The sequence below is a fragment of the Bubalus kerabau genome, chromosome 3, assembly GCF_029407905.1.
Source record: "Bubalus kerabau isolate K-KA32 ecotype Philippines breed swamp buffalo chromosome 3, PCC_UOA_SB_1v2, whole genome shotgun sequence".
NCBI classification, from domain to species: Eukaryota; Metazoa; Chordata; class Mammalia; order Artiodactyla; family Bovidae; genus Bubalus; species Bubalus kerabau.
The window spans coordinates 68,227,503-68,344,746 of record NC_073626.1 but is presented as its reverse complement, the minus strand read 5'-3'; the positions used below and the strand labels follow the sequence as shown (position 1 = coordinate 68,344,746).

At 38.2% G+C, this 117,244-nt stretch overlaps 1 protein-coding gene across 9 annotated transcripts; it reads left to right on the top strand.

Annotated features, from left to right (window-relative positions):
* Positions 1-10,518: 10,518 nt before the first annotated feature.
* ITPRID2 (ITPR interacting domain containing 2) lies at positions 10,519-108,078 on the top strand. Of its 9 annotated transcripts, XM_055572015.1 has the most exons (21): positions 10,545-10,734; positions 11,022-11,118; positions 61,981-62,082; positions 69,994-70,242; positions 70,595-70,640; positions 73,531-73,580; positions 74,546-74,602; positions 76,829-76,868; positions 76,956-77,054; positions 78,271-78,479; positions 79,372-80,072; positions 86,386-86,458; positions 90,729-90,817; positions 92,522-93,730; positions 95,834-95,911; positions 95,990-96,117; positions 96,491-96,641; positions 97,499-97,564; positions 98,235-98,699; positions 106,254-106,370; positions 106,955-108,078. In XM_055572015.1, the coding sequence occupies exons 4-20, from the start codon at positions 70,029-70,031 to the stop codon at positions 106,356-106,358; spliced, it is 3,780 nt and encodes a 1,259-aa protein (XP_055427990.1). In that variant the 5' UTR covers positions 10,545-10,734; positions 11,022-11,118; positions 61,981-62,082; positions 69,994-70,028; the 3' UTR covers positions 106,359-106,370; positions 106,955-108,078. The 9 variants fall into 9 exon arrangements, with proteins under 9 accessions (XP_055427996.1, XP_055427993.1, XP_055427994.1 ...); XM_055572018.1 differs by lacking the exon at positions 61,981-62,082 and having other exon boundaries at positions 10,544-10,734; positions 76,959-77,054; XM_055572014.1 differs by lacking the exon at positions 61,981-62,082.
* Positions 108,079-117,244: the final 9,166 nt, after the last annotated feature.

The window sequence follows — 117,244 nt, the reverse complement described above, 5'->3', positions numbered from 1 at the left end:
AAAACAATTTCTGTGATGCATGTATAGTTATGCCAAGAAGTCCATCTGCCAGGCAGAACTTCATCCTTTAAATACCTTGTTATGGCAGCACAAAAGAACACAATGAGCTTTGTTTAGAGTGTCAGTCTTCCATCTCTGGGCTAAAAGGATTAGGTCTAAATTGCCCATCATTACGTAAGACGACATGAAAATGTTTGTTCCTTTTGTCCTTAAAAGTACTTCGTGGTGTTTTATGAAAAGCCAAAAAAAAAAAAAAAAAATGTTAATTGAAATAAGAAATCTATTCAGAAGGTCATAAGCAGTAGATTTGCCAGCATTCCAATTTATGCTATTATTTGTTTAACACACAAAAGTCATGGGAATTTTCAAATATAATCATTTGTTGGGTATGACAGGGGATTGAGGAAAGACATATAGCACGATGATTAAAAGCAGGCATTTTGGAGTCAGTCGGATCTGGCTTTAGCCTCTGTGGTTAATAAGTAAGACTAGGAAATTTACTTAAACTCTCTGTGGCTCATTTTCCTCATTTGTAACATAGAAATAAAAGTATTTGCCTTCGAAGGTTGTTTTAAGGGTTAAATGAAATAACACATGTAATTTACTGACCAGGGCTTGGCACAAAGTACATGTACAGTTAACAAGTCAGATAAGAGGGAGTGTACATACTTTTAATAGATAGTGTGTGTGTGTGTCTCTGTATGTATGAAAAAGAGAGAGGGAGGGTGGGAGAGAGAGAGACTGAGGGATAGAAATTGAGGGAGAGGGACAGGGAATATTTGGGGAAGGATATATAGATAACATTGGAGAAGGCAATGGCACCCCACTCCAGCACTCTTGCCTGGAAAATCCCATGGATGGAGGAGCCTGGTGGGCTGCAGTCCACGGGGTCGCTAAGAGTGGGACAAGACTCAGCGACTTCACTTTCACTGTTCACTTTCATGCATTGGAGAAGGAAATGGCAACCCACTCCAGTGTTCTTGCCTGGAGAGTCCCAGGGACGGGGGAGCCTGGTGGGCTGCCGTCTATGGGGTCGCACAGAGTCGGACACGACTGAAGCGACTTAGCAGCAGCAGTAGCAGCAGCATATAGATAACATAGTTAAAAATGTAGTATGAATGTGGTGGCACTTCCCTGATGGCACACTGGTAAAGAATCCACCTGCCAATGTAGGATATGCAGGTTCGATCAATGGATTAGGAAGATTCCCTGGAGAAGAAAATGGCAACCACTCCAGTATTCTTGCTGGGAGAATCCCACGGACCAAGGAGCTTGGTGGGATACAGTTCATGCAGATGCCAGAGTTGAACACGACTTAGTGCCTAAACAACAAACGCCAACAAACACGAATGTGATAGTTATTTGCCAATACTAATTTACTTGTTAAGCAAGTACTTTCAGTTTTGAAGATATTGGAATAAAGAAGGAATGGAATGTCGGGAGGTGTTTGGAGATTTCTGTGACTTTGAGAGAGTCACTTGTCTCCTGTACACAGGACAAAGCAGGAAGTTGAAATCACTTCTCACTTCCTGCTCCCTCTTCTGTTCTCATGTCAGTACTCAGCCCTTCCCCTGGCACTTCTACGCACGCGAGGTCAGAGGTTATAGTTTGAACAAGACTCAGCTATCTACTAAGTAAAATAGTTGAAAAGCCACCAGGCCATTACAATGTCACTGCAAATAATTTAGAAGTATATTCATATTATTATGGGAGGAAAGCCTAATTTTATATGAAAATAAAAGTTAATTTTCCTAAGGAAGAAGAGTTGGGGAAGGAGTAAAAGAAAGATTTTGAGGTGGGCAAGGCCTTTCCTTGCTTTTCAGATGAACTGGTGAGGCCATTCCTGTTTTAATCTGTAGAATTAGGCTATTTGGAAGAAATGTATTCAGCAATATGATGGATTAATCTTGCCATTATTAATTTAATAAGTTCCAATGCTTAAGGCTTATTTCTATAACAGGAAAAAATACTATTCAGCTTAGCTTTGTTGCTGTTTAGTCACTAAGTCATATCCAACTCTTTTGTGACCCCACGGACTGTAGCCCACCAGACTCCTCTGTCCAGAGGATTTCCCAGGCAAGAATACTAGAGTGGGAGGCCATTTCCTTCTCCAGGGGATCTTCCCAACCCAGGGATCAAGCCTGTGTCTTCTGCATTGGCAGGTGGATTCTTTACCACTAAGCCACACTAAGGAAGCCCTCTGCTTAGCTACATATGTAAAAAATAAATAGGGTATCAGTGGCCAATTTCTAGGTTTAAAAAAAATAGACTTTTAATTTTACCTTAATACAGGTCTGTTCAAATGCAATTCTGTTAACACCCTTCAAATAACCTTTTAAAATATTACCTATGAATCTATGCACCTTGATAAAATGTTTCCTGTTTTTCTTTTCCCCAAGGCTAAAGTGACACAATTATTAGCTTTTGATAGGGTTAAACAATAACTACCCATGCTTACCTTTGTGAAAGAATGGAAAATAAATATGCCTTGAAGCACTATAACAGTTGAAAAGATTCCCATACTTCAGTTCCTTCTTACTTTTCTTTTTCCTAGAAGAACCCAGGGAAATTTAAAATGAATCTTCTAAATAATTTTTTCTCTACTTCTCATGCTAAGTAAAACTCCTGTCTCTAAATGTTAACAACACAGTACTTTTTAATGGGGACCCTCTTTAATCCTGTGTAGTAGTAGATATAATGTGCCTAGATGCTGGGGATATACCAGTAAACAAAACAGATAAAAATCCCTTCTATCACACAGTCTACGATCTAGTGGAGGCAGACAGAAAATAAACTAAGTATCAAATGTGGTAATAAATGAGAGACAGTGAAGGCAGAAGGGAATAGGAATAGTCAGTGGGGTCAGGTGGGGGTTGTGCTTTCAGATAGAGTGATCAGAGAAAGGTTCTTGAGAAGAGGACATTTAAGAAACAATGTGAAGAAAGCAGAGAAGGATGCTGTGTTTTAAAGAACGGTTGGCAGCCAAGTCCTCAGTAAGGGCAGAATAGTGAGAAATGAGAATTGAGAGAGGTCAGGTCTGCTAGTCTATTGTAAGGACATTTGGCTTTTATTACATGTCATTACAAGTAGGAAATGGGAGGCCATTACAGGTAAGTCTTCATCTTCTGCCTCTCAAGATTCATGCTTCACCCTTCTCTATCCTATTCTCTGGCTCAGGGAAGCTGAGTTGTATTTTCCTCTTTTTCCTCATGACCAATCACATTTTTTCCTTTTGGTTACTTTCCTCCTCTTTCAATTATCCAAGTGTTCCCTCTGTCAGAGAAGCAGAGTCCCCAGTTGCCTGTATTTCTCAACAGTAGCCCTAAGCTCACTGGTGCCAGTGCTGGGAACTAAAATACATATCTCCTGACCTCCTTCAAGACATTCAGTCAGTAACTCTTGGGGGTGGATGGGGGGTGGGGTGGGTGGAGTGGGTGGGGTGAGTGGGGTAGGAAGGGAATCCCTCCCCACCCTAGCAGAAGATGAGATCAGCTCTTTCTTCAGTTCAGTTCAGTTCAGTCGCTCAGTCGTGTCTGACTCTTTGCAACCCCATGAATCACAGCATGCCAGGCCTCCCTGTCCATCACCAACTCCCAGAGTTCACTCAGACTCATGCCCATCGAGTCAGTGATGCCATCCAGCCATCTCATCCTCTGTCGTCCCTTCTCCTCCTGCCCCAATCCCTCCCAGCATCAGAGTCTTTTCCAATGAGTCAACTCTTCACATGAGGTGGCCAAAGTATTGGAGTTTCAGCTTCACCATCAGTCCTTCCAATGAACACCCAGGACTGATCTCATTTACAATGGATTGGTTGGATCTCCTTGCATACTGGAGGCTTAAAAACTAGAATCCTAGATTATAGAAACATTACCTTTCTGACAGACATTTGGTTAGTCTCTCATACTCGTTTTTTTCTCAGCTCCAAAAATGAGGACTCAGAAATATTTGACTTGATTGACTATAAACTGCTAAACTTTTATTTCTGTTTTTAGTCAATGCTTACAAAATACTTCATTTTGTAAAATATTTCACCATTAAATACTGTCTATAAAAATTATTTTGCATAGTCATCAGCTTGTGTCATATGAGATTTGGTGCCCTGTTTGCAAATTTATAAGCTGTAGAAGGGTTATGTGAATTCTATATTTTTTCTATAAGAGCCTTGAGTTTATTTTTATTTGAATTGTGGGCTTCCCTGGTGGGTCAGTCAGTAAAGAATCTGCCTTCAATGTGGGAGACCTGGGTTCGATCCTTTGGTTGGGAAGATCCCTGGAGGAAGGCATGACAATGCACTCCAGTATTCTTGCCTGGAGAATCCCCAGGGACAGAGGGGCCTGATGGGCTGTAGTCCATGGGGTTGCAAAGAGTAAGACATGACTGAGTGATTAAGCACAGAAGAATTATGTGACTTCTATATTTTTTGTGTAAGAGCATTGATTTTATTTTTATTTAAATTGTAATATTTCCCATGAATCATTTTTCATATTATATTTAATTAGAAATAAAGGTATTCAAAAGTTATTACTAAATGCTGTATAGCATGCTACATTTTATGGTCTTTGGGTTTGGAGCACTGAACTTTGAGGACTTTCTGAGTATCAGTTCAGTTCGGTTCAGTCGCTCACTTCTGTCCGACTCTTTGAGACGCCATGAATCTCAGCAAGCCAGGCCTCCTGGTCCATCACCAACTCCCAGAGTTTACCCAAACTCATGTCCATTGAGTCGGTGATTCCATCCAGCCATTTCATCCTCTGCCGTCCCCTTCTCCTCCTGCCCCTAATCCCTCCCAGCATTAGGGTCTTTTCCAATAAGTCAACTATTCACCTGAGGTGGCCAAAGTATTGGAGTTTCAGCTTCACCATCAGTCCTTCCAATGAACACCCAGGACTGATCTCCTTTAGGATGGACTGGTTGGATCTCCTTGCAGTCCAAGGAACCCTCAAGAGTCTTCTCCAACACCACAGTTCAAAAGCATCAATTCTTTGGCGCTCAGCTTTCTTCACAGTCCAACTCTCACATCCATACATGACTACTGGAAAAACCATAGCCTTGACTAGATGGACCTTTGTTGGCAAAGTAATGTCTTTGCTTTTTAATATGCTATCTAGGTTGGTCATAACTTTCCTTCCAAGGAGTAAGCGTCTTTGAATTCCATAGCTGCAATCACCATCTGCAGTGATTTTGGAGCTGAGAAAAATAAAGTCAGCCACTGTTTCCACTGTTTCCCCATCTATTTCCCATGAAGTGATGGGACCAGATGCCATGATCTTCGTTTCTGAATGTTGAGCTTTAAGCCAACTTCTTCACTCTCCTCTTTCACCTTCATCAAGGGGCTTTTTAGTTCCTCTTCACTTTCTGCCATAAGGGTGGTGTCATCTCATATCTGAGGTTATTGATATTTCTCCCAGCAATCTTGATTCCAGCTTGTGCTTCTTCCAGCCCAGCGTTTCTCATGATGTACTCTGCATATAAGTTAAATAAGCAGGGTGACAATATGCAGCCTTGACATACTCCTTCTCCTATTTGAAACCAGTCTGTTGTTCCATGTCCAGTTCTAACTGTTGCTTCCTGACCTGCATATAGGTTTCTCAAGAGGCAGGTCAGGTGCTCTGGTATTCCCATCTCTTGAAGAATTTTCCACAGTTTATTGTGATCCACACAGTCAAAGGCTTGGCATAGTCAATAAAGCAGAAATAGATGCTTTTCTGGAACTCTCTTGCTTTTTCCATGATCCAGTGGATCTTGGCAATTTGATCTCTGGTTCCTCTGCCTTTTCTAAAACCAGCTCGAACATTTGGAAGTTCACGGTTCACGTACTGCTGAAGCCTGGCTTGGAGAATTTTGAGCATTGCTTTACTAGCGTGTGAGATGAGTGCAATTGTGCGGTAGTTTGAACATTCTTTGGCATTGCCTTTCTTTAGGATTGGAATGAAAACTGACCTTTTCCAGTCCTGTGGCCACTGCTGAGTTTTCCATATTTGATGGCATATTGAGTGCAGCACTTTCACAGCATCGTTTTTCAGGATTTGAAATTGCTCAACTGGAATTCCATCACCTCCACTAGCTTTGTTCGTAGTAATGCTTTCTAAGGCCCACTTGACTTCACATTCCAGGATGTCTGGCTCTAGGTGAGTGATCACACCATCGTGATTATCTGGGGTCATGAAGATCTTTTTTGTATAGTTCTTCTGTGTATTCTTGCCACCTCTTCTTAATATCTTCTGCTTCTGTTAGGTCCATACCATTTCTGTCCTTTATTGAGCCCATCTTTGCATGAAATATTCCCTTGATATCTCTGAATTTCTTGAAGAGATCTCTAGTCTTTCCCATTCTATTGCTTCCCTCTGCTTCTTTGCACTGATCTCTGAGGAAGGCTTTCTTATCTCTCCTTGCTATTGTTTGGAACTCTGCATTCAGATGCTTGTATCTTTCCTTTTCTCCTTTGTTTTTCGCTTCTCTTCTTTTCACTGCTATTTGTAAGGCCTCCCCAGGCAGCCATTTTGCTTTTTTGCATTTCTTTTCCATCAGGATGGTCTTGATCCCTGTCTGCTGTGCAATGTCACAAACCTTCATCCATAGTTCATCAGGCATTCTATCAGATCTAGTCCCTTAAATCTATTTCTCACTTCCACTGTATAATCATAAGGGATTTGATTTAGGTCATACCTGAATGGTCTAGTGGTTTTCCCTACTTTCTTCAATTTCAGTCTGAATTTGGCAATAAGGAGCTCATGATCTGAGCCACAGTCAGCTCCTGGTCTTGTTTTTGCTGACTGTATAGAGCCTCTCCATCTCTAGCTACAAAGAATATAATCAATCTGATTTTGGTGTTGACCATCTGGTGATGTCCATGTGTAGAGTCTTCTCTTGTGTTGTTGGAAGAGGGTTTTTGCTATGACCAGTGTGTTCTCTTGGCACAACTCTATTAGCCTTTGCCCTGCTTCTTTCCGTACTCCAAGGCCAAATTTGCCTGTTACTCCAGGTGTTTCTTGACTTCCTACTTTTGCATTCCAGTCCCCTATAATGAAAAGGACATCTTTTGGGGGTGTTAGTTCTAAAAGGTCTTGTAGGTCTTCATAGAACTGTTTAACTTCAGCTTCTTCAGCGTTACTGGTTGGGGCATAGGCTTGGATTACTGTGATATTGAATGGTTTGCCTTGGAAATGAACAAAGATTGTTCTGTTGTTTTTGAGATTGCATCCAAGTACTCCATTTGACCATGATGGCTACTCCATTTCTTCTAAGGGATTCCTGCCCACAGTAGTAGATATAATGGTCATCTGAGTTAAATTCACCCATTCCAGTCCATCTTAGTTTGCTGAGTCCTAGAATGTCAATGTTCACTCTTGCCATCTCCTGTTTGACCACTTCCAATTTGCCTTGATTCACGGACCTAACATTCCAGGCTCCTATGCAATATTGCTCTTTATAGCGTCAGACCTTGCTTCTATCACCAGTCACATCTACAACTGGGTATTGTTTTTGCTTTGGCTCCATCCCTTCATTCTTTCTGGAGTTATTTCTCCACTGATCTCCAGTAGCATTTTGGGCACCTACTGACCTGGGGAGTTCCTCTTTCAGTATCCTATCATTTTACCTTTTCATACTGTCCATGGGGTTCTCAAGGCAAGAATACTGAAGTGGTTTGCCATTCCCTTCTCCAGTGGATCACATTCTGTCAGACCTCTCCACCATGACCCGCCCATCTTGGGTGGCCCCACACGGCATGGCTTGGTTTCATTGAGTTAGACAAGGCTGTGGTCCTAGTGTGATTAGATTGACTAGTTTTCTGTGAGTATGGTTTCAGTGTTTCTGCCCTCTGATGCCCTCTCACAACACCTACTGTCTTACTTGGGTTTCTCTTACCTTGGACGTGGGGTATCTCTTCACCGCTGCTCCAGCAAAGCGCTGAGGTTGCCCCTCCTGACTTTGAACGTGGAGTAGCTCCTCTCAGCTCTCTTGTGCCCCCGCAGCCGCTGCTCCTTGGACATGGGTTTGCTCCTCTCAGCCTCCACCCCTGAAATGGCCATGGGGTAGCTCCTCTCGTCCGCCACCATTGACCTCAGATGTGGGGTAGCTCCTCTCGGCTGCCGCCCCTGACCTCAGGCTTGGGAGAGCTCCTCTCAGAGTATAGGAGGGAAATAACTCTGAGACTTAGGCTATTACAGAATTTCTGATGAGGAATTCACATTACCCAGTAGCTTATGCAGCACTGTTTTCACATTACACCCAATCTTCTGTAAAGAGAGACATCGGATTGAAATTTTCCAGAGTATTTCTGTTAAAATCTCCAGAGTTCAGTACTTTTAAACAAATATTGTCCTTTCAGTTTTTTTGCACATTTCATAGGTAATTTCCCCTGTTCCAGAATTTGTTATTTCAAGATACTGAGGCAAATAAGACTGCTAGAAATAAAGAACAAGGGAGGCATTGTTATGTACCAAGTATATGATAATTAATATCTACTTAGTAGCTGAATCCAATCTTTCCAAAGAAGGCTAGTTTATTTGGTCTCTCAAAATAATTTTGAATTTTCTCCTAGCAGAGTGATGGCATTGTATTTGATTGAGGAAGCTTCACAATGCATTTAGCCAAGACCTAGGGTTAAACCTGCCTTTTAAGCTGGAGAGGATCAGATGGAGTCTTTATGGCCTACTCTGGCTGGACTGTTTTTACAGCAAATATTCACAAGCATGCATTACCTCTCAAATATTAGGATCTGCAGCTGCTGGTTAACTTCTAAATGGATGCTAAAAACTGAAGTAAGGTCCATACATTTTAAGAATATAAGAAGAAAAGCTAGTGATTTTTCAAATAATTGTATTGCATGTGATAAAATGTCTTATGAGAAAAGATTCTTGCAGAATTTCCGCTTCTCTCTGCATTTGGTTAAATGAAGTGAATCTGTTTAACAAGAATGCATTTTTCAGAAAGAAAAAGACATTTTTCACTTTTCAAAACAATTGTCATTTTTCTCTGTTAGTGAAAGGGCATATAAAAGCTCTAAATATTAAACATATTATGTGATGAATGAGGATTTATCTATAAAAAAAGGAAGGAGAGTCATTTTATATATCTCAAAAGCCTTTGTTTACATAACTTTAGATTTTTATATCAGGATTATATAGGATTTGGGGAATCTGAAAAGGACCTTGAAAGTTACTCAGTTCAGAAACGCAAACAACCACAACAATGTTAACAATATAGCTAACCTTTGAGCACATAGCATTTGCTGGGCCCTGTTTTAAGCTTTACATATGCAATCTTAATCAATCCTCAAAATAACCCTATGATGTAAATATTATTAACTTCATTTGACAGATAAGGGAACTGAGACACAAAATGTTTAACAAATCTACCTGAGGTCATGGAGCAAACAAGTGCAAGAGTCAGTACAAAGGTTGAAGAAACACTTATAAAATTATCCAGGCCAGTTCTATCCATGGAAAGTGTATACAGCTGTTGAGAATGTGATTTGAAGGTGCCAGAAGGTCTACCTAAACACATCACCTTCAACAGTGTGCAACACTGCCTCAAATTCCCACCCGCAGAGAAAGTGCTTTGTGTGAAGACAATCCCTCCAAAAAGTTATATTTTTAAAAAATATTACCTAAGAAGAATTGCCCATTAATGATAGCACAACAAAAATGACACACATTTTAGAGAGATCTGGATGGTAAAAGGAAAAAAGAAAACAAAAGAGCTGTTGACAGTAAACACCATGACAACATATGCTCTTGGTCAACCTTGGCAAAATGGGAGGGGGGTTGTGTGAAGATAATATTTATCCCATTTGACATTGGTTGAATATGGAGATAATCTATCTTAAAATGTCTTCTCACTTTGGAGATACAAACATACTTGATAGTTAAAGCTTTACCATTTGCAATGGTAAAATTTGATTAGCCACAAAAATTATCTATACATAACGTATTTTCCTCACCACTTGCCTTTTGGAATAGAAATTCTTAAGTAAGGGTCCCACATATGGACCCCAATAAATACATTAAATTTCAAATATGTACGGGAGAATGCAAAGCACCCAAAGAGTTCATCAAATTCTCACAAGTATGGTTGGTTCTCCATATCTGTAGGTTCTACATTCACAGATCAACCACGGATCAAAAATATTTGAAGAAAAAAATTTTAGAAAGTTCCAAAAAGGCAAAACTTGACTTTGTTACCATAGTAAAAACTATTTCCATAGTATTTATAGTGTATTAGGTATTAGAAGTAATCTAGAGAAGATTTAAAGTACAGGGGAAGATGTGCACAGGTTATGTGTAAATACTATTCCATTTTACATAGAGTATTTAAGCATCCATGGAGTTTGTTACTCTCGGTGGGGGTTAGGGAGCTGGAACCAATCTCCCCAAGGATAATTATGTATTCATATATGATTCATATCCCCCCAGATAGTTAAATCAACACAAATCAACCTAGCCCAGCTACACTTCCTACATATCACCTGAAATTAGTGCCTGCTGGAGGTGGTCTTTAAGAATGAAAAGAATAGAAGATACAACTGTTTTGAATTATGTGAGCACTCAGGGCTACATTCAAGCTGATGATTTAGAAAGCAAAATATAGTGTGCAAATAGTATGCAAGATAACATTACACACCCCTGATTTGTTAGAATTATCTTTCAGCTTTTCACTGTTTTTGCAACAACGAATCCAACTCTTTAGGACTGAGGTTTTAAGTAAATAATATGCAACAGGGAAGTGAAACAGGTAGGTCAATAAAAATTCTTAGGAAAGGGTTAGGCGCATCGAATGGGCAGTCAATTAATTAAAAATGCTTTTCAAAATGAACAAACTGCCCTGACTTTCTTGGTGAGCTATTACCAAGGTTCTTTTGAGTTCTTAGAGCATTTTCTTTACTCTGTTTAACAACAAACGTGGGCCAATTGCTCTGAGTTAATTGAAAAGGATTGTTTCCTAGTTGCCAAGAAACGGCGCTTTCTTACATTGTGCAGGCCATTATGTGCACAGATCAAGCTTCCTGATTTTTCTTTCAGGGTTTAAGAATATTGGCTGCTGTGATTTAGTCGTCCCTTGAGGAGAGGAGGCAAGTCAAGAAGGATTTCAGGGTGTTGTTCCATTTCAATTTACCAGGTAAGATTTGGATTTATTTGAAAGTGCTATCCTCTCCCTCATGTTTAACTTTTCCTAAATCACTTAAATGCTTTTATGAGTGAATGAGTGAATATGAAATGATGATTTTACTTGGGATCGTTTTCAAGTAAAAGCATGCTAAAATGATTTTTCTTCCAGATGAAGGTTCTGAGGAAAAAGATTTTTTTTAAGAGGTAGCCCTAATAATAGAGGTCTGTGAGACAGGCTCTAGAGTTCATTTCTCATTGATTTCCAAATAGTGGATACATGTAAATGGAGAAGTGAGTGTATTTAGGGTCGAAATTTCTAAAATAATTGTTATGAAAGCAAATATCATTATTTCTATTTGGAGAAAAGATTTCAAATCTGACTGTTTCCAGCTGAGACATGGACTTTATATTTGTGAACTTCAAAAGGAACACTTGTTGATCTTATGTATCAAGTACATAACAAGTAACTTGGTTACTTGTCTCTCTTTTTAAAAAAATCTCTATCTTATCTGTTTTCTGTTGGCTATTTTCCTTATGAGTATGTCGACAAAATAGGGGTCCTTGTACTCATTGTGAGTACATGGACCAAATGTGATACAAACAAAAAATTCACTCTTATTTCTCAGGAAGGAAAATAGCATTTCTTGATTTAAAGTTAGCTGCTCCCAGGCAATGTAACGCTTACCTTGGGTAATAATTTGGGGTAAGTGCTTGACAAGGACTCTGTATTGAGTTTGTTAGGCCAAATTACCTTCTCACTCTTAAAGAGTTCATACTTTCACAAGCCTGCAGGTTGAACTCTGCAACCCTGTGAACTTAAACTTACAGCATCACACAGTTTACATAGACTATATGTTGAAAACAAGCTTTGTCAAATTTGCAGAGGATCCTAGCTGAGTGCTGTTATTGATTCTCTCTTTCAAAGTCATGCTTTGCCTCCTCTTCTCCATGGCTCTGGGTTTCCTAGGGATATATTTCTTTTACAAGGAAGATCATCATCATGGATACAAGTCAGGTCAAATGTTTGTTGTCTCATTAAGTAAGTTTCCATTTGTTCAGAGTTTGAAGACACCTGAGTATAAAGATGACCTGTGCAATAAGGACCCTCACTGATGCTGGAAAGAAAGCAATGCAGCATGCCTTTACCTGATAATATGATTTGGGTTTTCCAGCAGTGAACCAATACTCTGGTTAGGAAACTATTATGTGAAATAATATGAATCATTATCATGAAGTGATGATTGAATATGACATGCAAACCATCCATTTATTTTTAGCTTGTCAAATTGGAATCTCCTTTCTAGAATTTCTATACTTTTTAAAGTAAAGCAATAAATCACAGTATTATCAGTTATCACAAATTCATTACACTGTATATTTTAATTTATGTAGTTGTAAAATTAAGCAGCCCATTTAGATAAGTGCATGGCTATAGTTATGTACACTTGGTGTGACTTAGTACCATTTTTGAAACAGTGTACTTCTTCCCAGGTAAGATGTAAATTTAAAATTTTCATTCTAGCTTACATTTCTTTTTTCATCTTGTTAAAAAGCTCTCTTTGGCCTGAAAATATACTTTTGATATTATTAGTACTATGGTGCTTAATGTACTTCCCCAGTGGCTCAGCAGTGAAGAGCCTGCCTGCAATGCAGGAGACAAGGTTTGATCCCTGGGTCAAGAAGATCCCCTGGAGGAAGGCATAGCAACCCACTCCACTATTCTTGCCTGAAAAATCACATGGACAGCGGAGCTTTGTGGTCTAAAGTACATGGGATCACAAAGAGTTGAACACGACTGAAGCAGCTAAGACATGGTGCTTAAAATATCTATGCTAGTAAAGTTTTTGCCTAGTCATTTTGTATTTATTGGAGCAAGGTGACAGGTGAACATGTGGAATGGGTGGAGTAGAGCAGAACTCAGACTGATACAATATCTGATAGGCAGATTTTTTTTCTCATCTAGCACACCATTTCTTCTCTGTCAGTATAACCAAATGATTGTGACATTAGTAAACTATTAAATATACTTAATAGTGTAACAATAAATCCTGTTTTTATTTGAGTGTTATTTTTTAAACTAAACAAATACTAACTGATACTGATTTGCTTCTTTGTGGATTAAGAATTTTACAAAAAGTATGATGTCCTCCTAAGATGGGATGGGAATAAATCTATAAGATTTTTGTTCAACCTTAATTAAAGACAGACTGAATGGCACTGACAGTTTGCAGATCACAGTGGTTGAAATACCATAAGATGATAGACTTTGAAGGCCACTTATTGATTATTGAGTCTAATGACTTTGAACATTCATTTTGAGGAGTCCTGCTGCTGCTGCTGCTGCTAAGTCGTTTCAGTCGTGTTCGACTCTGTGCGACCCCATAGACGGCAGCCCACCAGGCTCCTAGAGATTCCCAAAAAGCTTTATAACAAGGAGCCTTCTGAAGGTAGGGGGAATACTCATCTGGTGGTGTAGGGAAAACAAACTGAACTCTCAATCTGCCCATGCTTTTCAAGTCTGTCTGCAAGAACATAGATAGCCTAAGAATATTTCACAAACCCTTTGTGGAAATCAAAATTCACTGTATTTTTAGTATCACACTGATCTACAATTCAAGAAACCCAGTCAAGTAGGAGAGTAATTTGACATATACAGTGCAATCAAGGTTTTTGACAGTCAATTCTTCTATTACAGGCACTCAGTATGTCTTTGATCGTTCTAGAATCATTTCAGGGATCCTTACTAAGTAGCTTAGCAATTTTTTAACACCACCTATTTTAAATTATTTTTATAAAAATCTGGATTGTTTACTTTATGGTACAACTTTTAAAACAATTTCAAATGTTTCTAAAAACATTATTGTGCCTTTGATAATTTCCCCTACTCTTGTGATATGAAATTTACCAAATTTTAGAAATCACAATAATGTATAAAGGAATAAAGTACTTTCTTTCTCTCTTACCTAAAAACGGTCTGTAATATTAGAAGATTATTTGTCTGAATGGAGAAGACTATGCAAAATATTTTCATAATGTTAATGGTCCTATTGTTTATCTATACACAATGAGCACCAAAGTTTATCTTGCTGTGATAAGCCACAGGAGATGTTCCTTTCTTTTATTCTTAGTATAGTTTTTTAAACTGGCATTTTAAATTTCTCAGCTGCAGTGATGTGATTTTTGAATCACTCTTATAAATTCCTTTTTCCACGTTTGCTTATAATATAAGTATTTCTAAAACCTGAGAATATTGTCTCTCTTCTTTCCTTCAGAGCAGTTGTTCTCAATTTGGCAATATCTGAAGATATTTTTTGGTTTCCCAAGAAAGGAGGTGTGGCATTCCCTACATTTAGTGGGTAGAGATCAGGGAAGCTGCTAAACATCTCATTACATACAGGACAATCCCTACTGCAAAGAAGTATCAGATTCCAAATGTCAATAATGCTGAGACTGAGAAACGTGGCTTTTCAGGCTTCACAAATCTTATCCTGGCTAAATATATGATTATGGGTTAGAGTTGTTTTCTAAAATCTGAAATCTCATGTGCCTTCATTCCTTTTATTTATAATATTGGCCTCTAGGATCATACCTAATTTTTAATTGAACTTTTTGGAAACTGCTTATTATCTGTTAATCTGCTTTTTGGAATCTGATTATTACAAAATAAATATGACAATGGTCACATTATCTTTAAACTCATGTCATGTCATATTACTAAATAGTGCTGTGTCCAAGTGACTTGTACAATATTTCCCTCGTTGTGAATGAGGGAATAAAGAATAAAGAAGACTCATTAAAGCAAGACAATAATATAATATCATCTGCTTAATTGTTGTGCTCCTGATTTCATGTCTGAAGTTACTTTTCAATAGCCATTCATTCATTCTGTAGATATTTACTGAGCACCTATCATGTTCCAAAAACACTTTTTGTTGAAAATTCAGTGGTAAGTAAGATAAAAATCATATTTTTGCTGTGATTACATTCTAGTGGAAATCAGAAGATCGAAAATCTCCCTTTCTTCAACCACGTTGCAAAAGTCTGTTCATACATTTTTTTCATGTAAACCCTCTGTTTCTTTGGAATTGCCAAGAACCTTTTTACTAATTTTTGAATTTCACTTTCTGGCAGATGTCTCTTGATGTGCATTCTAGAGAAGACTGACTTTTGAAGTAAATTTTGAATGAAGGAAAATATAGTTTGATGAGTTGAAATAATGTTAGTAAGAGAAGTCAATATGGCATTTAGGAAAAAAAGACATAAAAGTAAGGATGGAAAGTTGTGAGTGGAAAGAAGCCAACTGTGCCTGAAATTTATTTTATTCGCTATGCCAAGAAAAAAGGGAAAGGGAAATAAAAGAAAGGGAAAAGAAAAGAAGAAAAAAGTTCCAGGGTAACTGTATCCCAGAGTAATTCATTTCCTTGTGAGGATATTTTTATCCCTGAGGAATTCTTCAGAATTTCTTACCAATGTCATAGTTTATTCCTTAGTAGCCACTGATGAAATTATTGGTTTCTTCTTTAGAGAGGGAATGAGAAGTATAAATGAAGAAAGGTATTAATAATTTTAATAATCTAATCTAGATATTTCTTTTGATTTTACTTTGTAGCTTCTTTCCTTTTCAAATGCTTTTTTTCTCAGTGTATGCATAATTGTTTTCCTAGTACATATAGGAGTTAAAAGTTCTGCTAATATATTAATAAGTGAAAAAAGAGATTTGATACTCTAAAATTCTCACTTTTTAAACCTATCAATCAGTTTCAAGTAATCATTTAGCTTGTGAAGTTTCTGTTTACCAAAAGCTATGATTCTCATTTTCTTCCACTCGTCTGTTTAAAAATAAATTGAGATCATACCCAAGTCAGAGATTATTCGTGTAAAAATTCCAAAGAAACAATATAAATGCGGCTACAAAAATGTTTAACAATTAAGTGAGTATGTTTTCTAGAGTTTACTGAAAATGAGAGCAATTCTAATACTATGCCTTTATAATTGGTTTTCTAGCAATGAATTTGAAAAGAATATATTTTTAAAATTTTTATGTTAAAAGTCGTAGTGGTACTGACAGATTACAGTGAAATTGCCTATGTTGTGTGAGCGAAAAAAGGAGGAATCTTTTCATCTTTGTTCAGGACCCAACTTTGTCATCGATTAAGGCACTGAATTGGGCAAGAATCTAGACTGTCTCAATATAAACTCAGTAAAAACACTTATCTTATAGTGTCATTCAGAGAAGGCAATGGCACCCCACTCCAGTACTCTTGCCTGGAAAATCCCATGGGCGGAGGAGTCTGGTGGGCTGCAGTCCATGGGGTCGCGAAGAGTCAGACACGACTGAGCGACTTCATTTTCACTTTTCACTTTCATGCATTGGAGAAGGAAATGGCAACCCACTCCAGTGTTCTTGCCTGGAGAATCCCAGGGACGGGGAAGCCTGATGGGCTGCCGTCTATGGGGTCACACAGAGTCGGATACTACTGATGCGACTTAGCAGCAGCAGCAGCATAGTGTCATTATGGAAACTAAATGAGATATTACAATTTAGTACTTATCAAAGAGAAATTAAGTGGTAATATGATGTTCCCCTTTCTTTATAACTCCTAGACTATCATAATTCATTTCATAGAAAAGATTGTAAAGGGAACTTAATGATCATCTAGTTTGTTACACATCTGATTCTTAAATTGTTTATGTTTCCCTGGTCACTAGCCTGTGTTTTATTACTCTAATAAAGTAAGAGTTACCTTCTGAGACAACAGACATTTATAAATATTAATATTGAAACATTTTCACTTTTATAGGTCAAGCAGCCCAATCAAAATTGGCAAATTTCATATGTTCCAACCTAATACATATAATATAAAAAGCAAATCTTTTTTCCCAAAATACAGTTTTCTATGATAAAGTCTGACTTAAAAATGCTAGAATGTAAATATAGTTTTATAAACTGCTTTTTAAAAAAATTATTAAAAGACACTACTAAAAATATAATTCAATCCTTAAGAACTTTGAGCCAGGACTGACAGGCTAGTCCGTGGGCCAAATTCAGCCTGTCCTGTGGTTTTGTGCAGCCCATGCGGTAAGAATTGTTTTTACATTTTTAAACAGTTGAAAAAAATTCAAAGAAAGATAATACTTTGTGACATATGAAAATTAAATGAAATTCAAATGTCAGGGTCCATAAATAAAGTTTTCTTGGAACAACCCATGCTCACTCATTTACATATTGTCTTAGGCTGCTATTGTTCTGCAAAGACACAGTCGAATATTTGCAATATAGGTGTTATGGCTTAAAAAGCATCCAATATTTATTATCTGGCCCTTTACAGAAAAAAGTTAGACTATCCCTGTCTTAGAGTCCAGCTGTCTACATTCAAATTCAGTTTTCACTCCTTGGCTCTGTGATTTAGATAAGTTATTTAATCTTTGTGAGCCTTGGTTTCCACATTTTAAAATAGCCATCCTTACAGCACTTACGTCATAGGATAATTACTAGTACTTAGTACATCATAAGTATTCTCAAAATGTTAGTACATTATTAATATTCTTCCAGGTGAAAAACTATAAATGATTGAGGGGAAAAAAACAAACAAACAATCTATAGAAACTTGAAAAGCACAGATAGATGACAATTGTTGCATCACTGTATCAGATATAGCTAATGTAGCCACAGAAATGATTTTAATATTTACATCTCACTCATACCACATGGACCATTTCAAGTTAAAAATATTTTAAGTTTCTAAATTTGCAAATGCTAAGCTGCAAAGTAGGGGCTGTTTTCTCCCTGGGACAATGAACATCTGCTGAAACAATTTGTCCAACAGAACATTTGCCTCTGCTGGCCTTTTTTTTTTTTTTTTTTAAGAAATGGAAAAAGGATCATTGTTTAACTTAAATCCTTCTCAGCTTCTAGACCAAGAAACAATTTCTCTCAGGACTAGATGTTTCTAGGATTTGGAAAAGTAAAGGGGCCTCAGTTTCCCCATCCCCTCATTTTCAAGTAAGGGTAAGCAGAATTTTACTTCAAGTACTATATTCATGCTTCCTTCTTGTTTAAAAGACCACAGGCTTTTCTAGATGATTTAAGATTTCTGTAGTGGATTGAGCTCCACAGCACTTTCTAGTCTGAGAGAGACTCGGGGGTGGAGTAGTGGTTATCACACAGCAGAAAAGAGGTCAAGCTTTAAATGAGAAAGGTTTTTAAGAAGTAGCTCAGATCTATTACTTTCCGTATGCACAGTTAGAGAGGTCTGAGAGAAAGATGATCCAAAATCTTGGAAATAAATAAAATGCTCCTAAAGCTAAAATCCAATAGCATCCCAGAGATAATGGATGGTTAGGTAGAACTGCTGATAAACTTCAGGTCTAAGGTGTAACAGTCAGCTTACCTCTCCAGCTTCTCTGCATTTGTTCTCCCAGGGAAGGCGGAAGAGCGGAAGCTTCAAGCACTCAGCTTTATAACGCATACTTAAGCAGGCAGTGAACAATAACTATTAGAGTTCTCTAGGTAAACCAGGTTGAATTAAAGATGCTTCTTTTGTTACTCACTTTTAAGTAGAGCTTCTGGTCCTTGGAGATTACACCAAGAGTAATGAGTCATATCTGAAATGAGGAAGGGAAAGTGTCAAATTTCACATTGATTCATAAGAGTAAGCATGAAAAGTTGTTCACAGTATTTCAATGGGGGCAGGGAGACACAGAGGGAGTCCAGAGAATCAAATACTTGAGCACTGGAGAGTTTCTATTTGCTATAAAAGATTGAGGAGCCTCGCTGTTTTCAAATAGAGGACTCTATCACATATAAATTAGTCCTGAATTTTTAAAAAATTTATTGTGATATAGTTGATTTGCAATGTTCTGTTAATTTTTGCTACACAGCAAAGTAATTCAGTTTTATATATATATGTGTGTGTGTGTGTGTGTGCATGCGTATGTGCGTGTGAATGCGTGCTCAGTCACTTCAGTCATGTCCAAGTCTTTGTCGCCCTATGGACCGTAGCCCACCAAGCTGCTCTGTCCATGGGATTCTCCAGGCACGGATACTAGCGTGGGTTGCCAGGCCCTCCTCCAGGGGATCTTCCTGGTCCAGGGATTGAACCTGTGTCTCCTGACTTGGTAGGCAGGTTCTTTACCTCTAGTGCCACCTGGAAAGCCTACGTATACATGTATGTATATGTATGTTCTCCGTCATATTCTTCTCCATTATAGTTTATTGTAGGATATTGAATATAGTTTCCTACTCCTGATTTTTTGTTTCCTAATTATTATGTTTGTTTATAAAATGGTCAAGTAAGTAATGAAAAAGAAAATTTTTTAGCTACCACGTCAAAAATATTTTGTCACCTGCTATATATTTTGCCAACCAGTTAAAATCTGCAGCAGTCTTTAGTACAAAGCCTTAAGATGACTGTGGGATGGGGGGAAATTTTCCTCTGTTAGAATCTTTTGGATGATAGTCAAACACTTCTGTAATTTCCTTCACCATTTTTAGCTCCTTTTGTCATCAATTTATTTCAAGCATGCCTCTGGAATGTCAAGAAAATGCCAGATATTATTTTGAATGTTGGATTTTCATATCATATTAGGCTAAACTTGTTCCTAGAGACTTCAGAAATAAAGGTAGAGTGCTTCTTTCTTACCTTTTAGCAAAATGGAAAACTTAAATTAAGACCCCATGGAGCTTTTGGTCAGTCTCCTACCCGTGAAAGTAGATTAGAAAGGAATTTTTAATCCTCTGGCAGTAACAGACATACTTTGTGGGGGGGGGGAGGAGGAGGAATTGAGTAGAAGGAAAACCAGAAGCTAGGCTTGTCGCTTAAGTTATCAAATGATCCAAATATTTGGTCCAAAGCCAATGACTTCACTGGAGTTACTTTACTCTGAATATTGGCATTTGAGTACTCCTCAATTAAACCTTTTAGAATAATGATTCGGCAATACTTCGGAAATGGTTGTCAGTCGAGTAAGTCTACAATTAGAAATGCTATCATTTTTGGATGCTGTGACTCCCTGATACAAGTACGTGAAGTTTGCTGTGCAGGCACCAATAGGGAAAGAATGGTAGAGCATCTACTCCATACTAAAATCATTCAAAATAGATGGTCCTTCAATCGAAGGTTTCCGAGGGATTTGTTATGTATGACTAGGCTCCTAACAGTAAAAACGGCTTGCTTGTCTTTCTGATCAAGACTTGCTTGCCTTTCTTGATTCTGATCAAGAATCACTGCAATATCAAATGAATGGTGAATTCTTTCCTAAGAGGCTTATGAGTAATTCAGGTCCCTACCAGCATTCCAAGAACAAGATTCTTTTTGGTTACCAAGATTTTAAGTGTGATTTTGACCCAAAGCCTTAAAATCAAAGCACATATGCTGTGTCTCACTTAATCTGTGGACCACTTCCCTTTTCATTCCTCTGGATTTTTTTCCCCATCTTTATTATATCAAGAAACAATAAGTATTTTTAGTAGGCTCACCTGAATTAACATTTTATAGGGCTAACATATTTGAACTAACAACCACACACACAAAAATAATTTACAGGGAAAACTCTTCCTGCTCGGTATTTTCTAGCTCTTATCCCATTATTTTTAGCTTTGTGATCTTGGGCAAGTCATTTAAATTCTCTGGATCTTAGTTTCCTCTTCTGTGTAAAATAAGAACATGAACCTAGATGACTGAAAGAGTCTGTTTTAGCTACAACAGTCTATAAGCCAATCTTTAAGCAAAACTGTGACCTTTATCATGAAGAAAGGACAGTGGGAGGGAAACGCGAGAGGAATTTTCTCTCATTTCTCCCACTCCCACAAATGCTGCAAATGGCTGATGATGGAGACTCAAAACTTTACTAGGTATGTTAATCATCTGGGTAAAGTGTGTACAAATCTTTTGAAGCTGAAGGGGTGAGAGAGTTTAAGCTACAATCTTTTATTATTCTCATTTTTGACTGACTTCAAGACTTGAAACCTGTTGTATTTTAGAATACGGAATAACATAGCAGGTGTTAATTTCTTGGGAAATAATGGCTAATTGAAAATAATAGTTAACATTAATATTGACATCTTCTTTCTAATTAGTAAAATAAAACTTTTCATTATCCTCCCATTTTTCTTTGTGATAAACGTGGTTACTCCTACAAATGCCCAATATTTCTTTTATTAGAAAGAAGGGATTTCCTTTGCTGAAATTTTCCCAAAAAGTCCAGAATACTTATACTCTAGGGAAAAAATATTGCTAAAAATTTACTTTTAATGATTTCATTCCATACATGCAAATAGACTCTTATAGAGTCTAACTCTTTATCTACAGCATTAAGGGTCTGAGAGGAGGAGAATATGTTATTAGTGAACCATCTATTACTCTTCTTGAGATTTCTTCAAATGGCAGAGAGAACTAAAACTATGAGAAAACTACTGGAGAGGTCTAATTATAATAATAAAACATCCAATTTTGGTTAGACAATGTAATTAACAGACTGGGGAAAGGAGCCAAAATAAAAGGACTAGTTATGTTTCATTTCCTGAATTGTTATTTCCAAAAACAGAGACATTTTGTTCACTTCCCATTTTGTGGAGCTATTGCAAAAATGTTCTGCCACCATACATCTTAGAGATAGTGACTCTTACTTAAAAGTTGTATGTGGAAAGTCTATGGTTTCATGTGAAAGATCTAGGAACATATCTTTTCTATAAGATGATGTTAGGAACCAGCCTTGGTGACAAGCTAAACCTTTCAAAGATAAAAAAACTAACTTCATTTTAACTATCACTGGTTAGTATGTCAGGCTAATTAAGGTTAGGCTAGCTCGGTGATACACTGACCATTACTAACCACTGCACATAACTGCCTGGACAGATAACAGATAACAGTGGCCAACTACAATGCTTCTGTTTGTACTTTTCTTTCACTGCTGAAAAAGTAAATAAATTTAATTTAAAATTTTCCACAGAATCTAAAAAACTTGATGTACTAAAAGTTTTTAAATTGATCCATTATCATAGAACCAAAATAGTGTAGTTTTATACCTTTTATTGGTACAATATACAACTCAGAAGAACAAACACGTGCAACTTACAACTTTAAAAAACCTTCATTTTACAGTTTTTTTTCCTGGTGTATTCTATTAGATCCTTTTTAAAAATTAAAAGTACTGTGCTACACATTGCGGTGATCTCAACAGGAGGAGAAAACAATTATTTTTCATCAGAGTTCCTGGTGGTAACAACAGAGACCGCCAGTAATTTGCTAGTATACTCATGTCTCCATGAAAATCATGAATGAAGGACATGATTTTTAAAAAATAACTCCTGAGGATAATTTGCAGGTACATAATTTAACTTCTAAATTGCTCTGTTTCAAGGATGACTCTGCAGAGAATAGTTGAAACAATAAGAAAATAAACTTTAAAATGTTATATAAGACATTCAATGTATTTTCCTTCAAAATATATTTCACTGACTTAATAGATATTCCAGGTAGGAAAGCACTGGTTTTATACTGGAATTTAGACATTTTCATTAGTTCAGAAGTCTTCATTAAGAAAAACCTGTCTTGTTGAAGCACTGAGTCATAAGATTAAAAATGGTCCAATATTATTTTCTATTCCAGACAATATTATCTTTTGTGTTCCCAACGCTCAACTCATCCACCTAACTGGTACATCACACATGTGAAATAGCTTCTTTAGTACTCTGAACCATTAGCCGTGCGTCCAAGATAACCTATGTTCACAAATAGAGAAATACTCACATTTTTGCATAGAAACGAAGAATGAGGAAATTCAGCAGTTAGATTTATGAATACATGATTTAAAAGATTCTCATTTAGCTATTTATACATGTATCAGCAGCATGGAGGTCCTGGTCACCCCCTTCACTCAGAGTAGCCTACAATAGTTGACTGGAAATGGCACTGCTTCTGCCCCTACCCTGGGTCTCACATATAGTGTGAAACATAATTTTCTTGGGGTTTTTCTGCTGCCACCCCGCCTGCTACCCTACTTCCCAATAGATGTGGTAAAGGTCAGGGGGTTCATCCTCCCCACTTTACTCTTTCAGTTCCTACTACTGCTGAATTATCTCTTTCACATCCTTCCTCTTCTATCCATTCTGCATCAGTTCAGTTCAGTTTAGTCGCTCAGTCATGTCCAACAATTTGCAACCCCATGGACTGCAGCACACCAGGCCTCCCTGTCCAACACCAACTCCCGGAGTTTACTCAAACTCATGTCCATTGAGTCGGTGATGCTATCCAACCATCTCATCCTCTGTCATCCCCTTCTCCTCTCATCTTCAACTGTTCCCAGCATCAGGGTCTTTTCCAATGAGTCAGCTCTTCGTATCAGGTGGCCAAAGTATTGGAGTTTCAACTTCAACATCAGTCCTTCGAATGAACACGCAGGACTGATCTCCTTTAGGATGGACGGGTTGGATCTCCTTGCAGTCCAAGGGACTCTCAAGAGTCTTCTCCAACAGCACAGTTCAAAAGCATCAATTCTTTGGTGCTCAGCTTTCTTTATAGTCCAACTCTCATATCCATACATGACTACTGGAAAAACCATAGCCTTGACTAGATGGACCTTTGTTGGCAAAGTAATGTCTCTGCTTTTGAATATGCTGTCTAAGTTGGTCATAACTTCTTTCCAAGGAGTAAGCATCTTTTTATTTTATGGCTGCAATCACCATCTGCAGTGATTTTGGAGCCCAGAAAAAAAATTAGCCACTGTTTCCACCGTTTCTCCATCTATTTAACATGAAGTGATGGGACCAGATGCCATGATTTTAGTTTTCTGAATGTTGAGCTTTAAGCCAACTTTTTCACTCTCCACTTTCACTTTCATCAAGAGGCTCTTTAGTTCTTCTTCACTTTCTGCCATAAGGGTGGTGTCATCTGCATATCTGAGGTTATTGATATTTCTCCCAGCAATCTTGATTCCAGCTCGTGCTTCATTCAGCCCAGCGTTTCTCATAATGTACTCTGCATATAAGTTAAATATTAGCAGGGTGACAATATACAGCCTTGATGTACTTCTTGTCCTATTTGGAACCAGTCGTTGTTCCATGTCCAGTTCTAACTGTCGCTTCCTGACCATCCATTCTGCACAAATGCAAATATAAAACACAAGTGTACTCATGTATTTCCCTGAAACACAATCACACCAGGCAGTTGGGTTAAATATTTGGGTGTGTATCTTGGGATGCAAGAGCACTGTATCACAGCACAGCATGGCACATACTATGAAAGTGAATATCAGATGTCTCTGTCCATTGGCAGTACTTGCTACTAGGCAGGACCTGTGTTCAGGATCTAGCCCCTGATGTCTTGCAGGGCCATCTCCCCTACCTCCTGTTATTCTTCACTGCTTTTCCTGGTCTTGGAACACTTGATTCATCCACCTCTGGCTGAAGCAAAACATTCTTCTTCATTATGCAGGCAATGTCTTCTTTGTCCACTTTTTAGCTCATTTAGACAAGCTCCAAATGCAGATCAAAGATGGTTCACTAAAATGTTTTTGCTAAATAAGACATTTTTTTTTTCCATGAGAAATTCTGTTATCTGCTCTTGAGCTGCCCACCTGTCCCCCCACCCACACACACAGACAGGTTTTTTTTTTAGCATACTCACATCTTGAAGGCCATTCAAGGCCATTCACCCTGCTTAATACCAGCAGGGTATTAAGTTTTTGAAGAGTCCTGGGAAGAGACCTAGGATACATTCCCATGTTCTCCCTATTCCCTCCCGACCATAACCAAACCCCAAGCCCTGTTAATTCTGCTGGAAACATCTCTCTTCCTTCTCGGTGTGTTAGTCACTAAGTCATGTCCAACTCTTTGTAACCCCACAGACTGTAGCCCCCCAGGTTCCTCTATCCATACGATTTCCCAGGCAACAATACTGGAGTGGGTTGCCATTTCCTTCCCCAGGGGTCTTACCAACCCAGGGATTGAACTTGGGTCTCCTGCAATAAAGGTAGATTCTTTACCATCTGAGCCACCAGGGAACCCCTCTCTTCCTTCTATTGTTACCCTAATACAAACCACCACTGTCTTTTCACCAGCATTAGTTAAACAGCCTCCTAACCTATTGTTGGAAGGAAAAAACGTGCTCTACCAACTTATGTCCAAGTGGTTAGGGGCCTGAAAATTAATTGATGACAGACGGATTGACAGAAGAAAAGTTAATTTTCACATGCAAATGAGAATACCTCATAAGAAGTGACTCCCCAAACATCTAGGAGTAAGGGTTTGTATACAGTTTTAATGAAGAGGGGTGGGGGAGATAAGGGATTCAAAAGATGGAAGGTTCTGATGAGGCTCGTGTATAAAATTTTCTGGAATGCCCCAGCGCCCAAGGCCAGCCACCTGTCTGACTAGAGACTTCCCCAGAGACTGGGTTTGTGGCAGCTGGTTCCCATAAGGCACTGCTTTAGTCAGATAAGGGAAGTTCTGATAAGATTACTTTCTGCAGATGTTTTCAGTTTGAAGTAATCGACATTCCCTCTTGGTGGGTTGATGATCCCTATACTATCTCCCCACAATCAGTCTTGTTTCCACAAATCTGTTCACATTGCAGACAGAATGATATTTCTAAAACACCTGATCACGACACTTGCTTTCTTAAAAACATTTCTGTAAATTTTCACTGCCAAGGATTATGATTTATAATCCTAGATTTCCCACTTGCCTGCTAAAGCTTAAAGAACCAAAGAATAAAATTGTATAAATCTAGCCTACATTTTGATTTACATAGCAAGAAAGGTAAGGCAAGGTAAATTAAGATATGCAAAAAAAAAAAGTCTTTCATGCCATGCCACATTTTGAATCTATGTTTTTCAGATTTTGCTTCTAAAATTCATACTTGGGGCAGTGTTCCAGGTACCAGATTTTTTCTCTTCAATTTTAATTAACATTTCATTCCTTTAGGACCTTACTGAAACGCATGGCTAAGTAAGTTCATAATAAGCTTATTCTTATTAGTGTTAATAAGTTAATGTACTATGCATTTCCACATACAGCATTTCTATTTTAATAAAGTTATTCATGACTTATTCCAGAGGATGACCTATAAAAAGGCATTTCAGACCTTGAAGCAATAAACTGAGGAGAAAATGTAAGCAAATGGGCTTTGAACACCTCTTAAACCCAAGGTTCTTGCCCTGCCTGTGAATAGAACTGACCCTGAAGGGAAGAGTTCTATTGCCTTTGTATAATCTGCATTCCTCAGGACAGGGTTTCATGCTGCTGTATATTCCTCTATTATGTAGCACAACCTCGGTGTACCAACAGGGATATTTTGCCATCCAGCTGTGATTCCCACATGCTTGAACTGTCCATATGCTTTTTAAATAGCTTTATTCAGATATAATTTACATGCTACAAAATTCACTCTTATTTAAAGGGTAGAGTTGAGTGAGTTTTAGTATATTTTCAGAACTGTGCAACTGTTACCACTATCTAATTTTCAAACATTCTCATCATCCTCAAAAGAACCCCCAGAAGAACTATCAGTAGTCATTCCCTGTCCCCACTCCCTCTACCCCAACCCAGCACTAAGTAACAAATCATCTATTTTCTGATTCTATAGATTTGCTTATTCGGACCTTTTTGTACAAATAGAATCATACAATATGTGACCTTTTGTGAGTGGTATCCTTCATCTAAGCATAATGTTTCCAAGCTTCCTTCATGTTGTAGCATGTATCAGTACTTCATTCCTTTTTGTTGCCAAATAATATTCCATTGCATGAATGTGCCACCATTGTTTATCCATAAATGAGTTGATGGATATTTGGGTTGTTTCCACTTTGCGTCTATTGTGGATATTGCTGCTATGAACATTAGTACACATGTTGATGCGAACATATGTTTTCAATTCTCTTGCTTGTGTACCTTGTTGTAGAATTATTGGTATGGTAATTCTACATTTAACTTTTTGAGAAAAGGCCAAACTGTTTCCACAGTGGCTACACCAGTTTATATTCCCATCAGCAAGGTATGAGTATTCCGATTTCTCCACACCTTTGAAAGTGAAAGTGAAGTCGCTCAGCCATGTCCGACTCTTTGCGACCCCATGGACTGTAGCCTACCAGGCTCCTCCATCCATGGAATTTTCCAGGCAAGAGTACTGGAGTGGGGTGCCATTGCCTTCTCCAGGAGATCTTCCCAACCCAGGGACTGAACCCGGGTCTCCCACGTTGCAGGCAGACGCTTTACCGTCTGAGCCACGGGGGAAGCCTCCACACCTTTGCCAACCTTCATTACCGCCATCCTAGTGGGGGTGAAGCAGCATCTCATGATGGCTTTGACTTGCCTTTCCCTAACAACTAATGATGTTGATCATCTTTACATCTGCTTACTGGCCATTTGTATATCTTCCTTGGAAAAATGTCTATTCACATCCATTGCCCATTTTTATTGTTGTTTTTTCTAATTATTAAGTTATAAGATTTATTTATAACCCTAACCCTAACTTTCAGATCCATGATTTACAATATAGTCTCCCATTCTGTGAGTTATCTCTTCCTTTTTTTTTTTTTTTTTTTTTTGGTCAATTTCTTTTGAAGTACAAAATTTTTTAATTTTGAGAAAGTCTGGTTTTTCTGTTTTTCTTTTCTTGCTTATTCCTTTGGAGTCATATCCAAGAAAATATTGCCTAAGCTACAGTCACAAAGGTTTGCTTTCATTTTTTTTCCCCTAAGAGTTTAATAATTTTAGCTCTTAAGGTCTAAGATTAAATTAACTTCTGTTTTGTATATGGTGTAAAGCAGGTATCTAACTTCATTCTGTTTCATGTGGGTATCCAGTTATCCCAACACACTTTTTTGAAACTGCATATGCTTTTAAACCATACACTGGGAAGCTGTTAAGTTAGCAGTTATGTTAGCTATCTGTTACTGAGTAACCTAGTAAGCAAATTCAACTCTGAGAGACTTTAGGTATCAGAGCTTGGTTCTGTAGATTTGTATATACTGTGTCTCTCCTCGCTTTTGAATATTTTATGACTTTTGTTCTGTTGAGTACCTCAGATGTTTGGATGCATTTCTCTTCCCCAAAGTAAATGTATAATTTAATGTATATAAGGTTATTATGGGTGGGAGCTGCTACAAGTAATTATTCTTGACCTACATTATGTCAGCAATTCATCCATTTATTTCCTCCAGAAAAATTTATTGAGTGTCTACTATATGGTTATGGATATAATGCTGAGCTTACAGTAATAAACAAAAAATACATTCTAGAGAGAAGCAGCAATAACAAAAACAAAATGCCCAGAAGTAAATGTATAATATGTGAAGTATTAATGTTGATACATATTAAGAAAAAAAAAAATGAAAGCCAGAGGAAGAGAGTAGAGAGTAAGGCAGAAAGACTGAGCAATCTCTTTGGTTAAGGCAATATTTAGCCAGAAACTGGAAGTCTCCAGGGAACTATCACTGCAGATGTGCTAAGGTAGAGTGTTCCATGCAGCAGGAGAAGCAAGTGAGTGACCTGAGATGGGATATGCTTGAAGTGAAGTGACTCAGTGTCCGACTCTGTGCGACCCCAGAGACAGCAGCCCACCAGGCTCCCCTGTCCCTGGGATTCTCCAGGCAAGAACGCTGGAGTGGGTTTGCCATTACCTTCTCCAATGCATGAAAGTGAAAAGTGAAAGTGAAGTTGCTCAGTCGTGTCCGACTCTTAGCGACCCCATGGACTGAAGCCTACCAGGCTCCTCCATCCATGGGATTTTCCAGGCAAGAGTACTGGAGTGGGTTGCCACTGCCTTCTCCAGAAGTGAAGTGAATTGAAGTGAAATTCACTCAGTCATGTTTGACTCTGAGACCCCATGGACTAAATAGTCCGTAGAATTCTCAAGGCCAGAATACTGGAGTGGGTAGCCTTTCCCTTCTCCAGGGGATCTTCCCAACCCAGGGATCAAACCCAGGTCTCCCACATTGCAGGTGGATTCTTTACTAGCTGAGAAGCCTGGAACTGAGTTCAAATTTTCTCCCCTCCCTCTGTAATTCTAATGCCAAGAGCATAATTTCTGTATACACCCCTATTTCAATACAGTTTCTTTTCTAAAAACATTTTTCCATAATTGATTATATATTGTACCATATCTAAGAAGATTCTGTTTGGATGTTTCAAAACTAGATAAATTTAAAACTAAGACAAAAACAACAAAACACTCCCAAACTTTTCCTATATTACATTTCACATCCGATGAAGCCCAGTTTCTAATATTGCAACTTCAATCCAGTTGAGCAAACATAAGTGAATGCCTTGGTGATGTTTCCTAAATTGTAATTTATGGACCATATTTATGGCTCAGAACTTCCAACAGGGACTTGGCAATGGTTTGAGTGATTAAAGATAGTTAGTCAGGCCTCAGTAGTTTATAACTATGCTTGTATGCTTGTGTTCTGACAATATGGAATGTAGTGAATGTCACCAGGGTGACTGAATTCCAAGGAGCTGTATGTTGAGGAAAATGGGTGGCTTATGAACAGCCTACGTTGAGCATCATAGGCTATGCCACACCGGGTGTGTATCATGGGCTCAATTTGTCATCTATGCCACATATGGCTGTGCTAATTTAATGACTCACTGGAGTTAATGTTAGCAAATCATTGTTGCCTATATGCTATGTTCCCACTGAATAACAATAACCAAAGAGAACTTATATTTGCTATGAAATTTTCAATGCAAAATTTCAATGTCTATAAAGTTATAGACATTGTTAATACTTTTCTTTAAAAGTCATCTTTTTGACAGTAATGCCCTGAAAATCAATGGCCCAACATTTCTCTATTCCCTCTTACAATGTTTGTGATTTCTGTTTTGGGTTACTTGAGGCAGTTGGCAAATCTTAAGTGGCCTGGATATGTGAAAGTAAGGTGTTTTGATATTTTCAATATTTAAACTTGGAACATTCCAGAATGCCCTAAATTAAAATGCAATTATGAGATGCCCTTTTGCCTTTTCACCAAATATATTCATTCCTACAGTGTTAGCCACTCATCATGTCCAACTCTTTGTGATCCCATGAACTGTAGCCCACCAGACTCCTCTATCTATGGGATTTCCCAGGCAAAAATACTGGAGTGGGTTGCCATTCCCTTCTCCAGGAGATATTCCCTACCCAGGATCAAACCCAGGAGACCTGCACTGCAGGTGGATTCTTTACCGTCTGAACCACCAGGGAAGCCCTTATTCATTCCTACCCACCACCTAAAATAATCCTTCCTTCCCTCAAACTCACATTAAAACACTTTCTTCTTGCCTAGCACTTCTTTTGCCTTATTTTCCGCACTGGGTTATACATCTGCTGAATGCCAACACCTAAGAGCATATCCTTGGGCTGGAGCGTTCTCAGAAAATATTTACTGATGAATTATTATTATGGCCTGGAAGTACAAAGGAGATAAATATCAGAATGATCCCATGGGGTTCAGTTTTGTTTGGCTTCTTAGTTTTGTTTCTTTAATTCAAAAAGCTTTGGTTAAAAAAAAAAAAGGAGAAAATAAGTGGGAAGAAAAGTTTAAAGTATGTTATTCCTTTAGGGATTTCTTTCTTCCTTTGGTTTTACCTGCCCTATGGTTAGAAACAGAATTCACCTTAAAAACAAAACAAATATTGTATTGAGACCTAATGGTTATTTCCTTTGAATGTGGCTGGAATGGTAGTCTTGAAAGGGTGTTACCAGATTACATATTTGCCAAGAAAGGAAGGTGGAGCTGTGTGGGAATGAAGCTTTGTTTAGTCAGGCTGTATAATGTTTTGCTGAGACATGTTGGGAAAATCAATCCAAAGTAATGTGGACTCACTATGAAATCAGTCTGAAGCATACCTTATAAAACTTAGAGATTTTTTTGTCATCCTCTTGGAAATTCACATACCAGAAATGTTAAGGAAAATTAACTCATACACACACACACACACACACACACACACTCACAAACAGTCCCTTTGTGTGGGACTTGAAACATTTGTGGGGCTTGTAAAACAGTACACATAAAGGCCACATATAAAAACATTAATATAAAACATGGTTCAATTCAGTTCAGTTCAGTTGCTCAGTCGTGTCCAACTCTTTGCAACCCCATGAATTGCAGCACGCTAGGCCTCTGGGTCCATCACCAACTCCTGGAGTTCACTCAAACTCACGTCCATCGAGTCGGTGATGCCATCCAGCCATCTCATCTTCTGTCGTCCTCTTCTCCTCCTGCCCCCAATCCCTCCCAGCATCAGAGTCTTTTCCAATGAGTCAATTCTTCGCATGAGGTGGCCAAAGTACTGGAGTTTCAGCTTTAGCATCATTCCTTCCAAAGAACACCTAGGACTGATCTCCTTCAGAATGGACTGGTTGGATCTCCTTGCAGTCCAAGGGACTCTCAAGAGTCTTCTCCAACACCACAGTTCAACAGCATCAATTCTTTGGCACTCAGCTTTCTTCACAGTCCAACTCTCACATCCATACATGACTACTGGAAAAACCATAGCCTTGACTAGACGGACCTTTGTTGGCAAAGTAATGTCTCTGGTTTTTAATATGCTGTCTAGGTTGGTCATAACTTTCCTTCCAAGGAGTAAGTGTCTTTTAATTTCATGGCTGCAATCACATCTGCAGTGATTTTGGAGCCTCAAAAAATAAAGTCAGCCACTGTTTCCACTGCTTCCCCATCTATTTGCCATGAAGTGATGGGACTAGATGCCATGATCTTAGTTTTCTGAATGTTGAGCTTTAAGCCAACTTTTCACTCTCCTCTTTCACTTTCATCTGCCATAAGGGTGGTGTCATCTGCATATATAAGGCTATTGGTATTTCTCCCGGCAATCTTGATTCCAGTTTGTGCTTCTTCCAGTCCAGCATTTCTCATGATGTACTCTGCATATAAGTTAAATAAGCAGTGTGACAATATACAGCCTTGACGTACTCCTTTTCCTATTTGGAACCAGTCTGTTGTTCCATGTCCAGTTATAACTGTTGCTTCCTGACTTGCATATAGGTTTCTCAAGAGGCAGGTCAGGTGGTCTGGTATGCCATCTCTTTCAGAATTTTCCACAGTGTATTGTGATCCACACAGTCAAATGCTTTGGCATAGTCAATAAAGCAGAAATAGATGTTTTTCTGGAACTCTCTTGCTTTTTTGATGATCCAGCGGATGTTGGCAATTTGATCTCTGGTTCCTCTGCCTTTTCTAAAACCAGCTCGAACATCTGGAAGTTCACGGTTCACATACTGCTTAAGCCTGGCTTGGAGAATTTTGAGCATTACTTTACTAGCGTGTGAGATGAGTGCAATTGTGCAGTAGTTTGAGCATTCTTTGGCATTGACTTTCTTTGGGATTGGAATGAAAACTGACCTTTTCCAGTCCTGTGGCCACTGCTGAGTGGCCATAGTTAGTATCTTCAAATAAAGTATGCTGTTTCCTCCTACCTTAAAAATAAATCTTTGCTGTGCCATGTTCACATGGACTGTAGCCCGTCAGGCTCCTCTGTCCATAGGATTCTCCTGGCAAGAATACTGGAGTGGGTTGCCATTTCCTTCACCAGGGGATCTTCCCCACCCAGGAATTGAACCCAAGTCTCCTCCATCTCCTGCACTGAAGGCAGATTCTTTATTGCTAAACACCAGGGAAGCCTCAAGTTAAAATTTAAAATTCTTTGAAGGGGCTTCCCTGGTGGTCCAGTGGCTAAGACTCCATACTTCCAATGCTGGGGGCCCGGTTCAATCCCTGTCAGGGAAGTAGATCTCACATGTCACAACTAAAAGTTCATACGTTGCACCTAAAAAGGTCCCACCTGCTGCAACTAAGACCTGGTGCAGTCAAATAAATAAATAGTTTTTAAAAACTTTCTAAAATTCTTTGATAACCTTGGAGCTTCATGTTTAAAGAGTGGAGATCCTGGAAGAGCCTGCCTAACAGCCCACTGCCCAGGGCCCCCAGCCTTCTCTTCCCATCCCCAGCTCCACCTTATAAGATGAGAGGTCTCAAGAGTAGCAGGTGGCCACATCTACTCACATATGCATATCATAGCCCCTGTAGACAGCTGCCTCTTGGGCCTCCCTCAGGCTTAGGGATGTTTCATGCAAATGGAACAATCCATGCCTGGGGACTGGGGAAGAAACTAAGCAGGCTGGGGCCTTTTGGGTGGGGTAGTCTGGAATTCCAGTAACCAGAGAAGGCCGAGAGACGTGGTTCAGTCTTTACAGGGTAGGCACCATCCCCTTTAGTTCCTGATTCTTTGTCTTGTGCCAAGGGCGGTAGTCAGAGGAAGGGCAGAGAGATTTTCTGAAATAGAAGGCCCAGAACAGATGCCCTTCTTGCTGAATCAAAGAGCAATACTGTGTGTATATATATGTGTGTGCCTGCATGCCAAGCTCTGGTGCCTATGTATCTTTTAAAATATTAAAAAAAAATATTTTTATTTTTTTAAATATTTGAAAATAAATATTTGAAAACATATTTGAAATATACTCATGTATCAAGGGAGGGTATAACCGTATGGATGATCTGAAAGGATGAGCAATACAACAGATTTGTCATTAGGTGCACTCAACAATTAACTGACTGTGGACATCGAAAGACTCCGAATAATGATCTATTATAAAAGAATGAGATTGAAGCCCTTTTAGAAAGGCCTAGAAAGCTTTCTCTCATCCACCTACAGAAGGATCAATTTCATCTCACTTCTTAATGCACTGCTCTGTCTGAGGGAAAATGAGGAGGATTATTTTCTGCAGAGTCCAGCAGGAACCTCCTCTAGGCGTGGAGCCTCCTTTAGCGAGGTTCCCTGCAGCTAGGTTTTGGTATCTTCACAATCTCTTACCTTGAATGCCCTTGCTGTCTTGTATGCACTCTGGAAGAGATTTTCTTAAAATTTCACAGCCTTTAATCTCATGAGCTGCCGAATATTTTAACCAATAGAGAGAACAAAAGTGCAATCTTTAGTCTTTTGAAGGAAAAAGGCCCTAACTATATTTACTTTAGTGGATGGTAACATGAAAGGAGATGATCAATAAAACGAAGCATGTGAATAAGATCATTTTTGTGTGTGTGAACGTGGTTTTTTACTTTTCTGAGAGATGATGTTTCAGCTAGAGTCTATTTCAGAAGTGGAAAAGTCAAAGACTTGTGTCTAGATAATAGGAGAAGCCACTAAGTTATATAAGATGCAGTTAAGTAATCCTTAGTAAAATGAATCAGATGTTTGAGCAGATATTGCAAATACACATATGTGAACCACTCAGGTTAACACTGTATTTAATCTTGGACAACTTGAACTACTGAATTTAATCTGCTATGATCTGATTTGCCAGAATTTGAAATGAGACAAGGTATTTTCCTGATATTTTAAGTGATCCACACCCTGGATCATGATCATTATGACTATCTGTAGGTTTCCTTATACATAATCATGTTCTCAAATATGTTGTTACTATGTGAAGAAGAAAGTGGGTAACTGGCCTACGTGAATAAACAGAGGAAGTGAGCAGGTGTATACGCTGCCTGAGAACAAGGACATCTCACTGGCCTGACCACCCTCTTTCCAGAATCTAGACTCTAGAGCGGCCCACGGTAGGGTCCTTAGAAGCATTTGATGGCTAACAAAAGAATAAGTGAATTAATGGAAGTAATTTAATCAAGTACTCACTATGGCCCAGAGATGAGTGTTTTATTTGATTAGTGTTTGGTATACTATATGGAATTAAGTCTTCAAAGTGAAGAAAATGAGAATCAACATGGTTATATAACCTGCCCAAGAGAATACAATTTGTGAAATGATGGACCCACCTACCAACTACACTATCATTTTATTGATATTTTTATTTCCTCATATTTATATATATATATCACAGATTTAAATATTAGCTGTGATTGGCATATAAAGAATGTAATAGTTATACATAGTAACTTCCTTTCAAGGCTACCAGTATATTTGAAAGAGGGAAGCCAGTAACCTGTGATCTAAAATGGAAAAATTATATGCACTTGTAATCCTGGCTCCTCTGCTTTAGGGAGAGGCACAATTGCTGAACAGACTTCTAACCTCCTTCTGGTGGTGATCAGTAATCAGGGACCTGTAATGGCCACACACAGCAGAAAGAACAAAGTGTCACGTGTTCTCCAGAACCTTTCTTTTCAACATGCTCTGACTTCCTGGGCTCTGGGCCTTGATTACCTGGAACCACAGCTCTAGTCAGCTGTGCCTGCCCTCATCTGGCTTCCCTGGATGCCAGCCTAAAGTACAACAATCTCGTGCCCCTCCCAGCCTTGCGTCTACCTCCCCTGGCCTTCCCGAGGCTCTCAAAGGATGGTTTCTGCCAGAACCTATCCGGCTCATTACACTCCTCTGCATGTTCACTTAGCCTACGTAACCTCACGACCACCTAAGCAGTGAACTGCGGAAAACCTTAGGAGTCCTAAAAAAACAACTGGAAAATAAGTTAGCTCTTACTTTAAACTGTCTTTTATGTTACTATATTATAGTACTTCTGTGGGTCTTCCCTTTGTTCAGATAGGCTCTAGAGGTGAATCTTTAAGAATATGAGTATCAGGTTTTCTCTCACTGCAGGTATCGCAGGTATCTGACATTTGCAAAAGGACTGTAGAGTGTCTGTGTGTGTATACTGGATCGACTTTGGGTTGTTTTGCTAAGGTACTGTTAAATGTTAGTTTGAACTGAAATGAGGGGGTCTTGTGAAAAATAAAATTAAATATAAACTGTAAATACTGATGAAAACCAAACAAGCCCACATCAGATAGTGTTCCTGCCACTGGCAATAAGCATTTTTGCCTGGGATGATGTGGTGCCTTCCACAGGCACTTTAGAAAGTGAAAGTGTTAGTTGCTCAGTTGTTTCTGAGTCTTTGTGACCCTATGGACTATATAGCCTGCCAGGCTTCTCTGTCCATGGAATCCTCCAGGCAAAAATAGTGGAGTGGGTCGCCATTCCTTTCTCTTGGGGTTCTTCCAACCCAGGGATCGAACCTTTGTCTCCTGTGGCTCCTGCATTGCAGGCAGATTCTTTACCGTCTAAGCCACCAGGGAAGCCCCACTTTCATTTTCACACATAGTTTAGAGAGCACAGTTTTAAAAAAAAAAAAATTCACACGTTATTAATGTCTTTAGGGAATTGTTTTCCTTGTCAAGGACAAAGATCAAGAGGGTGAGAGAGAGAGAGAAAATGGTAACTGGATTTCTCTAACAGGAACTTGAGCTAATGTTACCTTACTGCAAAATGACATGTATTAAAAAGATATTCATTCTTAAATATGAATTGTATTAATCATTAAAGCCATTTCAAAGTCCTCATGGAAAAGATAAAGTGTTTTCTAGTTTCTAACCTGTGAAACCTAACAACAGGCAGATAAAATATGGGAAGTGGTTCAACTGAACTAATTTGTTTTAAACACCTGATATTAAATATTTGGTTAAAATTTTCCCTACCAAGACTCAGTTTGGAATAGTAGATGTTAATTTCAGAGTGTCTCAGACACTAAAGGTACTTGCTTGCGTTGTAACTAGATTGCTTTATACAGAAAAAAAGGTATTTTTAGACTATGTCAGAGCTAAAACTGTTGGCAACAGAGAGTTTGTGAATTTACATGAAGGCAGCACGGCTTATAAAATGAGCAGAGCCCTGGGAACAAGAACTACATTTGACTTTGGTCCTAACTTTGCCAATAACCAGTCTGCTGAACTTGGACAGGCCATTCGACCTCCTTTGGCATTCAGTGTTTCTCACTGTAAATGAAGGGCTGGGCTCTGACTTATAAAGTCAATTAAAATGATGAAATCATGTGATTTTTTTTCTAGAAGTTTCTTTCAAAATACACACTGCTTTTTTAATTTATGTCTGGGCCTATCCTAAAGGTATTGGACCTTATCCAATCATAGCTTTGGCAAATAATACAGCCACTGAAAAGCTACTTGCGTCACTTGGTTTTATTTTTTCACGCTCAAACAATACCTGGCAAATAAAGAAAAGATCCTGAATTGTGATTGGCACAATGATACATGGTCAGCTGCACTGAGCATTTCAGCAAACTCTCTCTCTCTCTCTCTCTCTCTCTCTCTCTCTATATATATATATATATATATATATATACACATACATATGTAATCATCAGGGTGCAGAATGAAGGTGAGCACTCATCTGTAATTACCTGCATTTGCGAATCAAACCAATGTTGTAAATTGTGGGTGTGGGACAAATGCCAAAAGCCTGACTGTGTAATGCAGTTTCTTTACGTCGATATCCAGTGTTGTTATTGTAGCATAATTTCCACGCTCTCCTACTCACTGGCTTCTCCACAGGAATGCACACACAACAACTTTTTCTAGCCCTCCCCCTCCTAGATCTTCAATTGCATTTATCACCAGAGTCCATCCTTTATTCTGTGTACCCTCTCATTTCTGTGACCCTACTCAACCTTCTGGCTTGGCTCTCACTCTTCTCTCTATATCTCAAATTTGGCTTTAATACAAGATATATTCCTATACCCTGTGCCTTTTTCTCACTGGCTCTCACTCCCTTAGAGTTGTCTTGACTAACTGTCACTGCTTTAGGGATAGCTCCAAACTGACAGCTTTATTTTTGATCTCCTTTATACAGCAGCCTGGCATGCTGCAGTCCATGGGGTTGCAAAGAGTCGGACATGACTTAACGACTGAACAACAACATACAGTTTAAAAATAACTCCCTACTGGTTATATACTCTTATTCATTCATTCATTCATTCACTGGGCAGAGAACATACTATGAAAGGACTATTTTAGGTCAGTGGAATATTTGAGAAATCATTTTTAAAACATGTCATTTCTAGAAAGAAGTATTATGTGAAGTGTCTCAATATTTGCTGGACACTCAGAAAGCATTGTCAGTTTTTTATATGTCTAAATTAAATGTCCTATTTTTTTAATTAATGACATGTTTTTAATGATTTAGAAATTACTTAAGAGAAAAAGAATTTAAGAAGAAGTCTTTGGGGTTCTTAGAATATATTCATTTCAGCGCAAAGAATCTTGCATGTGACATGTAAGATGCATTTGTACTGCCTTTCATGAAACAGCCTGTAGCTGAATTACTCATCCCTCTTCTTGTCTCCTGTCTACCACCCTAAACAACTTCCTACACCTGCTGCCAGAATCAGCTTTCTCCATCTCTGTTTACAGCATCCTTTGTTCGGTCACCCAGTTTTATTAATACAACAGAGAAACCCCTTGCTCTTCCTGTTCCCTCTTTTCCTGCATTCCTTTCTCCTCTCAGATAGTACGTGGATTCTTGCCTCACATTCTTTTTCAAAAGTAACCCTCTGACTTTTCTCTGCCCCTCCCCAAGTGAAAACATCCTGCATTTGCAATATTGCAACTATCTGTTCACTTACAGTCTCAATTCTCTAACAAGTTCCCCCTGAAACCTGCCAGCTGAATCTCCGTAAAGCATTTTATACCATGCTTCTGTATCATAAGTAGTTTTTCAAGGAATACAGGATGAAGTCTAAACCCTGCACATTCAAGACCCACCACAACTCTCTGATCCCATCAATAAAAGTTAAATTGCTGTGTTTTGAAATAGAAAAGGGACAGTTTAGAACTGAGAATTTTAATGTAAGGAGAGTTTTGATTCTTAACAGAGTTTGTTTAATCTCATATCTATAGATCTGTTGGGAGATCATCTTTTTCTGCAAACAGGAATAAGAATAAACAACTGTGGAAACAGATTTTTAGAAAAAATACATTAACAAAGGGAATAAAAAGGGCAGAAAGCAGAGGGATTTGGCCTCCTGTCTGAGTGAGGCTGGGGCCTCCCAGACACACTAGGATACTCTGGAAGCCTAAGGAGGTAATATCTCACAGGAGAGCATTTAATATCAAGGTCAGATAGAAATGAAGCAAGAATTTGATGTGTTTATGTATTAAAGCCTATGAAAAAAGACTTAGAGTTAACGCAAGAAACTGTAAATATTCAATATTTGATACTGCTCCTTAAATTGGAATAACATACCTTAAAAACATGTTTTAAGAAGGACTTGTCCTTATTACAATCTTTTTTCAATCTATACAATTTACTTTAAGTATATTTTAAATAGAAAGCCTTGTGAGATGTGTGCATGCCAAGTTGCTTCAGTAGTATCCAACTCTTTGCAACCCTGTAGAGCGTTGCCTGCCAGGATCCTCTGTCCTGAGATCCTTCAGGCAAGAATACTGGAGTGGGTTGCTGTGCCCTTCTGCACAGGATCTTCCCAACCCAGGGATCGAATCTGTGGCTCCTGCATTGCAGGATTCTTTACTGCTGAGCCACCGGGGATGCTCTGTGGGATGTCTGAGACTTCCTAAAAGCTGAAAATACATGAAGATAAAGATCCTCAAATACAATATCTGTATGATATCCAGTAGAAGTGGCAACTCAAACCAATTAACTGAACCACACTGTAGAATTTTAATGTAAAGGGAAATACAGTACAGAACTTATAAGTGCTCCGGAGTCAGACCGCCCAGGTTCAAATCCTGGTTATGCCTTTATTAGCCAGGTATTTGTGGGTAAGTTACTTAATTTTTCTATGTTTCAGTTTTGTTAACTATAGAAGATAAATAATAAAACTACGTCCCTCACAGAGTTGTGCTGGGGAATAAATGGGATAAGGCAAGCAAAGTGCTTAAAAAATGGCAGCAAGTATGTATTTGAAAGCTTATTAAGAATGCTGCAAAGTAGACAGTATTATATCTGTTTTACAGATTATGAAATCAAGCCATAGAGAGATTGCAATTTGCCTAAAGTAACACTAAGATCCACAGCCTCAACAAACTCCAAAATCTTAGCTCTTTCTCCATGCTGCCTCCTTGCTTTTGTGTTACTAGAGACAAGCTAATGGAGCAGACATTGTCATCAGGGTTAACTATTAAAAGAGAGACAAACACACAATGAATGGACAGTTCTGCACAGTGCTGCAGGAGCACGGGTAAAAGGATGCTGAACTCATCTGGAAGGACTGGGGATGGCATCTACAGCAGTTGACAGCTAAATCGGGCCTTGACGTGTGGACAGGAATTAGATCGCGGGCTTCGGGGGGTTGGAGAGCATCCTAAGCAGAGGCAACGGCAGACAACGGAGCGGAGAGGATGCTCGGCACGAGAAGGTACCACAAGGCTATGAGAGAAGACACAAACATTCAGGATTTACAACAGATCAGCTCATCTGGAATGTGGAGTTTGGGGTAGGGTTGGGGCCTGGTTTTAAGGGGAAGAAGTTGAAGTGGTTCTTTTCTACTAGTCACGAAAATACGTGTCACGAAGAGGCAGCGCAAATGCTTGTATGCGATGCACAGGCCCCATTCAGTACCCTTAGATGGACAGGTTAGTACTCATTCATTTTGAGGCTTAAGTCAAAATACTTTTAAATATAATGTATGCCTCGGGCCTGGGGAGGGCAGATCTGTCTACAGGTAGTGTATATTTTACAGGGAAAATGACCTCATGAATGACTGAGAGAAATTGCCACTTCCCTCTTCTAGGTATTCTTCCCTGAGGAAACTTATCTGCATTAGAATTATATGTTACAATTTCTTTGTTTCTAAAGGAAAAACATCTTCCTGATTTCTTGTGTGAAGAAAATATACTAATTTTGGTGTTTCAATCTAACCATTCTTAAATCAGTACATCATCTCTAGAGCATCTTTGTTCCTACAGATGGGCTACAGAGAAGTGTTGGCTTAGGGCCTCTTTAATCTTTACTCCTAACAGTCTTTGTTGTTTAATCACTAGGTCAGGTCCACCTCTTTTACAACCCCATGGACTTTAGCCAGAGGACAGGCTCCTCTGTCCATGGGATTTCCCAGGCAAGAATCCTGGAGTGAGTTGCCATTTTCTTCTCTGTTACTCCCAACAGTAGACTATCTCAAAATAATAGTGGGTCCTAATAGCGCAAGTTTACTATTGAAACCATTTATTAAGAAGTGGTTAAAATCTAAGGTACTTGGGCACTTTAGGAAATTTTAACACAGTACCTTCCTTGCTCTGAAAGACAACTTTGTCCATCTAATGACTCCCCGGATAGTCTGTAGAAAAGTGATTTGCATGGTGCCAGCAAATTGAGAAATCATCCATCTTCACATTGTTAATATTGTTAATATCAGTGACAGCAGAACTCCTGTGGTGTAGTCTTGAATTCAATTTAAGCAATAAAATGTGACTGAGTGCCCAACTCTGTGTTAAGCACTAGGAATGTCTATGTGCACAAATATAAAATATCTATGATGTAATATGATAAGTACTAATATAGAAGTATGCATCAAATTCATATCTGCTTGAGAATCTAAAGAGAACATTCCCAAACCTGGAGCAAACAAATAATTCATTAATTTTTCACTAGTAACTAGATGTGGGAGAGCTGAATCATTTTATATAGGTCAGAAAAACATCTGATTAGCACTAACTTGTCTAGTGTTTGATCTTAATTCAAATGAGTGATGATGTTACTGGAATTGTTAGTTCCCTTATCTTTTGAAACACTCTTGTCTCCCCTTATACGCTCTAAAAATGCAAATTATGTAATATCCACCTGCTTAACTGGAAATGTTTCCTTAGATTATGTAATATTATTACAAGATATTTTTACAGTCATAACTCTCTAAATTGTGATAGTTATTCCTAAGAACACTTAATGTGGTATCATAATTTATGCAATTAAGATTCTTTTGAGACTCTGAAAACACCGAAACATGTTTCTCTAAAACTCTGAAGCAATTTTTTGGTTGTCTTTGAAGCAGAAACATTTTAATGTAATAAATCTGTGAGTCATCTGTCACTGCAATCTGAATATTTCAGTCTATTGAATGTGTGTTAGTCGCTCAATTGTGTCTGACTCTTGTGACTATAGCCCACCAGGCTCCTCTGTCCATGGAATTCTCCAGGCAAGAATACTTAAGTGGGCTGCCATTTCCTTTTCTAGGGAATCTTCCTGACCCAGGGGTTGAACTGGGTCTTCTAGCATTGCAGGCAGAGTCTACCATGTGAGTCACCAGGGGACCCCTCTTCAATCCATAATAAATTGTCCTCAATCTATTATGGATAATTTATTATGGATAAATCACAATTTTTAATCTAAACATTCTTTACATTAAAATAATTTAAAGGAGTATCTTTGTCTAGCTAGGTCAGAATTTATATTTCCCACTTTACATGGAGAACTTCAGATTCAATATTTTCTCTACTTTTCCATATGACAGTGACATCAGCTTCCCTTGGCAACAGTGCTGATACTGTAACTTCTTTAGCTCATTTCTTTTTTTCCTAATTTCCTCATACCGAATAATCATATGGCAATGATACTAATTTTATATTATATTAATGAGACTGCTGCTGCTGCTACTGCTGCTAAGTCGCTTCAATCGTGTCTGACTCTGTGCGACCCCATAAACGGCAGCCCACCAGGCTTCCCCATCCCTGGGATTCTCCAGGCAAGAACACTGGAGTGGGTTGCCATTTCCTTCTCCAATGCATGAAAGTGAAAAGTGAAAGTGAAGACGCTCAGTCGTATCCGACTCTTAGCGACCCCATGGACTGCAGCCCACCAGGCTCCTCCGTCCATGGGATTTTCCAGGCAAGAGTACTGGAGTGGGGTGCCATTGCCTTCTCCAATTAATGAGACTATATTTCATTAAGAAAAATCAGTACCTTAGTTTTTAGGTGTAGAAAAAAAGAAATATTGCTGGTTCCATGTATTTGAAATACAAAGTCCAAAAATGCCAAATTAGTTTCAAATATAATTCCTATTTATAATAGAATTAACCATAATAGAGGATCATAAATAATACATATTTCCAAATCTTCCCAAGTGTTAGAAACATGAAATAATTCTCGCTGACTATACTATTAGAAAAGGTGTCCTGATATGTTTACAGCTAGATGGGCTTTCCTGGTGGTTCATACCTCTAGCATATCACATAATTACCATTTATGTGGTAAGTACATTTAGTTCAGTTCAGTTCAGTTGCTCAGTTGTGTCAGACTCTTTGCGACCCCATGAATTGCAGCATGCCAGGCCTCCCTGTCCATCACCAACTCCCAGAGTTCACTCAAACTCACGTCCATTGAGTCAGTGATGCCATCCAGCCATCTCATCCTCTCTCATCCCCTTCTCCTTCTGCCCCCAATCCCTCCCAGCATCAGAGTCTTTTTCAATGAGTCAACTCTTCACATGAGGTGGTCAAAATACTGGAGTTTCAACTTTAGCATCATTCCTTCCAAAGAAATCCCAGGGCTGATCTCCTTCAGAATGGACTGGTTGGATCTCCTTGCAGTCCAAGGGACTCCCAAGAGTCTGCTCCAACACCACAGTACATTTAAGATCTACTCAATTAGCAAGTATATAATACAGTATTATTAACTATAATCACCATATTATACATTAGGTCCCCAGGACTTACTTATCTTAAACTAGACATTTGTACACTTTGATCAATACTTTTAGTGTTTAAAGTCCTTCCCCATGGGTTTGTTTGATCCTCACAAATTTCAATATATTTAATAATATATAATACATATTAAATATAGGGGGGTTCAATCATCTTTGTTAAACAGAGAAAATATAAAATGTTTATATGTCCTATAACAGTGGTCAGTGGACTATGGCCCAAAGGCCAAATCTGACCCACCACTTGCTTTTGAAAATATGGTTTTATTGGAAGGCAGCCCTGCTCAGTCACTTACATACTGCGTATGGCTCCTTTTGTGGTGCAGTGGCAGGACTGACTAGTGACAAGAGACCATTAGGCTCATAAATTTCTAAAACATTTACTATCTGGCCTCTCAATGAAAAAAAATTTTTTTTTTCAGATCCTGTTCTATAGCAATTTTTCCTTAAGAGCCATATTTAAATAGCCAAATTAAAACTTTTGATTATTGTCAAAATTAATAATGTCTGAACATTATATGTACATTTTCTGTGAGGAATTTGCATACCACAAGAAGTAAAATATGGAATTTCACAGCATTTAATGCTATTACTTTATAATATAGGAAGCAGCATACCGAGATAGGCATGTTGACAATAAAATAACTATGGGAATTTTGATTTACTGATATTGCTGTGACTAGCCTGAACCAGAGAAGTTCAAAAAATGTTTCCTCTTAAAGTGAAATTAATACAGTTGTAATTTAGTATGACACGTAAGTCCTTTCCTATCAATATTTTAGGTTAGCTGGCATGTAACTAGCTCTTAACAGAAGCAATTATCAAATAATTTTTATTTTTAAAATATGCACTAAGGCTGATTTACTTTTGGTCATCATTTCCTACCAGAGAGTTTTATACTTGAGCACAAATATCTGGCTTTTTTCTTAGAAACTTTGTCTTCAGACAAGATGCACTCTAATTCTATGATATGTGATGTAAAAATGTACCAATGATAATAGATTCTCACTAGTTAAATATAAAAATGAACTAAGTATAGAGTCTCTGGAAGGCATACATAACTTCAAATTATTGCCTGTCTTTCTACTCTTAAGATATTTAACTTTGGAAAATAGGAAGAACCAGATTCCCATTTACTATTGCTAGAAATTTGAGGGAAATTTATTTGGAACATAAAATAAAGAACTGATGTAGATAAATGAAACACAAATGTATAGTTAGAGATTGCTTTTAAATAAAAATGAAACTACAACATTTTAACTGTCAGAATGCTTTGCTTTGGGATTTTATTTTGATGTATTTCAGCTATTGAAAAATAATGGGATCTTTCCCTTAAAGACCCCAAACTCAACATCTTTTTACTTTCAAGTGTCTTTTCATGGTTATATTACACTTCTTATGGGCCTTATCAGTAGCAGTTATATTCACGGGTAGCATCTATTCCAAAAACGCATTTCATAATATCTCTTCTGAGCATTACCTTTATTTACCCATTTCCCTTGTAACTTATAGCTTAATTAAACCAAATAAAAACATTGATGATCACTAAATTCAAGGCATGAATACATGAAAGAAAATCTTATTTAACATTTTCTATTAGTTTCTATTCTTCCCTCAAGGACTGGCCAATTGGGACAGAGTTAAATAGAGCAAGATAAGAAATCCTATTTGCTCATCTTCTATTCCTACCTCAGTGGTTTCAGTAGCTTTCTAACTGGTTCCCCTTAAGCAGAAACAAGTGTCTTAAAAGACTCAAAAGTTCAGTTGCTAAGTAAGTACTCAGTGTATATTAGTTCCATTTCTTTCTTGTATCTTTACTCTTCCCTTCTCCATCGGGCTTTCCCAAGTCAAAATCATTCTCCTCACCCTCACCAGAAACTTTGTTTGTTTGTTTATAACCTATAGCTTTTAAAGCTGGTTAATGTTGGTTCTACAGGAAAAGGGAAAGAAAGTATGACCAGGAATCTCTCACTGCTTCTCCAGGCAAAAATGTTCCCCTTTGATTCATTTTCAGAACTTACTTGCTTTTCAACATTTTTTTAAAGTGATAATTTAAAGTATTCGCCTATACAATTAAGCGGAGAAGGCAATGGCACCCCACTCCAGTACTCTTGCCTGGAAAATCCCATGGAAGGAGGAGCCTGGTGGGCTGCAGTCCATGGGGTCGCAAAGAGTCGGACATGACTGAGCGACTTCACTTTCACTTTTCACTTTCATGCATTGGAGTAGGAAATGGCAACCCACTCCAGTGTTCTTGCCTGGAGAATCCCAGGGACAGGGGAGCCTGGTAGGCTGCTGTCTATGGGGTCGCACAGAGTTGGACTCGACTGAAGGGACGCAGCAGCAGCAGCAGCAGCATACAATTAAGATGATAATTACCTGATACTGATGTTCCTCATTATGATTCTCAGTAGTTTGCAAGTTTCTGGGTATCAGAAACAAAATCTTAGTACTCAGTTCCTATCTGGGTGTATCTCCTTGTACAAAAAGCATGATATGACTACTTACTGAATGAATAAAAATGTACATAGACTGATTAATTTAAGTGTTTTTAAATTTTTATTTAACCTGTCAGTAATAAGGGTTATATGGTAAAAAATTAAATTTTCAGTAAGTTTTATAATTGTATTTTATTTGCAAAGTTTAACTCATTAGAAATAACTATATTTAGCAATAAATATTTCTAAAATTATATATATATATATTCATATATATCAGAGAAGGCAATGGCACCCTACTCCAGTACTCTTGCCTGGAAAATCCCATGGATGGAGGAGCCTGGTGGGCTGCAGTCCATGGGGTCGCTAAGAGTCGGACACGACTGAGCGACTTCACTTTCACTTTTAACTTCCATGCATTAGAGAAGGAAATGGCAACCCACTCCAGAGTTCTAGCCTGGAGAATCCCAGGGACGGGGGAGCCTGGTGGGCTGCCGTCTATGGGGTCACACAGAGTTGGACACGACTGAAGCGACTTAGCAGCAGCAGCAGCATTCTTATATATACACACTTGGATGAGTTGGGTTTTTCATTTAGATTTTCACATTATAAATCTATTTTGTAAAATGAAAAGTTTTGGTAAAAAGATTTAGTAGTCTCAAAAGTTGTTTTGATCAAGCCAAACTGACAGCTAAAGGACTTTTATGTTGATAGTTGAATCAAGTTTATCTGATGGGGAAACCAGGAATTCTAAAAAAAAATTACAGACATTGGCAGGCACATTTAAGTACTCTGCAGTTAAAAGCAGAGATGGTTTATTTAACAGGTTGCTCGGAATCAAATGGAACTTACTGTTTTGGTATTTTGCCTGACTTTTTTTCCATTACAAATGAATCAGTGCCCTGTAGAGACAGTTTTTTAAATACAGCCAAAATGAAATGGCCTAATTTCACCAATATATTTTATTAACTGGAATGATAGTGCTCTTCAATGGCATTTGCCTGACACTAGGTTTGTGTATTTCTTCACACATTCTGTTAAGGGAAAACACCCGCCAAAGCAAATATCTGACTGATATTTATACCAGATTGTTTCTATGTAGGAACACTGTGTTACACTGCTTGCTTCCTTGAAGGAATACAGACCATTAGACGTTGTGAATGTTGAATACACACTTTGGTTTCTTTTTTGAAATGCTACCTCAAAGTAGAATTTTCAAAATTTACTGATAATGAAAGGTATGTACAAACCAGAATCTAAATACCCCCTGAATGGTTCAAATCTTTAATCAATCCTTGATACTAACTTTTATCAAATATCAACCAATTTTTTTATAATAAAGTATCTAAAAATGTTGACTGAAAACAATAATAGAATACAAAATAGACTAGGCTTGAATCTTTTATTTGTTTTGAGTACTGCTGGCATTGTGAGACTTTGCAGTTCATAGGAATGGTCTCTGAAGATCAAGTTCATTGCTTTTAAGGTTGAGGAGACTTGCACAAGCCTGAACAAAGAAAAGAGAGCAGAGCCAAGACAAAGGTTTCTGATGTTTCTACACGGTGCCTCCAGAATTCCAAGGAGCCTCAGGAGCCACTGTGGAAGGGTCAAGCAGGCAGGACTTCACTTTCCCCCTCACACACTACATTCTTAAATAAAAATTATTCTGCTGAAACTCTTTCACATATTTGAAATTCCGGGTAAGAATGAGTGTGACAAAAAACTCTTCCTAAAAAACAAATTTGAAGACCACTGTATTACCTGTGCACCATAAGGAAGAAAGAGGGGGAATAGCAGATCCAAACTTGAAATGATATTCCTGTTAGTAGCCAGCAGGAGAAAGATTTAGAAACTACATTCCAAAATAAGGGAAAGGGATCCTGAATGTAGTTTTTCGTACAAGTAAACCCCCTCTTTTTTTTTTTTCTTTTACTTGTTGACTTAGCATTTCTAGAAATTTGAATTGTACAAAAACGAACAATGAATAAACAAAGTTTGGTACAGAAACTTCCAGTGTGTTTCAGAATGCAAGAAGGGGTGGAGCTTACAAAAAACCATAAGAATAAACTAGTTAACAGGAATCAGAACAATCGAATATTAAATGACAGCAAGAGCAGCATATGGACTAAAACACTAAGGAAGAGTTTTTTTGAAAAGATGCACTCGAGTAAGAGTAGAAGGTAAAGGAGAATGCATTTCTGGTGGCAAGAACAAGGAAATGAAGTTGGGGGTGGGGGTGGTGGTGAGTGGGGGACCACATTTACTGAAGAGAAAGAAGATACAACCAAATGGAGAAGACTGTTTGTGTCAGTGGGATACGAGCTTGAATTGGTAAAACAGGATTGTATTGAGGAAGCACGCTGAAGGGAATTGAGGAGCATTTAAAGTAGGCATACTCCACTACTCTTACCTGGAAAATCCCATGGACGGAGGAGCCTGGTGGGCTGCAGTCCATGGGGTCACTAGGAGTCGGACACGACTGAAGCGACTTAGCAGCAGCAGCAAGGATAATAAAATGGTACTACCTTTGGTACTCAACAAAAGAAGTACTAGAGGCTTGCAGGCAGTGTGTTCTGAATATTCAAGGACATTTCTATTACTGTGTTAAATTACTGGTGGTAGAAAATATGTACATGGTTCTTTCAAAGATGCTAGATTGTTTTTAGAGATTTAAAATCACATATGCAGTAAAGAAGAGAAGCTAAAGGCAAAGAAGGAAAGGAAAGACATATCCATCTGAATGCAGAGTTCCAAAGAATAGCAAGGAGAAGTGAGAGAGCCTTCCTAAGTGATCAGTGCAAAGAAATAGAGGAAAACACAGAATGAGAAAGACTAGAGATCTCTTGAAGAAAATTAGAGACACCAACAGAATATTTCATGCAAAGATGGGCACAATAAAGGACAGAAATGGTATGGACCTAACAGAAGCAGAAGATAATAAAAATAGGTGGCAAGAATACACAGACGCACTATACAAAAAAGATCTTCATGACCCAGATAACCACAATGGTGTGATCACTCACCTAGAGCCAGACATTCTGGAGACCGAAGTCAAGTGGGCCTTAGGAAGCATCACTAAGCTAGTGGAGGTGATGGAATTCCAGCTGAGCTATTTCAAATCCTGGAAGATGATACAGCTGTGAAAGTGTTGCACTCAATATGCCGGCAAATTTGGAAAACTCAGCAGTGACCACAGGACTGGAAAAGGTCAGTTTTCATTCTAGTTGGAAAAGGTCAGTTCTCATTCTAGTCCCAAAGAAAGGCAATGCCAAAGAATGTTCAAACTATTGCACAATTGTACACATCTCAGACGCTAGCAAAGTAATGCTCAAAATTCTCCAAGCCAGGCTTCAACAGTATGTGAACCAAGAACTTCCAGACGTTCACACTGGGTTTAGAAAAGATAGAGGAGCCAGACATAATATTGCCAGTATCTGCTGGATCATAGAAAAAGCAAGAGAGCTCCATAAAAACATCTATTTCTGCTTCATTGACTACGCTAAAGCCTTTGACTGTGGATCACAACAAACTGTGGAAAATTCTTAAAGACCACCTTACCTGCCTCCTGAGAAACCTGTATGCAGGTCAAGAAGCAATAGCTAGAACTGGACATGGAACAATAAACTGGTTGCAAATCAGGAAAGGAGTACATCAAGGCTGTATATTGTCACCCTGCTTATTTAACTTAGATGCAGAGTACAATATGCAAAATGCCAGACTGGATGAAGCACAAGCTGGAATCAAGATTGCTGGGAGAAATATCAATTACCTCAGATACGCAGATAACACCACCCTTATGGCAGAAAGTGAAGAAGAACTAAAGAGCCTCTTGATGAAAGTAAAAGAAGAGAGTGAAAAAGCTGGCTTAAAGCTCAACATTCAAAAAAGGAAGATCATGGCATCTGGTCCCATCACTTCATGACAAATAGATGGGGAAACAATGGAAATAGTGACAGACTTTATTTTCTTGGTCTCCAAAATCACTGCAGATGGTGACTGCGGCCATGAAATTAAAGCTTACTCCTTGGAAGAAAAGCTATGACCAACCTAGACAGCATCTTAAAAAGCAGAGACATTACTTTGCCAACAAAGGTCCATATAGTCAAAAATATGGTTTTTCCAGTGGCCATGTATGGATGTGAGAGTTGGACTATAAAGAAAGCTGAGCACCGAAGAATTGATGCCTTTGAACTGTGGAATTGGACAAGACTCTTGAGAGTCCCTTGGACTGCAAGGAGATCCAACCAGTCTACCCTAAAGTAAATCAGTTCTGAATATTCATTGGAAGGACTGATGCTGAAGCTGAAACTTCAATACTTTGGCCACCTGATGTGAAGAGCTGACTCATTTGAAAAGACTCTGATGCTGGGAAAGATTGAGGGCAGGAGGAGAAGGGGACAACAGAGGATGAGATGGTTGGATGGCATCACTGACTCGATGGACATGGGTTTGAGCAAGCTCCAGGAGCTGGTAATGGACAGGGAGGCCTAGCATGCTGCAGTCCATGGGGTCACAAAGAGTTGGACACAACTGAGTAACTGAACTGAACTGTACTGATGCATGAAGACGACCTGAGAAAATAGCACTGACATATATACACTATCATGTGTAAAACAGATAGCTGGTGAGAAGCTGCTATATAACACGGAGAGCCCAGCCTGGCACTCTGTGATGACCTGGAGGGGTGGGATGGGATGGAGGAAGGAGACTCATGAGAGAGGGGAGATAGATAGATATAGATATATATATATATATATATATATATAAATAGTTGTATCTTACTTGTGTTGTTGTACAGCAGAAATCAACACATTTGTAAAGCAATTATCCTCCAATTAAAAAAATTTTTAAATAAAATCACATATGCAATAGTAGACCCAAATGAATACTCTATATGGCTATTTAGGAAGCATACACCATGACCTAACCCATATCTTTCATGTCATATTTATGCAATAGTTTTAAATTTTTATCATCTTTTAAAAATAATTTGGAAAATAAATTAAGAAATTTTATTTAATGGTTAGCACTATTTATCTGAGAAATGATATTTGAATTCAACTTGTACCTCTGAGAGTAGCAATACTTGGATACAGTAGAAAACTAAAGGCTATTTCTAGATAATTAAAATTGAGGAAGGAAATTCCCTTAAAAAATATTTCAAATAAATGACCCTGGAGAAGTGTTCTTTTCCATTGATAGTTTATATTTCTGTTTCTTCTTTATGTGAGACATGGAGACAAAATTTTACCTAGTATAAATAAATAATATAAAGAAGGAAACAGTAAGCTAGAAATATCCTTCCAAGGTCAATTCAATGAATGGTCCCTGTATTGTATGATTATTAACTTTTAGGGGGAAGCAGCGAAGCAACACATCCTGTTATATAGGTTAAAATCAATCTCAAATGAAAATTATTTTATGAAAATATTTTTAACTTCTAAATATATTTCTTCAATCTCCAGTGTTTTTGAACCAACCCACAGAATGCTAAATGTTTCTATTCTTTCTTTCTTTTTCTCCCCTCAAGTCTGTTGCAGAGGTGTGTGGCTATGCATGCATGTACCACGGTTCTTCTTTCTAAAATCCAAAATGGATAAAATTATTTTTCTAAGGAGAAAGAAAAATTCTTTCTTAGAAATTACTCGGTTTTGCTGGATATTTTGATATACTTGTTGAGGGGTGTGCATGGGAAGTCCATCCAAATGTGTGCATGAGTGGCAGCAGTGGTAAGTGGACAGTTTTCTAAAATAAATGGTGTCTGTAACTGCATTGTTTTAGTTTTTCTTAGAAGGCAAGCTTGGAAAGAGAGCAGAATTACATTTAAATAGAACTGTGTAAAGAAAGGGAGGGGAGAGAGATGAGATGACTAGTTTCAGATAAGAGCATAATTTTGAAGAGTACTACTGTGCCAGATAAAAGTGTTGATTACAATCTCCTTGGTAGCCCTCCTCCATTCCCCAGGCCTGTAGATCTTGGGAAAACCGACTTCACCTGCTCTGGTATTGTGCAGCTGGATCTGCCTTGAGGATGAACATGGGGGCTAGAGCAGAGGCTTCTTGATGTAATAACCTCTGGACAGCTCACAAGCATAATTAGTGCACATATACACTCACAGACATACACACACACAGCTCTGTGTATAGGCACACATATATCACCACATAAAAAGCACCTGTCAGCTTAAGCCATCTCCAAACTGACTGAAGGAGGTCAGTTAAAGCAAAACTTTTACTGTTTATAAAACACTGTGGTTGTACTCATGGTAGAAAATAGAACTTGAAGGGCATTTACAAACTGATTTGGCCCTTTGGTAAATCTTTGGAAATGGATAGAAAATTCAGAATTTTTGGTGCTTTCAGGGTCACTTAGCCTGTGATTATAATAATTTAGAAATCTTTCGTTATTTATCTTGTTTTATTTTGCCACAAGTTATGTTGTACTCTGGGATATTAAGAATCAAAACTATGTAATTACATAAAGGACTTCATTCTAATCTCTTTTCATAACTCAAGAAACTCCATGTCAGAGTTGTTGAATTACTGCTTTTCATCAAATGTTATAAATATAGCCCTGTTAACTCTTAAAATAAGTGACTACTGTCAAAAGAAGCCCTTTGTTATATAATTCCTTTTAACACTGAATACAGAGAAGGCAATGGCACCCCATTCCAGTACTCTTGCCTGGAAAATCCCATGGATGGAGGAGCCTGGTAGGCTGCAGTCCATGGAGTCACTAAGAGTCGGACACGACTGAGCGACTTCACTTTCACTTTTCACTTTCATGCATTGGAGAAGGAAATGGCAACCCACTCCAGTACTCTTGCCTGGAGAATCCCAGGGATGGGGGAGCCTGGTGGGCTGCTGTCTATGGGGTCGTACAGAGTCGGACACAACTGAAGCAACTTAGCAGCAGCAGCAGCAACACTGAATAATCTTTATTGTTAGGTGCTTTACCAAGTAAGAAAATATCTGCCCATGTTTCTTTCATTTGTCCCATAATAATTAACATTTTCTGAACTAGAATAGATCTTAGAGAACATCCAATCCAGCTAAACTGTGCAGAGGGAAACGTTACATGTTATGCATTACACATAAATAATTTTTATGGAGAACTACACAAAGATGTAAAACTATACATTCAGAAAATATACCTGGGCTTCATAATGAAGAACTTTCACAAAGAACCCTTTTGACACTATTAATTAGAATTTGTAAGTTGATACTTAAGGATGAATGATATGTATTACTGACTTGCTAAATGAGAGGGCTGATAAAACTGCATTAGTTAGGATGCTTTGGGCTGTGAGTAACAGAAAACGCAACAAGAATTGGCTTAACAGTAAGGAAGATATGCCCAATATGAAAATATTCTTCCCAGGTGGTGCTAGTGGTAATGAACTCAGCTGCCAATGCAGGAGACACGGGTTCGATCCCTGTTCGGGACGTGGCAACCCACTCCAATATTCTTGCCTGGAGAATCCCATGGACAAGAGGAGGAGCTTGGTGGGCTATAGTCCATAGGGTCGCAAAGAGTTGGACACGACTGAAGCGGCTTAGCATTCATGCAGAGTTGGCTATTCAGCCACTCAATTACTTCATCCATGACTTAGGATCTATCCAACTTTCCATGTTTTCATCCTGAGAATCAACAAGTTGTCAGAATCAACAAGTTGAATTTTAGTTAAATAAGATATAGCCCATGAGATATTGTTAACTGAAATTTCAAATTTAATGGAGACCTTGCATTATTATTTCCTAAATCTGGGAAACTTATCAGAATCTTGGTTTTTCTTTGCAAGCTCTCTACTCATGGTATAAGATGGTTAATGTACCATTTAGTATTATATGTAGAAGCCAATATCCAGTGGAATAAAAAGGATTCTGTTGGTAAGGAAGAAAGTGGAGCAGTGATGGTTTGGCAGGTCACCAAGGCAAATCTGAATTTTTGTTGACTGAAACACAATTTCTTCTAATATTAGGTAGTTAGTTCTGTAACTATGTAATTTAGCCTGCCTTCTAATTCAGGGGTGGGATCTTTTTCTATAAAAATTTATTTTTTGTTTTCTGAGGCTTTTAACTTCATTAGAACAGGGAAAGCCCATATTACTGTATGTAAAATGAGTAAAAAAGTTCTAATGAGTATTCTGAAGTAATGAGAAGGAAATGGCTCATTTGCATACTTCCCCTTTTCTACATCATTCCTAGGGCATGTGTTAGAGGTTTTCCATGTACATGGTTGCTGGCTCTTTCTTCTTCCTTTATATTAGTTCACATTACCCATGGCCAAAACCTCAATTTCCTGTGTTCTCTTCCTCCTTCCACTCTCCCACCTTTTAAAACATATCCATATCCTTAGGGCCCTATTTGTACTTACATGATAATGGTTTTATATGGGCTAGATTAACTGTGCTAATATTTACTTTGTTAATGTGTTGAGCCTCTGAGGTAATTTAAGGCTTTAATCATTTCAAAAGTTCAACTCCTTTAAAAAGCTCTTCAGGAATGCTGCCAGTTTACACATCTTGGGGTAATGGCCGTTTTGGCTTTCCTGTCATACTCACAGAGGCAGGTGGCTACAAGAAAGTTTGGTTGGCCTGTATGACTCCACCGTCTGGAGTTTGTTCGTGTCGTCAGACTGCTCTCTCATCCTAGGCCACTTCTCATTCCTTCATCAAACTCACATTGTCATCTGCTGGTTTCTGCAGCCATTTTCTCTGCCCTGTTTCCTGTCTCATCTGGAGTGATTCATACGTGACTTCAGTATTTACAGAGATGCCCCACCCAACACCCTGGACTCATCATTTCTTGACCGCCTCTATTGCCCAGGCCTTTAACTCCTTTGGACTTCAGTGATCTACTGCCAATGCTACCCCGTCTTTCCTGGAAACTCCTCACCTCTCTTTATTACATTTCACAATCATAGTATCTTAATAGTGTTCCTGCTCCTTTCAACTATCCCTCTTCTCTACTTCTAGCAAACTAACAGTTAGGCTTCATAAATAATTCAAAACCTTAAGAAAATAGCAAAGATTCACATCTTTAAGTCCTTCTATGACCCTGCTTCTTCATCCCCTGCCCTACCTCTTCTATCCAATCTTCTTTCTGTGGTTTATCTCATCACCTAATCTCTCTATTGTCATCACACTTAAGCACTGAAATCCTCTCCTGGAGGAATCCAAAATTTTGTCTCTTGAAATCCCACTCCAGTGCACCTAAGCCTGCTAAAGGAAGTTACATCACTGTTACCAGCATTGTAAAGTGGTTAAAAGCACGGACTCTGGAGCCTGACCACCAAAGCTGAGTTCTTGGCTCCTCCACTTACCAGCTGGGTACCCATAGCAAAATAGCACGATCTCTGTGTGACTCCTTTTTTTCATCTGTAAGAAGGAAATAATAACTGAACACATCTCATAGAGATACTATGATGAATAAATGAGGCAATATTTATAAGGTGCTTATAGAAGTTTCTACTTCTCTTGTAGTTTTATTCCATTGTTAATAGCAACTATTCCAAACCTTTACTCTCTTATGGCTCACACTCCATCACTTCAGCAGATGATCTGGCCATATTCTCAGAGTACACATAGGAGAGTAGGTGTGAATTCCTTTAAATTATCTTACTCTGGAAATTTAACTACACTGGTGCATTTATATCTCCTTCCCATTTAAAAGAAAGAAATCACCTTCTAAAATTAATTTTTATCCTCAAGATCTTATCCCTTCAAATACCTAACATTTTCTGTGTATAGTTAACCTTTCTGTCTACTTGTTCCTGTTTCTCACCAGTAAACATGTTTTAATTCCCATGCAGTCCTATAAAAACATAACCAAAAATCCTTCAACATTTCCTTTTAGCTATTTTCCTATCTTCATCCTTCTCTTCATCAGATGTCTGTATTTCTGTTCCTACCTTTATTTTTCTCATGACTACGCTACTGGGAAATGATAGTATAATAATTATAAGAATGTCTAATATTAAAATCAAGTGGGAATAAACTCCAAGGGATCAAAACTTTAGAACTGGCTTTTCTCCAACCTTAGCAGACATAGATATTCATGATTTGAATGCTTGTATATTTATATGTAATGGCTTTCCTGCTCTTTTGTTCTGGCATAACCAATTAATTGTTATCATTTGACTACCCCAGCTATTTCCTGTTTCCCTCTTTTAAAAGGAATTAGCCCTAGAGACTCCCACTACAATCAAGACTTCATTCTTCACCATCCCACCACAATTATTTGTCAAGGTCAGCAATAACATCTCAATTTCCAAATCCAGAGGTCAATTCTCAGTTTTCATCTTAATCAACTTCTCAGGAAGTTGGTAGAGTTTACTATTTCCTCTTCTTTAAAACCTTTTTTCTCCCAGTTGCCTTCTGAATACCACTTTCAGTTCCCTTCCTACCTTGCTAGCTGATCTTTCTTAGCCTCCTTTGATGGATGCTTCTCATTTATCTGCCTTGAAAATGTGAAGCACCCCTAGACAGTATCCTTAAATACCTCATCTTAACATTCTCCACCAATTCCCTTCTGGTGGCCCCAACTAAATTTGTAGCTTCAGATACCATTTATATGCTGATGACTCCAAAACTGAGGTTCTAGTCCAGATTTTCCCCTTGAACTCTATACTCATTTACCCAAGTGTTAAGTTAGTTGCTCGGTCATGTCCAACTCTATGACCCCACGGACTGTAGCCCACCAGGCTCCTCTGTCCATGGAATTCTCCAGGTAAGAATACTGAAGTGGGTTGCCATTCCCTTCTCCAGGGGATCTTCCCGACCCAAGGATTGAACCCGAGTCTCCTGAACTACAGGTGGATTCTCTACCATCTGGGCCACCAGGTAAACCCTCATAATACCCAAATACCTACTCAATATATCCACTTGGATGTCTAATGGGTTTTCAAACTTAACACACTGAACAAACTTTTATTTCTCCCAGAACTCCTCCATCTTTAGTCTTCTCCATTTCAGTCAGAGAGAGTATAAGAACTTAATAGTTTATACTAGTAAAAGGATGAAAGTTAGTAAAGGAGACTGGGAAGTAATAAAGTATGCAAATGTAAGATCAGGAAAGAAATGTGAGGAATAGTCAATCCTGACAAAAGCTATAAAGAAATCTAGAAAATGAGGGCTGAAAGGATCCACTAGATTTGATATGTCAGAATTCATTGATGACTACTGCCTCAGTAGGCTTGGAGTTGCTTACCCAGGAAATAGGAAGAAGGCTGATCAGAATGATATGGAAAAAAAAAAAAAATGGCTGTCTGATATAATGATTCCAAACACACACAGACACACATATACATAGACACACATTACACCTTTACAATCTTTTCATCCATAGTTCCAACTTTGTACTATGTTTCTAACCTTGCATCCAATATGTCCAATAATGAACTCATTTCCTTTCTTCTCTGTTCTCTTTATTCTCAAATTAATTCCACAAGACTAATCATTCTAAATTCTCTGTCATGTTAAATGACACCAATACTTATCCGTTTACCTAAAGTAGAAAGCAAACTTGGAAGTCATTCTATTTCTTCCTCCCCACCCATCAGTTCAGTTCAGTCGTTCAGTTGTGTCCGACTCTTTGCGACCCCATGAATCACAGCACGTCAGGCCCCCCTGTCCATCACCAACTCCCGGAGTTCACTCAAACTCACGTCCATCGAGTCAGTGATGCCATCCAGCCATCTCATCCTCTGTCGTCCCCTTCTTCTCCTGCCCCCAATCCCTCCCAGCATCAGGGTCTTTTCCAATGAGTCAACTCTTCACATCAGGTGGCCAAAGTATTGGAGTTTCAGCTTTAGTATCAATCTTTCCAATGAACACCCAGGCCTGATCTCTTTCAAAATGGACTGGTTGGATCTCCTTGCAGTCCAAGGGACTCTCAAGAGTCTTCTCCAACACCACAGTTCAAAAGCATCAATTCTTTGGTGCTCAGCTTTCTTCATAGTCCACCTTTCACATCCATACATGACCACTGGAAAAGCTATAGCCTTAACTAGATGGACCTTTGTTGGCAAAGTAATGTCTCTGCTTTTCAATATGCTATCTAGGTTGGTCATAACTTTCCTTCTGATTCTAATATGTCAAATCTGATTGCAGCCCCATCTCCACTGTCTAACTCTAGTCTTTATAAACCTCCATCCTGCAACCCCTGCCACTAATTAGCCTCCTAACTGGTTCTCTTGCCTGAGGCTTTCTCATGCCCTATTCTTCCAACTATATAGTTATAGTTATATAGCTTTCAGTAAAACACTTCAGTTAAAAACTGAAAGCTGCTTCTAACTTCACACTGGCATTTATACACTCCCTTGGAATAGCACATCAGGGCCCTTAAAATTTAGCTCTCATCTAGCATTTCAACCTTAGTTGATGACAGTTTCCCACTTGCCTTAACATAATCAAGCTGAAGTACACTGCATGGGGTCAGGCACATACTTCCCACATTTGTATCTCTGGACTACTTAGAGCTTTTAAAGTTCAAATAAGTTTTTATCCTTAAATTGTAAACACAATTTCTAAAAGGCTGGAAAAATATTAGCCATAATATTGTCCTTTAACAGAATATCTTTGTTTACATGCCTCCTAATGTCCCTCTAAGAATGTAAATATTTGTGTAGGAAACAAACAATTTTGCATAATATTTCCTCACATATTTTCCTTAGCTAGTCCTTGTCATGTTGCAGAAAAGAAATAACAAAAATTATACAATTTATTATAAGGAAAAGAAAGAAAGATGAAAGAGAAAAAAAAGGGTGGGGACAGAATAGATCCATGAATAAGGTTTAAGATGCATACCATGATGACCTACTCATCTACCATGAGTGAGCCACACATTTGGCTTTCAATTTTCTAGCTGCCAGTGTGAAAACAGACACTTTGTCAGTTATCCAACTCCCAGTGCCTGTGAGATTAAACAAAAATGTCCTGGTAATTTTAACTCTTCTTGGAATAAATATTGTAAAAGGATATTTATCCTGAGGTTCTCCTATAAAGAATACAGGGCGATATACTTAACAAGATTCTTATTAGAGATGGCACATTTCATTCCATGTCACTGTTCAAACTGAGAATCAATATAGGCAGATGCCATTGCACAAATCATAGAGTGATTTTGTAAAAACCATCTTCTTGAAAATAATTTGATACTAGCAAGGCACCCAGCTCTTTGCTGGTCTGCTTAAGTGGCACTAGTGGTAAAGAACCTGCCTACCAATTCAAGAGAAGCGGGTTCGATCCCTGGGTTGGGAAGATCCCCTGGAGGAGGGCATGGCAACCCACTCCACTTCCTTCCTGGAAAATCCCATGGACAGAGGAGCCTGGCGGGCTACACAGTTCATAGGATCACAAAGAATTGGACACGGCTGAAGTGACTTAGCACGCATGCATGTATTTAAATCATGAGTAAATATATTAAAATGCCCACATATCATATGTTAGATAGTCACAGTAGTGACTGAAGTTTCTTTAGAAAATCTTTCTGAAAGTTGTTTCTCTTCATAAAAGAGTTTAAAATAGTTCTTAGGCGAAGACTTCCCTTATGGCTCAGCTGGTAAAGAATCCACCTGCAATGCAGGAGACCTGGGTTCAATCCCTGGGTTGGGAAGATCCCCTGGAGAAAGGAATGGCTACCCACTCCAATATTCTGGCCTGGAGAATTCCATGGACTGTATAGTCTATGGGGTTGCAAAGAGTCAGATATGACTGAGTGACTGTCATTAGGCGAAGTCTTAAAATGTCATGTCCTATACTGGGCAACCAAAGCTTGCTTGGAAGAACAGATTTTAGGTTGAGAAGAAAAAACCCCCTCGTTTTGATCATGAACATTGTTCCCTTTGAGAAAGTCCTCTGAGAGCAAGAAAGCGGCTAGGCCAAGGTTATTACAGTCTTGGGCTAGTCTTGGGTTAGTCTTGCATCTAATAGAGAACAGGATGTTATCCTAGAAGAAAGGACTCAAACATAAGCTGAAGAACATACTTGTTTGCAGAGATTCTCACTGTCTCCAACCTGCAGTCCTCTCCAGAAATATGGCTAGGTGGAGCTACAGATTTGGGGCCTAAAGTATCGATTTCTGTAATGTTACATGCTGCTAAGGAGCCTGGATACTCACATCTTTGTTTTTACATTCTCTGAGTTTTTCAGAAGATTGATGAGATAAAAACAATTTTTTTTAAATGTCTGCCTTTATGTTTGTAGGACTGCTAAGATATGGGTTTTTATCCGTAATTAATTCTGTCACTAAGATGGCTGACCTTAGGCAGGCAAATTTCTCAGCTCAGTTTCCTCCTTTGTAAAATTAAGGAGTGGTAGCAGGTTACTGATTTCCTCTGCCCATCAACTGTGAGTGCAAAGTGCCTTCGGTTGGATGAGAATAAATGGTTGCCGAGGTTTCTCTAACTAGACTTGGAGAATCTAAGACATCCACACACCTTGTGTAGGAACACTGGCTCTGCAGGGGGCAAGTCCTGGTTCCGCTCTGCCCCTTACTAGTATGTGGCCTGGGGCAAGCACTAACCCCTCTGAAGCTCGGTTTCCGTATCTGTAAAGTCAAAGTATTACAAACTCGCCTGTGTGCGTTAGTCGCTTAGTCATGTCCAACTCTTTGTGACCTCATGGACTGTAGCCTGCCAGGCCCCTCTGTGCAAGGAATTCTTCAGGCCAGAATACTGGAGTGGGTTGCCATTTTCTTCTCCAGGGACAAACTCGTATAGAGTTGTATTAAACCAGACACTGTAAATCCAGGTATAAATACAGTGTCTGAAACAAGGCAAGTGCTCAATCAAAAGTACCCATTTTTAACACTGTTATTTCCTTGGGTCTACTGAAATAAATGCTCTCTAACAGCATTTCTTCAAGTTGGTTATCCACTAGTGTAGTTACAGTGTTTAAAGGTTTTAAGGTGCCAACTTGGCCTGAGTTGTTTTTAAAAAATTGGAAAGACTTAGGCTCAGGGGAATTTTAAAAAATTAAGCAAAACAACCTGTGTGTTGACCTTTACCCTGTAGTTCTTTCATTTAATAACAATCTATTAACAAACACAACTTTAAACTGTTTGATTAATACTAATGGAATCCAGGCCAAATATGCCACTGAAACAGCAGTAATGAACTTTCTTGCCTCAGAGAAATTTTAGTGGAGGTTTGCTTTATTTTTCTGTTTTGAAATAAGATTGTGAAGAAGTTCTTAGTTTGAGGTTCCCACCAATAGATATTTGGTCCTTTAACCTTTGATCATATGTAGATCATACTTCAATACAATTAAATACAATAAACTCATTCTTAGATAGGAGAGATAAGCTTTGAAGGTCATGTAAGTACTTATTTTATAACTTTAAAGCAACTGTTTAATCACAAAAGGAAAAAAATGTGGGAAACCAGAGTTCTTTACTGTATTTTAACTACAGCAGGAAATATGTGTTTGTTTATTATGACCCTCATGCTTCCATAGCCAGATTAACTTTCAAACACAGAGTTTTCATTCTGCCTAACCAATAATTGTCACCTTGACTGTGGAAACTGATAATTTGCAGGGAGTTCAAGAATACTTGCATAATTATATCCACTGCTGCTGCTGCTGCTAAGTCGCTTCAGTCGTGTCAGACTCTGTGCGACCCCATAGACGGCAGCCCACCAGGCTCCGCCGTCCCTGGGATTCTCCAGGCAAGAACACTGGAGTGGGTTGCCATTTCCTTCTCCAATGCATGAAAGTGAAAAGTGAAAGTGAAGTCCCTCAGTCGTGTCCGACTCTTAGCGACCCCATGGACTGCAGCCTACCAGGCTCCTCTGCCCATGGGACTTTCCAGGCACTAGAGCCTGGCTTGTCCCCACCACTTGGGGATAGACTCTTTGTGAACAGGGACCCCTTTTCAGAGTAGGATCCTCTACAGGATGTACTAATTAGCACACAGTAATGTGCTGGGTCAACCTTTGTCAAACATGATTTTCAGGAACTATCAAATTTTACAGTGAAAGAGTTCTAAATTACCATTTTATGTTAAGGATGTCTCCTTGTGGATTCTAGGTTTTTCTTCATTTATGAGATGTGAGCTTCAGCTGATCTGTAATAGGTTGTAGAAGAGTAATCACTTGTATTTCAGCTAGAAAGCACTCTGCAGGATAAAAGGTGAGTGACATGTTTTATAGATAGATAAATAAATAAGACCTTACATTGTTGCATGAATCTTGAATACCTGCATATTAAAACCCCCAAATTTATCAAGCCATTGTATAGACTTATATTGATTCAATTTTAAAAGTTCTTAGGAACTAGATTATTATTTTCTGTCTCTATAGCTCTATTTCCTTTAATATCTTACTGTTGGATTAACTCTCATAAAACTTCTCTTACTTTAAAAGATTGCATACTGAATTTATACACAACTTTCTAAAAATTGCCTATAATCATTATTTGTCAAAATGATTTAATCAGAGAAAAGAAATTATTAAGTAAGTATGTAACTTCTGAATTCACGGGGACAAAAGGGGGTATTTAAAACTGTCACTAAATTCTCAAGGATCTACTGACCCTACCTACCAGTGCAGAGCTGGTTGAAACTGAATGTCCTAGTTTTGATGGCTTACCTGCTCGATCTTGTACATTTTGGTTAGTGATGGTAAGGAAAGTTGGTGCAACTGAATGTAAAGAATAGCCAAAAATGGTTGAGCAGAATCCTGGCTGAGTCTGGCAGAAACCCCGCTCTCTCCCCATTTTGTCCTCAAACTTGCCAAGCCTTGTTCTCTTTGGCTTTATTTTAAAAATGCATTTCTGGTGAGTGAGGAAAGGTTTTGTACTGTGTTTTCAATGACTCACCCAAAATAACTCCATTCAACTTGTAAACGGTCCTGTTCTGAATGCAGATTGTTTGTTCTGAGATGGGCATGAAGGGGCTGCAAAAGGGAGATTAGAGAGGGGAAATGTGGTAGGAGAGGCCAGTGCAGTTTATAGTTTATTCAGGTTCAGGAACACATCAGAATTACTTCTTAAAAGGACTGTATGTGTGTGTTGGGGGGGGGGTGTATATTTTAAAGAAGCATTTGTGAGGTCTGTACCATTTAAATCTTTTATAGATTATCAGTATTATATAGATACATGGCTCATCTAGTTACCAACCTGTTTTTCTGATCCTCATAAAATGTGGTGGAAGGAGAGGTTACAATTATAATAAACATAATTCCAAATATATGCATAGTGAAATAATTTTTTTAAAAGTTTTAAATGCCTTTAAATAGGAAGAATCATATAGGTAACATAAGAGCTAGGAATTAATCTTAAATTAGGAAGAAAATACGTATCAGTGCATTGATCACATAAAAGAACTGTGAAAACTGCAAAATGCAATAATGACGTCCTCCTGTTTTGTTGTACCATAGAAAAATGTTTAATTCAAGTGGCAAAGACTGAGCATTTGATATCAATAAATGTACCTTTTCCAAAGCTTTCATGATTCAAAACATCTGAGTCCTTTAAAAGCAATATTTTAAGGCAGGACTGAAAAGAAAATGAAGAAAAGGACTGATCTTAAAGCTTCACAAATGAATTAAATACATTTTGGCGTTCCCATGTGTTACTATGTCCAGTTATGAGGATTTTCAAAACCTTCTTTGAGTTCCTTAATGAATTTAACAAATAAAACTTATTCTGTTATATAATCTTGCTTCATGTCATTGTTGATGAAGAATAGATGAGCCATTTTTACCTGTTGCTCAGAAACACCAGTAAATTGAGCCACTGAAAGGAAAACATGAAGACTAAAAGGTTTTACCATGGAGAGGGTAAATTTAGCACTGTGTGGCAAACTGAAGACCTTGTAACCTGGGAATGGTGAAATGAACGATAAATGACAAGTTTTTAATTTGCACAAAATTAGAAAGTATATAAATTTACTCAGATTATATAAATAATTTGTAAGGCAAAGTTCCAGTGGTATTAACACCTGTATCTTCTGATGTATACTTGGGAAAATGAGGCAAATCAAAATAGAAGATTATTTTGCTATGTTAATACTTATTTATGAGGACAGTGAACTAGTATAGTAAGAGTTGTTGCTAATGTGGAAAAAACCAGACAATAGGTAATAGGTTTAAATTATAGACCTTAAATATTCAATTTTATTACTTTAAAATATATACAATAAACAGAAATACTTTAATGGCATAATGACTTTAAAATATATCAAAAAAAAAGTCTAAGGCAAACTAACCACCTTTCTGCATAGTTTAATTATATGATTTGTAAACAAATCTTTGAAAGTTTTTGAAGAATTCACAGGTTCAGAAACATTTTCCTTTCATCCTCTTTTATCCTATTATAAATCATTAAACTAGTATCCCTGGAAATGTTAACAGTTATATTGAGGGGGCTCAAAAGATTACATGTTGAAATGAACTTTAGAAATGCTGGGTTAAGCAAAGTTAAACAGTTTTATTAAAAAAAAAAAAAAAAACTTGAGGACTTCTCAGGTCTTTAATATTCATTGTGACTGGGTTGGGATTGGGGGAGACAAGAATAAGCAGAGTTTACCAAACTTACTTTATACAGAATTCTTTCCTCCAGATAATTCTATTATTATGACAAAGGGATCTGGAAGGTGTTAAGTAAATAGAATGGCATATTAAATAAAAAGTGTAGCATTTTATATTTCAATTTTGTAAACTGCAACACTATACCATGTTCTGATCAGATTCTGAATTATTAGGATTTTGATGCACAAAATCAAATTTTTAATTATGTAAATACTGAAGAAACAATACCTTAACTAGAACCAAACTGCCTTAGTATGGTGCCTGATGGCTTAGTCGCTAAATCGTATCTGAGTCTTATGACCCCAAGGACTGTGGCTAGCTATTACATTCCTCATCTGTGAAATAGTGGTCATGATAACTGCCTGCCCAAAGGTGAAGTGAGGATTACAGGAAACAAAGTAGATGTTCAGTGAAAGTGGAAGAAAGTGAAATCGCTTAGTCGTGTCCGACTCTTTACAACCCCATGGACTGTAGCCCACCAGGCTCCTCCATCCATGGGATTCTCCAGGCAAGAATACTGGAGTGTGTGGCCATTTCCTTCTCCAGGGGGATCTTCCCAACCCAGGAATTGAAGCCGGGTCTCCTGCATTGCAGGCGGATTCTTTACCAACTGAGCTACGAGCCAGTTTTCTTACTAGTAAATCTTGTTTTGTAATTTGGAGGAATATGTTAAGGCCTTGTTGTTGTTCAGTCGCTAAATCATATCTGACTGTATGCAACCCCATGAACTACAGCACACCAGGATTCCCTGTCCTTCACTATCTCCAGGAGTTTGCTCAGACTCATGTTCATTGAGTTGATGAGGCCATCCAACCATCTCATCCTCTGTCATCCCCTTCTCCTTCTGCCCTCAATCTTTCCCAGCATTAGGGTCTTTTGCAATGAGTCAGCTCTTCCCATCGGGTGGCCAAAATATTGGAGCTTCAGCTTCAGCATCAGTCCTTTCAATGAGTATTCAGGGTTGATTTCCTTTAGGATTGACTGGTTTGATCTCCTTGCAGTCCAAGGGACTCTCAAGAGTCGTCTGCAGCACCACAATTCAAAAGCATCAATTCTTAGGCACTCAGCCTTCTTTATCAGTAATGAATTATACTGAGCATAATGTTTCACTTTTGATATATGCTTTTCCATTTAAAATTGGCTAAATTAACTGGAGTTGGTTTTCTGTCCTAGCCTGACTTTATAATGTTTAAAAATTTCAGCTGCAAAAGCACGTAGATGTCATTTACTATAAGAATAAATCCCCACGTGAGATTGATTTTTGTCTTGTGCAATATGCCAATTTCAGTAGTGATACTGAACATCTGTGGGCTTCCCTGGTGGCTCAGAGGTTAAAGCATCTGCCTGTAATGGGGGAGACCTGGGTTCGATCCCTGGGTCGGAAAGATTCCCTGGAGAAGGAAATGGCAACCCACTCCAGTATTCTTGCCTGGAGAATCCCATGGATGGAGGAGCCTGGTGGGCTACAGTCCACTGGGTGGTAAAGAGTCAGACATGACTAAGCGATTTCACTTTCTTTCACTTTCACTGAACATCTACTTTGCTTCCTGTAATCCTCACTTCACCTTTGGGCAGGCAGCCTGGTGGGCTGCCGTCTGTGGGGTCGCACAGAGTCAGACACAACTGAAGCAACTTAGCAGCAGCAGCAAGCTTAGAATAACATCAGATAATAGCTTTAGTGCAACAATTCTTGAATTTCTAATCGCACAATCATGTTTTCTTCTACATGATGATTTTTAACCTAAAACACTGAGGGTACAGAAGTAATAGAGAAGGAATTCCTTGTAACAGGAGCTATTTTGAAAAGTAATGACTTTTAATTGTATTCTCAACTTTGAGATTTTACAGAATTTACCGTGTTTCATTTATGAGGAGAGTCCATCTGTTTGCTTGCTTCTTCAAGGATTTTTCTTTTTTCCAAACAACTACTATATTGTAGACCAACTGCCACTACACTTTGCAGAAGTTTTACATAAAGAATAATGTTTGAGTTACTAATCCCCATGGACTTCCCAAGTGGCACTAGTGATAAGTCCGTTCAGTCATTCAAGTGACCTCATGGACTGCATGGACCTCATGGACTGCAGCACACCAGGCCTCCCTGTCCATCACCAACTCCCAGAGTTTACTCAAACTCATATCCATTGAGTTAGTGATGCTATCCAACCATCTCATCCTCTGTCGTCCCCTTCTCCTCCCACCCTCAATCTGGGTCTTTTCAAATGAGTCAGTTCTTCCCATCGGGTGGCCAAAGTATTGGAGTTTCAGCTTCAACGTCAGTCCTTCCGATGGATATTCAGAACTGATTTCCTTTAGGATTGACTGGTTGGATCTTCTTGCAGTCCAAGGGACTCTCAAGAGTCATCTCCAACACCACAGTTCAAAAGCATCAATTCTTCGGTGCTCAGCTTTCTTCACAGTCCACCTCTCACATTCATACATGACCACTGGAAAAACCATAGCTTTGACTAGATGGACCTTTGTTGGCATAGTAATATCTCTGGTTTTTAATATGCTATCTAGGTTGGTCATAACTTTTCTTCCAAGGAACAAGCATCTTTTAACTTCATGGCTGAAATCACCATCTACAATGATTTTGGAGCCCCCCCAAATAAAATCTGTCACTGTTTCCCCATCTATTTCCCATGAAGTGATGGGACTGGATGCCATGATCTTAGTTTTCTGAATGTTGAGTCTTAAGCCAACTGTTTCACTCTCCTCTTTCACTTTCATCAAGAGGCTCTTTAGTTCTTTTTCACTTTCTACCATAAGGGTGGTGTCATCTGCATATCTGAGGTTATTGATATTTTTCCCGGCAATCTTGATTCCAGCTATGCTTCATCCAGCCCAGCGTTTCTCATGATATACTCTGCATCTAAGTTAAATAAGCAGGGTGACAATACACAGCCTTGACGTACTCCTTTCCCTATTTGGTGGTAAAGAAACTGCCTGCCAGTATGGGAGACTTAAGAGACAACAGGTTCAATCCCTAGATCAGGAAGATGCCCTGGAGGATGAAGTAGTAACCCACTCCAGTATTCTTGCCTGGAGAATCCCATGGACAGAGGAGCCTGACAGGCTACAGTCCATAGGGTCACACACAGTTGGACACAACTGAAGTGACTACTAATTCCTACAAGGTGGAGGAAGAAAAATATTTATACCTGTTGCAGATAATCCCATCCAGCATGCTATAGTGGAAACAGTAGAGTTTTTGGTGTCAGACTGAAGTTTGAAATCTGTTCCTATCTCCTTCTGTCTCTTGTATGGCCCGGGGGTAAAGCAGCTGATATCTCTAGCTATTACATTCCTCATCTGTGAAATAGTGGTCATGATAACGGCTCCCCCATCCCTGGGATTCTCCAGGCAAGAACACTGGAGTGGGCTGCCATTTCCTTCTCCAATGCATGAAGGTGAAAAGTGAAAGTGAAGTCACTTAGTCGTGTCCAATCTGCTGGCATTTTCCCCCCTTTATTATTTGACTTGGTTGGGTTTTTGTTTTTTTTTTTTCTTTTTGGCCATGCCATGCATCATGTTGGATCTTAGCTCCTCAGTCAGAGGTGGAACTAGTGCCCCCTGCTTTGGAAGCGCAGAGTCTTAATCATTGGACTGCCAGGGAGGTCCTGGTGGCTGGGTTTTTAAATATAAAATGTGGTTCATTACCCTCAAAAATTCTTCGTTGTTTAAAAGTATTTAAACAACAAAACTAAAGATAATAGGCCAAAGAGATACAATATACAGTCAAGTATTTTATCCATTTGACTATCCATTCTGAGGAATGTGAAGCATAGAAAATTTACCTTTAGAATTCAATATTCCTCATGGGATAGGCACTGTGCTAAAAGTGTAAAGGATGCAAGAAGAATATAGAATAGTGTTCTTTGGTCTCTCCCTTTATAGGCTGCCTAGGAAGCCAGGCATACCCTTAGAAGCCAGTCATATTATTTACTGCACAAGTTTAGTCCCAAAATAAATGAGACAGACATTCAGTTACATACCAGGGAACTGTGGAAAAGATGTGACCAGAGGTGGTGCAAAGATGTAGTCCAGGAAAATTTCTGACTTGGCTGGATCTTGAAGATCATGGAGGTATTGGACAGAAAGAAAACGAATGAACTGAGAGGCTAGGATACAGTTAACAATAGCATGTGGCAATGACAGAGCTAAGTAAGTTGGGGTCCCTCTGGGCCCCGAATGAAACTGAAGACAGCAAGGTTTGCTCTCTGGGACTTCTGAACCAGCCCTTTCAATGCCTTCTCTCCAGGTACCATCCACACTGGCTCTCCTGCTTACCTTTCCTACAGGCGCTAGACTCTGGCCTATTTTGCAGGGCAATTCAACTGTTAGATGTAGTTTGCTATAGGGCCCTTGGAAACGAAAGTTTTTGAGATTCAAAAAAAAAGATTAATAGTGAAATTTCAAGGCAGTGACGTACCAGTACCCCTGTTCTAGTTCCCCCTCATACTTTACAGTAGAAGGCCCCGAATTATACCATGATGACTCTGGAAAGCTATTCTGGATCTTGAATATGATGCTGATTAGTATTTTATAGTCTTTCTGCTAGTAGGAGTTTAAAAACAACAAAAGAAAATGCTCAAACTCATTTTTAAAATAATTCCAAACCTTGACATCATTTGTATCTGGTAGCACCCAAATTCAAATATTTCTACTTTCCCCAGCTGTTTCTCACTCTATTTTCCTTCACCTCTTTATGTCCAATTTCAACGTGGAACTTCCTGCTTAAATCATTCTTAATTCAATCTCATACATAACACAGCACGTTAAATAACGTTCTTAAGCATAAAGTAGCACTCCACGAAGTCTAGTCTTTTCCTGTTTAGACATTTTGACAAATACCAATTATGCGCCTCTTTTTCCTAGCTTTCTTCACAATTCCTTGTACACAAATCTTTGGACTCCTCGAAGAGTAACTTTCAGGGAGCCCAAGCAGACGCTTGTTTTGAGGTGAAGAAGGGCGTTCAAGGAAACTTGGCCATTCTACATTCCTTCTCTTTTAGGGTGCGAGGAGAACTTGAGAGAAAGCAAAGATTATTAACCTACAAACAGGCGCAAAAGCCGCGGCGTGGGGCGGAGGGCGGGGGTTCGGGGGCGGGTCTCCCCGCTCCAGGCTCGTCGCGCCCGCCCCGCGCGCCCCCGGCCGGAAGGGGGCGTGGAATGCCGCCGAGGGAGGGGCGCGCTGACGCGCGGCTGCCGGCCAGGCCCCTGGGCGTCAGGCGGAGGCGGGGGCGGGGGAGCCGGGAAGGGGGCTGGCAGGCGCTCGGCTCCCAGCCGCGCTCGCTCGGGCCACTCGCGCTCCCGCGCCGCGCCCGGCCGGCTTCATGTGAAGCGCTGGCCCTCCGCCCCCTCCCTCCCCTTCCTTCCCTCCCTCCCTCCCGTCCCCTCCTCCTCCTCCTCCTCCTCCCGCGCCCGCTCCCGCTCCCCGGGGCCCCCAGCCCGGCGGGGCGCTGACAGCTAGGGGCGGGGGTCCCTGCCGCCGCCGTGTCTCTCACAGGCTCCGGCCGGGGCTGCGGAGCCCCCAGTGTGGCCATGGACCGGCCCCTGGTGGCGTCGGCGGAGGCGGAGGAGGAACTCGAGTGGCAAGTGGCGAGTCGCAGGAGGAAGGCCTGGGCCAAGTGCCGCGGCTCCTGGCAGGCGTCGGAGACAGAGGACCTGTCCACAGAAGCGACGACGCAGGACGAGGACGAGGACGAGGACGAGGACGACCTCTCCGGAACGAAGCTGCCGGCGGCCGCGGGGAGAGGTCCGTGCGCCCGGCCGGGCAGCGGCGGGCGGGGAGCTCGGGGGAGTGCGGGCTGGCGGAGGAAAGTCTCGTGCGCCTTGGGCGACTGCTCTGAGTTCTGGAAGACCTCCTGGGCTCCAGGCAGGGGGAGAGGGGACACTTTCGACCTTTAAACGCGCGCGCTTGGCAAGGCGTCTCCAGCGTCAACACAGACAGCCCGGTGCCATCATTTCCCTTCAGGTGGTCACTGCGACGTGTGGCTTGGGCTGCATTTTGTCCCCAGTAAGATTCTCCCTGGGGGTATCCAGGGTGACCCCGTGGACAGAGCTCCCCTGGGGTCGGTAACGAGCTGTCCCCTCGCTCTGTCCTGCAGGAAACGTGCCCAACGAGAAGATCGCGATATGGCTCAAGGACTGCCGGTGAGTCCTCGCTCATGTCCGGGGGGAGATCCGCTCAGTTGGGACGCCCGGGCGAAGTGACTCGGGCCGCCGTCCCTGTGGGTCCCGTGAACCTCATAAGCTCTGAACCGGAAAGTAAGCCGGCGGATAGCTTCCTCCTTTAAACGATTAGAAATGGAAGTGCTGTGACCGATTATTTGGTGACCATGTTGACTTTACAGTTGTTAGGACTTCAGTTCCGGAGCGTGATGTTAGCATCAGAGATCAGAAATCTAAAACAGATAATCATGCCATATTATTATGCTGGCCCGTTTTTATTTGAAAGGCATGTCACATTTCACACAGTATTTTATTTTGCATTTGTTTTGACATCTGTACATCTGGCATAGAGTCGTTTCCCTTTCAAATGTGTTTTAAATGAGTTTCATTTACTTAAGTACATTAACTGGGCTTTAACTTTATGCTGGTGCCTTAATTCTGTTTGGAGAGCTATTAAAACTAGCTAATTTTGTTCTAGTTTACACCTTGGACGTGGATTTGTCAGATGGCCCTGGAATTCACAGAAGGGAAATAGAGCTTTGAAGACATTCAGGCTACATAAATCAGTTTAATTACATGCTTTGATAGCTGGCACAGAAATGTTTGATAAAGTACAGAAGAGATTGATCATATCTTACTACAGTAAAATGTGCCTGTTTCATATTTTAATTATTTTTTCCAACTTATTTGCTACTTATAAAATCTCCTGTGAAGAATGTAGGCTTTTTAACTTTTGTTAAGGTGTTTGCTTCTGTATATATTTTTTGCCATCTCAATTTGGGCTTTTCTTCACCTTTTTGTCCAAGTACCAGAGTTTGGGAAGTCTCTTTTGGGAGAGGAGAGAGAACTGATTCTTATATATGCCAGTTTGTTTTTCTTTGCTAAAGACCCAAAATACTGGCCACTGCTCTGTTGGTATCCTGTTTTGGTGAATTGCTTGGAGCCTTGCTGAACACTCCATCATTGAACTCCTTTTATTCTGGATATCACAGACCCTTCTGAAATATGAGATATATGGACCCTCTTTGTAAAAATACACAAAAAATGTTTAAGAGCAAGAGAAGAATCATGTTTTTATGACGTGTAGGAATTAAGATTGTATAAGAGATCCCATCAAGCAGACAATAAATAAGTGCATCTTTACAGATAAATGCAATGGGCAAATGTTAACATTCACCAGGACATGTGATCTCTGAAAATTCCTGAAGTGTTGTTGCTAATCTTGATTTATATAGGCAGATTCTAAATTCTCTTGCTTCTTCCCTCATGGATTTCTTTCATCAATTTCTTTCTTGTTCCCTACTGTTGTACCTATTCTGTACAAAAGGGACATTCATTTGTACTCTGGAAAGCTAGAACAGTCTTTTACTGTGAGTTTTAATCATCACAGATTTGACTGTAGGGTATATGTGACTGTATTTTTTTTTTTTTTTCCTATAACAATTTAGGATCCTTCCTAGAATTAGTCTACTTTGTATATTATGTACAGGTGATTTAAAGACAGCATATTCCCGCATGATAGGTTCTCAGATAATCTTTGTTTTCTTATTGCTTTCTATATCCTGAATAAAGATACCTTGCTGTTTTTTCTTAAAGGGAGTCTTTATTTTAAAAATCCACCTCCCCCCACCACAGGCTAAGTGGAAACACATTGCTTGAATAAAGTAGCCTCTAAGAAGAGATAGAGTTTTTGATAAGATTTGTAAGACAGCAATTATGAGAGACTTGTTTGTGAAGGAGAATGCCAGTTATAGTCTGCTCATTTGCCATCTTCTGTTGGTGCCCAGGCCAGTAGAGATATCTGCAGGAGTAAGGCGGTGTTTTGTCCTACGCAAGAAGCCATCATGGGAGAGGAATGACTTTTTTTGAAGGCATAAAGTTTAGCTTTTTAAAATATGTGCAAAAACTTAGAGATTTTATGGTCACTGCTTATTCTTTTAGATTTCAAAAACACTAATTTTTAAAGAATTGCCATTGCTTGTATATTTGTTTGTAGAAACTTTTAACATTGGCGTTTCAGTAATATTTTTTTGAAACTGATATTTTTATGATTGATTCCATGTCTGGTGTGAATCTATAACAGGTACAAATTGTTACTAACAAAAGACTTTTGACACAAAGTAGAACTTTTATAATAAAATAATCTGTTTCTTTAGCTTAGTTTTGAGAAAGAGATAAATATTTTGCATTTAAAAGACTTGTTTGAACAATAAGAATGTGAAAGAATTTTAGTAAAGGCTAATTCTTAAGATATATTCTCAATCCAACTTTTTAGTAATCTTTTCAGAGTTAAATGAAGAATATATGTATTTTTTCAGTTTAAAAGCATAAGATGAATTCCAAACTTCTCTACTGTATCAGAAAAGATAATAGTTGGTATAAGGGAGTTGCTGAGTGGCGCTCTAAAATGCTAGATGAGATTTAAGAAAACTGTTGAGCCTTATTTCTAACTAGACTCTGACTTTTTAATTTTATTGAGATAAGGACTTGTTTTCTTTTAATTCTGTTTCCTGTTTCTAGAGAAGAAATTGAGAGGAGCAGACATTTTCTAAATGCCTACTGTCATTCTCTTTTTTCTGTTTTTGTAAAGAAAATGCCAATTCATATCATTTGTAATTGCCATTCTTGCTCTTAATTGCTGGCAGATCAGACATGTGATTAAATCATTCCTGTTGAGCTGACTTGATGATAGGTATTTGCTTGGTAGCATATTACTTATGTAATCCACTTGCATTCCCTGTGTGTTTGGGAGAAATGTTACACTGTGATTAGAAGCTCGCTTAGCTGTAACCCTTTAAAGTGTCGGGCAGGGCAATGGCCGCTCTCCAGACAGCTTTTCAAGACTAAGGCTGATATGTTTCTGTGATTTCAGTACCCCTTTGGGAGCCTCACTGGATGAACAGAGCAGTAGTACGCTCAAGGGTAAGAGAAAGCTGCCTTTCTAAATCTGTTCTCTATGAGGGTCCTACTTTATTGTCCTGGGAGTGAAAGTGAATGTGTTTGTGTGTGTATATAAATAATAAAAGTGATGTTCATGTTTATAACATATGCAGTTCTAAGATAAAAGCCAAAAGGGAGAAACCTTGTCATGAACCATAAAAACTGTGGTGAGTTTAAACAAATTACTAAGCCTTTGCACAATGTGAAACTCGTTTTTTTTATTGTTCAGTTAGATATTGTAGAGACTAATTAAATACAGAAATGTGATATGTAAACATAGGGAAAATATATATTGAGTGAATTAGGTCATTTCTTTGCTTACATGAACTGAAATTGCCACACCTGAAATTTTACCACCTGTGCAAGGTGGAATTCTAAAGTTCAAAGTACAATAAGAATGTGCAGGTAGTGGCAAGGTATATAAAAACTATTTACAGTATCAGGAAAATCTAGCTTGAGCTCCCAACTTAATATAAGGGGGTAAAAGAAGTGACTGTACCGGAATCTGGTTTTCTGTGAAACTGTTGGGTAAGATACATTATCTAATTCAACGTCTTAAAGGCTTATTGAGTATAAAGTAGCCAGTAGATTCTAGCTTCTAGCAATTTTACCTGGTTGCAAATGATGGTTTCCTTCACAATGAAGTGAAAACGTGTGTCTTCTTCCTGAAATTATAAGGAGAGTAACTTATGAGGACATTCATGTCTGAAATCCTTTACTCTGTCTTATATTTTGCTTGGTCAGTTTATTTAAATTAAAACAATGATTTTAACGTGTGTCTTCTTCCTGAAATTATAAGGAGAGTAACTTATGAGGACATTCATGTCTGAAATCCTTAACTCTATCTTATATTTTGCTTGGTCAGTTTGTTTAAATTAAAACAATGATTTTATGTGGGGGTCAGGAAGAACAGATGACTGGGATGAATCTTCTGATGTTTCTTTCAGGTGTGCTTGTGAGAAATGGGGGAAGTTTTGAAGATGATTTGTCATTGGGAGCTGAAGGTATGTTTGGAAGAACTGTATTTTCATATAGTTTTAAAATTTTAAAAAAAAAGAGAAAGTGACATGTTTTCAGGTTTCTGACCCTCAGAATTAAAGTTCTTGAAAGTGGCTCAGACACATTTTACAGAAACTTTTATGTGTTAATCTAGTGAGAGCCTTTTGGAGACCTGTAGAAATGGCTCTGGAAAACCATTGTGAAATACTAGGTTTTCATTGGCCTTTAATGCTTTAAAGGAACTGTTTGGGGGCAAATAATGGTGATATAACTGAGGGAAGACTTGTCCCGCAAAAGGAAGCTTAACTATTTATATGTGAGAAAATTGCAGTGAAACTTATTTTAGTGTGAGATATACAACTGCAGCTTGTCTTTTTTTTTTTGCATTCAAGTGCCGCCTGTCTTTCCTTGCTTCCTCTTTTTCCAGATTTTTAGAAGATTAAAGGAAAAGACAAATTAGAGTTACTAGAAGTTAATTAGAAATCATTATACTGATGTCTGTTCAAAGCTGCATTAGGATTTTAAAAGTGTATTGTGCTATGTTTAAATTTTCGCAGATTATCTTTTCCTGCAGATTCATAATAAAGCTTTCCACAATGTAAAGTTAAGAATTTTTTATTGTTTTATTGGTATTTTGAAATTATTGGTTGCTGTATAGCTGGGTTATTAATGAGTGCTTTTTATAAAAAAAGAATTAAGGATTTTATTAAATCTTTTTGAATTGTAAGTTGATGTATAGTGAATTTACCCACTGAATTTAATATTCTTGATCTCTTGCTGTTTGAAGCCAATCTGTGTGATAGATTACTTATTAAGAGCCATCTAACACTGAAAACGCTATAGAATATGTGAATATGTTCGTTTTTATATTTCTGTTAATATCTTTTCCAGGAATAAACTCTATAAAATAAACTGTAAAGCTTAAACTTACTGCTCCCCAATCAGTATTAAAATGCATTTCCAATGTTATTGTAAATAGCACTTTTAATAACTACCTTAGTAGCCTCACAATGTGGAATTTCTTTTTAAGACTTCATTTTTATATTTTTTTAAACAGTTCTTTTCAGAGAAAAATTGAGGGGAAAGTACAGAGGTTTCCCATATGCTTTCTGCCCTATATATGCATAGCTTCTCTGTTATCAACATCCCCCCACTAGACTAGCACATTTGTTACAGTTAATGAACCTAGAATAAGGCATCATAATTACCCCAAATCCATAGCTTACACTAGGGTTCACTCTTGGTCTTGTGCATTCTGTGGGTTTAGACAAAAGTGTAATGACATTTATCCATCACTGTGATATCATATAATGTGTTTTTCACTACCCTACAACTCTGTGCTCTGCCTGTTTATCCATACTGAATGATTTTATTGGAAGCCAGACCCAAAAAGGATGTCTCAGAGAAAAATGGAGCTATTATGCTGTTCTACTGAAAATTGCTTCAAGATTATAGTCATTCATTCAGTAAATATTTATTGAATACTGTGTGTTAGACACATTTCTGTTGGATAAGAAATTGCCATGGCTCTGCAGATCAGAAATGAAAAAAGTAAAAAGTCTGGTGTGCTGAAAATAGATATACTTTTAATAATTTCATTCTTTATATTTGTCCATAAAATTTAAATACAGTAAATTTAACTTACTCTAGACTTAAACATTAATAGCATTTATTTGTTTAGAACTTGTAAGTCTAGGATAAACTTGAAAAACAACTTTTATAGGAAAACATATGTTGAAATGAGTAGAAATTTTCAAGGTAGATGCAAGAAAAATTGGCTGGAACTGGAGTGAATTATTAGCCTTAAAAAAGCCATGTTAGGAATAGATATTGCTATTAAACACTTAAATAATGCTAATTCATGTTCTTACTTATTAGGTATTCTTTATTAACAGTTTTAAAATTTACTAATTAGAACCACATACCTTCTTTCTACTTATTTCAAACTATTAAATTTAATTGGGTATTTATATGTCTTTTAATCTTAAACATTCAGTGGAAGTAGTTTGATGTTGCTAACAAACAAAACCAAAAACACCCTTCATGAGCCACTGATTCTTTTCTTACCTATCTGTATATTATCTTTAATGACAGATTTAATGTGCCAGGACAAGAGTTTGGTATATTAGACATTTAGCAATAATTGGCTAATTTGCATTTTAAATGATTGTATCACAGTAGTTATTGACTTGCTAATAGTTGTGCTTTCCACTTACTCTTTTTACCTTTAGCGAACCACCTTCATGAAATTGATGCTCAAATTGATAATTGGTATGTAGCTGTTTGTTTTTTTTTCCCTTTCTAAACATTAGGAATATTTGTAGAGGTAAAATTTATATAATATACTTTTGTTTATAGCAGTAATATTTTGGCCAAAGAGAGAAGACTACAGTTTCATCAGAAGGGGAGAAGTATGAATTCCACTGGATCTGGGAAAAGTAGTGGGACAGTCTCAAGGTACCTTATTCTGAGCTTATACTGCAATTACATTGTGTTGTAGATGACCTAATCTGATCACTTTTTTAGCCTTGGATTTAGCTTGACAGTATGAAGTCAAAAGGAATCCAGAGTGTTTCATAGATCAACATAACTGACAGAAGTGTCTTTTTTTTTTAAATTAAGTAAAAGTTAACAAATATGTTAATAATGTTGCTGGAATCCATAATGAGTATTTTGAGCCCTATGAGAGAGGAACTCCGTAGTGGAATAATTTCTGCTTCCAAAATTTTCCATTCTGCTAGAGTCTTGAGTTACTCTGATATAAATATCAGAATAAATCTTTCTAATTTAAAGCTTGATATTGAAACATAGATTTATCTTCATATAAAACCAAATATCTTTAAAATATAAAAATAAGCAAATACGAATGCATAAGCAACCAGCTTATTGTCCAGATTATTGTTTTGAAATTTGAACATTTTCTCTGAAACAAATTGAAATTTCCTTCTGCTCACCTTCTGTCTCTAACATTCCTGGTTTCCCCAGTGAGTCTCAGCTTGGATTATCACCGGCATGAGAGATAAGGGTTACAGAATGTTTAATTCTCAATAGAATTAGAGCAGGAATTGACCCCTGTGTAATCCAAACTCTCCTTACTTTACTCCTCCTGCTTCCTGGGTGCAAGTGGTTAGAAAAAAGTTGAAAGTAAGCTCCTCCCTCACCTTTCTGAGATCAGTTGTTACCTGTATTGCCTCTTCTAGGACAGCGAAAGATAGCAGAAAAACTCAAGTTCTGCAGAGTGTCCCTTGATACCAAAGTTGTACCAACTTCCTAGTCCATTTTCCACTTTCATTTTTTCTTTAATCTGTTTACTCTTTATTCTCCCTCATCTGTCCTCTAATTGTTTAGCTGCTTTACTGGACATCTCTTAAAATGACAAAAAAAATAAGGTGAGGAATCAGATAGTTTCTTTACTGAGGGTGTTCTTGGTGTTCTTAGGGCTTAGCTCTTTTTCTCAAAACTAACAGCTTGAAAGAACAGACTCCTTTTAAGGGTTATTTATCGCATTTGGTGCATAATGTATAAAGATGCTGAAATAAATAATGGTTTAAAGAGTAGAAAGGGTAGAGGATCTTTTCACAAGAAAGTAGGGATGTGAATTCATTTATAATGTGATGTGGACTATAAACTTACTTTACATCTTGATTTCTTTTTTTCTTTTTTTTTTTTTTAGTGTTTCAGAATTGTTGGAACTTTATGAGGAAGACCCTGAAGAAATCCTTTATAATCTTGGATTTGGACGAGATGAACCAGATATTGCTTCCAAAATTCCTTCCAGATTTTTTAATTCATCATCATTTGCCAGAGGAATAGATATTAAAGTATTTCTGAGTGCACAAATGCAACGGATGGAAGTAGAAAATCCAAATTACGCTTTAACAAGTAAGGTTTTTAAATGTTAGCATATTATTTTCAAAATTTTTTCATCTACACAGCAAGATGGTCTTGTTTTTAAGGCCTTACTAATTCTAAGAATAATTGTGGAAATTTAATTATTAAGGTTAATACAATAGCTGTTTGCTTATTCTAAATTTTTATTATTCTATTTATAGAAGTTAATTTACCTATCCTCCCACCCCATTCTCCGCCTAAGTATTACATTGGAGAATGTAACTTACCTGTGGAACCTTACACATATCTCCAGATTGCTTTTGTTCCAAAAGAAAATAAATAAAGGAGAGGCCTTTTACTATTAGTTGAGGTCAGTCACTTTCAGATCCTTTTCCTATAAATCTATAAAGGTATGGCTAATTTGATGATTTTTCATGTTAAATCTTCTGCTTATTTATTTATTTTTTTTTCTGTTGACCAGAAATTCCCAACAGTGGGAACCTCGGTGGTCCTTGGATTAGTTTTAAGAGATCTGTAAATCCAAGCCCCCTCCCATTAGGTATAAAATATAATTATATATACTTAACATTTGGAAGAGTTCAAGACCTAAAAAGAGAGTCACAGCTATAGATCAATAGCAGTCCTGTCTATTTTATTCCATGTTGTCATTATGCTTTGTCCTTCCTTGTGATTTTTTAAAACATAAATTCTAGTACTTAAGAGTGAAAAATCTTTCTCCCTCTCCACAGTAAATATAGAGGTTTTAAGTGTTAGATAAAGAAAAGAATCTGGTTTCATAATCTTTGTGATCTAAGTAGTTTAGTTATTGAAATTCTGAACCATAATAATGGTTTAATTAATAATACGTGTATATACACATATACAAACATAAATATATATATATATATATATATATAATTTATTTATCTTTTTACTTTTGTAGGCCGTTTTCGTCAAATTGAAGTGCTTACTACTGTGGCCAACGCATTTTCTTCTTTATATTCCCAAGTCTCTGGGACTCCCCTGCAGAGAATTGGAAGTATGTCCTCAGTGACCTCTAACAAGGAGACAGACTCACCTCCACCTTTAACCCGGAGTAACACTGCAAATCGCTTAATGAAAACACTATCAAAACTAAACTTATGTGTTGAAAAAACAGAGAAAGGAGAAGGCAGTACTCCTTCCCTGGCAGTTGACAAAGGAAAGATCGTAAACGTTTCAGTGATGGAAGAAAGTGGCAATAAAAATGATCAGAAGTCTCAAAAAGTTATGAAGAAGAAAGAGTCGTCTTCTATGTTGGCTACAGTTAAAGAAGAAGTATCAGGCAGTTCAGCAGCTCTTATGGAGAATTCTGACATTGATGGACTTTCCGATGAAGCAAATAGTAATTTTAACCATGAAGCTGAAAGTGGACAAAGTCAAGAAACTCAACGTCATGAGAATAAACTGGATGAGGAATCTGGTATTCTAGAAACTGATTTAGGTGGTGATTTCAACATGTCCAGTCATAGTGAGCTGGAAAATAGCGGGGAGCTGAAAAATGTCCCTTTGTGCACACCTGAAAAAGAGCCATGTGCACCACTGATGATCCCATCCATAAGAAATATAATGGCACAGCAGAAGGACTCCTTTGAAATGGAAGAGGTAGGTGGAAAATTACTGAGGACTGTTTCAACCAGTGAGTTAGGGAAAAAAGTGCCCCCAAATGTCTTTAAAATGAAAGTTGGTGAATGGATGTCTACTAGAAAAAATCATCTTGATTTTGACTTTTCAGGTTTTTTGTTTCACAGACCAAGATGTCACTGGACTGTGTGGTGTCAGTATAATGGCTCCTTTGGATCTTCTGTCACCATTGTTTTTCTTTCTCAGTTTTAACAGTTTGATGCTGTGAGAATGCCCCGAGAGAGTATATTCAAACTCAGATCAATATTGCACAGTAGTTAGAGATAACAGGCTTTGAAGTCAGATGGGTGTGAGTTCTGTTTGGGCCACTGAACTGCTGTGTGCCTTTGGGCAAGCTTTTCTGAATGTTATCTCAGTGGAAGGGTAAGTGTGAAGGTTTTGAGGCTAGGTCTGGGTATGGGACTAGAAAGAACATGAAGCTATAGGGAACCTTGAGGAAGAAGGTTTGAAAGAATTTCTGCAGCCCGGGAAGACCTCCAGTGAGTGAGTGGTTACTTTTTTTTTAAAACATGATATTCTTTGTTTGTGGTGGTGTTCAGTCGCTAAGTCGTGTCGGACTCTGGGACCCCATGGACTGTAGCCTGCCAGGCTCCCCAGTCCTCCACTATCTCCCAGAGTTTGCTCAAATTTATATCCATTGAGCCGGAGCCAGTGGTGGTATCTAGCCATCTGATCCTCTGTCACCTCTCTCTCCTTTTGCCTTCAATCTTTCACAGCATCAGTGACTTTTCCAGTAAGTCTGCTCTTCCCATCAGATGGCCAAAGCATTGGAGCTTCAGCTTCAGCAAAACAGTCCTTCCAGTGAATATTCAGGGTTGATTTTCTTTAGGATTGACTGACATTCTTACTAGTTTACATAAATTTCAAATTGCATGATTTGTGGCTATAAATTTTTCTTTTTAAATTTTATTACAGAATAGTCATAGTTCACAGCTGAACTATCACTGAACTAGCAATTTAGAATCGCTTGCCATTGTTTTAGGGAACTAGGAAGCGATAATTGATTCTGCCCATAAAATGTCCTCTTAGGTGAGTGTGTATCCCTCATTCAGTTAAGACTTTTCATTTATTGCAAAATTTCAGTTGTTCATATCTTTTTTGTGGTCTTTGAATGCATCTTTTAGTACTTTAATTCCAATAAAAAGGAGGCAAGAGCAGGCCTTTGAAATATGTTACATTTTTTGGTAAGCTGCTTTATTTCTCATTATAATGAATTCAGAAGATGACAACTTTAATAGAACCTTTTTGTTCCATTTTGTTGTTCAGTTGCCCTTTTGTCTTTGTTTTGGTCTAAACTTGTCCTAGCATTCATAAAGCGTACCTTCTTGCCTTCCTTTAGGGCCCCTCTTCTATGACAGTCGAATAGAGTGCAAATACTTGTTGGTTACTTGTAGACCTGATTTAGTGACTCAGATGAAAAAACACTCTTACATGTTGCTTTTTAATTTCTAGAATTCTTGAGTTCTAAGCCAAAGTTTTGTTACTGGTACCATACACAAAAGTTCTTTACAATGTTTATTAAGTGCTAGATAGACGTACTTTGGTGGCAAGTGAACATTAAAACTGGGTTGTTTTTTATGGGCAGGGTTTTTTTTTTTTTGGCTCCCTCTGCTGGCAAGAGCAGTTACTGAAGAAAGTAACTTGACATGGAAGTGTATTTTTTTGAAATCCAAGATTACAGGCATGGATGGTTTAAGAATAACTGAAGATTTCTGTTTTCCAAAAATAATACATAGTCAACCATAGCTATGTTGTAAATACAGGGAATTTTAAGGATAATCCTTATTCTTCAGATATATTTCAAATATGGATAAAAACCTCTTAGAATTGTGTTTTTAATCCCTTTGGGAACTGTAAAGAAAGCTTGTAGAACAATGGATAAAGAAAGGAAATAGTGTGTTTCTTTAATTTCCTTTTCTCCCAAGCTTGTTGAATCATACCAACAAATGAAGAGAACAATCTTATTAAAGCAAACTTTTAGATCCCATTCAAAGTAGGTTGTTACTTTTTTCTTTTGCACTCTTTTCCCTTGAGGCTTGATTCCTCTTGGGAACTTTCTTCCTTTTGTAAAAACAGCGAATAAATATAAGCTAGAGCACACACACTGTCTCTCAGTAAGCCAGTTTTCAGGTTCCTTGAATGCCAACTGCTTTAGGTAACTAGGTGGGAGAAAAAATTGCAGACGTGGCTCTGTGTATGAAGCTGCGTGGGTCCCCCTGAGGCAGAAGGTAAGATCTGACAGTCACCGGGAACAGAGAGAAGAACTATTTAAATGTAAAAAGAGTTAAATAGATGACAAGACTGAGCCAGGCCTTGGAGAGTGAAAATGACTATCTCTTAAGATAAAAAAAAAAAGGGTCAGACACTATTTTCAATTAAAAATCAATTTTCCTTATAAAAACTATCTTGCAGGCTAGTTTCAGTGTATCTGAAAGTTTTAAAGACCTACTCCTGAGTTTTCTAATTCTTAATGACTTGCTTGGATTATTCTTGTGTTCTCGAAATAATTTATTTCGAATAGATACATCATGGTAACTGTCTAGAGCCACAGATTAGTAGTATGAATGATTCACAGTTAAACCAGAATGATTTTACTCTATAAGCAATTGTTCATCTTTTAGGTGTAAAGGAAAAATTTCTTATACTTTGAACGTTAAAGGAAGGAGAGTTTTTATCTCTGTATTTCTGTAAATAAGTTACCTTGTGTCTCTATAAATAAGTTTATATTTAAATTAAGATACCATCGGCTGCATATGCAATTTTTTAACCTACTGACGTTTTAGTAAATGTTTCTAATCCTGTCTTCACACTGATTACTGATTTAACTTATGCACTTCATTACCTATTTTTAGCCATTAAATTTCAGGATTCTTCTTATTACATTTACTGGCCTGAGTTAAAGTAATCCCAAACCAGTCAAATACCTGCAGTTAAGTTGTTGCATTGGTCTTTCAGAATAAGACTTGAGTTTGGGTCTTTGTACAAACCTACTCCTTTTAATTATGCCATGCAATTTGTACAGTCCGCCTGGTTAATAGGGTCAGACACTGGCAAGAACTCAAGTCATGCAATGCACAGCTTCATGCCACTTCTTTGGAAAAATAATGCTTTCCTTTGAATTTTTTGAAGCATCATTAAAAATTAGGATTGTGATTTTTGAAGCTTCAGTTTTAGTTTTTTGCTATACTAAGTTGGTTTTTGTTTTTTTGCCTCCTAAGGCACTGTAATCATGTCCAGCTCTGTGTAACCCTATGGACTATAGTCTGCCAGGCTCCTCTGTCCATGGGATTCTCCTGGCAAAAATACTGGAGTGGGTTGCTGTGCCCTCCTCCAGGGGATCTTCCTGACCTAGGGGTTGAACCCATGTCCCTTATGTCTCCTGCGTTGGCAGGCAGGTTCTTTACCATTAGCACCACCTGGGAAGACCTTTTTGCTGTATACGTTTTTTTAAATCTTAGAGGAAGGGTTGAGTTAGAACATTCTATGTGTTTGCTGCTCTGTAAAACACAGTACAACAGTGTTGTGCCTAAGAAGATGTGTTTTAGTCAAGATAAATGTGACAGGTTTTGAAAAACCAAACTAGGTATCCGCATGGTAACAGGACATTGATTCAAAAAGAGAAATCTTTGTTTGATTAAAACATTTTTAAAATGTAGTAACTCAAATGTGTGGATTATTCTAAAGCTGTTTTCCTACAGCTTTAAATCCCCAAACACTGAGACCCAGTGATTTTTATCATTTTGAGTGTTTTTTTTTTTTAATTTTTATTATGAGAAGCTTCAAACTTACCCAGAGATTAAATAGTAGAGGGAACACCCATTATCCATCACTTAATTCAGTTATCAATATTTAGCAGTAGTTGATAAAAGATCAACTTATAGCAAAGGACCAGAATTTCACTGAGGATTTAAAACCATGAAATAGGAAAAATCTTGCCAAGTAAATCTTAAGATCTGTCTGGGTTGTAATTTCCTGTGGGGCATCGCATCTTGAATTTGAATGCTGTCCTCTGCACCACTATAACTGCTGCTGCTGCTGCTAAGTCGCTTCCGTCGTGTCCAACTCTGTGCGACCCCATAGACTAGAACTAATAATGAAACATAATAAGCTGTGAAATTCAACCATTATCCCTAGCAAGTCTTTTTCTGTCTTCCAAGTGATTGATGATTTTAAGTAAGTGGGAGGAAGGATCCTAACTGTAGTGGCTTTATTAGTAAAAGATGATACTGTCGGCTCATTTTTAAGGGCCCTGTCCTTTTTTTCTTTGTTAATTATGGAATTTGTAGTGGAGGGAGAGAGGGAGGTTTTGTTTTTTTTTTTTGACAGTGGAGTAGCATCTTGAAGGATAGTTCACTGAGGATACGTATACATTAAAGTCATATTATCTTGTGACTAATTTTATAAATCTAAAGAATAGAATGGGGAATTCCTATGGCATAGTGGTAAAGAATCTGCTTGTAATGCAAGAGACACAGTTTGATCTCTGGGTCGGAAAGACCTCCTGGAGAAGGAAATGGCTACCCTCTCTAGTATTCTTGCCTGGACAATTTCATGGACAGAGGAGCCTGGAGGGCTACAGTCCATGTGGTTGCAAAGAGTTGAACATGACTGAGCACACACACGAAGAATAGAATATGTGATAATTCTGCATTTAAAAACGAGAGATCATAATCTTTTGCCTAAGCTGAGATTCTTAGAATAAAATTAAGGAGACATTTGGGTTTTTGTTATACTTTTTCGGTCTGTTTGATATTTGGTTTACAGAAAACTCTTTGAAGTAGGCTAGGCCTGAATAGAGGCTAATAATAGACCTTCTGTTGACTATAAAAAGAAAATGTATTTTGTTTCTTTGCACACAAAACAATGGTTTTCCTGTTGAACTTATGTCTGCTGCTTTGAAGAGTATAATTTTTTGATAATAACAAAGAATAGTAGAAACTATTTTATATGTAATTTATAGGTGATGGTTTTAAATGACCAGTATGCTTTCAGTTTTCAAAAGATAGACAAACATGGATTCACGTTCAGCTATGTAGCTGCTGCTACTGCTAAGAGGAAAGCACAGATCAGAGCAGTTTTAAAACTGGATAATAAGATCTTTAACCTTTTAAGTTTTTCATGTTGGCTTTTCCACTCTCATTCCTATGGAATATTTCTTACTCTGGAATGGGATTCATAGCTCAAAAGCAGGGTTCTATCTAAAACTTGTTTGCTATTTACTTTCCAGTTTGTTCAAGGCCAAAAGCCCAAATGTTTGGCGGGTTTTCCCACTTTACTAGGATGTTATTTAGTATTTTAAGTACAAATCATTACAGAGTAAACGGTTGGGCATTAGTATTATACTCCCGCAAGTATTTGATTTTAGGATAGAGGTAAGTTGTTAGGATAGATAGAATATTGGAGGAGTGGGTATGATGAGTAAAGAATCAGGCAGTTCCTAAATTACGTAGTTGTTCAGGTAGGAAAACAAAAAGACAGCATAAAAGGACAGCTTCTGTGGGTTTGGTATCTTTTTGAACGTAATTTTCATGGAGAATTTATGGCTAAGATCTTTCACAGTTTAATCCTGTAATGAAACCTGCTTGTCCACGTACAACTTCCAAGTTGTCTTAGAATATTTATGTTAAGACAAAGCCGTCTTATACATGAGTGGTTATGTGAAACCTGAAAATTTGTGGACTTTTTGTAAGATTTTGCAATGGGAGCATGATGTGCTGGTTTTCAAGATGCAAGACTTGCAATCACCTTAAGTGTGTGCCAGTGTGCTGCATTGAGTGTATTAGTGTTTCTCTGGGATTGACCTTACACTTCTAAGTTTAACATTTAGAGAAGAACTTTTTCTTATGGCTCTGTTTTTCATTTAATAGCAACTTATTTTTAATGAGGAGAAGGCAATGGCACCCCACTCCAGTACCCTAGCCTGGAAAATCCCATGGACGGAGGAGCCTGGTGGGCTGCAATCCATGGGGTCGTGAAGAGTCGGGCACGACTGAGCAACTTCACGTTCACTTTATTTTTAATGAAGTGTTATACTTTACGCATGTAGTTAGTTTTCTTTGTTAGCTATAAACTTAAAGTCCTGTTGTTAACTGAAAAATAGATCATAAAATTGAGATGTGGGACATTATAACAATTTTGAGATAGGTTGCACTTTTTAAATATATAAAGCATTGATACCTTCTTAGTTAGATTGGTTGTTAGTAAATGATTATTAAGAAGTATTCTTCTTTGCCACCGATTCTTCAGGTTTTAACTACCTAAAACTCTTCTGTAGGTCCAAAGTACAGAGGGAGAAGCTCCTCATGTTCCAACCACTTACCAGCTAGGTCTTAACAAGTCAAAAAGAGGTAAGTAAGCCTGTACTCACTGGTATCTAAGCACATTATCGAAATGTCTTTGGGTGATGTGGGAAAGGGGTTTTTTTTAATCGGTCAGTGTTTGCAGTGCTTATAAATATAAAAAGCAAATGAAGAACACAGGTGTGCATGCTTCATTATGGTTTGATTGTAGAATCTTTGGTATCTTTCTGAAGACTTTTGTGCTCATAAAGTAATTTTAATTCACTTATCTTGTAATGACCTCCTTGCACAGTTATGTGTATTCTAAATAATGTTTTAGTTCTGCACAAGGGCTAGATGGGAAGTGATAGAGCAACAAAGTCAGGCCTACTTTTTACATGCTTATGTTTGAGATATAGACTTGTATAAGCCACCTCTGGGTTTTCATTACTTAAATCTAGCTCCTAGGTATAATACATGAATGTGCCTCTGGCAGAAAACACCAGTTTCTCAGCGGTAGTTAAAGCTAGTTAAATTCAAACTAGATCAAAGGTGAGTTTCTATAGGTGCTGTTCTTCTCTTGAGTTATTAATTATTGACCAAAGACCCTTTGAATCAATTTCTTTCACTTTTAACTTGAAACAAGAAAATCATCTTCAAAGTTGTACAGCTTTGGAGATTTAGGGAGAAAGGAAAGGAGAAGAGCAGTTAAATGGCCACTGAAGGTAGGAGTATTTATTTTTAAAACTTCACACATGCTGAACCACCCTGTTTTTTTGTGTGTTTTTTTAAAGCAAAGATTCATATGTATGTTCCTAGAATAGGAAATTACATGTTCTCTTCTGATCTCTGGAGTGACTCCATATGAAACAATCTGCATATAAAGTTTCTTTTTCTATTGCAGTACAGTACTGACAAACAAGATCCCCACTCTCCCTAGGTCACCACAGTTCTGGTCAGACACAAAATGAACTTTACTGCTTAATTTTTTTCCCTTTGTGAGTCCATAAATATATGTGTTCCTGAGCTGTAAGGCAGAGTTCATAGCCATCCAGGAATCTTTGCTTTAGATAGGTAAAGGGATGCATTGGATAAAGCAGCTTGCCCTGTGTCAAAAGGGGGATGAAAACAGTATAATTACCTTAAGATCCTTGAGGAGTAAGCTTCCTGTAGCGGGAAAGATGGAATGTGGTTTGTATTCACATCTGAGTTTCTTCCTCTTGTCTTCTGTAGGAGCTCTTATTTCTGGTGTCATGACTAAAAATGGTAACTTTTTTTTGAATCACATCTTTGTAAATTAACGGTAAAATAGTTTTGTGTATATGCATGAAAGAGGGAGAAAGAACAATAGTGTGTTTTAGTCATTTTTTTGAAAGTAGCCTTCTAAATTTTGATGTGATATGCAAGTATGTTAATCCTAGTGGCAGAATTTGAATCACTGGTAATATATTCATCTCACAAGGTTAGTAAAAATGCACAGAGCGCATGTATAAAAATGCTTCCCACTTTGGTAATAGAATTTCTGAAGCTACAGTAATCTAAATCTCAGATCCAGTCCGAGGATTTACAATAGAGGTTTAGTGACGCAACTCATGTCACAAGTTAACATTCAGTAGGTATGTTAAGAACAGTCCAACAGTGTCCTTATTGCCAAAGATGTTCAGTATTTTCTTTGGCCTAGCAGGGTATACAGGTGCACTGTTTCTCTGCGATACTGGATAAATAGAATTGGCACCTTTTGTTTTGTTCTCACTGTAATGTTTGCTTTAACTTCCTAGTTTTTAATTAGAAATAATGTCTTACCTCTTCAGTTAGGACAAAAGTCCGTTTCTTTTTAATTCTGCCTTTTTCTTTGGTAAACTATGCTTTTTGTGAAACTGAAATGTCTGACTAAAGAGTCTCAATCGTGATTTATAGCTTAGAAAAACGGTTTCCCCTACATTCTACTTAGTTTCTGAAGTAACACGGTAAGGTAGGAGAACTATTGTCTCATTTTCTGAGGAGAGGAGTTACTGCTTACGATGATAAAGCCAGGACTTGACCCAGGTCTCCTTGTTCTTTCCGCTGCCTGACATCTGCTCTGAAGCCTAAGCAGTCTACACTTGACCTGATGTGTGTGTGAATTCAGCCTGGGCTGACTGTGGAGGAGTGCGCTTGGCACGGGCTGTGCTGCACGGTGGCCAAACAGACTCAGGGGAGAGAACCGGAGGGAAGCTGGTCAGGGCTTCCTGGGCTCTTTGGCAGCTGCCCTTTGCCCAAGCAGATCGGGCAGTTTCACCTCTAAATCCTCTAAGCAACTCTTTAAGTCTGTTGTTGCTTTATGGAGATAACTTTATGGAGATTGATTAATTCAGCAAATACGTTTTTATTGTTGGCTTGCTCTAGTTACTTGGGATACAAACAGGAATAAATAAGGTTCCTGTTTTCAGAACACTGACAGTCTGGTTTTTCTTTTTAAAAAGATATGCATCCGAGATCAGACAAGATCGGGCGCCTTCAGGCCGATACGGCCGGAGACTACCCTGTGTACGAGACAGCAAAAGAGACACTGATGTATAGAACAGTCTTATGGACTCTGTGAGAGAGGGAGAGGGTGGGAAGATTTGGGAGAATGGCATTGAAACATGTACAATATCATGTATGAAACGAGTTGCCAGTCCAGGTTCGATGCACGATACTGGATGCTTGGGGCTGGTGCACTGGGACGACCCAGAGGGATGGAATGGGGAGGGAGGAGGGAGGAGGGTTCAGGATGGGGAAAACATGTATACCTGTGGCGGATTCATTTTGATATTTGGCAAAACTAATACAGTTATGTAAACTTTAAAAATAAAATTAAAAAAAAAAAAAAAGATACGCAAACATACAATTATGGTGATGACTCCTGTGGCATGTGAATCATTTTCTCAGATAATATACTGCATAATTAGTACCTGTGGTAACAGCTTACTCTAATTCAGTTTCACAATTATTACAATTTACCTAAACTTATCAAGATACGGATCAGTTCCTTATATTTAATTATGCAGTTTTTTTTACTTCAAAACATTACAGAATTATTTTAAATTTTTAATGGGAAAAGTATTATTCCATTTCATGTTGCTCCAGGTTGAACCTAAGGTAATTAGAATATTTTTCAAAGTCAGGCAACCAATAATTAATTTTGGATTTTATTCAAACATATTGTGGAATACTTCCTGTCATTCAAATCTTAAATGAATGTGGACTTGGTAAACACAGAGTATTTAGCCTATTGCTTCTGCAGAACTTGACTGTATCATGAAATGTCATCCTCAGTAAATGTAACAGCTGTAAAGTCTCCCCCACTGTGGTGCTCACAGTGTAACTGGGCATGTGATCATGCCTACTGTGCTTAGTTGGTTTTTTTAATTACTTAAAAAAATTTTTTTTAGGTTATACTAACCAGGAATGATAAAAATTAGCAATTTTACCTTCTAGTTGAACCTATGTGATTTTCATTCAGCCAAGAAATAATTGTTCCATAACTTACAAATGTTTGCATCATTTGAAACATCAGAGACATTTAAGTTTTCTTGTATATAAATTATTAATTTCTTGGCCTTAATTGTATTTTTATTTTCTTACTGGGAAGGTAATAGGTGTTTTTTAAATACACAGAATTTTATTTATTTATTTTTGGTCATGCTGGGTCTTTGTGGCCACACACAGGCTTTCTCTAGGTGTGGCGAGCAGGGGCTGCTTTATAGCTATGATGCGTGGGCCTCTCACCCCAGTGGCCTCTCTTGTTGTGGAGCACAGGTGGTAGATGTGCAGGCTCCGGGGGTTGTGGCACATGGGCTCTAGATCACAGACTCAGTAGTTGTGGCCCATGGGCCAAGCTGCTCCGTGGCATGTGGGGCCCTTGTGGACCAGGTCTCACACTGTCTCTTGCATTAGCAGGTGGATTCTTTACCACTGAGCACCAGGGAAGCCCATACGTGTGTTTATACACTGCATTTAAACTTCTGATTGCACCTAAGTGTCTTTACATATTTTACATAATGAAAATGGTTTATTTGGGACTTTAATTTTTATTAGAGCCATTTTTCATTTCAGCAGGTTGTTCTCCAAGGATAAGACCAAAATACAAGATAATTAGAGCTTAATTTGCAACACTGAGAATTTCTGATGTGATTCAGTTTTATTTGAATTCAGGTCACTTCCTATGCTTTGAAGCCACAATTTGGCATAAGTAATGCATAGTTTTCTCAGAAAGAGTCACTGTTGTGTACCGTGTGTCTTTTGGAAATCATGTGATAAAGGTACTCACCGAAGTCCTATATAGCAGTTTTGTATAACTGCATTTCTTTTTTGGTAGATCAACTATTACGTACTGCAAGTCAGCACTCTGATAGCAGTGGTTTTGCTGAAGATTCGACAGACTGCCTCTCGCTTAATCATCTTCAGGTAATACTTCCTATCCTAGTAGGCGTGATCATTAACTTCTTTATATTTAGGTGATTTTTCACTGTCTATATATTTAAGATAATCTGTGCAATATTTATTTTTCAAATGATAACATCTGTATCCTAGAATTTTAGTCTTATTATCTGAACATTTGTCTATAAATGTTGTTACACTAATTATTCATCTTTCTCTGGCTGAATATTTAAAAACAACCACCAAAAAAGCTTCTTCATTTTTGAACCGCCAATAAACAGAGTATTTTAATCCTTAACCTATATTATTTTTTTTTTTAATTTTCTATCATCATTGTATTTCAGTGAAAGAAAATGAAAGTGTTAGTCACTCAGTCTTGTCTAACTCTTTGCTACCCCATGGATTTGCCAGGCTCCTCTGTCCATGGAATCTTCCAGGCAGGAATAGTTAAGTGGGTAGCCATTCTCTTTTCCAGGGGATCTTCCCTACCCAGGGCTCGAACCCAGGTGTCCAGAATTGCAGGCAGATTCTTTACAATTTGTGCCTGTATTTCAGTATTTTATAATAATTAATAACTAACTAAAACTGTGGTTTCATAGCTTGCTCAGTATTACTTGACTTTTATGCTATAGTGTGTTAGATAATCCAGAAGACAGGCATGTCTTAAACTGTCCTCAAGAAACTTATAGTTTATGTGTGCAGTACATAATGTACATGAAAAGTGTTTAAAACATCTGTAAGGAAATTTAAAAAAAAACTGGAATAAGAGAAAAAAAGAAGCTAAAAAAGTACCTTAGAAACAGCATTGAAGGAGTAGACAGTGAGGAGAAGTTTCTAAGGAGACTCAGAATAATCCAGCAGGCATAAAAATTGAGAGATGGAGGAGAAACTTTTATAAGGAGAGCTGTAGCCATTGGAGTGAAAAGATGAAAATTTGTTTAATTCTGAAATTGAGTACTTGAGTGAGTAGTTCTGATGCATTGAATGAGAAGTGTGATTGGAGAGTAAATCAGTGACAGAGAAGATATGAATTTTGTTCTTTTTTCAAATAAGGATGATAGCTAAGGATTACAGGTCTTTTTGTCTTTTTTACACAATAATGATTTAAGAAAGTTGTTTGGCTAAGAGAAAGAGAGCTTGATGCAGAAAAGTCTGGGATGAACCTGGAGAAATACCCTAACCTTTGAGAGGAGGTGGTCAGAGGTATAGATTGGAGGGATTTGCTTTGCAAAGAGACACAGTTTTCCTTCAGAATGGAGAGGAGGGAATGATGGGATAAGGTACAGGGAAGTTTGTAGGTATTGAGGAAGAAGTTAAGATATTTTTGTCCATTTTCTCTGAGTCAGTGTCATATGTTGGAAGGAATGGAGTGCTTATTTGCCCCGTCATGTCCGACTCTTTGCAACCTCGTGGAATGTAGTCCGCTAGGTTCCTCTGTCCGTGGAATTTTTCAGGCAAGATTACTGGAGTGGGTTTCCATTTCCTCTTCCAGGAAGGAAAGGAGATGGGTGTTGAAAGGGGGTATTTAAGGAAATTAGTAAAGATCTGGAATAATTTTTGTGAGAAAGAGTTGTTGTTGATTAAGGACACTGAGAGCAGTTTAGAGCAGTACCAGGGCCAAAACCAAGGTGGGAGACCCCGAAAGGGAAGAAGCTTCACAGCAGTTTGGTATTTTGTTAATGCTACTACTTATTTGAGTTCCCCATCCTTCTACCTGTTTTCCTTTCACAGGTTCATGAGTCCTTGCAGGCCATGGGGAGTAGCGCAGATAGCTGCGACAGTGAGACAACAGTCACATCATTTGGTGAAGACCTTGTCACACCAACAGCGCAAGACCAGCCTTATTTTAATGAATCAGAGGAGGAGTCTCTTACGTGTCCTCAGATGGAAAGAGAAAAGGCAGCAACAGTTGCTGAGAAAAGGTCAGATGGCCAGGATTCCCTCCCGTGCCAGACTGTTGAGAACATAGGACATCAGCAGTCCACCTGGAGTGCAGGGGATCACGCTACTGAAATTACTGAAAGGAAAGAGGATGTGTGTCCAGCACAGCCTGTGGAATTACTAAGGGAAGCAAGTGCTGAAAGTGATGTGGATAAAAGCAGCGAATGTGAATTTGTCCAGTATACCACCCACCATATTCTTAAATCCTTGGCTTCTATTGAAGCTAAATGTGGTGAGAAAGGGGCTGAAAATACAACGGGGTCTCCCTCTTCTGTGGACAGAGTTAATACAGCTTTACAAAGAGCGCAAATGAAGGTTTGTAGTCTGTCTAATCAAAGAGTGGGGCGTAGTTTGATAAAGTCAAAAGATCTGTTAAAACAGAGGTACCTGTTTGCAAAAGCTGGCTATCCTCTAAGGAGGTCTCAGTCTTTACCAACCACCTTGCTGAGCCCAGTAAGGGTTGTGTCATCTGTCAATGTCCGGTTGTCCCCTGGAAAAGAGACCAGATGCAGTCCACCATCCTTCACCTACAAGTATACACAGGAGGAGGAACAGAGATTAGAGAAAGAAGTGACTGAGCACGATGGTCAGTCTTCGGTCAGATCCACTATTTTCATCTCTCCGACGTCTGGGAAGAAAGAAGCCGCCACCCCGAGCGAGGTGACACGGCTGGAGGAATGCCATCAGCGGAGGACTCCGGCCTGCTTGCTGTCTGCTCCGGAGCCTGTATCTCAGTCCACCTGCTCCCTTCACTCTCTGCACTCGGAGTGGCAGGAAAGGCCCCTGTGTGAACACATGAGAACTCTGAGCACTCACAGTGTTCCCAGCGTAGCAGGCGCCGCCTGCGGTGCCTTCCCGTGCCCTCTCGGATGTCCTTACTCACACAGACATGCTGCCTCCCCTTACCGAGCGTGCTCTGTGAACCCCCCTTCTGCCATCGAGATGCAGTTGCGAAGAGTGTTGCATGATATTAGAAACTCACTGCAGAATCTTTCCCAGGTATGAAACCAAGTTTATCTTTCTTACTCTTGTTTTCTTTTATTGGTCTGAGTACCTCGTAATTCACTGGAAAGCTAGGAGCCATCAGACATGAATCACCTCAGCCTCATTTTCCTACATCCTTAAATTTATCTGTACCTGCCCCCACCCCCCGGCCCCCCACCCCAACCTCTTCCTTCCTAGCTCAAGGGAAAAGCTGTAACTAATTCTGAACAAGGTGAATGTCTCAAGGGAAAAGCTGTAACTAATTCTGAACAAGGTGAATGTCTCTGTTCACAGTCTCCTTCCCTTCTGGAGAGGAGATTTTGTTTTTTAGGTGTCCTCCTTTCTTTAGCCTCTATCCTCCATTGTCTCTGTCTTAGTCAAGTTGTCTTTGTCATTAAAAAAGAAAACTTCTCAAGCGCTGTCTGTCCTTTTCTCTTCCATCTGACAGTGTTCACCACTTCTTTCTAAGTTTTCCTCCCTTGGCTTGTGTGGCCGTGTATTCTCCTGGTTCCACTCGTTGCTCTCTGACTAAGCTTTTCCTTCATCTGCTGACTCCTGATGCTGGTCTCCTGGTACAGAATTAGTCTGCTTCCACTGGGTTAAAAGAAGAGAAAAAAATCAGGTAAACGTGTGGATCTAGTCTTTGTGTCTTGTCACTTTTAAAGTCACTGCTCTCAGATTTGTTAGTGGGATGGGAATAATTTCCAAAATAAGTTTTGAGAAAGAAGTAAATTGTCTCTTGGTTTGCCTTTCACATTTCCTTTCTAAATCTCTTCCTGAGCTACTTAGATGAGGCAGTTGAGGAATGAAGAAAATGACAGTGTAACGTAATGAACGGGGTGTTCAGCTAAGAGTCGAGAAGCCTAGAGTGTATATGATATGTTCCTTTTCATGATGATGTAGTAGACAGGAAGCCCCTTTGACAGTAAAAATGAAAGTTGGAAACCTTTTAAGTTATGTAGTAAAAAACACTTTGAAGTAGCGATTTTATCCTCATGATGATTGTCTTCTACTAATGATTTTCAGTCTAACCAGAAATTGGGTGTCTCTCTTTCCTCCTTACAAAATGTAGTTCTGTCTACAAATGAGAAATTAACCTTTCAGCTGCAGTTACGGGAAGCTGGGGATTCCCAGGGTCCTGTCCACCTACACCTTCATGTTCCACCTGCCTAGACCAGCTTGTTCTGCTCGAGATGTGGTTTTCTCTTCAGTGTTCATGAGTAACTCAGCTGATTTCCCCATCCTCACTCCACCCCACCTCAGGAGACAGGTGCTGTGTGTCTCCTGGCCTCTGCCTGTGTCTCCAGGCCCATTCCCTGTGAGCATGCTCCACATAACATGCAGGCTCCTGCCTAGGTGTGTGTCCCTAGCTGTCTGTTTTTTTTTTTTACATATGCCACATTTTTTTTTTTAATCTGGGATGGGCTGCCCTTGCCTTTCTTCACCTGACCAAGTCCTGTTTACTGTTAAGATACAGCTCACGTGTCACCACTGTCGAGAACACTTAACCTAATCTGCATTTTTCATTGTTTTCATCATAACAGTCCCCACACCAACCCCAACCAATATTATGTATATATTTCTACTTCTGTTTTCTCCTTGTTTCTTCCCCTGTGAGAATGCTTGAAGGCTGGGAATGCCTGCTCTCTTCCTTTTATCTTTTTCACTACCTAAGTGATGCATAGTAGATACTCAGATATCTGAGAGTGAGTGTGGTGATTGTTTGCTACTTTTTCAGCCAAGTCAGTCGTTTCTGTCATCTCAGAATGACATTTGCTATTGCTTCTGTATTTCTGAGTTTTGTTTTTATTTTTCTACTTTCTCAAGGCAAGAAGGAAGTCCTGTAAGACATATTAATACATTTAAACTATATGTGTTCCTTTGCCTCTTTCCTGTTCCAAATACACTGACTTATAACTAAAACAGATAGGAGTAGTAGGTGGTACTGGTGACTTATTTATCTGATTTCGGCTTATAATGTGAAGTGGTTTTAGGTTTTGTTTTATGCCCCAAAGAGAAACATATGTACTCCCCAAATTCTGCCTTTTTAACACCTTAGATGATGTGGAAGTAGTCACTTTAACATTGCTTTCTAATAAGACTTTCACTCTTTTAAAGTACCCTATGATGAGAGGACCTGATCTTGCTGCTGCTCCGTATAGTACTCAGAAATCATCTGTTCTACCTCTTTATGAAGTAAGTTGTTACTTAAATCCTTGTGTTACAGAATAATTTGTGTGATTTAGAAGTTAATGCTGTTATATTGCATTTTAGAATACTTTTCAGGAGCTCCAAGTAATGAGGCGGAGTCTGAATTTGTTTAGAACGCAAATGATGGATTTAGAATTGGCAATGCTGCGTCAGCAAACCATGGTTTATCATCATATGACTGAGGAGGAAAGGTAACAGTTCATATGTCTTAACGTTGACTTAAAATATTTTTCATTCTAAAAAGCATTTTAACTTTTTTTTTTTTGGAAGCTGAATTTTATTTACACTGCTTTGTACCCTTTATCTAGTTTGTGAACCAGTGTAAATAAAATTGGGCACAATGTTTTGCTAAGTACACTTCTCTGTCTTCGCTGAACTGAGGAAGACAGTGGTTGGAATCTGTTTCTTATTGTCTGGAATGTTTGTGATGGAAGCTAGAGGAAGAAAAAGCAGTTATAATGGTTATACTCACTGCAGACGCTGTTGCGCTAATCTGTAGAACTTGGGGTTTCAGTAACTTCTGAAAGCTTGTGAGAGTTGTGACACTGAGTTTCCTACTAATAGGTATGAAGTTGATCAACTGCAGAGTTTGAGAAATTCAGTCCGAATGGAACTCCAGGACCTGGAACTGCAGCTGGAGGAGCGCCTGCTGGGGCTGGAGGAGCAGCTCCGCCCTGTGCACTTGCCGTCAGCCTTCCGCCCCTCGGCACTCATGGTATGCTTCCTCGGGTTGTCACGGTTTTTTCACTCAGAACTTGTTAATAGCGTTCCACACAATTTAGGACAAATGCCTTAATTTAAAAACAACGTATTTTAAAAATGGCATTAGAGACATGCCATGTTTAAAGATCCAAATACTGTTCCCTTTACATTTTTCCTTTATTTTGGATCTTTTCCATTCTGTATGTTTTTTGAGGAATCAAATAAGATCTTTGTAAAAGCAGAAAAACATGTATACAAATGAAAATAGAGACAAACACACTCTCTCTCTATTTTGTACCACTATTCTTACTCCTAATGTTCCTTTTCATGCAATTTGAACTTCAACAATTGTATTCTTATTTTTGCCAAAATCTTTAAGTTGTAGAATATATTGTTTTGAAATGTTGAAACAGTGAACTCTTCTCTTTGTTAATTGAACATAACTGATTTTGTTAAAAACAATTGCATGAACACACACGTATATATGCACACATAGCAAGTAGAGTAAGAATGTGTGTGTGTGTGTATATGTATATGATAGCACAGACTACGCATATCTTGTCAATGAATATCTCATCAGCAGTTTTGATCTATTTGATCTCATCAACAGTTTTGATCTATTATTCTGAGAAATGTGCGTTGGTGAGATCAGAGAATCAGAACATCTTCTATGCAACCTTCAGTCACAGTAACACATTTTATAGGATCCTGTGACAGCTGAGGCTGACTTTTGTGACATAAAGGACTGCTTTAGAGCAAAAATAATTAGCTCATTTTATTATAAAGCACTTGCAATTTGAAAAAACTACACACACAAACACACACATATATCACATATATATATATATATATATTGTTTTGCTTTTTCAGGGAATGTGTGGCAGTAGAAGCGCTGATAACTTGTCATGCCCTTCTCCATTGAATGTAATGGAACCAGTAAGCCTCTTTCCTTTTAAATCACTGGGGAAGGGAATGATATCGTATTTCATAAACACACAGTTTTCCTAATGTAGATGAAAAAAAATTTAAATACACAATTTGATAAGGTAGTTAATTTGATTAGAAGTGAGTCTGGCACTTCTTGAAGTCTGTTGCCATCTTTGGCCAGTAGAAAGCCAGTTAATTGCAATAATGATTTATCTTCATGGCATAAAGGAAATAATGCATCATAAAAAGTAATTTATATTTCAGGAAATGTGCTTTCACAGTCTGATTCCAGGTTCTTTAGGTAATTGGATCTTTAAGATGACTACATTTTGAACAAAGATTAATTTTTATTGTATTTTAAATGAATTAGTTCATTTGAGGGCATTATGAGTTTTTTTTACTGGTTACTTCTCTTTGTAAGTAATTTGGACACCCATGTGGAACCAAGTAAAATTTCATCCAGCTATAGCCTAGTTAAATATTTAATGGCTTGATCTCACTGTGAATTTGAATTTTTCTTGCTGTTTTTGCAAATGAAATTGAGTAGTAACTAAATGAGTGCATTCGAATCATGTCTCTACAAGTTAAATGATTTGGGGCAGCATCGAGGATATTAATCTTCTTTTAACTACCAATATTAATTTAAAGAGAGAAGAATTACAGTTTTTCTGATCTCTAGGTCACTGAACTGATGCGGGAACAGTCATACCTAAAGTCTGAATTGGGCCTGGGCCATGGAGAAATGGGATTTGAAATTCCTCCTGGAGAAAGCTCAGAATCTGTTTTTTCCCAAGCAACATCAGAGTCATCGTCTGTGTGTTCTGGTCCCTCTCATGCCAGTAGAAGAACTGGAGTACCTCCTATTGACTCAGTGGGCAAACCCAAAGCCCATCTGGTACCAAGCAAGAAATTATTCCGAGCGTCAGTGGCCCTAACACCAACTGCTCCTTCTAGAACAGGCTCTGTACAGACACCTCCAGATGTGGAAAGTTCTGAGGAAGCTGGAGCAACTGAAGAAACCTCAGAAGCTGTAGGACGTAAATCTGAAGTGGAGGAAGAACAGGGAAAAGTCTCATTATTGCCAGCTGCTGAGGAAGTGCATAAAAATGTGGAGCAAGATGAGTTACAGCAAGTCATAAGGGAGGTGAGTAAAATCTATGCTTAATTAATTTATTTTGAATAGGTTTTATTTTAACATTATTTATAAGGTACTCCTTTGATTCGCTTGTATTCAGTAATTTTCCCATTGATCTAGCTCATGTCTATTATGTTTGTAATGCTGTTTCTGCAAATTTCATACTCCCATGTGAAATAATTGCGATTCTCTATAGTCACTCTGGTGAAGAAGATATGTGTGGGTTTCAAAATAGGTGAACATGTGACGAGGACTTTAGACCTCTGTTTCCACCTTTGTAAAATTAAGGATTATAATTTAGATCTCTTCCAAGATTAAAATCTGCCATTTTATAATGTCAGTTGAGATTTTAAGAAGTATGAAGCATTTAGTGAGTAGAGACCTATAGAAATTATGTAAGGCATTCAAAGATAGAAATATAGAATTAAAGTTTACCCTGTGTGATTAGCAGTATGCAGACCTGAAACATTTAGCAATAGTTCTAGGTTACCAAAAGGACTGCAGAAACTTAGGAAGACTAGTAATCAAAGGCAAAATATTTGAGAAATTAGTAAAATAGTTGCTTTTGACACCAGGATCAGATGGTAAGGAACAGTATGGATATCATTTAAAAAAGGAAACTGCTATAGATACATATTTATGTATGACTTTTTTTTTCCTTTTCTCAAATCACATTGTGTCTTTGGATGCAAAGTTCAGTAGAATGCATAAGATAAAAATTACATGTGTTGAATTTATTTTTTTCATTCTGTCCCTGTCTTAAGAGTAACTCTGAGGAAGAACTGTAATTATTTTTAGTTCTTTCCATAGTTCTTTCCATAGTTCTTGATCATGGATACTAAAATCCATGATAAAGAGGATCGTTCATTCTTTCCATTAGTAAAAAGAATAGCCTACTGTGTTTTTAAAAACATGGTTTACAAGTGTACCTGCTCTGTAAAGGAGAAAAGAAAAATGGATGTAAGACCATGAAATCCTTAAGCCTAAAGTCTAGTAGGAAGGTAAATAGAACTGACTCAGGGAATAGTTGAAAAATCATACAGAAAAGCATTTAGTATAGTGTATTGAGAAGTAAGGATTTAGAAATGGAAAATACTGAAATGAACCAGAGAAATAAGAGTCAGTGGCTCCTTTTTAATCTTTGTACTTGCAATAAATTCAGTAATGTGAATGTAACACATTTTTAGAATTAATTTGTGAGTAACATTGAACAAATTTTTAGTGGTTATAGGTCAAGAATGGTGGCAACAATTTGCAGCAACATGCATGGACCTAGAGATTGTCATACTGAGTTATTATGTCAGAGAAGGAGAAATACAGGATGACATCCCTTGTATGTGGAATCTGTAAAGAAATGATACAATTGAACTTACTTACAAACAGAAAGAGACTTGCAGACTTAGAGAACTGAACTTACGGTTGGCAGGGGGAAGGGAGAGGGGGATAGTTAGGAAGTTTAGGATGGACATGGACACCTTGCTATATTTAAAATGGTAACATTGTAGCACATGGAACTCTGCTCAATGTTATGTGGCAGCCTGGATAAGAGGGGAGTTTGGTGGAAAGTGGATACATGTATATATATGGCTGAGTCCTTTCACTCTTCATCTGAAATTATCACAACATTGCTAATGGGCTATACCCAGAACAAAATCAATTTTTTTTTTTTTTTAAAGAATGGTGGCAACATACCAAAATGTTTTTTTCCAATGAGCCATTGTTCCTCTGGGTCCAAAGATTAGTTTATGTATGAGGTGCCATCATTTACAGCTGCATGACAGTAACTTGAGAAGTACCTTGAAAATAAAGTCAGTTTTGCTTTATATGACATTAATATATGCATTCCTAAAAATCATGCTATGCAGATTTGTGTAGTAAAAACTACAGAGCTCATGGGGAAAATAGTATTAGAAGCATAACATTCAAAACTTGTCAGTGACAGATTTTTGAAAAGATGAAAACCTAATAAAAAACAGTTACACTGTTCTGTTAAGAAATAAATGCTACAATAGTGTGACACTGCCTTGAAAAAGACCTGAAATTTGCTTCTGGAATTGGATTTTGGAAGGGCTGCAAAATAAGTTACTTGTGAGTTACTGTGACGTGGTAGAGGGGGGTGATAATGAAATCCAACAGAAATTGTAATGCCAGATGCAGACAGGTGTGCTTCACAACACAGTGAATTAAGAAATCTGGTAGCTGTTTAATGTTTGTGCATGTTGGGTGCTCTGTTCCTAGGTTCAGCTGACATTCAGACAAATTAACACTTATAAAACAAGCATTCTGTCAATAGCAGAAGACACTGCATGTATGTAATTTCTTTTCATGACGTGAATTACCAACTTGAAATTTAAAAGATCTTAATTCTATAAATTTATTTGTCCTATAAATGTAATTATTTTGTAGGTTGGTTGTGTCTGGCTACTATTTAGCAGGCTCTATACATCCACCTTGCTCAGTTAGTTAGGTGTGACTGATGGTGTTTCACGTCAAAGATCAATTTTTGAGTAGAACTAAGTAATTATTTTTCTTCATAATGTATTTGTTAACTGAGGAAATCAGTTTTAAAGGTACTCCCTTGACACAAAATATGGTATTTTTGTTCCCTTTAGCTTGCTTTGGTTTGAAAAACTTCCTTGGAAACTGGACTTTATATACTCATTTGGCACAAATACTCTCTTAATGCACACTTGAGTCCTCATTTTTAATGTTTCCTTGGAAACTGGACTTTATATACTCATTTGGCACAAATACTCTCTTAATGCACACTTGAGTCCTCATTTTTAATGTTGCTAATGGATGGCCTGATATGTGCTGTAAGTGATTTCCTGATAGCTCAGTTGATAAAGAATCCACCTGCAATGCAGGAGACCCTGGTTCGATCCCTGGGTCAGGAAGATCTGCTGGAGAAGGGAATGGCTACCCACTCTAATTAATATTCTGGCCTGGAGAATTCCATGGATAGTCTGTGGGATCACAAAGAGTCAGACAAGACTGAGCGACTTTCACTTTCACTTTCAAAGCATCCCTAAACCAGAACATTGATTTTTTGGGGCTGGTAGAACTTAGCATATATAGAAAACTTGGTTGTTCCCATCATACTGTGGTGGTGCTAGAGAATTACTTAATCATTTATAAGAACCTCCCTATTAAATATGGGAGATTTTATAATTTGAAGGACTGACATGTGAGACAAATGTTTGAAGAATTTTTCAGAATTTGTTACTGTTAATTAGAAACTTCCTGATTCAGAATTTGACATAGTTTGGAGGAACTTTAGCTTAACACTGACCCTTTTAACTGTCTCCAAAGAAGAGCTTACCAAGCAAATTGTATAGTAGATGAAACAGGGCATAAGAGGAACATTGATGTCCTTAAAAAAAAAAAAAAAAACTGTTTTGAAGCGCTTTAAAAGCATATGTTAATGGATAAATTAGTCTAATGTCATCTATAATTTTAAAAATCATTTGGGTTATTATCATTTTAGCTCAGTTACAATGGTGTTCTGTTAAACTTTGCAAAATATTTAAAATTCAGATTAGTCTTGATTCTGTTCATTTAAAATGGGTAATCTTTTCCCTAATGTTACTGAATTCCAGATTTTTTAAACTCTTATTGTATCAGCTACCAAGAAAAACAGAATTGTCTTCCCAGCAAATTCTGGGTCCCTAACCCCATAAACAAAGCCATTATTCAGGAAGGGAAGATTTAAGCTTGGGTTGAACAGTTTTGCAGGTGAGGATTAAGCATGTTTGGCAAACACTTTTAGGGAAGTTTTCTTATTGCTCTCATGGGTGCATGAAAACAACGATGTCTGTCAGGCCTTTGTTTCCATTATTTCACCATATGTGAAGTTTTTTAAAAGAATGCTTTCATTACTTATAATACTGATACAGTAGAATTCTTTTGAAAGAGAACACCGAAAGAAAAAGTAAGTAAAAAAGATTACTTAATAGAATAAATGAGCATGTGTCCACAGAAGCAAATTGAACAGAATTAAATGTCAGAGTATAAAGATAGATTGCTCTGTGTAGAGTTTTCTTCTTTGTTCATTGACGTTCCTAGGCTTGGTCCATGCCTCTGAGTAACTGTATTTCATCTGGCACACTTTTGTATGTATTTTGGTAACTACACAGCTTGCCTGTGTTCTTACTACAATTCTGTTAGTGATCTCTGTAATAATGGCTGCCGCACAGGAGGCACTCAGTAGAGACTAATAAATGGATGTGTTGTCCCACACTTTAGGCTTGCTGTCATCTTGTTAATATGCCAATGTGCGTTCCTTCCTTGATCTCAAGGAGTCTGTCTTCAGTGGGTATTACTTTTTGGAAGTTATAAAATGGACTTCACCATCCATTCCACTGATTTTCTCACTACTTATCCTTCCCCACCTCTGTAATGTGGGAGACTTTGGAACTAATTTCTGTGTTCATACATTTGTTACTTCAATAAATAATCAAAGGCATTTTGTCATTTTCCAGTGCTTATATGTAGTCCTTTTTTTTTCACTTTCTCTTCTTTTTTGCGTGTGATACTCTTTCACTCTCTCATTGATGGCATTTATTCAGACATTCATTGAGCACTTACTGTGTGCCAGAACACACTGATAAACTTCCATTTGAGTGCACCCCTTCCATTCTGATTCCCTTCTGCTCTCTGACTAGTGGGGACTGTCTTACCAGCTAGGCTTCTTTCTGCTCCCTCTCTTAAGGTGCTCTTGCTACTGCTTTCATCCTCACTGTTGTCTGCAGTTGGCCTTACTTTTTCATCACTATGTTAAAATTCACTATTCTCTGACAACTTTTTCCTCTTCTATCCCATACTAGTCTCTCATTTTTTATTCTGTTCTTACGTCATTAATGAGTTAACAGTTTTTCCTTTTTAATATTTTATGAAATGTTTGTTCTGAGCCCACGTAGATAATGACATCCTTGGTAGAGACTTTTTATGTTTTACTGCAGTGATGTCTGTACCCATCCCTACCCTCCAAATGTTGGCATACTTTTTTGGTTTGTAGATAATACTTTTGGGCTAGTTTGTTTTTGAATGATGAAGAATGAAAAAAAATTTTTGAGTGAAGTGTGATGAGATGTGCATTGGACAACAGGACTGAAAGACTCTGCTAAGTCATTGTCTTTTGTAAATATGGATTTACAGAGGATCTAATTTAACACACTACATTTGTACTTGTATGCTGTGGCAAAGAAATTCTGGTATCATATTTGTGTCCAATATATATTTGTTTAAAAAACGAATCTGAAGGACTATGAACTTAACAGACCTTTGATGTTTAAAGTTTAGAGACACTGGTAGAAGGTACAATGAGAAGATTTTATTTATTTAAAATATATTTCAGTATAGATAGTTGGTAGTTAAGGAGCATTTGTCTCTCTGAATATTTATGTATCAGTTCAGTTCAATCGCTCAGTCGTGTCCGACTCTTTGTGACTCCATGAATCGCAGCACGCCAGGCCTCCCTGTCCATCACCAACTCCCGGAGTTCACTGAGACTCACGTCCATCGAGTCAGTGATGCCATCCAGCCATCTCATCCTCTGTCGTGCCCTTCTCCTCCTGCCCCCAAATCCCTCCCAGCATCAGAGTCTTTTCCAATGAGTCAACTCTTCACATGAGGTGGCCAAAGTACTGGAGTTTCAGCTTTAGCATCATTCCTTCCAAAGAAATCCCAGGGCTGATCTCCTTCAGAATGGACTGGTTGGATCTCCTTGCAGTCCAAGGGACTCTCAAGAGTCTTCTCCAACACCACAATATATATAGTCTGTAACGTATATATTGCATGACATTATTACAGAGCCATTTTTGGAAAGACTTCCATTGAGATGTGTTCAGGATGTACTTAGGAACATTTTAGGAGAGAGATCAGGCTGGCAGGAAACTGAAAATGTAGAATTTTTAAAAGCTGGTTGAGTGCGTCTTGAGTGCTGATTCGGGAAGGCATTATCAGTTTATTTGAGGAAACACACATGTAAAGCCTTCACAAAGGGCTACTCAGAGGTAATGCACTGGGCTTCCCAGGTGGCTCAGTTAGTAAAGAATCTGTGGCCAATGCAGGACATGCAGGAGCTGTGGGTTTGATCCCTGGGTCCAGAGGATCCCTTGGAGGAGGAAATGGTAACCCACCCAAGTATTCTTGCCTGGAAAATCCCATAGATAGAAGAGATTTGTGGGCTGCATTCCATGGGGTCACAAATCAGAGAGAAAAAGATGTAGGTGTGCATGTGTAGTGTTTGGGCATCTGGAGAAGAAAATCTTGAGGGAATTGTCATTGCCTCTAGATCTGTTTGCGTTTTCTAACAATAAAATGACATGTAAATCCTCATCCAAAGCAAAATTTTCAGTCAGGTGACAAATGTACCATACAACTAAATATTGACTTATTTAGAGTTTATGGTTGTTTTGGTGGTGGTGTTCAGTCACTCAGTCGTGTCCGACTCTTTCCTACCACATGCACTGCAGCATGCCAGGCTTCCCTGTCCTTCACCATCTCCTGGAGCTTGCTCAAATTCATGTCCATTGAGTCAGTGATGCCATCCAACCGTCTCATCCTCTGTCTTCCCCTTCTCCTCCTACCTCAATCTTTCCCAGCATCAGGGTCTTTTCTAATGAGTCAGCTCTTTGCATCAGGTGGCCAAAGTATTGGAGCTTCAGCTTCAGCATCAGTCCTTCCAATGAATATTTAGGGTTGATTTCCTTTAGGATTGACTTGTTTGATCTCCTTTCTGTCCATGGGACTCCCAAGAGTCTTCTCCAACACCACAGTTCAAAAGCATCAATTCTTCCATGCTCAGCCTCCTTTATGGTCCAACTCTCACATCCACACATGACTACTGGAAAAACCATGGACCTTTGTTGGCAAAGTGATATCTCTTCTTTTTAATATGCTGTCTTAAGTTTGTTATAGCTTTTCTTCCAAGGAGCAAGCACCTTTTAATTTCATGACTACATTTACCATCTGCAGTGATTTTGGAGCCCAAGAAAATAAAGTCTGTCACTGTTTCCAATGTTTCCCCATCTATTTGCCTTGAAGTGATGGGACCAGATGCCATGATCTTAGTTTTTTGAATGTTGAGTTTTAAGCCAGCTTTTTCACTCTTTTCTTTCACTTTCATCAAGTGGCTCTTTAGTCCCTCTTTGCTTTCTGCCATTAGGTAGATAGACATTAATTTAAAAGAAAAACAACATAAAAGTGAACATAATATTTCATCAGTTCTTTCAGGTTATTTTGTGTCATAGGGTAAATTATCTATGAAGCTTTAACATTTGTTAATGCTCTCAACTTGAGAATTGTGTTATTTTGTAATGGAGTTATTTGTATTATGCTAGACAAGATCTCAGAACATGATCTGAGTTTGAGGATAGATGGATGTGATTCCCTGCTCTCTGTCTCTGTATTTCATGAAGGATTTAGACGAAGATTTAGTTTTCTTTGTAGTTTGGCTGACTGTAGAAATTAAATGTTATTTACTTGTTTTTTCTGATAACAGAATAAAATGGATTATAGTGATGCTGTTAAGTTCTCGTTTTCTTCTTTTTTCCATTCTAGATTAAAGAGTCTATTGTTGGGGAAATCAGACGGGAAATTGTAAGTGGACTTCTGGCAGCAGTATCTTCAAGTAAAGCATCCAATTCTAAGCAAGATAGTCACTAATGGAATTTATAGGTAAATTTTTCTGAATTTCTTTGTTTAGCTAAATGTAACTTAGTACTTAGTTTTTAATGCTTTTTCTTAGTATATAGGTCTGTTTCCCTAGCTAAATTTTTATTTTTAGGAAGTATGTAATATGTTATTTTACAGTGTGAAAACCTTTTATAACCTCATTTGAAGTGTAAGTGATTCAAATCTCATAATCTCAAACCTCCAAGTTATACTGATATTTTATCATTTTATTGAAATTTCATTATAGTAAATAAATTCTGGAATTGGGGAAATTGGGACCTTCAAACCTGAATTTTGATAGCACTGCCCTGATTATAATATTTTCAAATGGATGAAGATTTCAAGCATGCGTGCATACCAAGATTTCAAGATTTAATCATAAATTTTTAGTGTCTTTTGTTTTTTAAAGAAACATCCCATAGGTCTCATTGTATATAGTACATTAGGTCTCATATCTAATCATGTCATAATAAATAATGGAGAATCTTTATTCTCATCCTTCCTTTTGAAGACTTTTCAGTAATAATTGAAAAATGCTTAATTTTTACTTTTCTTCCTTTTTTTAATATTTGCGTGGGTCCTGTTAGCTGCGTGATACTGGAGTTATCAAGGATATACACTGGTGGGGGTGTCATTTGTGCTTCAGAAGATACTTGCTGCTGAGCTGGGCTACTGTATACAATGTTTATTTCTTCTGTGCATATCTTTTCAAAAAACATAGAAATATAGGCACTTTGCTGACTTTATTTCTTTTCTAAACTATCAAAACCATAGCCATTTGAAAAGCCTAATATTTATTTGTATGTCAGTATTTTCCAGTTGATTGCCTAGGTAGAATTAATTTTAAAACTTGAAAACTTCCATAATTAAGCAACTTATAAATAACATATTTCTTCAGACTAGCTTCTTAAAACACTGACCTCTATGAGGTATTTACTGTGCAATAACTGATTCATTTTTTGAGAGCTTGAAACAACCAATGATACTCCCTCCACTGCTGTTAATTAGTGTCACTTCCAAGAAGAAAAATTATCCTGTTGTAAAAACTGCTTTTAATTCTTGAGGAGGTTACTAATAGCAGTAGGATAGAATTTATGTTACCTAAAACTACTTAATGTTCTTACACTGTAAGCATTGTTATTTTACCCAAGACAATTGTAATTTTATTGTAGTTAATGTAGTTTGGGGATTTTTGTTTGTTTGTTTATTTGGAAACATGTCTTATGTTAAACACTATGTACTTTTTGCATTGTCCAGACTTCTTTATTATAAGGACATGTTTCTTCTTTTAGATTAAACAGTAGATTATTGCCAAAATAATGGGGCCTGTGACTTGAATGGATAGAAATGAATAAGCTGGTTTTGTTTTTTCATAATGGAAGTAATTTAGATTTTTGTTTTCTCATAAACAAATTTTAATTCATTCTTAACCAGTGAGAACTGTTTGTTTTATGGGGCGGGGGGGAAGGAAGGTAGTTTCCTATTTGGTTTTATATATGTTAAATAAATGTGTAAAGTAACAACCAGATGTTATTAGAATTATTCTTTAGCATTTATAATTTTCAACTCCTATTATATTTCTTTGTGTGAAATTTTAATCAAAAGTGGTTGAGAGGTTAACAATATACTTTGAAAGAATATCTAAAAGGTTTTTTAAATGTTTGAATTATCACATCACACAAAGGCTGATTTCTAAAAAAAAATTAATAAAGTATTTATTTTGCCTAACATGTTTTTAGTGATTTATTTTCTTGAACCATAACATGAAGAATTTGGATTAGATTTGATAAGTAACAAGACCCAAAAGAATTGGAGCATATAATCTATTAGGCTAAAATTCTCTCTTCCTGAAAAGGCGTCTACGATGCTTTCAAAAATGTGGTTAATACTAGACCACCATGGAGAAAGAATGCACACTGATGCCTCTTGGTCTCATCTAGTTCTGTCGTCTTAATTATTACCATCTGAGTCAAAAATTTTCTTTAAACTGTACTGTTAAGCTACAAAGAACAGACATTAAAATATTACTTTATTCTCTGGCCAAATTCAGCAATTTGACTACCCGATTCTAATAATAGTAATGATACATATAAACCAAGCACTGATATTAATACTAATATTAATACAGATATCAATGATTTTTAACTAATCAGCTTTGTAGCCACTTACAGTTCTTTTCTGACTATGTAAGAACCCAAAATTTGATAATCAGTATTAAATAGCTTGATTCAATGGGCAAATCCCTTACAAAGTTTGCATGTAAAATAAAATGAACTTAAGCACTATCCGAGTTTCATGTTTACTCCCATGTTAAAGCTTGTGTACTCAAACATTTGAAAGCTACTGTATTCAAGCCACCCTGCTAGCTGCTGAAATGAATGAGAGGGGGTCTAAATGGAAGAACAGGGCACCTTTTTTTCCTGAATGGGTAAGTTTAGAAGTACCAAATAAAAAATATGAAAATCAAAAAGAATTTGCAGGAGGGAGCCTGGGATGGTTGGAGATGTAAGTCTTTACCAAGAAGACTTAGTTTCAGTAAAGACTTAATGGGAAATGGAAAGGATGGAGTTTAAGTAATTAAGAATATTTTAGTTCTTGTTGTTCAGTTGCTTAGTCATGTCTGACTGACTGTGACCTTATGGACTGCAACAGGCCAGGCTCACCTGTCCTTCACTATCTCCCAGAGTTTGCTCAAATTCATGTCTATTGAGTTGGTGATGCTATCCTAACCATCTCATCCTCTGCTGTCCCCTTCTCCTCCTGCCTTCAATCTTTCCCAGATCAGGGTCTTTTCTAATGAGTCAGCTCTTCCTATGAGGTAGCCAAAATATTGGAGCTTCAGCTTCAGCATCAGTCCTTGCAATGAAATATTCAGCGTTGATTTCTTTTAGGATTGACTGGTTTGATCTTGCTGTCCAAGGGATTCTTCAACGGTCCCAAAATTCGGAAGCATCAATTTTTTGGTGTTCAGTCTTCTTTATGGTTCAACTCTCACATCTGTACAGGACTACTGGAAAATCCACAACTTTGACTCTACGGACCTTTGTTGCCAAAGTGAAGTCTCTGCTTTTTAATACACTATCTAGGTTTGTTATAGCTTTCCTACCAAGGAGCAAGCATCTTCTAATTTCGTGGCTGCAGTCACTGTTCACAGTGATTTTGGACCCCAAGAAAACAAAATCTGTCACTGCTTCTACTTTTCCCCTTCTATTTGCCATAAAGTGATGGGACAAGATGCCATGATCTTAGTTTTCTGAATGTTGAGTTTTAAACCAGCTTTTTCACTCTCCTCTTTCATCCTCATCCAGAGGCTCTTTAGTTCCTCTTCACTTTCTGCCATTAGAGTGGTGTCATTGGCATATCTAAGGCTGTTATATTTCTCCTGCCAATCTTGATTCCAGCTTTTGATTCATCCAGCCAAGCATTTTGCATGATATACTCTGCATACAAGTTAAACAGAGTGACAATATACAGCCTTGACATACTCCTTTCCCAATTTTGAACCAGTCCATTGTTCCATGCTTGTTTCTAACTGTTGCTTCTTGACCTGCATACAGGTTTCTTAGGAGACAGGTAAGGTGGTCTGGTGTTCCCATCTCTAAGAATTTAACACAGTTTGTTGTGATCCACACAGTCAAAGCCTTTAGCATAGCCAATGAAGCAGAAATAGATGTTTTTCTAGAATTCCTTTCTTTTTTCTATGATCCAATGGATGTTGGCAATTTGATCTCTGGTTCCTCTGCCTTTTTCTAAACCCAGCTTGTACATCTAAAAGTTCTTGGTTCATGTACTGTTCAAGCCTAGCTTGAAGGATTTTGAGCATAACCTTGCTACTAACAGCATGTGAAATAAGCACAGTCATAAGGTAATTTGAATAGTCTTTGGTATTGCCCTTCTTTGAGACTGAAATGAAAACAGACCTTTTCCAGTCCTGTGGCCATTGCTGAGTTTTCCAAATTTGCTGGCATAATGAGTGCAGCACTTTAACAGCATCATCTTTTAGGATTTGAAATAGCTCATCTGGAATTCCATCACCTCCACTGGCTTTGTTCATAGTAGAGTTTCCAAAGGCCCATTTGACTTTGAAGTCCAAGATGTCTAGTTCTAGGTGACTGACTACACCTCATTGTTATCTGGGTCATTAAGACCATTTTTGTATACTTCTGTGTACTGTTGCCACCTCTTCCTAATCTCTTCTGCTTCTGTTAAGTCATGGTAGTGACTTCTGTCCTTTATCATGCCCATCCTTGTATAAAATGTTCCCTTGGTATCTCCAGTTTTCTTGAAGAGATCTCTGGTCTTTCCCATTCTATTGTTTTTCTCTATTTGCACTGTTCATTTAAGAAGGCTTTCTTATCTCTCCTTGCTATTTGAAATTCTGTATTCAGTTGGTTATATCTTTCACCTTTTTTAAATGGAAGGTGGACATTACTGAATTTCAATTTTCAACAAAGAAATTTTTTTCATCTTGAACAAAAAAAAAAAAAATTTGTCATGAAATACCACTTAGAGTAATACTTCTATATTTCTCCACACATGGAAATCAAATTACCTGAGATTTTGTGGAAATGAAGATTCTGATTGTGTAGGTCCAGGTCCTACTTTCTTGGCTCCACATTCCTGCATTACTAGAAGCACTCAGGTGAAACTGATGCTTTCATTAACTGTACTTTAGTAGCAAGGATTTATATTAGTAAGTCTTACTACCTATCTGCTAGTTACTTTGGAGAGAGAAAGTTGGTAAGCAGGAAAAGGAATTTTTATATCCAAAGATATGTCAGCTTAGAGGCCATCTTCAGGGAGCTTTTCATTATAGCCCAAAGGTAGTAACTGGAAACAAATGTATACCAAAATGAAATAAGGATACTAAAGAAAATTACAGCCCATATCTTTGATGAATATAGAAAATTCATTTTGTATATTTTTGCCCTTCATTTTGCCCTTCTTTGAGACTGAAATGAAAACAGACCATTCCCAGTTCTGTGGCCAGTGTTGAATTTTCCAAATTTGCTGGCATAATGAGTGCAGCACTTTAACAACATGAAAGAAGGGCAAAAATATACAAAAATTCTCAAGAAAATATTAGCAAACCAAATCCAACGACACATCAAAGACCATGACCAGACTAGATTCATCCCAGGGCCACAAGGATGGTTTAAAATACACAAATGAATATGATACACCATATCAACAAAAGAAAAAACCCACATAATCATCCCAATAGATAGAGGAAAAGCATTGGATAAATATCAACACCATTCATGATAAAAACCTCTTACCAAATTGCATACAGAGGGAACATAGCTCAACAGAATGGAAGCTACTTATGACAGACTCTCAGCTGATACGATACTTAATGGTGTGAAAAGCTGCTGCTGCTGCTGCTGCTGCTAAGTCGCTTCAGTCATGTCCGACTCTGCGACCCCATAGACGGCAGCCCACCAGGCTCCCCCGTCCTCGGGATTCTCCAGGCAAGAACACTGGAGTGGGTTGCCATTTTCTTCTCCAGTGCATGAAAGTGAAGTCGCTCAGTTGTGTCCAACCCTCAGCGACCCCATGGACTGCAGCCTTCCAGGCTCCTCCATCCATGGGATTTTCCAGGCAAGAGTACTGGAGTGGGGTGCCATTGCCTTCTCCGGAAAAGCTGATAGTCTTCCTGATAAAATGTGGAACAAGGCAAAGATGCCCCAGTCTCACCACTGCTATTCAATAGTACAGTATTGGAAGTTCCAAAGTAATCAAGCAAGAAAAAGAAAGACAAAGTACCCAATTTGGAAGGGAAGACATAAAACTCATTATATGCTGACAGTCAAAGCTATGGTTTTTCCAGTAGTCAGGTACAGATGTGAGGGTTGGACCATAAAGAAGGCTGAGCAGCAAAAAACAATGCTTTCAAACTGTGATGTTGGAGAAGACTCTTAAGAATCCCATGGACAGCAAGGAGATCAAACCAGTCAATTCTAAAGGAAATCAATGCTGAATACATATTGGAAGGACTGATGTTGAAGCTGAAACTCCAATACTGTGGCCACCTGATGAGAAGAGCTGACTCACTGGAAAAGACCCTGATGCTGGGAAAGACAGAAAGCAGGAGAAGAAGGGAGAGACGGAAGATGAGATGGTTGGATGACATCACCAACTCAATGGACATGAATTTGAGCAAACTCCAGGAGATATTGAAGGTCAGGGAAGCCTGGTGTGCAGCAGTTCATGGGATCACAAAAAGTCAGATACGACTGAGCAACTGAACAACAACAACAATATGCAGAAAATATTACATTCTATGTAGAAAACCCTAAAGACTCTACACACAAAGTACTAGAATGGATAAAAAGATTAATCACAGTAGCACAGGATACAACATTAACATACAGAAATCTGTTGCATTTCTTTATACTAACAATGAACTATCAAAAGGATATAATAAAATAACTGCTTTTGAAATCACATCCAAAAATAACAAAAAAACAGCTTAGGAATAAACCTGACAAAAAAGGTGAAAGACAATGCTAGAAATAACCATAAAACATTAATAAAAGAAACTGAAGATGATTCAAAGAAATGGAGAGAATTCCAAGCTCTTGGATTGGAAGAATTAATGTTGTTAAAATGGCTTTAATACACAAAATGATCTATATATTTAATATGATCCCTATCAAATTATCCATGACACTTTTCACAGAACTATAATAATCCTAAATTTCATATGGAACCCATTAAAAGACCAAGAATTGCCAAAGCAATCCTGAGGAAAGAGAACAAAGTAGGTCACGTACTCCAGACAATCCTACAAAGCTACAGTAATCAAAACATCATGATACTGGCACAAAAACACACATATGGATCAATGGAACAGCATAGAACCCAGAAATAAACTTAACGCATTTATGGTCAATTAACCTTTGACAAAGGAAGCAAGAATATACAATGGGAAAAAGAGGCTCTTCATCAAGGGGGGTTGGGAAAGTTGGACAGTTCAGTTCAGTCACTAAGTCATGTCTGACTCTTTGAGATCCCACGGACTACAGCACTCCAGGCTTCCCTGTCCATATTCAAATCCTGGAGCCTGCTCAAATTCATGTCCATCGAGTCAATGATGACATCCAACCATCTCATCCTCTTCTGTCCCCTTCTCCTGCCTTCAACGTTTTCCAGCATCAGGGTCTTTTCCAATGAGTCAGTTCTTCACATTAGGTGGCCAAAATATTGCAGCTTCAGCTTCATTGTCAGTTCTTCCAACGAATATTCAGGACCAATTTCCTTTACAATTGACTGGCTTGATCTCCTGGCAGTCTAAGGGACTCAAGAGTTTTCTCCAAAACCACAGTTCAAAAGAATCAATTCTTTAGCACTGAGCTTTTTTTATGGTCCAACTTTCACATCCATACATGACCACAGAAAAAACCATAGCTTTGACCATGGTGACGTTTGTCAGCAAAGTAATGTCTCTGCTTTTTAATATGTTGTCTAGGTTGCTCATAGCTTTTCTTCCAAGGAGCAAGTGTCTTACTTTCATGGCTGCATTCACCATCTGCAGTGATTTTGCAGCCCAAGAAAATAAAGTCTGTCACTGTTTCCCCATCTATTTGCCATGAAGTGATGGGACCAGATACCATGATCTTAGTTTTCTGAATGTTGAGTTTTAAGCCAGCTTTTTCACTCTCTTCTTTCACTTCCATCAAGAGGCTCTTTAGTTCTTCTTCACTTTCTGCCATAAGGGTGGTGTCATCTTCATATGCAAGATTATTGATATTTCTCCAAGCAAACTTGTTTCCAGCTTGTGCTTCATCCAACCCAGCATTTCTCATGATGTACTTGGCATCAAGTACATCAAGACCATCCCCTAGAAAAAGAAATGCAAAAAAGCAAAATGGCTGTATGAGGAGGCCTTAAAAATAGCTGTGAAATGAAGAGAAGCAAAAAGCAAAGGAGAAAAGGAAAGATAGGCCCATCTGAATGCAGAGTGCCAAAGAATAGCAAGGAGAGATAAGAAAGCCTTCCTTAGTGATCAATGCAAAGAAATAGAGGGAAACAGTAGAATGGGAAAGACTAGACATCTCTTCAAGAAAATCAGAGATACTAAGGGAACATATCATGCAAAGAGGGGCACAATAAAGGACAGAAATGGTATGGACCTAACAGAAGCCGAAAATATTAAGAAGAGGTGGCAAGAATGTACAGAAGAACTATCCAAAAAAGATCTTAATGACCCAGGTGACCGTGATGATGTGATCACTCACCTAGAGCTAGACATCCTGGAATGTGAAGTCAAGAGGGCCTTAGGAAGCAGCACTACAAACAAAGCTAGTTGAGGTGATGGAATTCCAGTTGAGCTATTTCAGATCCTAAAAGATGATGCTGTGGAAGTGCTGCACTCAATATGCCAGCAAATTTGGAAAACTCAGCAGTGACCAAAGGACTAGAAAAGGTCAATTTTCATTCCAATCCCAAAGAAAGGCAATGCCAAAGAGTGAATATTCAAACTACTGCACAATTGCACTCATCTCACAGGCTAGCCAACTAATGCTCAAAATTCTCCAAGCCAGGCTCCAACAGTACATGAACCATGAACTTCCAGATGTTCAAGCTGGATTTAGAAAAGGCAGAGGAACCAGAGATAAAATTGCCAGCATACATTGGATCAGCAAAAAAAGCAAGAGAGTACCAGAAAAACATCTATTTCTGCTTTATTGACTATGCCAAAGCTTTTGACTGTGTGGATCACAGCAAACTGTGGAAAATTCTGAAAGAGATGGGAGTACCAGACCACCTGACCTGCCTCTTGAGAAATCTGTATGCAGATCAGGAAGCAACAGTTAGAACAGGACATGGAACAACAGACTGGTTCCAAATAGGAAAAGGAGTATATCAAGGCTGTATATAGTCACCCTGCTTATTTAACTTATATGCAGAGTACATCATGAGAAACGCTGGGCTGGAAGAAGCACAAGCTGGAATCAAGATTGCCGGGAGAAATATCAATAACCTCAGATATGTAGATGACACCACCCTTATGGCAGAAAGTGAAGAGGAACTGAAGAGCCTTTTGATGAAAGTGAAAGAGGAGAGTGAAAAAGTTGGCTTAAAACTCAACATTCAGAAAATGAAGATCATGGCATCTGGTCCCATCACTTCGAGGCAAATAGATGGGGAAACAGTGGAAACAGTGACAGACTTTATTTTGTTGGCATCCAAAATTAGTGCAAATGGTGACTGCAGCCATGAAATTAAAGATGCTTACTCCTTGTAGGAAAAGTTATGACCAACCTAGACAGCATATATTTTTAAAAATTTATTTATTTTAATTGGAGGCTAATTACTTTCCAATATTGTAGTGGCTTTGCCATACATTAACATGAATCAGCCATGGGTGTACATGTGTTCCCCATCCTGAACCCCCTTCCCACCTCCCTCCCCATCCCATACCTCTGGGTTATCCCAGTGCACCAGCCCTGAGCACCCTGTCTCATGCATCGAACCTGGACTGGTGATCTGTTTCACCTATGATAATATACATGTTTCAATGCTATTCTCTCAAATCATCCCACCCTCGCCTTCTCCCACAGAGTCCAAAAGACTGTTCTATACATCTGTGTCTCTTTTGCTATCTTGCATATAAGATTATTGTTACCATCTTTCTAAATTCCATATATATGTGTTAGTATGCTGCTAAGTCACTTCAGTCGTGTCCGACTCTGTGCCACCCCATAGACAGCAGCCCACCAGGCTTCCCCATCCCTGGGATTCTCCAGGCAAAAACACTGGAGTGGGTTGCCATTTCCTTCTCCAATGCATCAAAGTGAAAAGTGAAAGTGAAGTTGCTCAGTCGTGTCCAACTCCTAGCGACCCCATGGACTGCAGCCTTCCAGGCTCCTCCATCCATGGGATTTTCCAGGCAAGAGTACTGGAGTGGGTTGCCATTGCCTTCTCCGTGTGTTAGTATACTGTATTGGTATTTTTCTTTCTGGCTTACTTCACTTTGTATAATATGCTCCAGTTTCATCCACCTCATTAGAACTGATTCAAATGTGTTCTTTTTAATGGCTGAGTAATACTCCATTGTGTATATGTACCACAGCTTTCTTATCCATTCATCTGCTGATGGACATCTAGCTTGCTTCCATGTCCTGGCTATTATAAACAGTGCTGCGATGAACATTGGGGTACATGTGTCTCTTTCAATTCTGGTTTCCTTGGTATGTATGCCCAGCAGTGGGATTGCTGGGTCATATGGCATTTCTATTTCCAGTTTTTTAAGAAATCTCCACACTGTTCTTCATAGTGGCTGTACTCTGCATTCCCACCAACAGTGTAAGAGGGTTCCCTTTACTCCACACCCTCTCGATCATTTATTGTTTCTAGACTTTTGGATAGCAGCCATTCTGACTGCATGAGATGGTACCTCATTGTGGTTTTGATTTGCATTTCTCTAGTAATGAGTGATGTTGAGCGTTTTTTCATGTGTTTGTTAGCCATTTGTATGTCGTCTTTGGATAAAAGTCTGTTTAGTTCTTTGGCCCATGTTTTGATTGGGTCGTTTATTTTTCTGGAATTGAGCTGCAGGAATTGCTGTATATTTTTGAGATTAATTGTCAGTTGCTTTGTTCACTATTATTTTCTCCCATTCTGAAGGTTGTCTTTTTACCTTGTTTATAGTTTCCTTCATTGTATAAAAGCTTTTAAATTTAATTAGGTCCCATTTGTTCATTTTTGCTTTTATTTCCATTACTCTGGGAGGTGGGTCATAGAGGATCCTGCTGTGATTTATGTCGGAGAGTGTTTTGCCTACATTTTCCTTTAGCAGTTTTATAGTTTCTGGTCTTCCATTTAGATCTTTAATCCATTTTGAGTTTATTTTTGTGTATGGTGTTAGAAAG

Coding starts and splice junctions, on each gene's coding strand:
- ITPRID2 (XM_055572014.1), top strand. CDS start 70,029: ATGGACCGGCCCCTGGTGGCGTCGGCGGAGGCGGAGGAGGAACTCGAG. Junction 76,869..76,955: donor GATGCTCAAATTGATAATTG/GTATGTAGCTGT, acceptor TTTTGTTTATAG/CAGTAATATTTTGGCCAAAG. Junction 97,565..98,234: donor CATTGAATGTAATGGAACCA/GTAAGCCTCTTT, acceptor TCTGATCTCTAG/GTCACTGAACTGATGCGGGA.